Source organism: Eretmochelys imbricata, chromosome 4, assembly GCF_965152235.1.
Source record: "Eretmochelys imbricata isolate rEreImb1 chromosome 4, rEreImb1.hap1, whole genome shotgun sequence".
Lineage (NCBI taxonomy): Eukaryota > Metazoa > Chordata > Testudines > Cheloniidae > Eretmochelys > Eretmochelys imbricata.
Window position 1 is genome coordinate 79,210,872 of NC_135575.1, and position 144,179 is coordinate 79,355,050.

The window sequence follows — 144,179 nt, forward strand, 5'->3', positions numbered from 1 at the left end:
GTGAATGCACAACCTAAAGTATTTAAAGGTGACCTGCAAATGAGACATAGAAAGATGGTCTTGATGTTGTTTTTTTTTATTTTGTTTGGCCTCTTTGCTAAAGAAGGACAGAAGATTTGCTAAAGAAGGACAGACAGATTTATTTTGTCTGGCTATTTTTACCTTAGAAATGTCAGGAATGTAAAATCTGATTTTTTGTTTCTGGTTTCATTGAAGAGCAAGTAGGATATATGAGGGATGTTTGTTGTGAATTCTTAATAGTATCATTGAAGGTCATAGTCATTGAATTTAAGGCAATAAGGGACCACTGAATCTTTAAGTCTGACCTCCTGTATATCACAGGCCACCAACACCAACCAGAAACCAAACACTAAACCCAACAACTGAAATGAGACCAAAGTATTACAACCCTAAGGAAACTAAGCTTAATGTATCACAGGCAGAGAATAGAAGGGACCAAGGTGCACAAGTGCTTTAGGCCCCCCACAATAGCAGGGAAATGATCACATGAGATATACCCGAATACTTCCTGACCCCACGTTTAGTATTCAGGGTGAGGAAGTAGAGCCTTTAACAAAGTCTCCCTTCATCCAAAATTGTAATTAATAATTGAAGTTCAGTAGCTCTGAAAAGCAAAAATCCAAAGTTTTAACCAGTCTGACCAACGACACCCCCCCCAACTTTTCCTTTCTTAAGGGTTCACGTACTATACTCTTGTGATGTCACCAGTTCGCTAGTTCTCCAGCCATCTTAGTCTTTGAGCACACAGATGATGTGAATTTGTGATACAAAAAAACAGTAAAAGGAAAATATATTCAGGGCTTTCTTCAGCATCACAAAAAAGCAACAACAACAAAAAAGGGAACAGTATCAGTTTCTTTTCTTTTGAAGGTTGCCTTTTAGCCTTTATAAATCGGCTAGCCCACTGCCAGTTTTCACTGGTTCACCAAAAGGCAGTTCTATGCCCCATCAAACTTCATTTTTTTTCAACCTCTTCTTCTGAAGCATTTTTTATATGGCAGCAAAACTTCTTATTTGCAAAAACAACAGAGCTGTTGCTGCTCAAAACTGCCTACTAAAATCATTTTTGGACTGAAAAAAATTCCAAATTTTCATTGCAAAGGTAAGAATTTGTCAAAGTTTTAAAATTTCTGACAATTACCATTTTGAGTGAAAATGTTTAGGCAATTTAATATAGGCATTACTACGTGCTTCACGTAACATGCTGCAAAGTATAGGCATGGTTTTGTCCCTGAAGGATACTATGAAAAGCTTCAACTGTGAATTTCTTGGCTTTTGTGAATTTACACTAAGTTCTTAATTCCCATCAATTATTTTTTTCTTTTTTACAATTTCAAAATCTGTGTTGTAATGAAACATACTCCCAAAATAACCTCTTGAATATTAAGCTAATATCATAACAATTGAAATTACTCCAGAAAATTAAGAATTGTGCATTAAAATTACTTTCTAAAGATTATTAAAAAAAATAAAATTTGTCCTATGTGCTGAAATAACAAGGTCTGATTTGGATTAGAAAAAATACAGGTACTATTTAAAAATATTTATAACAATAGGGTTGTAGTGTGGCTTAATTTTTTTTTCTGTTTTGTTTTTTGTTCAGAGAATGAGAGGCCAAGGCCATGTAGTCTCATGGGACATAATTAGCAAATATAAATCAATATCGTCCTGGCATGCACTTTCATAAAGAACTCCATTTAATCACATTTTCTTTTTAAAATTATTAAGTAATATCAAAACCCAGTTGCTTCAATCTCTAAAATCAGTTCAAGAAAACAGTATAATTTTGAAAGAAAGGAGTACCTTCTATGGTGAAATGAATATTAAAAGCAGCATACATTCACCTGATATGAATTCTCTGGGAAAATGTCATACAGTATATTTTCTCTGAGAATGAAGACATTAAAAATTATAATTGGATATCAAAGGAAATTTGAATATATACAGGATTAACAATATTAGTGAACGAGAGATGATGAAAACATCTATCCTGAGCCTGAACATTGATGATTTTTTATTATGAAAGGAGCCTGAGAATTTTTTATGGGCAGATGAAATGTGTCCTCCAGTCCACTCCTTACAAATAGGGCTATTTCTTTCCTCAGCCAGACCCTGTGAATTCATCACCCTTGTTTCTCAGTGATCCACACGTGACAGTGTGATCCACAGACTGCACTACCAGTTTGGTTTTGACACATTTCAAGGTCTTGATATTTTATTCAACAAAGTCCTATATAGTTTGGATCTTGGCAGTGTTAGAGCCCATCCATTAGTTGAGATTAGCTGGGAAATTCTAGCTCATGTTTCTACTTTGGTTCTAGAATTTACATCTCCTATAGGTCTAATGAAACCTGAATTTCTATGCTTATCATTAAATTGAAGTCACTGGGAGACTTAAGCTGGTGTCTACAGTTAAACATATGCTTAAGCACTTTGTTGATTTAGGGTGTAAGTGAATAGTGTGAATGTGGTCAGATTCTTTTGTGAAGAGACCACCTCTATTTTTAGTGGATTTATGTAAGATTTTGCTGTTTTATTATTTTTAATATTAGGAATAAGACCAGAGAATATCAGTGGGCCATGTTTTACAGAGCAATAAGCACTACAAAATTAATGTAATTAATAATACCTCAAATTAAGAGACTTTTTGCCAACCAGCATATATCCAGTCAGAAGATTAATACAGTAAAATCCAGAATGCTTTTTTATTTACTGATCAGTAAAATAACCAAAGAGACATGTTGCACTTTATTGTGTTGTAGAGAACTGACATTTCTAGCTTTTGGCTAGATTGTGCCCTTGGTTTATGCAGCTGCAAAAAGAAAGAAGGGGGAGGAAGGCCCTCCTCTTCATCCCCCCGCTGCACAATTTTTTAGGACCTGGATTTTAGCCTTGGATCAGGTGCAAAACATAACCTGTTTGTTCCATAAATTCCTCCCACAAGTAATCATGTAGGTAGGGGGTTGGAAGTCACAAGAGCCATGGCTTGAACATCCTTCTAATACACCTACTTGCAGAGCTGAACTGGTATATGTGGGAGATGTAAACTGACCCCTTTAAAGCAAAGCAGTAATGTACTTAAGATTGCTTTTAAAAAAAGATAGGTGGTGTGGGTACGGGGGTGGGAGTAGAGGGAGAAAAATCGAAGATCATTAGGCTTGTGTTTCAACTGGAAGAATGTTCATATTCTATCAAAAGGCATAAACTTCAATTGCTCAATAGCATCAATAGTATTGTAATTCCACTGTCATACTGATTTCCATTAAGTGTTAAATACCTTATATTGCGTTCAATTTTAAAAGGATTTTGAATAGCCTCCATACCTTTTTCTTGATTCCTTGAATGATATCCCTGCCATTACTTTCATACATGACTTTCCATTTTGGTTATTTCTATCATGTCTCTAAGTGCTCATATGTTTGCTTCAGATATTCTTTGTTTTAATTGGGAAATGAAGATTGTGTTGATTCTTTACTATGGCATATTCCTGAACATTGTAGATTTGGAATGTTTACGGTTCCTATCTTATGCCTTTTATTATTTTTGGGATCACGCAGTTTGATGAGAGATAATCCAAATGCAAAACAAATCTGGTATACACAAAAACATACAATTGTCAACACAAACACAGAACCTCAAAAGTTTCTAATACTGCTATAAACAGAGCACTATCTATGCAAGAATTGTGACATTCCATTACCATTGCAGTTGAGGCATGTAAGCACTAAGGGGAATGGAGAAAACTGGATACCTTGAGAATGACATGTTAAGAAAACCGAGATTAATAAAATGATATGGAGTATTTTAGAAAAAACTTTTGCAATATGAAAAAATTCTTATATCACTGCTGATCTCAGTACATATTCTGAAAACTGAGAAAAGTTAAAGAACCAAAAACTTTGCTAGCAGTGAATAGATAAGACCTATAAATATCAGTTGTTAGGCTGAAAATACACGATTTTATAGTCCATGGAAATGAATTGCCACTATTTTATACATAGATCAAAAAAGAAATGGTATAAAAGTATAAAACCATATCAATAGAAATGAGACTGTATAAATTCATATAAAATATGTCCTGTAACACAATATAAAGAGGTAAGACTTTTCTGTCAACTGATGTTGCCACATTTTGAAGTCTTCCCAGAGATAACAGAAGGTCTTAGCTGATTCATTTGGATAGAGCTTTCTTGGAATTTTAGAATCAAAAGGAAATGTAGAAAAAAACCTATAGATTCCATCTCAAATGCATTATTTTATTTCTGCAACTGAATACTTTTCAAATATCTCACAAATTAGTAACAGATAAGAATTTGCCCATGTTCAAAGTAAACACAAGTCACACACACACACACACACACACACACACACACACAAGATGTTTAGTCAGTTGTGAAAAATAATTCATTTTTCTACAATGGTGTCAAATCAATTTTTTAGTACCAAGACTCAGGGAGCTGCCAGTTGCCTTGAAGATTAAGAGCTTGAATCAATAGCATTACATGTTTATTTCATTCTAAGGAACAGATTATAGGTCCTGGTCAGAGACTGACATTCATTTTTATATCTGTTTACCATAAAAACCATTTTAAGCAGGTAATAATTATTTTTAACAACTTAGTACAAGTGACTTTGGTTTACATCCATTTTCATTAATCAATGAAAAACTGCAAAATTTGCCATTTCCATCATGATCAACCCATGAAATCTGTCATCCTTCCCCAGGATTTATATGGGAGCCTTCTTATTAATCATTTTTATTCAGTGACAAAAATAATTACATTTATGTTACAAATATTTTTTTCTTATTTTACATCTGTGTCTTAGGTTATCTTTACCTAAAATAGCAGATGTTAACAGTGCTGTAAATTGATGGAAAAAAAAAATACATGAACAGAAGAAAGCAAGGAGAATAATACCCTGAAGGCAGGGTTCTTACATGCCAAGTGCCCTTTCTCAGCTTCATCCATTCATTCTGAAAATGGCCTATCAAAAAGGCTTAGAGGGATCAGTTTAATTACTGTTCCTCTGACAGGTGTAATATATTTTCAGGAGCAGGCCCATACATTTATTTAAGGCCAAATGTTGTACAACAAAACTGTCCTCTGAGGTATTTCATTCTACTATCTATTTTTTCCACCTGGCCTATATGGCCACTTTTTTCAATATCTATGTCATTCTGGAGACATTTTAAGTTAAGCCTTAAATTATATTCTTCTTTGATAGGATATTAGCTACCTGGGGAGGGTGGGGGGAAAAGCAAGAAAAAAAGTAAAAAAAAAAAATTAAAACACAATCTTAAATAAAAGAGCTCCTGTCTTCTAGTTGGTATATATAAATATCAGGGGGAGAATAGAACCTGCATCAGTATTTGTATCCTATGCAACAGCTAATCCTTCTTCTGTTCTAAACTTAATCTGAAGCTAGAGCTGGTTGCTGGAAGATTTGTAGTGAATTAAGGGCACAAGGGCAGTGAATTAAGGGCACAATCTCTGAGGTGCTGAGCACTTTCTGAAAGGTACTGAGTATTCACAGCTCGTGCAGACTTCAATAATAGATCTCTATTACTGCAATTGTTGTACCCCATTGGCAAGAAGATGAATAAATTGCTCTGCATTTTATTCTGACTGCAAAAGATTCCATGTGCTCTTCAGAAAGGAAAAGGAGCATCTGATGTCTTAAACAAAATATGTTGTCCCTTACAATACCAGCTTAAAATGGGGTTGAGAGAGTTCATACAATGAGTCACTGGATGCCAAAAAAAAAAAAAAAATAGATATCTATTTTCTTATCCCATGAACCTAGTAACTAACAAATAATCTTAAATAAAACTAATATATTGCCCCCAGCAGGCATGCTAATACTCCTGTGACCTAGTCCTCACAGCTATTTCTGCAGAATGAATTTTTTATACTAATAGCCTCTTTTATCATATTATATTACAAGCAAATTTGTTTTAGCAGCCTCAGTCTGATGGTGGAATTTATCTCTGAATCTAGAAATTCATCAGTTTGAGTAGCATAGTGCTGTTTCAGTTCTATATGTTAGAGTAATGCATATAAATAGCCTTTTGCCATTTTAACATATGCTGGGGAGCCAGAGAGTGATGCACAAAGTAATTAGAACCCTACTACAGAATTCTTAGGTCTCAATATTGATATACTGTAATTGTTTCTTTTTCATACATTATACAATGTTGCAGCACTAGGCTGTCTTCTTATTTGCTAAAACTAGTGAAACAAATTTTTTATGGTAGAACTTTCATTGAATTCCGTATAGCCACTCTTCTGTAATAAAAATAAACAAACTCTTCTTATGTCCAAACTTAAGACATATGTTATGGTAATACTTTTATATATATATATATATATATATATATATATATATATATATATATATATATATATATATATATAATATTTTGTGATGGGGCAAGGCCAGATGGCTATGGAAAAGTAGTGGGAGACAGATATATTAGCTCCAGGATAAGTGAAATGGCAGCTACTCCAGGGCAATTAAGACACCTGGGGCCAATTAAGAACTTTCCAGAAGACAGGGAGAATGCTAGGTTGATTGGGACACCTGAAGCCAATCAGGGGCTGGCTGAAACTTGTTAAAAGCCTCCCATTTAGTCAGGCAGGTGTGCATGTCAAGAGCTGTGGGAGGAAGTTGTGCTGTTGGAGAGACTGAGTAGTACACATCATATCAGGCACAAGGAAGGAGGCCCTGAGGTAAGGGTGAAGTGGAGCTTGAGGAAATGAGGGCTGCTGTGGGGGAAGTAGCCCAGGGAATTGTACGTGTCATGTTTCTAAAAGGTCAGCTACCATAGCTATTACTATTAGGGTCCCAGGGCTGGAGCCAGGAATAGAGGGTGGGCCCAGGCTCCCCCCCCCGCTTTTGCCCCCTGATTAATCACTGAGACTGGGAGACAACAGAGACTGTGCAAGGAAGGATAACTTCTCCTCACCTCCCTCACTGGCTTAGGATGAAAACGGCTCAGGAGACTGTGACCCTTGTCTCTAGCGAGAGAAGTGTTACGTGGAGGGTCACAGTGAGCCTCTGAGGCTAGCGAAATCCACCAGGAAACGCGGGACCCACGGAGGCAAGGACAGAGCTTTGTCACTATATATAAGAACACAGGGTAGCTGAATGACAGATTTTTAGTACCACACAAAAGAGGGACAGTTAATTTCTATTTCCTCTTTTTCTTCATCCATGGAGAGCATAATATGATTGTCTTTTTCTCTAGACCGTCCAACCCAAGAAGGAAAAACTGTTTTTTTGTGCTTTTCTATTCAGGATGTGTGCGATGATTAATCATTGTATGTGTCTAGACCCCTTGGTAATCTCTGTCCCTGTTTCTGTCTCTACATTCATCTTTGACATCATGTGTTTAGTTTTAATACAGTCCGATTGATTTGTTTGCAGCTACAATTCTGTTCTCATTCTTTTTTTCCCCACTGAAACATCTTTATAGCACAAATACAAACTTGTCCACATTCTCAAGCTGTATCAAATTGATTTGCGAGAACAGATTGCAAAACTTAAGTGTATGGTAATGCAACAGCAGAAACCTGTAAACATCTGTATAAAAAGATGGAGGAGTGAAGTTAAGAAAACTAATATTTATTAAGACTTTCCAAAAACTTGAGGGTCGTATTATTTCACCTTTATTCAGATAGGAACCTAACTCAACAAGAATCAATGGGACCTACGGATACCTAGTACTGCATGATTAAGGATGGTAGATTTGGGTCTGTAAATGTATTTCTTTTTTTTTTTAGAATGTCTGCTGCTCCTATAGGGAGCTAAATGAGCTTAGAAATTCATAGCCTTAATCTCCTATCCCTCACATTAGTGTAAATCATGAGTAACTACACTGAAGTCAAAAGAGTTACTTGATAAAACTGGTGTAAGTGAAAGCAGAATCATGCCCTTAATTCTGCCCAGATTTGTAGTCCCTGATTTCTTAAGTATCAGACACTCGACCATTCCCTTCTGATTTGTCACCCCTGAAAGCAAGAAACCAGCCTGCCAGTTATAAGTTTACTTTACCACCCATACTTCACATAGTTTGCACAACAGAGACCTGCTTGGGGTAAAAACAAACGGAAGGTTTATTTAACAGAAAAAACCCACAGATTCAAAGATGAAATACTAAGGGAAAGCAAACATGTACAAGTTACACAGAAAATACACATACAAGTTACACAAGTAAAGACGAAACCTTAGGCTTAACACTTCTGTATTACATACATTCTCTTTTTCTAATAGAAGTTACTGTTGCCTTTCAACAGTTTCCCAGCATACCTCCTAGCCCTAGGGGGGATTCAGCAGTCACAGACAGCCTCCCACCTTTGAGACTGTCCCTTAAGTCTTGGATGGATTTCACTTCAAACCCCTTACATTGCCAAATCCAAAAGCAAATCCTAGCCCTGAATTGGCCTCAAACTCAAACGTTTGCTTGTAGTGAAAGTGGCTTCAAGATACCACATACAAAATCCATTTCTCTAATAATAACTAGGACTAGATGCAAGCAAGTTTGCTCAGAGTAAGAATGGAAAGCATTTGGGCATTAGGTGTGTTGTAATTAACCTGGGTAACAATCCCATTCTTCCTGCTTCATATTTTCTCATTACATTTAAGACCGCATATCGGTGATACAATTTATTAGAATGCAAATAGTGCATAAAGGAAGCATGGTAAGTGGTTTGGCTGCTGTGCTACAGACATTAGCAATGCCTCATGTAATGAGAGGAAGGGTGCCAGCTTTCCTTAATTATAGTATACAGAGGTCTGCCACCTCAAGAAACTACCTCTTTGCGCAGATAGGCTGTACAATTATCATCTAAGCTTCAACCTGCTTCTTCTGAGCTAGGCTGATGAGTATATTCACCCAGATACCACTCACTGGTTAAGGATGCTAGCACCATGTCTTAAGGGCCCAACTGCCATTGTTTCCTCTTAACTATGCACTTATTTCATTGGCATCAAGGTACTACTCCAGGGTTGAAAGGGTTGGGAATCTGGCCATTGACTTCAGTAGATTTGGATTTCACCCTGTAGAAGAATATGGATAGCCTTAAATCAGTAAGTGCCTATCCTCTGGCAAGTTCCGGGGGGTGGGAAACTTGGGCCATCTGAGGCTACATTTCAACTCTCACAAATTTAAACAAATATTATTAAAACTTTTCCTTCCCAAACAATTTTGTTTATGTTAACTACTATATTTATTTGACTAAATTTATTTAGTTCCTTTCTTTGACCTTTTTATTTGAATTCACTTACCTGTTTAAAGAAAAACATATAGAGGGTTTAGCTAGTATTTTTAATTGTTTTGTTTTTACTTTGATTTACAATTGAAACAGACTTTTTTTGCAGGGAATGGTTGTTTCATAATGAAAATGAATAATTATTGTAAATATAAATCTTGTGTAGTTATCCCATGACTGAAGAGAAGGCTGCAATGGCTATAGTTAAGCTTTGGTTTTGAAGGAGTATCTGATATGTCACTTAGAGAGCAATGTCTGGATTTCAAAGAATTTATAAGGAGAGGAAAGTTTGCAGGTTGAGTTGAAGTTCTGGAAAGCAGCTAATGGACAAGAAATAGTAAATGAATTCTTTCTGAGCTTGAATGAGGCTACTAGTCAGTGTACAAGACTTTGTACTGGAACCCAATATTTTGTTTACTACTTCCTAACAGCTTCTGGATATTTTTCATTGATTACATGGATGATACCTTACTGTGAAGAAGAGCAACTCATGAGGAACAATGAAGTCTGATACAAGATATTTGGTTCCAAATCTGTACTTGTGGGTGATGAATACAAGTCAATGAAGATAAATGTTATATCTTGCCTCGTGGAGGACAAAAATAAAGTAAATACATGCTCAAGTGCAAAGTACTGTAGCAAGAAAGATTTATTTGTTACTGGTGTCAAGTTTCAAAGTCTTCAGAGTTCAAAATCATGTACAGATAGATGCAGAAAGCCAAAGTTCTGGTTCTATTCTATAGAAATATAAGTCAAAGGTGATGGTTTTGTTAGAAAATGGAAGGTCTGGAGGAAGAAGCAGGGAGTTCGGAGTGAGGAAATCCAGATTTTCAATCGAGGCTCATTGCTAATTTGTTATGTGATTTTTGGAGAACCCAGTGTAAATTGTTGTGCCTCATTCATTCCACCATAAAATGGGGATAATAATAATGGCCTTCCTCCTGGGGGAGTTATTAATGTGAGTGTGATTGAATGTCTGCAACTTGCTTTGAAATACTACTACAAATAATACCTAGCTCTGATAGAGCACCTTCATTAGTAAATTTCAAAGCACTTAACATTTTGTGAATGGGGAAACTGAAGAACAGGGTGGTGACATGATTTTCCAAAGTCACCTAGCAGGCCAGGGAATAAAACCCAGCTCCTCCAGCTTTCACTCAAGCACTCTGTCCACTAGGCAACACTCCCTCCTACTGCTAAGTATTATTTTCAGTGCCTAGATATATGTTCATAAATGCCTAAAATACAGAGAGATGGATTTCCTATAAAGGCACAGGAAAGATCTAGTATCTGGTACTGGTTATACTTTCAAAAAGAGGAGTTGTAATTGCTCTTTGGGGTTCAGAAGAGTAGAAGCACTAATCTCAGTGATATAAGTTCTGAGCAAAAGGCTGATGAGGATGAGTTTATTCTCATAAGGAAAATATGATATTTTGCAGTGACCTGACTTTTATAAATTATGAAGATTATTACTAAAACTGATTGATTAAATCTTTTCCAAGGGAAAAGAACACAGAGCAGGAAGTCATAGTCTTCAGTTCAGAAACTGAGGGGAGAAAGGTATGAACTAGTTAAGGCAAACCTTTTTGACCTAGTAGAAATCATAACTACACAACTTCATTTATCAGGCCATTGAAACTTCATGTAGATCAATGCTCATGAGATGAGTTTCTTACTCAGGGACACTCTCTTCTTTATTTCTTAAGCAGGCAAAAACCCCTTTCACTCAGGTCAGAGTTTTGCCTGCATTAGGACTGATGGAGCAGGTCCCAAGAGAAAAAGGATACAGGGAAAGCACGAAATGGAATGAATCACAGCAAAAAGAGGCCAATACAATAGGCTCTCTTACATCATAAATACTTAGTGTATGAAGTTTTAATCAAAAGAGGTTTCGTTGTCATTTGTCATTGTTTCCTTTTGATGATGATGAAGTTGATTACTGACCTACCTCCTGCTATTCACAGAGCTCAAAGTGCTCCACAAACATTATAAACTGATTTATAAACTAGGGACAAGATTGCGCCCATCCTTTCATTGGTGAACAGGAGGAAAAAGAGGCTGCAAGGACTGAGCAAGGCAATTGCTGTCCGATACTACTTTAGCTTCTCCAAAAATAGTGGAGAGGGTCCAGAAGCCCTGTGTTCTTTACTGGCCTGTGGATCCAGCTGGGAGTGGATGAGTCATTACAGAAAGTAAAACTATTTCTGCATGCTTATTTTCCCCCCTACTATTACTCACACCTTCTTGTCAACTGTTGGAAATGGGCCATCCTGATGATCACTACAAAAGGTTTTGTTTTGTTTTGTTTGTTTGTTCTCCTGTTGATAATAGCTCACCTTAACTGATCACTCTCGTTATAGTGGGTATGGCAACACCCATTTTTTCATGTTCTCTGTGTGTGTGTATATATATATATATATATATATATATATGTCTTCATACTGTATTTTCGACTGCATGCATCTGATGAAGTGGGATTTAGCCCACGAAAGCTTATGTCCAAATAAATTTGTTAGTCTCTAAGGTGCCACAAGGACTCCTTGTTCTTTTTGCTGATACAGACTAACACGGCTACCACTCTGAAACCTTCCTAACATTGTTAGCTTTTTTGACTGCCGCTGCACATTGAGTGGATGTTTTCAGAGAACTATCTGCAATGATCCCAAGATCTCTTTCTTGAGTGGTAACCGCTAAGTTTAGTCCCCATTATTTTGCACGTATGGTTGGGATTATGTTTTCTAATGCGTGTTTCTTTGCACTTACCAACATTGAATTTCATCTGCCATTTTGTTACTCAGTCACTCAGTTGTGTAAGAACCCTTTGTCATTGTTCACAGTCGGTTTTGAACTTAATTATCCTGAGTAAATTTGTATCGCCTGCAGACTTAGGCTTATATATAAATGATCTGGAAAAGGGGATAAACAGTGAGATGGCAAAGATTTTGTCATGGATATTTTAGTAAAAGTCATGGACAAGTCACAGGGAATAAAGAAAATTCATGGAAGCCGTGACCTGTCCCTGACTTTTACTAAAATATCTTTGACACAGTGGGGATCTATAGGTCCACACACTGCCTGCAGCAGGGCAGCTGTGCAGTGGCTAGGCGCTCTGGGGGCCCCCACTGTGGGTTGGGTGTTGGAGCTCCAGGGTCCCCCTCCACCCATGGCTGGGAGCTGCAGGGGGCCCCCACCCTGTCTGCAGCTAAGGTCTGTGGGGTACCCCTGCCACCTGCAGCTCAAGGGTCACGTGGTGGCTGGGAGATGTGGGGTGCCCCAACCTCCCATGGTGGCTGGGAGCTGTAGGGTCCCCCCCTCCTGTGGTGACCGGGAACTGCGGGGCTTCTCCGACTGTCCACAACTCCAAAGGTCTCCACCATCCACAGCAGCTGGAAGCTGGGGGTTCTCCTGCTGCCTGCAGCTCTAGGGTCACCCACCACTCACAGAAGCCAGGAGTTGCAGGGGTTCCCCGTCCACCTGCAACTCGGGGGTTCCCCCACTCCTGCAGGAGCTGGGAGCTCGGGGGTTCCCCCACTGCCCATGGCAGCCGGGAGATGAGGGGGGTCTCCCACTGCCCGCAGTTCCAGGGACTCCCACCACCCACCACAGCTAGGAGCTTGGAGTTCCCTTGACACCCACAGCAGCCGGAAGCTGCGGGGGTTCCTCTGACGCCCACAGTGTCTGGAAGCTGCGGGGTTTTCCTCAATGCCTGTGGCAGCCGGAAGCTGCGGGATACCCCCACAGAGACTTGGAGCTGCAGGGGCTGCCAGAGTGGGTGGGCGTACCCCGCAGCTCCCTGACCCACTGGCTGGCAGGGGACCCTGCAGCTCCTGACCACCACAGGCTGCAGTTACGGAGGTAACTGGAGGTCACGGCTTCTGTGACTTCCACGATCTCTGTGACTAAATTGTAGCCTTATTTATTAATATGTTGAACAGCACTGATCCCAGTACAGATCCTTGAGGACCCCATTATCTAAATTTCTACGTTGTGAAAACTGATAGTTGATTCTGACCCTTTGTTTCCTATCTTTTAACCAGCTTTTGATCCATGAGAGAACCTTCCCTCTTACCCCATGACTGTTTAGTTTTCTTAAGAACCATTGGTATGGGAGCTTGTCAAAGTCCAAGTACACTGTATAAAACTGGATCACGCTTTTCCACATGCTGTTGACACGCTTAAAGAATTATAATAGATTGGTGATGCACATTTCCTCTTTGCAAATGCCATGTTGACTCTTGCCCAACATAAAGTGTTCATCTGTTTGTCTGGTAATTTTGTCCTTTACTATAGTTTCAAACAATTTGCCTGGTACTGAAGTTAGGCCGACTGGCCTGTAATTGCCAGGATTGCCTTCAGGGTCTTTAGCCTCCAGTCATCTGGTATAGGGGCTAATGATAGAGATAGGTTACATACAAATTAAGTCTGCAATTTCATAGTTCAGCTCCTTCAGAACTCTCGGATGATCATCATCTGGCGCTGGTGACATTACTGTTTCATTTATCAAATTATTCCAAAACGTCCTCTATTGACACCTCAATCTGCGACTGGTCCTCAGATTAGTTATCTAAAAAGAATGGCTCAAGTGTGGGAATCTCCCTCACATCCTCTGCAGTGAAGACAGATTAAAATAATTAATTTAGCTTCTCTGCTACAACCTTGTCTTCTTTGGGTGCTCTTTTAGAACCCCGATTGTCCCATGGCCCCATTGATTGTTTGGTGGGTTTTCTGCTTGTAATGTACTTTAAAAAATTGCTCTCTTTGTGTCTTTTATTAGTTGCACTTCAAATTCCTTTTTGGCCTGACTAATTTTATATTTATACTTGACTTGCCCGAGTTTATTCTCCTTTCTATTTTCCTAAGTAGAATTTGACTTCCAATTTTTAAAGGATGCCTTTTTGCCTCTAACCACCTCTTTTATTCTGTTTACTGATGGTCGTATTTTTGAGGTCCTCTTAGTGTTTTATTAATTAATTAATTATTATTATTATCAGTAGTAGTAGTAATGTATTTATTTGGGGTAACATTTAGATTGAGCCTCTATTATGGTGCTTTTAGATAATTTCCATGCATCTTGAAGGCATTTCATTCTTGTGACTGTTCCTTTTAATTTCTGTTCAACTAGCTTCCTAATTTTTGTGTAGTTCCTCTTTTAAAAGTTAAATGATACTGTGGGGGTTTCTTTGGTATTTTTCCCCAATACAGACGTTAATTTTAGCTATATACTGGCTGCTAGTTCAGCTATATTAACCTCTTAGACCAGATTCTGTGCTCCACTTAGGACTAAATCAAGAATTGCCTCTCACCTTGTGGATTCCAGGACAAGCTGCTCCAAGAAGCAATCATTAACGGTGTCTAGAAATTTCATCTCTACATCCTGACCTGAGGTGGCACGTACCCAGTCAACATGGGAATAGTTGAAATCTCCCATTATTATTGGGTTTTCTATTTTTGCAGCCTCTCTAATCTCCCTGAACATTTCACAGTCACCATCACCATCCTGGTCAGGTGGACAGTAGTATATTTCTACTGTTTCATTCATTTAAGATTTTTACTATATTCAACTCTATGCTTCTGTCACACATGGTGCCACTTCTCTTCCAGCACAACCTATATATCAACTTTCATTCCTATATATTTTGTACTCTGGTATTACTGTGTCTCATTGATTAGCATTGTTCCACCAAGTTTCTGTGGAACCTATTATATAAATGCCCTCATTTAATATCACACACTCAAGTTCACCATCTTAGAATTTAGAATTCTAGTATTTGAATACAAGCATTTATGAAATTTGTCAATATTTAGTTTCTGTGGGGAAAAAAAGATATTACACTCTTTAACATTGCCTAGCAATCTGAGCATAATTTTTATTCAATAGTGATGTTTCTCGGATCAAATTTTGTCCACTGCCTTGTCTTCATTATATTCTGCCTTTATTGTATTCAGCAGTAATGCAAGGAACCTACAGGCCTGTATCATGTAATACATTAGTTTAAGCAGTTAGCATAAGGTTTGAGGCCTATGAACTTTGGCACAGATAAACAGCCCAATGGTCAAACCTAAGTTTTGGGAAACTGAAAATAGAGTATGAGGGGAAGTTTGTCCATAACGACACCAGCCAACCAGAGAAATATCAGCTAACACCAGCTTTTGGAAAGAACATACAGAGACACCCAATCACGAGAGTGCCAGCGTTGAGATCATTAATATATTAACCTATAGAAGAAGGATACCCCAACATTAGTAGAGTGAGGAAATATAAATAAGAAAGAGGGGAGAAACCCCTACTGAATGTGCAATAGGCATGGTGGCATCAGCATAACATATTATAAAAGCTATATCCCAGCCTGTGTGAGGTAGTAGTGAGAGAGATGTAGTCTTTTGGAAGTGCCAGAATGGTGACCACTGATGATGATAAGGAAGGTGACAGTGATGAAGAAGATAATGGCTAACATTTCAGGTTGTTCTGCAAGGGATGGTGTGAATATGGATGTTCAGATGTACTTTCTGTATTATCTCTAGCTACCTTACTGAGTTAGTGTTTGTGACTTTGCTAAATGTATTAATACAATTATTGTAAATATAGAAGAGTTCCTATCGAGTGGGTGGTGCAGCTGTGCACATCGGGGTTGCCAACTATACAGTAATTTTATTAAAAATGGGCCTGATTTTGGGACAAGAACCTGTCAACTCTCAAAGTGATAAAAGGGGATTCTTAAGTAATCAATATAATTAATAATCCAGAGATCAGGCTACAGAAGGTATATGTATCTATATATCTCTATCTATCTATATATATATAGATAGATAGTTAGATAAATAAAGTATGGGGGATGTGAGTTAAATGTATTTCCTTCCGCAGCAATTCAATTATACACTAGGCTTGCTTGGTCTCTGAGTTTTAGTAGTTAACAAGATTTGTAGTAACATCCTGTTTGGTGAGGAGAGGAAGTATCCCATGAACACTGATTTCTTGAAGCTGCCTTTCTGAAGTAATACAAAAGTAATGATCAATTAACTAATTATGAGGGTTACTCACAGGATAAAGCCAAGCATTGAACAATCACTGATTATTTTTATCCAATCACATCCTTTGCAAACCTTCTATCCTTGTTTATCCACAAGTAGATCTCTTAGGAACAGTAGCTGAAAAGTTTATCAGCAAAATTATTAGAAAGCATCAGACTGGTAAAACCCCTTTTAAGAGAACGAGCTAGGAATAAGAATTCTATAGATAGAATGAGAACAATAGCTTCTGTACACAATTAAAATGGTGTGTATTTGTGACCCAGTTGCTTTCTGTCAATGGATCCTTCTCTGTATAGTTGTTGCCAGCAAAATATTCAGTTTCCAAGCAGTATTTATTTCCCTATAAATAAATTAGTTTGAGTCCTGACTGTACCTCCATATTGTTCAGTGGTGATAACAGTGCTTACCCTCTTTTGTACAGAATTTTGGATTAAAAATATCATCATGTCAGGGTGAGAAATCAATGTTAATCTGTTAATAATTTATATTTGATGCATAGGGGAATCAGGGTTAAGAATGAATAATAATTATATAAGTCGTATATTTTTCAAAGCAGAATGACCTGATTTCAAGTTAGTACTCCTGCCAAGTCCATGAATATACATACACATGGGACCAGAAACTTCTGTAGATGTGAATCACCAGAGCTCCACTGAAATCCATGATGCAATTCTTATTCACAACAGATGAGAATATGGCCCATATTCTTAGGCTAGGAGAATGGGTGTATATATAAAGAGCCCTTAAGAGATTGAGAGGTCTTATTTGGAAATAAGATACTAAGTTAGTCTTTAAAACTCTATTGTATAATATGGCTTCAAAATAACTTTTTTAATTGCTCAGGAAAAACTGGAACCAAGCCATTCGGTCAAAGCAAATAATACAAGCCTGAAGAAGATGCATCATTCAACTGACATTTCAAAATGGATGGTGATAACCTCCTCAGACAGTACAGCTGTATAAATACCTATATGTAGAATTTCTGATGTTAGAATGGACCTTTCAGATCAAAGGGATCGGAGACTATAACTGAGAGAAAACAAGATAGTAAAAGAGGAAGAGACACCTAACCAAGAAATCTCAGATTTTTTTCTCTGACATGCTGCTTCCTGAAAGGATTGAGGAAAATGTATGAGTAATGCAGGGAGATGTTCTAAAATCTTGACGTCAAATTATTTTGGGTATTTGCAGAGTATTTCTAACAAGGGAAATTTACAAGCTAACTGGGATTGTATTTTGTGGGATGCCAATCTTTTCCCTCAGTATAGTAACTCAAAGACCTGGTGTAGGTTCTGATGCTTCAGGATATGGAAATTCACTCGAAGGAACAGCTAGAGAATGTTGGCTGGTTTATTAGATTTCTGGGCCTGGGTAAATGCTATGGTCGAGTAAATTCAAGAACCTCCCCTGAGGAATTTGGGGTGGGGGTCTCTTTTATTTTGATTAGCCCTAGGAGCTATCTAAATTTAAGAAGAAATCTGTCTCTGCTTCACTGCAAGCATTATTCTGTGTTTTCATTGTGTTAATTCACATTGTCACATTAAATAAAGCTGTGGCTTAGGTGCTCTTATCACAGGGTGAGTATCCTTGGCAATATACCACGTGCCACTGAATAACTATCCCTTTGCTTCTTCCTCCAGGTATTCATTGCATTGTCATGTAGATGATTGTTTGGAAAGTTGTAATGCCGATTTCATCTGAGTATGAATGACTGAAATTCACCTCATATGTTACAGCTTCCTATTGCCAGGCTTTAATTAGAGTGACTTGGTAAACCTCTAAGTGAGGCTTTTTTTTTCCCCATGACAAATGTTATGCACTGATAACAAGCCCATTTTATACATGTTTGTGCAACCAAATGAATTTTATTGATTAGTAACATTTAATATCTTTTTCAAGCAGAGGTTCTAGTAGATTGCATCAATTCTCTAATATTAAATGTTTTGTATTGTTTTGTATGTGAAAACTAATAAAGCCTATTAGCAATGCACATTACATCTTGCTGTAGCTTGGTAATACTGAAATACTTTCAAAAAGCACTTTCTTTTGGGACTGACTTTGGTATCACCAGCTCCCAAATTAAATATTCAGTCACAGAAACAAGTGAGTTGTCAAACCTGCAGGGTCTCTGTTGTACTGAACGTTAAATGTGGCTGACAGTATTAAACCTTTGAAATATTGAATACTGTCAAGGAATTCAATTTGAATCTCAGCTAGAACTTCCTCAAGGTACTCCTATAGCTACTGACTACGTCGGCGAGATAATTCCATCAATTGTGCACATGCAACTGACAGTTAATTTCCCTAAAGTTAGTGGGGTTTTATAGTATAAAGTGAGGGTAGAATATGGCCCAAAGTATTTCCCTAGAACCAAAACTGCTTTATCTGTACCCACTAAATCATGATTCCCAGGCTAAACACCCGGGATCTTAGATGGTCATAAAGGGCTATTTGATTAAATGAAGGTAAACGAGAAGAATACGGAACAAAGGAAACAATTTTGACATTGTGAGGTTTTATATAGTAGGATGTTGGAGGTCTCAGGAGACTGCTAATAAGATAGGGATGTTCTCACCATTAGGTCACTAGTTTGAATCTGGTCTAGGTTCCTGACCAAAAGTTATCATCTCTGACACCTTTGTTGGCATGAAATGATGTGTCAGTGCCAAATGTGGTCTCAGTGAAAGGCAAACCAATACAGGTAACTTTAAAGGAATACAAACAGCCCAAAACTTCACCCATCCCTAGAACTGAACCAAAGTAAAACGTAGGTTTAGAGACAGAGGAGTTAAGTAAATATCTGCCCCCTTCCTCTACTCACCCATCTGTTTCTTTCACTATTAGATATGTAGGCTTGGTAGAATTCAATTTTTAAAAATAATTTTAACAGATAATATCAATGTTTATTTTAAGCATTTTTTATTTTTCTTCATTGAAATATTCACAGTTGTGGGAAATTATGGGGAGGCAGACAGGGAGGTGGTCAGACAATAATTTCTCAATGACAGTAGACACTGAGATTCAAAAATTTAAAGCTTTATAACATTTAAAATATGAGCTGTCAACATCATATGTCAACATTTCAGCCTTAAGTCAAACTTCAAGTAAGTTCTCATGCAGCATTCTTCTCACTTTGCCTATCTGTAAATTTTGATTTTTATCAATGAAAATATTTTATCATTGGTTTATGTGTATTCAGTGAATTCAATGTTTAGATTTGTATGGGTAAATGTTGATAATCTTTCCAAGCTTACGCATATGTAAGCCTTAGACCTCAAAAGACTTAGAGTAATGGAACTCTCTTCTCCCTCCACAGGGAAAATACTAGCTTTGCCAAGCCTCATTTACATCCATTATAAAGTTGGTTACTTATAGTTCCAAATATTGTTTTGCTACTCCATTGGAATCTGGCTATGTTCCAATCATTACTGCGACTTTTCTCAGAAACGGGCATAGGAACTGTGCAAGATGTGCCCTGGAGCAAATGGGTCACTTTGACTGTAGAGGGAGGGGATTCTTGTTTGGGGAAAGGATTCAGTTTCAGCAAAAGAGTATAGAGGGCTACGTCATAGAGATCACAAGCTCTATTTCAAGAAACAGGGACTCTCTCCAGTTTTGTTCTGGGTCCCTACTTGAAGATTCTAAACCTTGCGTGCAGTGCTTCTGTGAGACTGGAGTGGTCTAAAGCAAGCTAAACTGGGAGGAGCACTGCAGAACTGTCTTTGAAGTGAGGCCCAGGTGGACCAGTGAAGATGGCATAGAAATGACTTTGCAGCAAGACCCAACCAGACCAGTGGCAGCAGCTCAGAGCTAAGTTCACTTCACCCTGGCAGGTGGTGATAACAGCACATAACTGACTTCACAGCAAGGAGTGAACAGACTAGCTGTGGCAGAGTGATGTCTCAGAACTAGACCAAGCTAGCTGCACATTGGAGCAGCTTTGGACTTCACTAGAAGCCAAAGACAAACAAGCCAAAAATTAATACTGTGCTGTTATCCTGATACACTGATTGGATTTTGCTCATGTGTGTTTGTTTTAGAGCTGAGTGGTAATAGAATTTTCGGTTCCATGAAAAATCACAAGATTTTGATTTTGTAGTAAGGGGTAGGGGGGGAATCTTTTTTTGTGTGCAAAATGTTTGCCTGCCCAATTCCCTGGAGACCCAGTCCGTGGGGAGCCAGCCACCCAGCTTCCCAGAGAAATGGGGGCTTGGGGAGCTGCAGGTCCTGGGGACCTCAAGCTCCATGAAAGCCCACCAGACAAAATTCCTGGAGCCTAGTAGCCCTGGGAGTCCACCAGCCCAGCTGTTGAGGAGCCAGAAGGGCAAATTGGCAGGAAACCAGCAGGTTTTGAAACTTGCCTGGCAAGCAGAGTTCCATTGAGTGTGATGGATTGGCATTTTTTGACAGAAGAACTAATATATTGTTTCTTGATTGGTTTGTTTCTCTTTTCCACAGATAAAGTGCGTGTGTGTGTGCTTCCATATTCCCAAGGACTCCTGAGTGCTTGTGAGTGGGTAAGAACAACTTAGAAAGGTGACCAGTTCTATTTTAATTTTCCAGATTCGGAAACAGCCCTGAGTGTGAGCGTAAGTCATAGTTTTATTTCCTTTAGAAAAGTACCTCTAGATGGATTGAACCCAGCTCTTATTGCTGAGATTGGCAGCTAGCAGAAGTATTGCCCATAAGATATGCAATCACTCCCTGAAGATTTTCCTTAAATCTGTGCATTTTCTTGGCTAATTTCCCCAAACTTCTGTTCCATCCTGCCTGCCTTTTAACATTAGATCACTGCATAATTTTCAAGGGGTGGTAACATATGAAGTCTTGCGCTAAAGTTTTCCTCAAATGGAGCTGAGTTGGATCCTTTGTTTGGAGTAAGGCTGGGGAGTGAGTACCTGTTGGGTCTGGATAAGGAATTGCATTAGCTTTAATTATTGTAGTGTTTACCTTGTAACAAACTGGCAGTACTCAGCACTGATTGTTCAGGATAAATTTCTCAAGTAAAGACATAGTGCATTTACAAGTTGTATGCAGTGGTGTTGTATCCGTGTTGGTCCCAGCATATTAAAATGACAAAGGGGGTGGGGTAATATCTTGTATTGGACCAACTTCTGTAGGTGAGAGAGACAAGCTTTTGGGCTTATGCAGAGTTATTCTTCATGTCCTGGAAATTTACCCAGAGTGTCACAGCTAAATACAAGGTGGAACACTTCCCAAACCCGCAGAAGAGCTCTGTGTAAGCTTGAAAGCTTATCTCCCTCACCAACAGAAGTTGGTATGATAAAATATATTACATCACCCACCTTGTCTGTCTGGAAGTTGTCTCATTTCTGTCATAAGAATTGCCCTTAATAGCCATTTAAAAGTACACTTGGTAAGGCACTCGATAACATACTGCTGGAAAAATTCCTACAGTAGGGAATGGACATGATGGTCATTTCCTTCTTTACTTAATGACTGACTCACATAGAAACAGGCATTAGTTGAGATACAAAAAATGGGAAAACAAAATTATTTTTTTTAAAAAATCACAGCTAAACACTGAGGAATTGAGACAGGAAATTACTACACAATTTTGTTGCTCTCCCTCTCTGTCTTTTTTTTTTTTTTTAATGCAGTCTCCGGAACAATTCTGTGACACTTATAAGATTATTTTTTCACACATAATAATCCCAGTGTCTTAAATAGGACTATTTGTGTTAAGAAGGTTTGTAAGAGAAATATAACTAAAAGCTGGAAAACAATTTATCACCAAATTTATTCAACCAATTTTGCCTCTTCTCAAATTTGTGTTTTATAAATTTAAAATTTCACTTCTGTGAATATTCTATGAAAAGTGCAATGATGGAGAAAACTCTTGCCACTAAACTCATTCACTAGACTATATGCAAACAGCACACCCCAAATGGGTATGAACATAATCTGTACCCAGGGTTTTCAGAACCCAAAGGAGTAGTAACTTAACTGTTTCTCTCCGGGCGGTGTCAGAAAAAATTTAGTGACACAGCTCCTCTGTCTGATAAATGACTGGTACAAACAAAAGTGCTCTTACCTAAAACTACTTTTTTATTTGGTCTCAAGCACATACACACACACATGCTGTCATAAGAGATTCAAAGCATCCCAAACATTTATATGTACCCAAAGTCTGAGATGGTTTTGAGGAATCACCAACCAGCTGTCCAGGGGCCCTCCAGGTGCCAGATCCTTGCCCAAAGAAATGCTTTCTCAGATTGCTCCCAAGCATAATTTCTAACTAAACTCTTTATAAATTTTCTGTGGGTAAAGCACATAATAGCCCCTAATAGGCTAACAATTTCCAATTTCCCTAAAACAGCCAGTAGGAATTAATTATTCTCCTCAGCAACAAAGCAGCTTCAGCAAAAAAAAAAAACCTTACAAACACAACAAAAATCAGTCAGTTTTCCACGTTCCTCCCCCTGCCTTCTCATTAATCTGTCCTTTTACTTTATCTATCCAAGTCAGTAAAACTACAGCTTGCAGCTGTTTTTGTCTGCCTTAGAAAGGCCAGATTTTTCTCCTGGCTCTATGGTGTCCTTGCTTCCAGCTTGTGGGGAGGAAGGTTAAGTGCACAATATAGCTGTGGATTATAACAAATCCAGTTCTCTCACAACAAGCCAAGGTTAATTTGTTTAAAAATTCCGCCTCTCCCTCCCCCCAACCCAAATGCAGAATTCACCCAGCTTAAAAAAACTAAATACGACCAGAAAAAAATTGCATCTCCAGTTGCCTCTTTTTACAAATTTGCTCAATAATTTTAACAAAAGAATAATCATTCTCCAAGCACCATTAGGTTTCACAAAATTGGGTGCCAGGATTATATTTCTTTATATGCTAAGTCACAGGGTTCTTGTATGCAGTGTCATTGTAGCCATGTTGGTCTCAGCATATTAGAGAGACAAGGTAGGTGAGGTAATACCTTTTACAGGACCAACTTCTGTAAGATTTTTCAATAATCCCTTTAATCATATGCCTTCACCTCTGTTCCTGAATGCTGAGGCTATATTTTTTTAATGATAGGCACATGTTAATTAAGGATCTGATCCAAAAACTGTTGAAGTTAATGGAAAGATTCCTGTTCACTACAGAGGCTTTTAGATCGGGACTTAAAGAGGAGAATTATGTACACCACCATAGTCAATATCCATTGTATCTAATTTCACTGTTGCTCACAAAGATAGCCTAGTGAGATCCACTCCTCATTTTTGTGATGGTCCTGAGAAGGAAAAGAGAGAATGCAGTCTTACTGCAAGGTATGTCAGTAAAAAAATAATTATAATGTATGGCACCTAGCCTGAAATAGCTGGCAATATCACTAACTGGTCACATTTTCAGAACATGTCACGTGAAGAGGCTTCTTAAAATAAAGGATTACATTTTTCTTTAAAACAAACAATTAGGATCCCCGCTTCAGATGAGCAGATAGCTTATTACGGCTAGTGGGGGCTGTGTCTCTTAAGTCCTGTCTCTTCTGTATTGTATAATGCCCCACTGCAGTCTAATGTCTGTGTCTTGACTATAGCCTCTGAAGCGGAGTGTAGACAGTTATATTGCCACCATTGGATATTATTAGAATTTGGGTACTCTTTACCATTTCTAGTGGGTTTTCATTTATCTCATCATAATAAATTATTGAAATATCTTCTGTGTCTTCATTAAAATGGTTTCTATTCAAATTGGCCCCCATAGGTTAATAAGGGCTCTAAATATGCTTCAAATGGACCTAGAGTTCATAGGTTGTTGATTTATTATTTTCCCAAGACAGAACATTGCACTAAAAGCTATTTCCCTTCATTTATCTGATGTATTATGTTCACAGTCATTATGCAAAATACAGTAAGATGTACTCCCTGAAATTAGAAATATTTCTTCATTTCCAACTATGCATGAATGCACACATGTACAAAGAACACGATGGGATTCATTATGAAGGTCTTTGAATCCTGATATATAGTGGTGGAACAGGTTGCAGTCCCACTAGATATTATTTCCATTGGATATAATGGCTCATCGGAACAGAATTTACTACAGTAGTGAAATTTAAATTGTGCCACTGTGGCATATGTTGTGCCTAGTTATCTGTGAATCTTTAATACTGTAGAAAAAAGGACTATGCAATGATTAAGTGAGAAGGTAAGAGGAGGCCTGCCATGTGTTAGATATTTCAGATTTCTCTCAGTATGTGTTACTTAATATAGAATTTGTGAATATTATATTCTTGCTGGCCAGTATCTAGATTCTGCTGTTCTGCAAATAAAGCATCATGGGTCAAACTGAAAAATGAGGGCATTTAACTATCTGAGATTGAAGAAAAGCTCTTTTGAAACCTTAAAAAATATGTTGGTTCTCCTAGACACTTATCTCAAACAGTTTTCTAAATAGAAAATTTGTGGCCTATATTTATTTATTTACTTTTTATTTCAGGGTTATTTTTCAACATTTTCCCCTTAGTAGTTTTTCTTTCCTTCACAGTTCTTAAATGGCTTTCTCTTACTCATCTTAAATGTGAAATCATATAGTATAGTATTCTATGTACTCATAGATGTAAATAGTAGTTTCATGTTTGGCACTGTTATAAGCCCCCAAATAATCAGTCATTTGTATCTGTTTCAAGATACTAATTCCAACTCTATTGATACTTTGCAAACAAGTTCTCAATGTGATAAATGGATGTCCTTTTTTTGAAATTTAAAAATCTGGGCCCTGATCCCACAATGTGATCTGCATTCACAGACCACTGCACCTGCATGAAGCTTCACTGATGTCTATGGGGCTGGGGTTAGGGTTCCGTTCATGTGGGGTCACAGTGCAGGATCAGGGCCTTTCCTAGTGAAAATGACACACACAAAAACTTCTAAAATTCCTGTTCTAGAATTAAACTCAAAAAATATTTTCCTTCAATCCCTTTTTGGTGCAGTTAAGATTTACTTATCTGTTCACCTTGTTCCACATACCCGCAAGGCTCTAAATCATAACATTACTGCTTTGACTCAAGGAAGTTATCTCTGGCCATTTTCAGAGTCTCTCAATGCTACTTTTGAACTTGCCAAATTATTACTCCAAAGTACTGCAAAGTATTACTGCAAAGTACATTCCCTTTCCGTACTGACTCTTCAGCACCCTCAATCCCAAGTTCTTTTGGTACAGGAGTGTCAAACTCACAAACTTTCCTCTATTGCTAAGCTGGTGGGACAGCATTGATTTGTTTCTTAAAAGAAAATAGGTCCAGTCATTGTTTCTTAAAGTTTCATCTACTGATCTAAATTCAAACAAGCTTCTGTGTGAATTTTCTCCAAATTTGAAGTCAATTCACACACCATAAAAGAATCTCAATTTCCGGTGAGGGACATAGTCCTCTATATGGTGCCCAGACCCATTTAGAGTAATACCAAAATGTGAGGATCAAGATTTTTAAGTAGTTGGCTATAAGAGGAACATCTGGATTGTCCTGTTTGCTAACAGTTCTCTTTGTCTCCCTGTCCCTGAAAAATTACTGTTATTCAAATTACTCCTACCCACTCCTGATGTGCCAGGCAACCTTCCTCTTCTCATTTTAATAGCTCTTTAAATTGTATTTCTTTCCAGTGGTGATCTCCTCATGCCTCGATGAAGTCTCCCTTGGAGCTATACAAATAACTGGCAGTTCTGAAAAATAATAATAAAAAAAGTCTGTTCTGGTTGAATGAAAAGCTCTGTTAGAAACTAAACAAAACATTTCATTTTGATTTAGGGCCCTTTAACCTGCTCTTTTATTAAAATGAAAGGAAATGTAGAAAGGCCTTTTACAGAGGAATATAAGCACTAGTCCAGTGGTTAGGGCACCCCCCTGGGATGTAGGAGACCCAGGTTTGAAGGACTGGAACCTGTGTTGCCCCCCATCTATCTGCCTTAACTACCAGCCTGTACAGTCATTCTCACAGTCTCATGACCAATAACTATTTGAGTATTTATATAAAGTGGAACAGCTTTGACAGGAGAGATTGAGAGAGCCTTTCCCCCCTCCCTGCAGAATAGCCAAAAGCCTGGTGGTTAAGTCACTCACCTGAGAAGTGCAAGACCTCTGTTCAAACCTGGGTGTCCCGTGTGAATGCCCTAACCACAAAGCTATTGGGTATAAAGGAGGCAACACTATCTCCTGCTGCAGTTCTGTGAATGGCATCTAAGTCCCTCTTGTACCTTGCTTGAACATTTTGTAGGGGCCAAAACTATTTGGTGAATTTGTGCTGAATTAGTGAATAGGTTCACATTGCCCAAAAGTGCATTTTTGGTGACTAAACCATTTGTCTGAAAAATTGTGCCCAGCTCTAGATTCCATACCTCCAATACTTGAATTCATATTCTGGGCATCACATTTGTGGAAGCTACATTGTGAGTTCCTCAGAAGCAGGGCTTTTTCTTTTACATACCTTATTACATATATACTAATGCTCTCTGTAGGTAACAATCTAGAAGAGGAACAAAGGGTGGCAGATGGCAAAAAAATTAACTGGATGAATGAGGTAAAAGACGAATTTGCTTTACATTTTATTATTTATACTTATGTATAATTGTTCACTCCAAATAAGCTAAACTATAAGTAATATACAAAATTCAAAGAGCAAAAGTGTTATTTGTCTCTGACATGAGTCCTCAGTCTGCTGGAATGCTTTGGATCGCCATTCTAGTACTTTTTAAGGAGCTATAATGGTGTTCCAGTACTTCCGGTACTATCACTTACTGGAAGTACCAGAAACGTGTTCCAGGACTTCTGTTTTTTAGGAGTGGGGCACTGATTTGAATATAAGATCCCCACAAAGGAGATAAAAAGGGCATAATATATTTAGTCCCTTTCCAGTTTTGTGTAAAAATTTTCTACAAAAATTGTGTAAAAATGGGTCTACCCCATTGTGATGACATACCATTCTTTAAGTAGTCAATGTTTTCTCTCCTCAGCTAAGCTATACAGAAGATGTCAGGGAACACATCTGTTCAAAGGATACCAGTTACATAATTTTTCTTTACAGAATGGGGTGTGGCAAGTAACAATTCATTTCCTGAAAGAAATTTTTCTTTAAATACTATATAGAACTATACTAGCCAGTAGTCCTGCCCAGCCTATCTATTTCTGTGATTATAAAATTCATCCGTTTGGTGATACAGTAATATCGCAGTTAAATTTCACACAACTTGGAAAGTTCCGACAGTATCAATAATTTCCATTCAGAGCAAGAAGCACAAGATGTTTATGCCAGACTTTCTATTCAACAATGCCTTTCTTTTAACCAAATAGTGAAATAACTTACATATTCTCTATTACAGCCAGTCAGTGTGTGGAGAGGGTTTTTTTTTTTTTAAAAATCAACTGACATTTCCTTGAAGTTTGTTGAAATAAATTGTGAAAGAAATGTATCCATTTCATAATCATAACTTTAAAGGCAGATGATAAAATAAATTATCTAGTCCCCTCTGCCTACATTTCACTGCCATGTTCTTTGTAGACCCAGTGTGGAACTACTGAAATTCTGGTCACATTGTCAGAGAGGTGTATAAAAAGGTAAACGATCTCCTAACAGAAAGCAAAATTAGTACTTCTAAATTCTCCAGATTACAAGTAACAGAAAAGAAATAAAAGCAGAGGTATGTCAAAAAGAATTCAGACATGCACTCTCTAGGTAGATCCACAGCTTGGGCACACTTTCAATGAAGCCCAAAGTTGATGAGACTAGTTTGGCCTACTAAGAGTGCTGGTTCCATTTAAAGCAAGTTTCTCTGTTAACACAAAAATTTATTCTTTGTTTATTTGTTTGGCGTTTTGTTTGCAAAATTCCACTCTTTTTGAAGACAGCTGCAGCCAATATTTATATTGTTGGCTAGCAGAGTCACTATTTGATCTGTAGCCAACAGAGCAAACTAATTTGGATTACGCCCGTGTTTAATACAGTTAATTGCAAGCTGAATTTTGAAGGAAAAATTGTGGCTAGTAAGTCATGCCCAGCATGAAGCTGTCCCAGGAGCCCAGTGAGAAGCCTGCCTGATGTGGAGTGCCAAGTGAGCACATGGGGCAACAATAACTCTGTCATCCTTTATACAGGTGTAGTGTATGCTGTCCTGTGCAGGGATAATGGAGGGTGATTGAGGTCTCCTAGCACTTCTCCCTCACCCTATTCTTGAGCAGCTGCATAATCTACCTCCAAAAGAAACATTAAGGTAGTATTGGTGCTTTAGAGAGATTACATCCCTCCCTCAGTGGGCCAGTTCGCAGGGATTGCACCTTATTTAAAGTTGTAAGTCTTTTCAGATTTCCAGCTAAAGGTGAGTTAAACACCAGTAACTTCCAATCACTCCTATTCAATTTACTCACCATATTGTAACCATTTAAAAACACATCCAAATTTAATTTTATAGATATGTTCCATGGTGTGTTATCAGGAATAAAATGTCCATTCAAAATGTTTTAAAAAATACTCTTGAAAATTAACTGGATTTGTGAAATGTTTCTTTGCCTCTGTGGCAGGGCAGGGGTAAACCCCACTTTAAGGCCCCGCCAAAATGCTGGCTGCAGCCTGCTCTCTGGCCAGGAGGCCGGGTAGAGACACAGGTATTCAGCAGAGAGCCCAGCTGCAAGCCCTAATGAGGGCTGGCTCAGAGGAACATGCTGAGCTAAGTACTGACAGCTGGACTGAGGCAGGAGGAGGCTATAAAAGCCCTGGGCAAACCTCAGTGATGGGGGCTAGCCTGGGAGGAGACAGGAGGGCAGTGTTTTTGTTGCCTTACTAAAGAAGGAAGCCTCAAAAGCCAGGAAACCCTGGGGAGGGTCTGTGGGGCACTAGCTTTTGGGGGATCTGGGAACTGCACAAACACTGTAAATAAAGATACTTGTTGATCCAGCAAAAGAAGGCTTGGAAGATTCTTTTTTATACCAGCCTAAACACAGGGCGCAGGCTCAAGAGGGAGAAAGCTTGCGGAGACCCTGTGACAGCCTCCCTATAACCTAATATGGAAATAACCAAATCCTTCAAAACTAGAAAATAATTTCTGATCCTTAAAACTACAACATCTGCCCCAAGAAAGCAATTATCTTACTTTTAATAAATGCATTTAGATTAGGTTGTTGTGGTATAATTTGTTTCTGACAAATACATGCTGGGTATTCCTTATAATTCTATTATACTGTAGGTGCTTACAAATTGATTGTTTAAAGTTTTATTCCTGTATCCTTCCAGGTAGCAAACTTAGGCTGACTGGTCTATAATTCCCTGGTCCTCTTTATTCCTATTTTTAAAGATAGGTGCTTTGTTTACCCTTCCCAGTCTTCTGGGACCTCACCTGTCCCCCATGAGTTGTCAAAGATTATTGCTAATAAGATTGCTTCAACTAGTTCCTTAAGTACCCTAGTATGAATTTCATCAGGCTCTGAATTTTATCTAAATATTCTTTCACCTGATCTTTTCTATTTTGGCATGCTTTCCTTTCCCCTTGTTCTTAATATGAATTGTGTTAAATGTCCAGTCAATGTGACAAATATAGCAATTTCCTGCAATAGCATTGGAAGACCTTATTATATTAAGTTTATGTATTATTGTGGACTGGGATGGTATGCAACCTCTCAAAGTGGGAAACTTAAGACCTGGGAGTGACAAAGTCTATATTGAAAAGGGGCTAAAGAAGTATGTGTTGTGTTTTGTGGACATAGCACAAATCCCTGATTATAAACACAGGCATATGCCTATTGTTTGAGCCATTATGACTGACTGACTGGCAACCACTATATAACAGCAGATTTAACATAAGCAACTTCTAAAGAAACTATAATTGCAAATTCACATACACAGTTTCAACACTCTGCTCAATACATTCAATATATCACAGTGTGGATCTTCTGGACAATAAGTGTTCAGAAGATATCCTGTGGAATCCCCAGGCAAAGGTTAATGCAAATTCCCCACCTCTGGTTGGTTATGCAAAAATCCAACTTTTTGAAGCTACTCCCTGAAGAGAGGATCATTGTCTGTTGATTACATGTTACAGAAGGCCCGTATCAAAGGCCAAAGCTGCATAAAGAAATGACTAATCTGTCCAGTGTCTGTTCTGGTTCTGAATCTAAAATGGATGAATTTGCAAACCCAAGGAAAACTCAGATGTGGGTTTTGATTGACTAAAATCTACCAGAGACTTAGGTTGGAGTTGGGGGTGACCTCTGGTAAGTGTTTTAGCATGCATGCAGGTTCTGTTAATGTTTTAGTAAGTTTACATGTTTTCTCTGTAATGCTTTTACCTTAAGAACAAATGTGCTTGCTTAAACGGAGCTGTGGAGTAACTTATAAATGCAGGCAGTAGACTGGTCCTAACTGGTACAGAAAACAAAGTTCAGGCACTGGCCTATCTAGATAGTAGTGTTTGTTGGGAATATAACAATGTAAGGTAGGCAGCAATCTAGCCTTAAAATCCCTGGTTGCGGGAAGAGAGATGTGGATCTTCACCCAAGAGAGGTGACGGTTGGGAGCCAGAAGCCGAAAGTTTGTGTCCTTGGTGAATCATGGTGGGGAGTTGGGGGAGAGGAGTTAAACAGATGCAGTTGCCCTGAAACTGTGACAATCACCATTAACCTTTTTAGTGAAGACTGAAGCAAAATAGGTATTAAACACCTGAGCCTTCTTGATGTTCTCAGTTATGAACTCTCCTTCCCTGCTAAATAGAGGACTTGCATTTTTCTTAATCTTTCTCTTGCTTCTAAAATATTTTTTTAAAACCTCTCCTCTTGCCTTTTTTCCCTTGCTAGGTGCAACTCATTTTGTTACTTAGTCTTTTTGATTTTGTCCTTATTTGCTCTTGTTGTTCTTTAGTACTCCTTAGCAATTCATTCATGTTTCCACTTTGTGTAGGATTTGTATTTGATTGTGAGGTCATTAAAAAGCTCCTGATGGAGCCATATTGGCCTCTTATAATTCTTCCTATCTTTCCTTTGCACTGGGATAATTTGCTGTTCTGTCTTTTATATTGTTTCCTTGAGAAACTGTCAGCTCTCTTAAACTCCTTAGATTTTCATCCCATGGAACAGTTTTTGGAGTTTGTTACAGTTTTTTTTTAACCTACTAATGTCCTTAGTCTGCTGCTTTTACTCTTTCCTTTCCTTAGAATTATGAAATCTATCATTTCATAATCATTTTCATTCAAATTGCCAATAACATTCAGATTTGCTACCAATTCTGCCCTGTTGGTCAAAATTAAGTCAAAAATGTCTGTCTGCCTGGTTACTTCCTCCACTTTGTGAAACTAAAAGTTGTCCCCAATACATTCCAAGAACTTATTGTACATTTTGTGCTTTGCCATATTACTTTCCCAACAGATATTTGAGTAGTTAAAGTCCCCATTACTACGAGGTCTTGTGTTTTGGATACAACTGTTATTTGTTTTAGAAATGCCTCATCCCCTTCTTCCTGATTTGATTGTCTAGAATAGATCCCTATCATGATCTATTTTTCACTCATTACCTTTACCTAGAGACATTCAACTGGCCTGCCTCTCACCTTCTTCTGGACTCAGAACAAGTATATATATTCTTGATACATAATGTAACATCACCTCCCCTTTTCCCCTTCCTGTCCTTCCTTTGCAAGCTATACCCCTCTCTACCAATATTCAAGTCATGAAATGTATCCCACCAAGTCTCTGTGCTGCCAAATAATTTATAGTGTAGCTTATGTACTAATTGTTCCAGTTCATCCTGTTTGTTCCCCAAAATCTTTGTATTTGTGTATAAACATCTAAGATGTTGAGGTTCCCCACTGATTTTATACTTGTTGCTCTTATGACTCTATTGTGTATATACTGTTGTTTTTTTGCATTTATGAATATGGACATCACTTTGTCTTCTGTGGAAGACAGTGGAAGGAACTGCCTCCCATCAGAGAGTTCTGCTGCTCAGACCCTGGTACTGATTATATGAACAACTGTTTTTGTTTGTTTTGTTTTTAATGATAATACTCATGAGACCATTTTCAGGCTCATTTGAGTGTGCTGGCTCTGAATGTACACGATGGTCTCTTGCTGCACAGATACAGATCATCCTGTGACTGTTGGCATGTCATACCTAGATCTGATCACATGTTCCACTATCAGGCTTTCTCCACCCCTTCTGGAGAGGTGGGTGCCCTGATACCCTCCTGCTCAAGGAAAAAAAAAACACTCAGACTGGGCTATGAACAAGATTTAGTCCTCCAGATGCCTAGAAGAGACACTGACCAAACAGGACTTAGCAGACTGATTAAGAGGGCCTACCTGCTTCTTCTCAGGGGTTGTGTGGGTGAGAGTGGAACAGAGGAGGTGCACCACAGTTCTAGCCGAGAACAAGAGGGACAGGTCAGGGTCCTCCCTTCAAGTGCTGCAACTCAGAGCTTACCTTTGAAGTTATGTTAGTTTATTTAAAGGGAAGACTGCCAAATTCTGAGTTGTTAATTTAATGGTTCATAGGCTGACACCGAGTTCATGGCACAGACTGCCCTGCTCCAAGAAGGCAACCATGACTCATGGACTAAGCCAGGGAGCACGTGCAGTGCTACGCTTAGCCCTACAGGGAGCTAAAGAGCAGTCCCACTTGTGATAGAACTGCTGGGGTTTGCTATAAGTAAGGCTCTGTGTCTGTCACGGATTCTGTGACTTTTCATGACCTCTATGATTTCTGCAGCAGCCGTTTCCGGGACTGCCAGAGGAGATCAGGCAGCCCATGGGTTGGTCACACCGGCCACTGCTGGGGCAATTTGGATGTGGGAGGGGGCTCGTGGCTGGGGATTGGGGTGTAGAGTGGCACTTACCTCGGGAGGGGGCTCCCGAAAGCGGCCGGCACGTCCCTCTAGCTCCTAGGCAGAGGGGACAGGGTGCTTTGCACGCTGCCCCTGCCTGGAGGCACCCCCCCCCCCCAGCTCCCATTGGCTGTGGTTCCCAGCCAATTGGAGCTGCACAGCCGAAGCTCATGGCAGGCTTTCCCTCCCTCAGGAGCTGTAGGCACATGCGGAGGCAGGTAAGGAGCTTGCCAGCCCCCCCAAACCCTCCCCCACACACCAGCGGGGGGTCCCAGAATGCACCCCCACAGTACCAGCAGGATTCCTGGGCCGCCTCCCCGCCCCCGCACCAGCAGGAGTCCTGATTCATGGGCCGCTGCCTGTCCATCGCAGCACGGGTCCCGAACCCCTTCCCCACACACAGCACCTGCAGTGCCCCCAGACCTTCTGCCCAACCCCGGAGCACCCCTGGCCCAGGTTTTAGTCAGGAGCATAGTACAAGTTATTGATAGGTCATGGGACGTGAATTTTTGTTTACTGCCTGTGACCTGTCCATGACTTTTACTAAAAATACCCTTGACTAAAACATAATCTTAGCTATAAGTAGAGGACACAAAGTAACTGTTGCTCTGGGTGGCCATCCCCTCTGTCTATCCACTCACTGACCTTTTTGTGACTTTTGCAGCCGGTACCCGCTCCAGCTTTGGATTATTCTGGTAGCCCATAAACAAAGTGGCACAGGGTGGCTTTACTCACCTGAATAACTGTTTTGCTCACCAATAGTACCATATATCTTTAACTCCTAATGCACAAACTTTTCCTCTGTATGTACAAGATTAGTCACTAAGATGGTTTCTCTCGAGTAGTGTTAACAGCTCCCTCTGTTCTACAATAGATACCAGCACTGGACAATATAGGATATTCTTCACATCACTCAAACTTAAACTGCCTATCCAAAACTTTTACCCAGCCCTGTCTTTTTCTGGGCAGTTAAAAATTCACCCCATTATTTCTACTTTCAAATCAACATTTTAGTCTCCTGAGAAATAAGGAGGGGGAAAGGGGAAAAGCAAGTTACAGAAAAAATAAATCATGTCATGTCACAGTGTCACTGTCCTATTCCTCAACCATTTTTCACCATCTTTGAGTGTCATTACAACCTTCCACACAAGGTTAAATGTCACAATATGGTTATATCTAGATAGCCATATTTCTCATGTATGGAAACTACAACATAACGAGCAGTTTTACTGGAAAGACACGTCACACAGATATGTTAGCATACTAAAAAGAAATGCTAGACTGGATTGTACATTAGAATTAAGAGGTATCAATCATTTAACACTGAATAAATTTCACCACATTTCTAAATGTTTACCTGAAAAATGACATGATTATTTGTTTCAATATATTGGGGTTCTTCATTTTTCTATGTATTGTTTGTATACAAGGGTTTTGTTGTTTGTTTGTTTGTTTTTAATCAAACTTAGTCATGCAAGCCATAAATTAGAAATTAGGTGATTTCACATGGAATGACCGTAAAGCAATGTATAAACAGACAGCAAAATGAAGTCAGAACTGATTAGTATGGAGAAAAGAGAGATGAGCACCTCTAGGAAATGAGAATTGAAGGAGCAGATCAAATTGTTCAGAACAGCTTACGATATTTATCACCAAGCAAAGTAACATTGATGCTAGAAAGAGCTAGTCCATGTGCCAGACATCAATGAAAGATGCTTGCTATCAGTGTCTAGTAGGGGACATCACATCAGACAGCAAAATTGCTAGTTAACAATAAAATATCCTTTTTAACATAGATACGTTATGGATTCGGGTTCCTATACTCCTCATTACCCCACTGCTCTTCTGGTTTCTGGGCAGCATGACTCCTTTGCCACTGTAGCCATCCTGCTAATTACTTCCTAATCCTCCTAAACACAGTTCAACAGCATGGGGGGCAGTTGTAGAAAATATAATATAGCCTAACAGTGCATTCACTTGTCAGTGGATTCCCCCATTGTTTACCAGAGAAGGGGCCAAGCCCATTTGCCCCCCGACACTTCAACACTCTTACAGAAAAATCCCATAGATTTTAATGGTCTGTCTCTTGTATGTTTTTATTTTACTCGACCATGTTCAATTTAATAGAGAATTATATCCCTGCTGTTGAAATCTGTAGGATGGTTGCAAAAACCTCTGAAACGGAACTCATTCTTTACCAAATTCTGTATGTTTTTAGAAAAAATGCTAGAGGACTGTCATAAAAGCCATTGTACATAGGGGAGGGGAGATCTGTGCACAGAGAATCTTTATTTCTTCACAGATTTTTAGGGCAAAGATCCTTTCAAGGATGCTTCTTGGATCTCCACTGTCCTCTGAATACCAGTGGAATGAATAACGCTGCCTACACTCTTACTCTCTTTATCAGAGACCATTCAATGTTCCTTCTTTCCCTCATCCTTTCTGCTTATTTTTGTTCAGAATTGTGCACTAGATTCTTTGTGTTATGATTTTTGTCCTTCATTTGTATCTCAAGCTTTTGATTTCAGCTAATACTTGCATGGAGCGTTAAACCATTGCTAATGTTTTGTCTAGTCTTGTTTCAAATATCCCAGACAATAGAGCTCCAACCACTTTACTTCAGAGAATTTTCTATAGCCAAATACTAGTAAACAAAACATTTTTGTTATGGGAAAAGTGTGGCTCAGTGGAGTCTACTGAAAACCCAGAAAATGTATTGTTATTTCAACAAAATAATTCTTCTACCAAAAAGCAAACACCTGATTGCCAAGGGAGTATCCTGATATCCAGCTCTCTTCCCCTCCCCTTTTCTTAATTGCATCCTGTTACTTCTGTTGCTACCATTTTGTTCCACACTAAACTCCTTTCCTTCTTTGGTGTTTACAATCTTTAAATAGTCCGTGTCTTCCTTTTGTTGTCACTTAGCCAAGGTATACTGATATTTAGCTCTTTTATTTTCTTCTCATAAATTGCTCTCCCCAGTCTCTTGTTGTTGCTCTGCTATGAAGTGCCCCTGTGTTTCTAATACTTTTCTGGTAAATTGGTTCCCCAAATTGAATGCAGTATTCCAAGCATAGTTGCCCCCGTGTTATATTGAGAGGGACGGTCCGTGATGCCTCTTTGTATGTAGCCCAAAAGCACACTGGCCTCCTTTAATGCCATGTTACATGACAGACTATCTAATTTGCTATCCATTACCATATCTGTGCCTTTTTTAAGCATCCAGGTTTCTGTCCCACTCAATTGCTTGTTTTGGATTATTTTTCCTCAGCTGGTATTAGATTGCCTGGCTCCAAATTGAATCTCATTTTGTTGTTATGCTCGTTTTTAATATCTCTTGGTCCCTTTCTATTATTTTTCTGCCCTCACTGGTGTTTGCAGTACCTCCCAATTTAGTATAATATGTGAATTTCATTAACTTGTTGTTTATTCTCACTTCAAGACCATTAAGATGTCAAATAAATCTGCAACTAACACCAGTCCCTTTGGTACCTGTTAGACACCTCCTCCCAACTAGTTACATTACTGTGTATCATTATCCTTTGTTAATGGCCCTTCAGTCACTTCAATCCACATGACAGTGTTCCTATCCAAACCAGTTTTAATTAATTTTGAGAGAAGGGTTTTGTGACAGCCTTTAGCAAACTAAAACTTTATTGTATTTTATTTTATTTTACGGTGTCTGAAAGGAGAATCATGCAATGGATATTCACCATTATTCCTTCTTCCACTAAATTTATAATTATTTAAAAAGAAAGCAATTGAGATTCTTTTCTGGCAAGAGCCTTCTGTTTATTGATTAGGTTCCCATTATCACCTCAATGTTCAGAGATTATTTTGCTCTTAATAATTGTTTCGTTACTTCATTGGTGATAAAGGTTAGATGAATGGGCTGGTGGATAAAGAATTACTCTTGGTATTACTCTATTCGTTTTTATGGCTAGTTTGCCTGCACCACTCCAGTTCTCTGTGATTCTTGCAAAATAATTATCAGAGTTACCATAAATTTATTAGACAATTCCCTCTATAAGAATGTATGTCAGACAGAATTGATTTTTGTGTTAAACCTTTCCAAGATTTCCCTTACCTTTCTGTTTATCAAGAATTTCATTTACAAGTTTTTTCCCATATTGCTCAAGCTTTTTTGCTTAAAATATTTCAAAAAGCATCTGTCATTTCTCAATCATAAATTTCCTCTGCTCCCTGGTACTCAATGGAGGAGATGATAGGGAGTACCTCCTTTCAATCTCTCCTAATTGCTTCGCCTACAACGGCTGTTATTAAACAGATATTTTAGTACTTAGAATTCCCCAGAAACACAGATTCATACATAACTAAGTATGAGGATAAGTAAGGCTATGAATTTGGCATGGTGGTCATGATGTTCCGGGTTATTGCTCATTTGAATAAAGTCTGTGACCCTAAGCGTATGCCACAGCAGCGCTTTAACATGGCTGTGTCATCATGGCACCAGCACTGGGAGAGAGCTCTCCCAGCTCTGTAAAAAAAACAAAACAAACACCCCCATAAGGGGAGTAGTTACCGGCGCTGGGAGTGTGGCTTCCAGTGCTGGTGCACCGTCTACACTGCCACTTTACAGCGCTGAAACTTGCAGCGCTCAGGGGAGTGTTTATTCACACCTCTGAGCAAGAAAGTTGCAGCGCTGTAAAGTGGCAGTGTAGACAAAGCCTAAGGCATTGCAATCTGGTCCATGCAGTCTCAGAGCCACTCAGCTTTAGTGCATTTACCTCAATGGAGATGGAGTGGCGGAGGGTCAAATTGATTGGTGTTTCAACCCAGCACGTGAGCTCACAACACCATTCAGATTTGGTCTGTCCATCACTCCATCTCCATCTATGGAAGAAGAACCTTCAAACTTCTCAAATACTTACCATGAAAGTAAAATGATATCTAAAGCTTTTAGTCTGTAAATGTGACTATTCTAGTCTTGTTTAGTGTACTCTATTCTGGTTCTTGTACTGTGCTCATCACTGTAGTATCTTCAGCAGGGTTTGAAGGACATAGCCCCCCACCCCCAGTGGAACACATCTGGTGTGACATGCCCAGTCCCCCTCCCTGCGTCCCCACCTTTTCTGACCAGCTTGGTAGCGGCAAGGGTGTATTTGGTTACTAACCAGAGCCCTGAATAGGAACCCCGAACTGTTCTTTAAAAAAATCTTGTCAGTTATAAAATAATTCATAAATAAGAAGATTAGGAAAACACTGGATTTCTGAAATCAATGAAATAAACAGCTTTCTTTTCTCCCCAGCATAGCAATCATGCAGCTTGTTGTATTTTTTGAATCTCAGAGCACATGCTGAGCTATTTCAAATATGTACAACCCCCGCTTCTTTTAAAGTAAGCAATTATCAGCTAATAACTGACAGAGATGGGAGTGCTGATAGATAGGATTAAATTACTGATGCACTGCAAGGTCTTGCATTGGATCCTAAATTATATTTTCACTGGCAATTCAGGCATTGGCTGTGGTGATATGCCATAAAACCAGCACATTATGTCCTGATAACAGCACCATAAAAAAGATTCACTACTACTCTTATCCTCACTATTCACCAGAGTACATTTGTGGCATCCTTCCAACAAGAATGAAAACTTTTCTGCTTCTTTTCTAGTTTATCATGTTCATTTCAGGATTCTTTTACAAGTACATAAAATACGCTAAATATATGATGCATAAAGTTTGATGTTTTCAAGTAGGTGTTTGAAGGGTGTCTGTTTTGCTTCTTCTCTTTTATTTGTTTGGGTAATCTGCCAATTTACATTGACTGACTATGTTTTGGTTTTTTGTTAAAACATTAAAAATCTATGGACATGGACACTTGAAATTAAAATGTATTTTTATTATAATTATTATTATACTGGACTAAATTCTGATGATCTATTCAGATAAGCAAATAATAGCAGATCAACTATATACTGCCATCATTTTACATATAGAACTTATTGTGGTCAATAGGAGTTTGGAATAATGATTGGGGTTGGAGTACAACTTGCTCTGCAGTGGTTCTTTACTGCTGCTTCAGAAAGGAGCAGCTTGAGTATCCCCTGAGCATATGTTTTCAAACCTTTGAGGTAGGATCCAGGGACATCTACATCCCAAAACAGCTGACTGCACTCTTTTTGGTCTCTGAATAGATTAGGGAAACGTCAGTTCTTTCAGTATTTGGTCCTAAATAGCAATATTTAGGTTAATCAAATAAACTAGGAACAAAAGCAATATACACGTTAGAAATACCTAACATGAGTAGAGATCCATCAACATAATAATATAACATATTTACAAAATAAAAGTGAATTTACATATATTCTTAAATGCTTGTCGGTAATCTCAGAGTTGATGTGTCGTAGATTAACTCCGTTAAACCACTTTGACATTGAACATCCAGATTCCTTTGTCCAAAGACATATATGGTACAAGTGTTTCTTAATAATAAAAAATACTGAAACTTAAAAGAGAGAGAAACACCAGCCTAAAAATCTGAGGCTGATCACAATATCTTGAGGTGTGGAGAAGGTAAGTTAATATTAAACCCTGATATCATTTGTCATGCCAAAAGCAATGAGATAAAGCATTTGTTTTCTGGTGAGAGATTCATACTGATGGTAATGCCTGTATATCTTCCCCAGTTTCTGAAAACATGAAATCTAATAATCAAAGAAGTATCCACCTGTCATCATGAAGATTATCTCTTGATGCTTTCCACATGGGATTATAATGCTAAATGTACTAGGGAAAACAATATAGAAGTGCATATAAGTACCAAACAACACACACTTGACATCACGGAAAGTTTTTGTCAGCTCCCTCCTAGAATGTAATGTAATGTAGCTACAGGTCAGAGAATAAATACTGGCGAAGTAAAACCAGTCACCAGAAGAAAACAAATATTTGAACTTAAAATAAAAGAAGCTTTGCATACATGCATAGCAAGAAATCCAATGATTAAAAAAAATTACAACTCCATTCCCCACGATGACTCTGTGTCCTGAACAAACACAGAGTAATCCCCGGTGAGAGGAAAATCTCACAGTACATTATAGTTGGAACAAAAACCAAAATAAATATTGCATTCCTATAAAAGTTTGCTCTGAAGCCCAAACATTCCAAACCCCAGAAACAAAGAGTAAAAAAAAAAAAAAAACAATTCCATACACTACAACAGTTGGACAGGAGGAGGAAAAAGCAAAATAAGATTGAGCAAACATTTTTAAACTAATTCAAGTGAATCTGACCGAGGTACTATAGGTATTAGAATTCACACCAATCTGACTTCAGGCTCATCAAGAATGAGCATCACATGCATCCAAGCATAGAGACAGACAGACACCTTTTTTTAAAAAAGTGTCTACTTGTATGCTTTATTTTTTCAATAGATAAGTATAAACTTTTTGAAACAAAAACATATTAGACCAAATCCTGCTTAACTGACTTGCATGCAATGGGATTGCTCATACAAGTAAAGAGGGTAGGATTGAGACCATGACTCCTTAGACTTCAGGACCACGGTGAAACATCAGAATAATGTTGTTCTCGTAATAATCTTTTGAAAATGTAAATTATTACAAAAGCCATTTTTGAAGTCTAAAGCTCCATTACATTTTTAAATCTCTTTTAATTTGGGGTAGGATATTCCATGGCCAAAGTTTAAAACTTTCTGGTTTTTGAGCGTTTGTTCCATTTATTTCCTTAACATTCTAAATTGAGGCCTTTGAAAAGCCAGCCACTGTTCCCACAGCAGACTTTGCAGTAGACCTTCACTTACATCTTAGGATGCTTAGATACAAAGGTCATAGACATTTTACACATTCTGAGCCTGATTCTCTGTCCCCTGCATGTTGTGTAATCATTTACACCAGTGCAGTATGGGTGGAAAATGCTACCAAATCATATGGTAGAGTTTTACCACCACTTTACACTGAAGTAAATATCTACACAAGTTACAATGTCTAGACATTCTTTTATTTATGGCTCTTATTGGTAAGAGTGCCCTAAAGTGAGCCATCAATTCCAAATCAGAAAACATAAGTGGGAAAGAATGATCATATTAAAAACAAAACAAAACAGAATAACATTTATCCAAATTAAAAGCTGTGCAAAATCCTAGGTTCCCTCCTATTTTGCTAAATAGATGGCAGAGTAGTCACAGTAGGCTTGAGGATCTGGCCTATAGTAACTTCATGGAATTGGATTTAGTCTGGATTTAGATTTGTGTAGCCAAGAGTGGAAAGTAACTCAAAATCTTTGCTGGGCAGTCTTAGCTCAAGGAAAATCTCCAATAAAGAAAAGCTTGTTAAAATTAGCTTTCTTTTATGAAAATGCTTATTAGCTAAAAAGGGTATTACAATGGGAGTAAGCTGGCTTGTTGCCAAGTAGCAATTAAGAAAACACGATATACATTACCAATGTGATTGAATTTAATCAAACTAGTGATAAAATAAATTGGTTAAAATGCTCCAAGTTCAAGAAAGTCATGTATCTGTTTTGAACTACCAAAAAGTAAAAAAAAAAAAAAAAAAAAGTGTGCTTTTTATGTAACACCTTTTGGCAAATGGGACAGATTAAAATAAATACAAGCTGTGCAGTTGGAAAGGTGTAGTAAGAGGTACAAGAAAGAGAGAGATTCTAATCTCAAAGCAAATCCCTTTCCAGAGTAACAAATTCCTTTCCCAGCTTGTGCTACTTAATAATGAAAATGAATAATAAAACAGCGCATGCATGAAGCTAAAATCTTAAGTGGAAACTTTGGGCCAGCTAGTGTAAATGGTTTTAGCTAGATAGACTTTAATGGAACTGTGTCAAATTACACCAGCTGAGGATCTGGCCCTATGTATCCTTTCTTTTCTTTACTTTTTCAAAACTTTAGAATTGTCATATTTCTGGGAGGCTGTAGTTATTATGAAGAGCTATAATACTTGCCACAAGCCTAGTAAAACAGAGGCCGAATGAATTTTACTGACATTCATAAAGGGCTTTTCATGTGATTCCACCCCCCCCCACCCCCGACCTAAAACCTGAAATGTGTTGTTTAAAGGCTTGATTCTGCAACCTTCTCAATATGGGTGGACCCTTGCACCCATGAAAGGCCTTCATTGAGACTCCATAATGGCATAAGTATCCACCTGTGCAGCAGCTCACAGAATCAGAGACTTAATTTGCTCAAGATGAATTGTCTGAAAGCTTTAAATGCATTAATGGACTTTTAAAAGTTGACAAAATGCAAAGGGTGAGATCCTCACTTCTGCTGTTGCCCCTGTAAGTTGGGTAAAAGTCCTGGATCTGGTGGAGGGAGAACTGCCCTGGGGCAAGAACTGAGGAAGTCTACCAAGTCTACTTTACAAGCCTTGACATAGAGGGCATGCCAGAGGCAGGAGATGGGGCTGCAGCACACAGCTCTATGGAGATTTTGGGCAAAGCTGCATCCCATAAGGAGACGATGAGTGGCTGCTGGAACTTAGATGGGCTCCCAGGACTGTCTAAATAATGCCAGAGGCCAGGATCAGGAGGGTGCAAATGTGGTTAAAGCCACCATAGCACCCTGCCCTGGGCTGCACATTCTGTGTTGTGCCTCTTACCCATAATCTCTAAAATGTGCATCTATGATGATTTTATGATCTCTAACTCACTGTTAGACACATAATGGGGTACATTTCTAAAACTGATTCCTGAATTAGGACAATAAGATATACACTGTGCCTGCATGCACACATGAAAACAGATTGTGGTGCATGCAAGGCACAAAATTATGTTCATGAAATGCGTTCCTGCACACCCGTGCACACTACTTGGCATTTTTGGGAGATCACACATTTTCCACACACCAGTGTGTGCTTTTGGGCAATCAGTTATAAGTTTGTATGTGTGCTGTACATATTTCTTGGCTTTAGTTTAGCTACAATTTTAATATATCAGTATCCTATGAAATCTTGACTCCTAGCTTAGTTCTCACCTTCATTTATATTGCACCTGGCTACATCAGCCCCATTTGAAATGTCTGAAATGGAAATGTGCCAAATACAACAACAGATATTTGAAGTATATGTATTGACCTTTGACTAGGATGGGTATTTTAATCCTGCACTTGCAAATTACCCTTCAAAAGACTTGAATTCAAATTGCCAACATGATATGTCGTCTTCTAATGTGATGTGACTGGAATGATAACACTTACTCTGATGTGCAATGTAATCCAGTGTGACTGATCAGATGCAATCTGCCATAACACAGAATAGGGTAATGCAAGACACTTAGAAATTAAAGCCATGTTATTTTCTGGGATCCACTGTAAAATAAACTTGTCTGGCTCTTAGTTGTTATGAGGTCTTTCAGAGTAAAATTCCCCCAGTTGTGATGATGTGTTTTGCAATTATTTGATTATTTTTCTCCATATTTGTGACTTAGATGCAGGAAATAAAGACAATGCTTTTTTCTTTGGCTAATTTTTCTGCCAAAAAAAGGGCCAAACTCTAAAATATCGTAGAACACCTAAAACCCAGGATCCGATATTGACTAAGATGTGCGGCAGGGAAAGAACATAGTTTGCATATCCCAAGCACAGTGTTTCTGTAACGGAATGAAATAGCTGCTGCCATCATCAGTGCAGAAAACACTTCAGCAGTTATTTGAGATACATCCAGTGATGGGAGGTGAATTAGCTTCCCAACAGCAGCAGGGGAAAGCAGGTCCAGCCAAGGCTCACGTCTCTGCTCCGTTTTTCAGACAATAACACTTCATGCATCCAATTCATGGCAGCAGGCCTCCAGTGGTTTCTCTACGACTCCAGGGGACATCATCTGTCTCCCAGGTATGACCTAGAATAGGCCCCACCCCATCCAGAAGAAAGAGAGACTATCATCTGCATAAACCTGGCCACAATTCTACAATACTCTGACAAAATCCAAATAAATCTTAGAAAAATGGTGACGGGGAATCAGAGAGTGATGCAGAGGAGAGGGGAGGAGATGACTGGTGTGAATGATGCAGGAAAAAGCTGAGTCCCTTAGGCTAAGTCTAAGGGTCATTTTACTAAAGGTCAGAGGAGGGAAAAACTCATAGGTCAATAGGGCAGAATTTTTATGGAACAAACATACAACAGAAACAACTTTCATTTAAAGATTATATTTGAAAAGGATGACTGAAAGAAATGTATTTTCAGGAAGAGTCGGTGATGTATAGAGTAGCTGTGATTCAGTTTTCAGTTCACTACATCTTTAAATGTAAGACATTGGACAGCTTGTCTGCTTGATGTGGAGCAGGCCTGTGCAAGTGCAACCCACTGGTGAGTGTATGTTCTAGGTTCCCCTCTGTGCCCAGTCCTCAGCATTTATGAGTACATGCACTCCCTGGGGGGCACACAAGATCTTACAGGGAGTCATACTTGGTTTTCTATCTCTTTTTTTATGGAAATTTTGTAACTGACCTGTTTGGTTTCCTTAACTTTAGGAATGTGGACTGGAAAAAACATACTTTTCCTTTTATCCAAGAAAATATAATAGATCTGACTGAGGAGAGTGTGGGTGAGTTATGAATTTTCCTAGATAAAAATTCCCTGAGATGGTGATCAGCTGCTAGCGTATTGTATTTCTATGGCAGGGTCCCAATTTCAAGATTTTTTATAAATGTTGCTCCCTGACCAGCAGAAGTTTAGAAGAACATGGGAGAAACTTTCTCAGTTCTAAGAGAATGCTTTAGTTTGCTCTACCTGTGGCTGGTTTTGGGGAGTGAAGAATAAATTCTGTGAAGAAAGCAATATTTCTGTTCTGAAGGCAGTGTCTGTGTGTATTAGTGGGGGAGCCATTAGAAATTGTAATCAATCCCATGTAAACTGTACAACAGTTCCCTATGATCCTCAATAAGTGTAAGAGGGACAGAGAAGGAGTTAAAGGAAAAATTAGCTCTCTTATGGTAAAGACCCTGATTCTTTCCAAATATGACTCCAAGATTTGTGGGTGGTTTTCTCCCAGATATGGCTGGCTTGGGGTGAGCCTTTATGGACTAGTAAGTCTGCAGGTGGTTAGGGCTGAGGGGCTTATGATGATATCTTTCCTGCAAATAAAAAATATAGTCTGAATCAACACTTAAGTTCCCTTTACTGTAACCTCTAAAACCTGCTTTTTTTCCCTTTCCAATTTCCAACATGATATGTCATTTTCTAATGGGATGTGACTGGAATGATAACACTCACTCTGATGTGTAATGTAATCCAGTGGGACTGATCAGATGCAACCTGACATAACACAGCATAGGGCAATGCATCACACTTGAAATTTTAAAGCAAGCTATTTTCTGAAAACCACAATGAACGAAACGTATCTATAGCCTATCTTGCTGAGTCAATTAAGGCTTTTAGGACTATATATGCTGCTTTTTTCTCTCAAGTTGCTGTTGGCAAAGCATGATGTGGGATATCCATACAAGTATTCATCTAACCAGATTGGAAGCTAAGTTCCTTTTGACTAACTTGTATTGAACGAATAAATCGTGATGCCCTTCCCCAAAATACCCTCTCCACAAAGTCAGCCTTCCATGTTTATCCCTGCCAGATGACACATAAGCTACCTTCCTACCTTCACTTCATTGTCATTCATCAGTATTCATCATGGCAATGTTGTGTTTGCAATTGCAAGTGCAGTCATAATGTGGTGCTTGTCACTGGATCATTATGTAAATAGACACAGCAACTGAACATATGAATATGGAAGGAGCAGTCTCTCACTTTTATATTGCACCCAGAGTTCTGAACTGACACTTTCTTTGCCTGTGATGCTATTTGTACTAATGAAAAAATGCTAAAACATCAAAACAGTTCCTACAATTATGTATTAGTACACGTTTACCTGGAAATTAGGATTAAGAAGTTTACCCATTTTCTTAATAGGTTTCTGACAACATTTCTTTTTCTATTTGTACAAATCAAGAAAAACTCTTTGAACCTTCTGAAGTTTAAATTGAGATTTTGTTAGTAAACTGTCTCTTAATTCTAGTCAGTTTCTTCCTTCAGGTCCACTAAGAAGGAAGAAAAGCTCACACAATTTTATTTCATATGCAACATAAATATATGTGCCCTTTATAGTTACAATAAGTTAGTTTTGGAAAAATATTGTGTTATGCTCTTCTTAAAAAATCTAAAACCTTTATGCCAAATTTGGACGTCTTTACCCAGACAAAATACATAGTTAAGACCTGGTCCAAAGCCCACTGAAGTAAATGAAAAGTTTCCCATTGACTTTAATGGGCTTTGGATTGGGCCCTTCCTTTAGTCACCACTCTGGCAACATTCTTTAAAGTATTTGACTTGAGCTAAATAATACATTGAAGCAGTGAAGCAGAGTAGAGAAATGACAGAAGCAATTAAAGATGGGAAAACCATTCCAGAAATAAAGATCTATCCCAAGTTTCAACCCAAACTTTGACAAAACTTGAAGAAATTTCAGAGTCAGGGAAATGGAGGGATGGATTTGGAGAACAGAGGAAAAAATAGTTGAAATGTGGGGAACAGAGAGAAAAAGGTTGGATAAGCTTTGAACATTAGGAATCAGAAATATTTGTCCTTGACAACCAAAAATAAATGAAAACGAGGGACATAAAAATAGTTGGTCATCCTTACATGTAATTACACACAGATTTCAGAAGAATCACAGTCTTTTTCTAGTACTTTTGTACGCTGTTATAACTTTTCATTCTGATCCAAGCGTCTCCCCTTTAACAGCAAACCAAATTTTTCAATATTTTCTTTTTATTACAGTGGTACTCCAGTATCTTGCTTATGAAAAAGATAGTGAAAAGACTGGCAAACTCTTTGTTTGTATGTTATGCAGAAGTTGGGTTAACACAATTATATATTATTGCACTGAAGTTAAAAGTGCTTATTTTCTAAAAGGGTCAAAAAGGGCAGGTAGCTTATTAGGCTATATGGCAAGATACTGTTTGTTTGTCTGTTTTGTGCATTATAACCATCTATCACTTTAAAAAAGGTGAGGGATTTTAAATGATCATAAATTCTGAACTAAGCTAACCTAATCACAGTAAAACAGATCCTTATATCTGTATGTATAACTAGAATAGTAAAAGTAATAGTTAATACTTGCATAGGTATCGTGGTGATGAGCATATTATATAAATCTTAATAGAATTGTGATTATCATAATAGTGACCAACAAAGAGGAAAAATGGCTTTTGCTTTTTTTTTCTTTGTGCTCCTCCTCCTTCAAAAATAATGGATCTTTACCATTGAAGTTAAAGGCAAATCTGTATAATTCTGCCCTTCCTATTTGTCCACAAGAAGGACAGTGTTATGAAGTGCAGGGTCTGTGACACAAAATGAAGTAATTTTAATTCAATTCAGTAACGGGTAATGGTACACATACAAAATATTCAGGTATTTACAATACTTCATCTTCAAATGTGAAGACTCCCAATGTTCTTCAGCTACAAAACAAATGAATTTCAGCCACTCCCAGTATAGCAGGGAGAAGGCAGCCAAACAACTGGCCCTCAGCACACTACACAACAGCATAGGGTGGGAGGAGAAAATTTGGCCAAGGATATTGTGACAAACACCTATTTTTTACAAAAAGCGTTTATTTGTTAGAAATATTATAGTTTTAAAATCCCTCATATTTTTAGGATGTTATTTAAAACTCTTACCATATGCTCCTCAGTCGATGAAGACATATGATTCATATAACAATACCATATGTCCGGTAATGTGCTGTATATAACAGCAAAAGCAAACATGCTTAATTTGTAGAGGAACTCAATTTAAATTATGTTTTCTCTTCATTTTTCCTGATTATAAATATTTCTGATGACATTTATGAACAAAACCTATAAATCTTGAAAACAACTTAATACCTCAAACTAAAAGTTTAGGCTGTATGTCACTCTTAAAAAAAACGCAAACATATCGTTGTGAGAGAGAACCGCTATAATTTGATTATCCCGTGCATATCACTTAGAGAACAAAACTTAGAGAAATAGTTATTTTTATAGATCTTAAGAATCATCATTTTATTTATTCAGAGCATAAAGTAGTCAAATTCATTTTTTTTTTATTTGTGGGTGTAATTGAGAACAGAATTTGTCCTTATATCTAATCCAAAACACTTCATGTGTGGTTGTTTTGTGTGAAGAGTATGAGAGTCTTCTCCCTTGAAATACAATTGCCTTAGGGGAGTGCAGGGAGAGCTCCCTTGGTGCATGCCTCTTACTTTTTTTTTATTATTGTATTGTATTTCTGTCGCATCCAGGGCTCCTTTCAGGATCCAAACTCCACAGTGCCAGGCAAAGTACAAAGACATAGCGAGAGAGAATTCCAGTCCCAGATGACAAGCAATGTACTAAGGTTTGGAGGGAAGAGAAACAGTCTGTTTATGAGCTTAGATCATGGCTAGCCTTAACATAGGTACACAGGAGGAGACAAGGATGTGAATCTCCTTTCCCCGGAATGGCCTTTGTAAAAGCCAACTGCAATTGCAAACAGATAGATATGTCTGACATTGTTAGAAGAGCAGAGAAGGCAGTGGAGGTTGGGTGGGGGCATGACATGAGAAGATATATGGGCAAGAAAAGAGGAGTAGAATTGTGGCTGGAGAAGGGTGTTAAAGAATGTAGAAACATGGAAGTTACAATAATTAAGATCAGAACCGATGAAGGCCTCATTGAAAATCTTAGCTGCATGGGCATATATTGGAAATAGTTATTGGGAAAGAAGGAGCAAGCTTTGGACAATACCTGGATGGGTTGGGTAAGAGACAGGAAGAAGTCACAAATACCGTGGTTAAGGACATAGGTGACAGGAAGTGTGCTGGTGGGGTCAACAGTAACAGTGAATTCAGAGAGTGGAAAGCATTTCAGAGGGATGATCAAGAGTTCAGTTTTGGCCAGTTCAAGAAGATATCCAGAAGTATTAGAGACAGACTGACAGTGAGCAGTCACAGAAAAGGAGACGGTTTAGAGCTGCCAAAGCTGTGGAGGCTGGAAAGCCCCATCTCTTATCAGCTAGGAAGACAAGCTGCACCTCCTTATTGCATAGTGAAGCACTGGCACAATCCCTTTGCCTTTCAGGGGCACAATCCCGTCTCATGCACCCCCACTATCATATTGTGGCTCCTCGCTGCCCCCTAGTCAGACCACTCTGTATCAGTGCTTATATAAGGAAAAGAACAGTTATAAGAAGTGAGATCCAGTTTAAAAAAAAAACTCTAACTGGGAGAAACAATCATATTAGAAAAAGGTTAGCCATTTAATTTACATGACCAAATTAAACAAGGAATAGTTAGGTGCACAGTGGCACCAAATGTTGCTCTACATGTCTCTGTTTAACTCCAGTCAAAGTAATTTCTTACCTCAGCATCAAAACAAAAGAGAATTTGAAAGCAGTGAAAAGAAAATTCCCTCTCTACATAACAACTACTGCTAATTCTAGAGTATTTCTTCTTTTAACAGCTTATTATGTGATGATGAAAAAAGCAATGGAAGGCAAAATGGGCCCATGGTAATCAGTTTTTTACCTCAGCTGATAAACAGCATTAATACTGCCCAGTTCAACATCAGGTACTTCACTGGTCGTTGACCATTAGAAACAGTAGCATCACTTCTGATATACAGTTGCTATGATGGATATTTTAAAACATGCAGGGCAACCTCAGTAATTGGAACCTATTGAGCGAGTGCAGATTCCTGGATCTCTCCTTTTTCACTGTTTATAGGTGTATTATCCTGTATTACTAACCAATGCCAAGGAAGCCATGGAGGTAGTATTCAAAATATCTGACACATTTCAATTAAAAAGTTATACTGGCAAGTAATGGCTTTTGGATAACAGGGAAATAAAACATACTGTACTTGCTGACCACTTCCTCTGCACCAAAAATATGGATATTATGTTGCTATACAGCACTGGAATAGTAGGCAGTAGGCACTTTTATATAGTCTAGAGAAATAAAAATGCAGGTGTAAAAGCTCATTTTTCTAATCATCCAATCAAGTCTCTTTAAAAAGACATACAGAGTAATATTATTACTAAGCTTCATATAGTATGATTTGAATATCATCATTTCATATTGAAGTAGCATCCAGAGGCCCAAGTCAAGATCAGAACGTCATTTTGGTAAGCTCTGTGAAACATGTAAGTAAACCTTGTTCCTGCCCCAAATTTCCTACAGTTTAGGGCAATGTGATCTGCTAGGGCAGACCTGCACCCATTCAGAGTCCTTGGATTAGAATGGAAATAGGAGTGGAGCCTAATAAAAGACAAGACACAACACATTGGTGCAACAAACAACAGGAGAGGAATGAGTGAAGGAGATAAGGGTTGCAGAAATCAGCTTTTTAATTAGTTGTTTTAATCCTTTTCTTCTTTATCTACTTCACGGCATGTGCCTGTGAATAAAACAGCTAGGGCAAGAAATAATTCTGTTACAGAAGATTCAAGAAAGATGACTCTGGTGATTTGGACCTGTGTCAAGAATAGACCTGGAAAGAATACCATACATGGCAATACATACCCGAGTGCAAGGAATTAGGCATGGTGTGAAGAATAACACAGAACAGAAAGGTTTAAAATGAATGATGCCATGAAGCTGGTACAAGACAAAGTGGTAAAAAGACTTTCAACCCCCATCGTTGCTGCTGAGCTGATGGGTGAGAATCCTGTATAATTATTTTAACATTTATCTGTACAAAACTATTTAATTTTTAAACCTCGGCCTCTTTTAGAATATCCCCCCCCCCCTTTACATCCTGAGATTGATGTAGTCATGAAAAGAAAATTCTTTGTCCAGAGACAAGACAAGGGTGTATGTGTCACAGGCAATAATCATAGCCAGGAAATAATCTTGCAAACAGCAGCCAAGACAATTAACCAGTTCTCCTTTAATCTAAAAGATTTGCTATATCTGTAGAGAAATTAAAGCATAGTGCACATGTTCACAAAAATACTGTAACAAATGTAGTGCCTCTGAAGCACATAGTTCTTTATGGTGAGGTTGGCAGGGAAAGTTGAGGTCCTCTTCTCTCTCTGGCATCTTCTGTGTCAAGATTTTCCTCCCTTTCCACAAGTTCCTCTTCCTGGGGGAAACATCAAGCTTTCTCCTAACCAAAGATGTATTGCATTCATCACTGTTTCTGGTAGGCTTCACTACTGCTAACTTCAAATTCTCTGCACACTGAAGCAAAGCATAGTGCTTGCAAAATTTGGATTCGGTAATATGTAATCCAGAGGTTTGTGGGGGAACAGGAGGCGCATTCTAATAGCTGGAAGAACATGGGGAAAGTGAAGTAGAAACTCTTCTGAGATACTTCCCGTCTTCCCAGTTCAATTTTCAGGTTTGATTCAAAGTTGGTTGAAGGGATTGCTGAAGATTTGTGCTTAGTTCTTATTTTAACTGAAACAGTTCTCCCATTCCTTTGAGACATATACGAGATTTCTAGAAAGCATTTTCCTGTGTCATTCATATTAAAATATGTTTTACTTTAAATTTATTAGAATAGGCAGGAGAAACTGGAAAGATCTTGACTTTCTGAAACATTTATGGAAGGGCACACAAAAATAACCTGGCTTTAAAAATACATGCACTGTTCTCCTTAAGTATAACAAACACCGAGACATATGATTTTATATCATTTTGACAATTCTTGGCATGTGATTGCTGTGCTTTTTAATGCCAAATAACATGGTGAAATCAGACAATTTACTTTAGAGACAGTCTTCTGGAGCTCAATAGTCATATTCAGGAAAAAAGAATGTACAAAAGAAAAAAAATATTCTTAATTAAGTTTCATGGCTTGTAGAAAAGCTGTTATGATTTCCTTGACCTGGCCATATAAAGTTGTTTTTCTAACCAATTCCATAAAAATGAGTAGTGGCCTGACCCTTCAATCCTTTACTCAGGTAAAACTCTTATTAACTTTTTTTCCTTTTGGTTGAGTAATGAGTGCAGACTAAGGTTCAAAGAGTTCAGATGATGCTATTAAAAGATGGCTTTGCTGTAAAGCGACAGACTACTTAGTCATCCTCTGATTCATTAGCAGCAGTATTTTCATTAGCGTACTGTACTCATATGCAGTAGTAAATCTTGCAAGGTTAACTTTTAAATGCTTTATAATGAACTATATTCAGTTTTCAGTTACAATCTGAACCTCACATGTCAAGCAATGACTTCTTCAATTTTCAATATTCATGATGATGATACACTTGTTTTCAGGCAATTTAAATATTTAGAGGCTAGAAAGACTCAGTTTGACTTTTCTGATCTCCAGTGATACAGACTGCTTGTATTTCTATGCATTCATTGATAACAGTATACCATTACAGGAAATGCTTAATCATTATGTTTCAGGGACTAATGTAGCAACAATAAGTTGAAACCTACTCTAAGGTAAGGTTTCTAGAGTCAAAGAACTGCTGTGAGGCCACGAAAGCTGATGCAAATAGTGCTATGACTGCTGGTCAAGATCCTGTTATGCTAGTTGATCTAAAAGAGCATATTGCTGTCCATGACAGCTCTTTTACTTGAATGGTTACACTTCCTGAATGATCATGTTATTGTGTGGTGAGCCACATGGAAACTTTCTGTCCTTGACCCAAATGTCTATAAGTAATGGGAAAATGTTCCATGCTATTTGAATTACGATTGCTGATCATTTTATACTAGTAATCATTAATAACCAGTTATTGGTCAGATGTTGTTAGTTGTTGCTGCAGCCATAGGAGGGCATTTTCACTTTTAATGTATTATGTTGGGTGCTGATGATAACATAAGAAAATGAAAACCTTCCTAGCTTCGCTATTAGGTGTTTTGGATCATTCACAATTATACCTTTTTGTTGTTTTGGGGTGTTGGTGTTAAGTACTCTATTTTATGTCATTTCTGTTTTGATAGGAATGTTCATTATTGTTCTTATGTTTAGCTATCTGTAAGCACCTTCCACAGTTCTACAGGAGAACCTTTCATTCATATTTGTCCTTTTGTGTATTGTGCAATATTGTAGGGGATCAAGAGGAGGACACCAGAGTCTGACTTTACTACCAGTCACTCTGTTGCTGCCTAAATCACCCTCATAAATTGCTGCTTAAATGACTCCTGCTGTAGACTTTCCCATTTCCTTAATCTTTACAAACCGTAAGGATCAAAATCCACAGAAAAAGAAAGCACACAGATACACTGACCTTCCGATTGGTGCATGTGGGAATACTAACTGCAAAGCTATGCCATACTCATCATGATTTCTGCTGACTACAGTAATACCAGATGGTGTGTTACCATAAAAAAAAAATTCTAAGTTTTCAAATGTCAGTCAAGCAACTAGTAAAGGATGGTCTTGTTTTTAGATGCTTTGAATGGGTAAATGGCAAATGTGACTTTAAGAGAAGTTGTGACTATCAAGTTTTATGGTTTAAACTTATTTATTTTCATGATAATTTTCTTAGAGTTGGGCTAATTGCCTATTTATTAAATTATCTAGCTATCGTTGCTCTATATTATGCAGAGAGCCAAACTGTACCCAGGATCAGGAAGAATGTAGAAAAGGAGCTTAAAACCATCTTTCCCTGTTCCAGTGTACTAAACCCACTAAGTCCATTAACATGATATGAATAATACCATATGTATTCAGCTTCTTTGAATTTATCAAATAATCGTCTTCGCTTATTCCTGTCCTTTCAATGTGTGTTAAGTTACACCTTTCTAACCTTTATTGTGTAACAGAGACATTGACATTCGAAGTGTTTTGGTGAGAACTATTCTCAAGAAGAGAATTTTGCATGATGATGATTTTGTAAGTCGTGTTGATTATGTTGAAATTGATTAGTCTCACCCTCCTGTGAGTGCAAGATTAAGCAATGGAACTCCATAACGTTATATTCAATTACCACTTGTAAATTCACAGTGGTTGAGTTTGGTAGTATAAGCACATTCTTTAGCTTATTATCCTTCCCTTCCCACAATCTACTATTTAAAAAAAACATTTTATTGTAAATTAATGTAGCCACAATATAGGTCATTCACTGAAACTGTACACAGACATTTGATGCTCTCTAATTTTAGATGAATTAGCCAGGTAATTTTACATAAACTAGCATGTCATTATTTTCTCTTTACTCAGAAAGATTTTTTTTTTAAAGTAGAGGGAAGCTTTAAATATACCTGCAAAATCAACAATGAAATTGAAAAACCATCCTTACACTCTAGTGATAAGTCTGTTTGATACACTGCATACTGTACATTTTAGAGGTGGGGTAGTTGTTCCATAGTTAAGATTATAAGAAACTTTCCATTATAAAGACACTTGTGACTCATCCACTCAGTTCCAAAAATAAGTTTCATTTCTGTCTGTAATTTTACATAATTGGTCTCCTATAAGTGAAGAATTATGCAAAATTTCATGTGTCTTAAGCCAGCTGTTTGAGAGATGTGGTTTAAAAAAAATGACTCATTTAACTTTTGAAGAAGTAACATCTTTGTCATTTCATTTCTCCAAAAGAAGGCTTGCTTTTTTTTTCCAAGGCATTGGAAATATAATTCAAAAATAATAATTCAAAAATTATTGCATTCAGTGGACTTCATGGAAGGTTTCCTGTTTACTTCAGTGGCCTTTCGATCAGGTCCTTCACACAGAAGGTTATATTGAACTATGTTGAGAACATAATTGCTATTGGAAAAAAAGGATTTTTCAATGCTCCCACCATTTTCTCAAAAATATAACTGTCATGAGAAGTCCACACAGAGACAAATGGAGAACAGAAGCAAGGACTTCGTGTTCATGAAAGACTTCCATAGAAAGCGTACCAGGCAGAACACACCATCTTGAAAGGCTTTAGTATGATATACTTGCATTGAGCTCACCGAGATACCCAAGAAAACTGTGAATAAAACTGGAAATATAAAACTAACTCAATTTATAACCACAATGATGAGCAGGGAGCAAGGCAATGCTTTAAAAGAAAAACTGAATAAATGTCCACTGAACCATTTTCACACATCATCTACTAGAGACATGTAGTAGAGACATCTATTACAAAGACCACTGTCGAAAGTCAGCTGGGTGAGGGATTTTAACTGAGCTCCAAACTCAATAAAGAAAAGCCTGAAAATAGTACAGCCAACTAATAAATATGCTAGGCCTGGAAGATGCCTAGGGAGACAGCAATGTCAGAACTATGGATTATACCTGCTTTTCTAATGTATACAAAATAGCCCTCTTTCTCATTCCTAGAGCATACTTGCAGTGTCAGAAATTGAAGAATGTAAAATCCTCCCCTCATATCTGTCATATCACTCCCCTGTCCTGCTATCACTGCAAGCGGCCTCTTGACCATACACTAGCTCACGGCAGCTTAGCAACTCTCTTTTACGAGATTCACCTTTCAAACATGTCATAGAGATGGGAATAAAAAGATTTCCTGCAAATTAATAACAATGGAGAGATATCACTGGTAATGCTGTGGGAAACCCTTAAAACAGTCCTCAGGGCAAAATAATTGCCTTCATTTCAGTCAAGAGAAAACAACGGTCAGAAAAAGTTTAAATCCCTCCACACCATACCTGCACACTTAAAAATAAAACACAGGAAGAATCAGCCAGAAGAAGTTGTTAAAATCTCAGCAGTACAAGAAGACAGAATTAACTAACACATTAAATGTAAAATTAAACTAGTGATACAGGCAGAATTAAAGTAAACTATTATGGGGCATGAGTTTAGATTAAATAGACTGCTAGCTTTCCAACTGAGGAAACAGAAATCTGCTAAAGCAACAATACCCCAAATTTCTGAACTAATACAGAATAAAATAATTAACAAACCAGAAAAAATAACTACAGCCCTTGATAATCATTATAGGGATATTTAAAAGAAAGGTGAAAGAATGCCTGAAACCTCACAATCAAATTACAGAATTTTCTAATAAGACCCAAACTAACCTCACTGGAAATTACTTGGCAACTCTCATAGTATCACTGGAAACAAAGGAACTAGATGATGCTATTAAATACCTTACCGGGGTTCTCAGGAGAAAATTTTTGGTGGCCTCAGACTGCAGCCACCAACTCTTGCTGGTGGCCACTCTCACACTTTTTTCTAAAATACTTAATTAGCTTTAGGAAAAACAAATAAATATGCACATATGCATGTCCAAATCATTATAATGTATTTATTGCTAGCTAGTAAGTCTGCTGTGAAAAGTGATATTAACAAACATACAAGTATCACTTTTCAAAGCAGACTTACTCAGCCCTGCCAAGTCTGGGGACAAATTAAGTCCTGGGTGGGGGATTGAGGGAGGCAGCGGGGGGCTGAGACCCGCAACCAGAGCCCAAAGCCCTGCATCTGCGGCCTGCCACTGCGCAGCTGGAGCCCGGGGATAGAGTCTGAAGCCCCTTGGCCTGAGCCTGCCACCCAGGGCTGAAGCCCAAAGCCTGAGCCCCACTGCCCCTGGGAAGGCTGGAATTCACTGGCTACCTGGTCCTCCCACATTGTGCCTCAGGTGTCTCCGGGGGGGGGCATGACCCAACCCTGCTGGAGGCCCCAGTAAACAACACCAAGGCAGTGCATCCAGGAGCAACAGGGAGAGGGGAGGGCTACTACTTTGCCCCCTCCCCTCCCAGTCAAAGCCCAGGAGACTGTGGCCACAAGAAAAGCTCCTGGTGGCCTCATGTGGTCATGGTGGCCGCATTTGAGAAACGCTGCCTTAGAACACACAAAACTCTGGAACCTGATAGGCACGGATACAGTTCTACAAATTCTTCCTGTAGACATACTTAAATATCTGCAGGGGTCACACACACAAATTCTAACTTCAGGACTATGAAGTGAAAGCTGATGATCAACATTCATCTCAGTATTGCCAAAGGAAATTAAGGACATAACCCTGTGTGTCTCATACAGGCCCATCTCTATATAAGATGCAGATTTATTACCTTAGTGTGGGTAAGGGCTATTATATGTAACATTAAGTCAGCTGATCATGGTTAACTATAGGGTGGACTACGAAGAAAAAAGGTGTCTTCTGAGGATTGATTATAATGGACCCTAAGGTTAACCATGATCATGAGGCAATGCTAAACATGACACTTCCTCTGTACACAGTGCACAGCTGTGTTTAACACTGTTAGTTACTGAATGTTCTAACATGATGAAATTTTCTATTGTAGAATAGCCCTGTCAAGGTTCCTTCCCCACTCTGAATTCTAGGGTACAGATGTGGGGACCTGCATGAAAACCTCTTAACCTTACTTTTACCAGCTTAGGTTAAAACTTCCCCAAGGTACAAATTAATTTTACCCTTTGCCCTTGGATTTCCACTGCCACCACCAAACTTTATCTGGGTTTACTGGGAAACGTAGTTTGGACATGTCTTTCCCCCCAAAATCCTCCCAACCCTTGCACCCCACTTCCTGGGGAAGGTTTGGTAAAAATCCTCACCAATTTGCATAGGTGACCACAGACCCAAACCTTTGGATCTTAGAACAATGAAAAGCATTCAGTTTTCTTACAAGAAGACTTTTAATAGAAGTAAAGGAATCACCTCTGTAAAATCAGGATGGTAGATACCTTACAGGGTAATTAGATTCAAAACATAGAGAATCCCTCTAGGCAAAACCTTAAGTTACAAAAAAGACACACAGACAGGAATAGTCATTCTATTCAGCACAGTTCTTTTCTCATCCATTTAAAGAAATCATAATCTAACACATACCCAGCTAGATTACTTACTAAAAGTTCTAAGACTCCATTCCTGTTCTGTCCCCAGCAAAAGCAGCATACAGACAGACATAGGCCCTTTGTTTTTCTCCCTCCTCCCAGCTTTTGAAAGTATCTTGTCTCCTCGTTGGTCATTTTGGTCAGGTGCCAGCGAGGTTACCTTTAGCTTCTTAACCCTTTACAGGTGAGAGGATTTTTCCTCTGTCCAGGAGGGATTTAAAAGGGGTTTACCCTTCCGTTTATATTTATGACAAGCCCAAAGACACTGTTGTATCTTGTCCTGTAGTTAGAAAGCAGTTTGCTTTTCTGACTCTTGGTTTCTCTCCTTCTTGCTTTCAACATCCTGTCTAGCCTGCCCCCACAGGTCTTACTTGGAAAACACCATGGTCCAAGGTTTGGCAGACTTCTCATTACTAAGAAAACATGCATTACTTCAGTGGGGGCTCTAGACATTAATTTTTACTTTGTTTAGCTGCTCTACAACACAAAGGGAAGGTGCGTGGGCGACCGAGACTGACTAGAGCTGCCTCTCACCCTGGCCGAGTTCTCGGAAGCCCTCTGTTGCATGCCCACCAATAAATCTCCGGGCATGGATGGGGTGACCATGGAGTTCGACCGCGCGTTCTGGGATATCCTTGGCCCAGACCTAGCCACTGTCTGGGCTGAGTCTTTGTAGGGCGGGGTCCTCCCTCTTTTGTACAGGCGAGCGGTGCTTGCCTTGTTGCCGAAGAAGGGGGACCTCCGCGATTTACGAAACTGGCGTCCCGTCTCGCTCCTTAGCACGGACTACAAAATCATAGCAAAAGCAATCTCGCTGCGGCTAGGGTCCGTGATGGTGGACGTGATCCACCCAGACCAGACCTATACTGTCCCGGGTCGCAGCATTTTTGACAACCTATTTCTAGTTCGAGATCTTTTGGAACTCAGGCGTAGAGACGGTTTGTCGTTCGCCCTCCTGTCTCTTGATCAGGAGAAGGCTTTCGATAGAGTGGACCATGGGTACCTCCTGGGCACTCTGCAGGCGTTTGGATTCGGACCTCAGTTTGAGTTTTCTCCGGGTGCTGTACGCTTCTGTGGAGTGTCTGGTTAGGCTCAACTGGACCCTGACCAAACTGGTCAGCTTTGGGCGAGGAGTACGGCAGGGGTGCCCCCTCTCGGGCCAGCTGTACGCTCTGGCGATCGAGCCATTCCTCTGTCTCCTCTGCAGGAGGTTGACAGGTTTGGTGCTGCGGGAGCCAGAGCTGCAGCTGGTCCTGTCGGTATACGCCGATGACGTGCTCCTCCTGGTCCAGAACCCAGGGGACTTGGTGCGGGTGGAGGCTTGCCAGGCCATCTATTTGGCAGCCTCCTCCGCCCGAGTCAACTGGGTCAAGAGCTCTGGCTTGGCGGTGGGGGACTGGTGGCAGGTGAGCTCCCTCCCACCCGCGCTTCAGACCATCCAGTGGAGCGCGGGTCCACTGCTCTACCTAGGCGTTTACCCTACTGCCATGCACCCTTCTCCGCCGGAGAACTGGCAAAATTTAGAAGGCGGGGTGATAGAGTGGCTCCGGAAATGGACGAGGCTACTCCGATGTCTCTCCCTCCGAGGGAGAGCACTGGTGCTTAACCAACTAGTCCTGTCTACGCTCTGGTACCGGCTCAACACCCTTGTCCCGGCCCCAGGTTTCCTGACCAACCGCTGGACATCAATTCTCGAGTTCTTATGGTCAGGAATGCACTGGGCCCCTGTTGGAGTTCTTCATCTACCCCTGAAGGAAGGAGGGCAGGGCCTGAAGTGTCTGCACACTCAGGTCCGTGTCTTCCACCTCCAGGCCCTGCAGAGGCTGCTTTATAGTGCAGGTAGTTCGACGCGGAGCATATTGGCGCACGCCTTCCTGCACCGCTCCCAAGGGCTCCGATATGACCGGCAGCTCTTTTATCTCTGTCCGAGAGGTTTTCCGCGAGACCTCTCCGGGCTGCCGGTCTTCTACCAGGACCTCCTCAGGACCTGGAAACTGTTTTCAACGACCAGGTCCGTCGCGGCCACCGTGGGAGCAGATCTCCTCACGGAGCCCCTGCTACACAACCCCCAGCTCTGTGTGCAGGTGGCGGAGTCCCTCTCAGTGCACCAGAGTTTGGTCCTGGCGGAAGTCACGAGAGTCGGAGACGTCATGGACTATGACCGGGGAGACTGGCTGGATCCCCTGACGCTTGCTCGGCGCATGGGGCTCTCCAGACCTCATACCCCCGCAGCGCGTACTTTAGGAGGTGAAGGCCACCTTGACGCCCGCTGCTTGGGCTTAGCTCAACCAAGCCCTGCGCGAGGGCACACCCTGCCCACCCTCTACCCCAGGCCCGCTGGACCTTTCAATTGGGCCCCTACCCCGTAGATCCCAACAAACCCCTCACCCTTTCACTGTGAGCCTGCTGCATGAACTGCAGCTGGTCAGCTTCCATATTGCGCCACGGAAATATCTATACACACTCACGCTTCACACTCTTCACACCCACACCCTGGTGTCCCGCCCCGATACAAAGTGGCAGGACCTCCTGCCACCTTTGGAGGGTGAGCAACCCCGGTGGGCCAGCCTGTATTCCACCTTGATACCGAGGCCCGTCAGGGACATTAGTTGGAGGCTCCTTCACGGAGCTGTGAGCACGGGTGTGTTTTTGACACGGTTCATCCCCATCCCAGATACTTGCCCTTTTTGCAACGTGAGGGAAACCCTGGCGCACGTATATTTTGAGTGTTCCACATTGCAGCCCCTTTTCCGGCTCCTCACGAATATTTTATTACGCTTTTGGCTCCACTTTTCCCCTCACCTTTTTATCTACACACTCCCCATCTGTGGCCCCACAAAATCGCGAGATCTCCTGGTTAACCTCCTCCTAGCCCTAGCTAAAACGGCCATCTATAAAGCCAGAGAGGGGAGGTTGGCTAATGAAGCGTCCCGCGATTTTAGGGCTGTTTTCCGATCCTCAGTACATTCACGTATCTGGGAGGAGTTCCTCTGGGAGGCGTCCACCGACTCCCTTGACGCCTTCGAGGCGCGGTGGGCACTGTCCGAGGTTCTCTGCTCGGTGACCCCATCCGGTTCCCTCCGTCTGAGCCTTTGATTTTGGGGAAGAGCAAGAGGCCCCAGCCGTTGCCGCTGTTGATACCATCATCACTGTCACCTACACGGGGTCCTATCACACGTGGGTGTACGTCCCCTCCCACCCTTAATCCACCACCCCACAGCCATGCCCATCTTGTCGGACACCCTCAGGAGAGGAATGATCGGTGACACTGGGCGTGGCACTAGGTAACTCGAGGGGGTGCAAGACCTTGAGTGTCGAGGAAGCCCCCCCGCTCTAGGCCACCAGGTAACTCAGGAGGGTGGAAGACCACGAGTGTTGAGGAAGCCCCCGCGCTCTGGGCCCAGGCTAGCCTGAACACTTCTCCCTCCTGAAGGCTGCTGTGTTATACCTTGTGTTTGGTTTTGTTTTGTTGCATAGTTTTGCTTTATCCTTTTTGGTGATTCTTTGTAAGTGTTACAGAAATAAAATTCTTTTCTGCTTCAAAAAAAAAAAAACACAAAGGGAAGGTCTCACACAAACTTGACAATAATCAAGCCCCAGTGAAGCCATTTTTCTGGTCAGTCATGATAGTCAGGCCGACCCTGGATATGTGAAGTATTTAACACTATTAGTTAACACAGTGCAATTTTACAGTTCAGATCATCCCTTATATGGGGTTTCTGCAAGGGTAATTGCTTATGTTCAGTTTTGCTGCTTTTTACCCTTGCTGCTGCTGATAAACAGGGCTCATGTACTTATTGTAGTTAGATAAATTACTCTTGGAAGAAATACTCTTCCATCTGGAAATGGACCAAACCTCTAAAATTTACTCCTATTCAGCAAAAAGAATAAAAATATATGCACTTTTCAAATTAGGTTGATTTTTAAGGCTTGATATGATCTATTAACAAGCAAAGTTAGACAAAAATTGACTGAATACTTTTAAAGGTATGAAAATTTAAATTAGCACATTGAAAGAAATTACTAGAGAACCATGCTTAGACTAGCATTGCAACCTGAGGAGTCTGAAGCAGTGAGCAAATTGGGCGATTACCTGTTGGCCATATGAGGGTCAAACCAGCTACCACTATAAGAAGACTCCACTGTATTTCATAGAATCATAGAAGGTTAGGTTTGGAGGAGACCTCAGGAGGTCATCTAGTCCTACCCCCTGCTCAAAGCAGGATCAACACCAACTAAATCATCCCAGCCAAGGCTTAGTCAAGCCAGGCCTTAAAAATCTCTAAGTCGGGCCTTAAAAACCTCTAACCACCTCCCTAGGCAATCCATTCCAGTGCTTCACCACCCTCCTAGTGAAATAGTGTTTCCTAATATCCAACCTAGACCTCCCCCACTGCAACTTGAGACAATTACTCCTTGTTCTGTCATCTGCCACCACTGAGAACAGCCAAGCTCCATCCTCTTTGGAACCCCCTTTTAGGAGTTGAAGGCTGCTATCAAATCCCCCCTCATTCCTGTCTTCTGCAGACTAAATAACCCCAGTTCCTTCAGCCTCTCCTCATAAGTCATGTGCCCCATCCCCCTAATCATTTTTGTTGCCCTCCGCTGGACTCTCTCCAATGTGTCCACATCCCACATTTGTGGGAGTTGTGTCCTGATCTGGAAGCCCACTGTTAGTCTCACTGGGAGAAGTGGCCTGACATTGCCCCATGAAGACCTCAAGAAGTGGCGACTTCAGAGTCCTGAAGATCCCTGATGTTGAATGGTTGGATTGAAGAGCAGTCAGAGATAAGAGTGAAGGAGGTGCTGGGGATGGGGAGGCAGACATATCTTCTTGTCTTCAAAAGATGTTTCTCATTTGGATGATGGGTGAGTTTCAGATAAAAATCTGAACCTCATATTCTAAATTCTGGTGTCTGGATGTGAACATATTCATTTTGGCCTGTCTCTGGTATGCTTAGTCCTTTTTGATGCTTGTGCACTATGTTGGCTCCCTAGCAAAATATTGTGGCAATGAGATGATATTTTTATTTTATATTTAAAAAAAAAATCTCTTCATAAAACCTCAAGGATGTTATCTCTAGCAGGTATAATATAGCAATATCCAGAGAAAGGAGTTCCACAAAAGTTGAAAAAAATCACTGCTTCCTTTACATCAATTTGGTAGCAACATTTTAAAAAGAGGCTCCTGGAAACCTATGCTTGCCTCCCGCCAGCTTTTTCTACCAAACTGAAGTAAAAGTTGTTGCCATTTCTCATCTTTGATGGAATTCATCCTTTCTCTAGATGCTGATATATCATACATGCTAAAGATAATGTCCCTGTGGTTTTCAAAGAGGAATTATTTTGCCTTTGGGGTGAACTTGATTACACCAGTTGTCAGGTCTGTTTAATAAATGTCCTGCGGAAGTATTCCCAGGTCCTTTACATGATCTTCTCATGCAGACCCCATTTCATTAAATTATACAAGTCAAAAATTGTGCAATATTATCACCAGTATACTTATACTCAGGTTTCAGGATTACTGGTTAAACACTTTCATCAGATGCATTACAATATGTTCATTTGCCCAGTGCTGCTTCTTCTCTTGATTATGCTTTTAAGAGTTTGTTTTAAATGAGGAAAAAAAGGATTCCACTATGCCCCACTCTTTCTGTCCCCTTGTATGTGCAGTTTATCACAGATTATGGTAAACATTTTTATGGGCCCCTTTCAAAAAATATCAACAGCACTTTTGTGTGGGGGAGTCAAATTTGGTTGGCTGTGTCCTGAGGCTACCATGATTGTCAGAGCTGTCAGAGGAGTTTTCAGTGGTGCACATGTACATGCGAGTCACAATATAAGCCAAGGTTTGGCAGTTTAAACGGTTTTATTTCTGAGATGAAAGAAACAATATTGAACATTAAGTATTTAAGATTAACTTTGAAAGGTTTGCTAGGAAACAAATCAAGTAATAATGCACTGATTTAATTGGAGTGAAAAAATGGTAATTAAGGTGATTGTGTTGGTATAAATTAATTAATATCAGCAATGTTTAAACATACAGTAGCAGCAGCTACGTGCTGGAATTATTTCCAACTTCTGTGGTATACATATGTTTATATCTGTAGTGAGAACTTGCAGGTATTCATTACTTTGTTAATCTTATTACCAAACTCAGATGGGCCCCATATGTCTTGAATTTTGTTGAGTACTTTTTAATTGACTTTTTAGAAAAATGTAACCATGTCTCAATTTGCCTCTAACAGCTTTGTAAACAATGCAGTGAGAAAAATGAGTTTTACTGTTTTATAGGGGATAAACAGTCAGCTTCAGGAGTAGCAGTAATTAAAAGAAGCAATAGAGGAAGAGAAGAGAACATATAGAGTCTGCCAGGGTAATACAGATAGCAACTTCTCAATAAGCCCCTGGACAAGATAGAGGCAGATAGCAATGAGTGTAAAAGTGAAAACAATCTTGACAAGGCAGATAAAAAAAAGCAAGCTTCTGTTTCAAAAAGAGTCTTCATCAAGAGGATGCCAGCTGCAACAGGATCAGAATTCATCAACTCTAAACATGAAGACTGAGATTGAGAAAGGCATTTTCTGTTTGTTCAATTATACTCACCATTGACCTTGTCCGGGATTTCTGTTGTATTGTTGAAAACATTGAAGAATATATTTACTTTCATAGCATGCTGCTTATTCTAAAAAAATATGCTGTCAAGAGAGCCTGTTGGTCACTTGTTGAGAGGACTAAAAGGTTAGGTGGGACAATATTTCAGCACTCATAAATGGCTTGTAGAAACTAGCATAACAGCCACTATAACAAAAACTGTCTCCATAGAGAAATGAAGTAAATGATTCCAACTACTTTGGGTTCAGAATTAATTTTTATTTTTTAATATTTAGACAGGTGGGACCAAATTCTGAAGTCCTGGCTTCAGACCCCAAGTGTTCACCTTCCAGTCCAGATCCGCATATGGAGAACATGAGTCAGGTGCATCCATAGCACCATCCACCTCCAGACTCCTGGAGATCTCTTTTCATGTCTGAAAATTTGCATTTTGGAGAGGTCACAGTAAACATATGTTCTGTCCCAGAATCATGTAGTGAATCTCCTGAAACTGTAATATTTCCTGAGTCTGTATTTAATTTTTAGTGGAGTCTCCTCTACAGTAATGAGTCTTCATTTAAGAGAAATACCCAGGCACAGTCACCACTTGGGAATCCAGAAAAAGATTAAATATATATGAATAATGAGTACATCCACAAGTCATGAGAAAAATAGAATGGAAGTAAACCTTCATGCTTGAGGGCATAAGCTGAAGCTCGGGGTTAGGAAGAATCTTTGCCAATTGGTTGATTGTTCCATAATTGTTCACTCTAGATTTGTTTGTACTTTCGTCTGAAGTAGCTGGGGCTGGCCACTTTCAGAGATAAGATGCCAAAGTAGATTGTCCACTGGTCTGATCCAGTATGACATTCCTGTGTTCCTGAGCTCTGAAATCATGGCTCCAATGAACCTGCAACACTAGGGAGCTTGGGAAAACAGCCAGGAAGCACTACACCTCACACAAATCTCTCTCTCCCTCCAGGGGATCTTTGTAGATCTATAGGGTTTGTGTCTGGACTCACTATTCCTACACGGGAAACATATTCCTTCTTCTAAAGATGCAATTTAGAAGAAAGTCTTCCAGGGAATTACTGTATAGTTTTCTTCCTACCAGGCCCAGAATTTCCACAGGGAGGGCTAATCAGACCTTTGTTCCTAACTCAGGGAAACTTTAATTGACTTTAATTACAATTTTGTCTCCTTCACAATTAACAATTCTAGGAACTATTCCATGTACTGTACATTCTGTTTTCTCACATCTCCACATGGATATCCACATGACTTTCTATCTGTCAGACAATTAAGCCCACTCTGACATTGCAGAGGATTTTAAGAATTAGCATAAAAAATCAGCATTTCAGGGATTTCTATTTTATATAACTGTACTAGGGGAATATCGTAAGGCTATAAATAGTATAGCCAACCTCAGATGTTTCAAAAACCATGCCTCTTACCTCCAAAACCTCAGGATTTAAAATAATGAAATGAATAAAACCCAACATCATACTGTTTTTTACCTGCTTTTTAATTATTTGCATCCACCCATTTGTATGGGTATGTCACCCACTTGCTATGTTCATAGAATCATAGAATATCAGGGTTGGAAGGGACCTCAGGAGGTCATCTAGTCCAACCCCCTGCTCAAAGCAGGACCAATCCCCAATTAAATCATCCCAGCCAGGACTTTGTCAAGCCTGACCTTAAAAACTTCTAAGGAAGGAGATTCTACCACCTCCCTAGGTAACGGATTCCGGTGTTTCACCACCCTCCTAGCGAAAAAGTTTTTCCTAATATCCAACCTAAACCTCCCCCACTGCAACTTGAGACCATTACTCCTTGTCCTGTCCTCTTCTACCACTGAGAATAGTCTAGAACCATCCAGAATGTTGGGTCATATTAAAGAAGTTCTGTATTAAAATCACAAATGTGTTTGATTCCCCATAGTTTAAATTCCAGGGTATTACTAATTAAGAGGTCTCTTGGTTTTTGGTCTCTTATTTTTACTGTTTCTCTCCCTCTCTGTGTGAAACTTGCAAGCTGCTAATTGTGTTAGTACATCCTAAGACAGAGAGAGACTCAAAGCGATACTTTGTAACAACAGAAACAGCACACAGAGACTTCCCGCCCTTTTGTTGTATTCATCTCGCTTTGTTAACAATTGTGATTAAAATAGAGATAGAGGATGTATGTGGATGGATGCTTGGTGTACATAATAAATGAATGATCAGGGAGGTGCCAGCCTAAGAATCCAGTGTCGATCGGCCGAAGAAGGCATCAAGTGAAAAGAACTAGAGGACCCCCGGAGGGCAGACTGGAATCCACCCAACAGCCTCAAGGATGGGAGAACCAAAGAAGAAGATAACATCTGGCAGCACGGAGCCGTCAGGAATGTGCCATCTGCTGATTGATTCAGCAACAGCATGATGAAGCAATTCCCGTAGACTGGCATAGGAATAAAATTCCTATAAAAACAGAATCTGAGAACTTTGGGGTCTGATTCTGCAAACCAACTTCCAATAGCATCAGATGTGCCTCTGACAAGGCCCTGCTCCCTCCTTGTGTCCAGGTCACCTGGACAGTGTCTTGGCACGAGCAACTCTAAGTCTGGTAACTATGATAACAACCTTGCAGAACCTGTGTGAGTGTGTATGAATGAATGTGTGAATAAATATGAAATTGAATGGAATGTTATAGCTATAACTAAATGCTTACTTGAAAGAAGAAAAGGAGTTCTTGTGGCACCTTAGAGACTAACAAATTTATAACAAAAAATATGTTAGTCTCTAAGGTGCCACAAGTACTCCTTTTCTTTTTGCAGATACAGACTAACATGGCTGCTACTCTGAAACCTGTCATAACTGCTTACTATGATTCTTTCTGTATTCACAATAAATGTGGCATTTTGCCTTATTCCCTTTAATAAGATCCTGCTGGTTTTTATTTTATTGGTACAACACACTCTCAATTTGTGTGATCAGTTTGGGGTCAAATGTCAATGTCTCTCTCATGCACACACACACACACACACACAGAGTCTGTGTTTTTCCCTTTCCCCTTGTTCACTGATCAAAGTGAACTTTATTTGCCCTTTACTATCCAGTAGGTATCTGCTATTCTATCCCTTTGTGTGTTTCTCCTTACTCAGGATAAGCAACTGTCCCGCTCACATCCTCTTTGCATTCTCCTTCATAGTCTCCTATCCCCACCTGCCCACCACATATACTTAGTCCTTATATATTCTTCCCTTCCTCCCACAGGCAGTTATCCATCCAATCCTCTCCTGCTCCTCATAGTCCTCTGACACTTCCTAGTTTTCTGTCTTGTTGTCCCCCCCCGCCCCCACAGTCTTATTCAGGAGACCTCCATGTACCCAACTTTGCTCTCATAAAGTCTCTAGGGTCACCAGCTTCCTTGAGGGTAGACTGGCTTGAGCTGTGGCACATGGTTTAATGAAGTCAGACCACATGTTTGCTCCCACAGTTGGAAAGAGCAGGAGGAATAGAAGAGACAGGAGTGGCTGGTGAGGACAAAAGATGAGGGGGCTGAGTGCAAGCCCTAGGATCCAGTAGCCATCCCCCTGAAAGATCTCTTGCCCCTGACAGCTCCCGCTCCAGTTGGATCCAGGTCATCTTCCAGACAACACCTACCTACCTACCCCAACACTCTCAGACATTCCAGCACATACCCAACACCCCCACTGCAACAGCCTCCTGTTGGGACCAAGCCACTGCAGATATCTTTCATTGCTATCAAGTGAAGCATCACCCACAAATTCACCCTCAGTTTTAGACATCCATTACATCCTTTGTACCAGTACCCCTGGATGCCACCCCGCCCAACCAGCCTTATAGCGTCCATGCTTTTTGCTGCTCCACGTCCTATCCCCATTGTTGCTTGCGGAAGGGTGGTGAGCGTAAGATGAAGTTTTTGGTCATATGCAAATTAACTCATTCAGTAGTTTGCATAAATGCCACACTTGGAACTGTGTAGAACTTGGCAGTGACACTGGAATTCCCTCTGTTCAATGGTGCCTATTCAATTTCAAATCTTGTACACTTTACGTTGTTCAACCAAGGAAGAAGCCACGCTGAATGACCGTTCCAAAATCAGCAGCAATGAGCCCCACACTGCCATCTGCTGCTACTAGACAGAACACCAACAAACATTTCTCTCCAAGATTTCTGCTGATAGGGAGTCGGGTACCTGTCCCCCTCCACAAAGGTATCAATGGAACTGGAAAGGTGAATTACCCCATTGGAAGGCTCCTGCAAGTAGCTGGTGTGAAAAGGTCAGGCCAGACGGCTACAGGAGAGTGCAGGAAGGAAGGTATATTAAACTCAGGATAAGCAGGTCCCTCTTCCCCTGGTAACTGAGCAGGGGTTACTCCAGGTTAAATAGGACACCTGGAGCCAATTAGGAACCTGATGTGGGGACCTGCATGAAAACCTCCTAAGCTTACCTTTACCATCCTAGGTTAAAACTTCCCCAAGGTACAAATTAATTTTACCCTTTGCCCTTGAATTTCCAAACTTTATCTGGGATAAAGTGCAGGACCCTGCCCTTGTCCTTGTTGAACCTATGTCCTATGTCCTTGTTGAACCTATGTTGAACCTATGTCCTACGTCTGCATGGGTTTTAGACAGGTTCGTACTCAGGATTGCTAGCCTGGGCTATGGAGGCTATGCTTCTATTTTTAGCACACTAGCTTGATGAGAGCTAGTGCAAGTATGGCTATGAGAGCTAGGAATCACACACGTAGCTCCAAGTGTAGATGTAGCCTCAGCGTATTGTTGAAGAAATACAAACTTTGTTAAGTATTTTTCATTTTTTATCTAGTAGTTCAGACATAAAGGGCACAGATTATCAACAAGACTCTAGAATATCAATCACTTTGATTTACTACCATGTTCTTTTCAAGATGATCATGATGCTAGTTTATTGATTAAAGTTTTGATGACCTTTTGCTGGCTGTAGTTGCCCAGGCAGCTTTGAGGTTAAAGTAATATTCCCTCTTCATAGCATTTAAGGCAGTTTAAATAGTTTTATCTGTCAACAGTTTGCTTCATGGCCTCAAGTTTCTTTATAGTCAATCATACTAGTGTTTTATTATACCTGTATATGTCATGTAGTGGAATATGTCTGTAAGGGGCTGCAGTTAGGGAAAAGCATATGGAATTTTGAATGCACTGTATGTTTCTGAAAGAATTTGGATGGCCCTAGGTTTTGGTGGTATGGCAAGTGTGCTAAAGAGGCCCTGCCAAGTAAAACTGTGGTCTGATTCATTCTCACTGGCACAGGCAGCTATTACTGCACCCCTGAAAGGATTCACCTCCCAAAGCCTTCCCAAAGGGAAGCCTTTGCTACCCCCTTTAAAGACTTTATTCAGGAAAAGCCTTCAGCTTTAAATTGTAGTCTGCTTCATAGAAGCCCTGCTGTTAGAGGATGCTCACGAGATGACCTGTATCAGAGAATGCCTCTAGCCTGAACTCCTCAGCACCACATACATGGGGCCCCTACTGGAAAAGGGTTGGATTATACCACAGCATTTCCCATATGAGCAGACTTTACACCTCTGGGGAAACAGAAGTCTGTGCAACCCAGGCTAAGCCTTGTGTCGCTTACATGACGTTTTATATGTAACAAGAACCTAATTCATTTTTCACCATTTATCACATTTGTTTACTTCTTGTAATTCATCCATCATGGACAGACAGGCACCCATACACTAGTATATTGCTGCTGTGTTCGTGTCTGCACAGCTATAAACAATACTGAAATAAAATAATAAGAAAATTTCTGTTTGTATCGGGTTTTGTTAAGCTCTTTTCTCCGACATTAAATTTTGTGCCTATCTTCTCTGAATGCCCTTTTAATTTACATTTTGCACTTTGATTGTCAAATATTTGTGTATACTATTAAATCTCATGAATAATGTTCAATAAGGCCCAGCCTTTACTACATTGCTACTAGTTCTGAAGTCAAGCCGCCCCTTCTAAATCCTTAGAAATGCCTAGGATACCTCTTCACAAATCTGACTGCCTGCCCAAACTGTTGGATAAACATTTCATTTTTTTAAAAGTCTAGTTTTATCCACTTCTTTCTGCTGTTTGTTACAGAAATGGCTTTGCTACATTTAGGAATACATTGCTCACAGTTGTGACTCATAGACTTGCTGCAATGCTGATTTTCAAGGATAAACACACATATGGCAGTTTCACAGTGGAAAAAAGTCAGTATGGTGATCAGAAAAAAAGTCAGTATGGTGATCAGATCAGAATGACACTAATCCACCTTGATAATTCAGGTTTTTGTAAAGATAAAAATTGACCTGTTTTTGTAAATTGCCCCACACTACCCTGCTGAGTGACTTGTAACCCTCACTGTCCATATGTTGTATTGCTTTTGCCAGTTTGAATCGGTCACTAGCATGTTGTCTGTGGAAGAACAAATTCAGCATGTTAGTTGTAGGTATAAACTGAAGGAGAGAGAGAGCCTGACAAAAGTAGGGAAGCAGGAAGGACGAACAAAGCAAAAGATAGGAATAAGGGAGAAGAAAGAACCCATTCCCACATAGGAAAACAGTTATAGTGGCTCCTTCGAACATGTTTCCTCCTAACACAGAGCCAAACCTAATGCTTAGCTGCATTTATATGGCTCTCTTGGACTTCAATAGGAACTGCTCTACACATATCTGAATGGACAATCTAGTGCTAAAAGAGTTCCCAGAAGACAATTTTATTTTTTGTGGGGGACCGACAGCTTCCAGAATATGAATGTTCTTCAGTAAGGGGGTGAAGAGCTCATAATGTAGTAATCTTAAACTCTACTGGTGCTCACTTAGACAAAACAGCTTGTAGGGTATGAGCCTGCTGTTCTTAAGGCAAAACTTTCTTAGTGTGCAAGACAGAAGCAACTGATGCATTGAATAGTAATTTGTCTGGAGGGAGATGAATTATACAAGGAAGATGATACACCATGTACAACCTTACAAAGGTATTTTTCTATATGGGTTTTCCTGGATGGTATAGTCGATGATGAATGATTTTATACTGGTCATCCCACTGAATTTCCTGAGTATTAACATTAAAGTTAGGCCTAATCCTTAAAAATAAATGTCTAATTCCTTACTTTCAACTTCCAGTTTTGACTGTATTAGTCTAGAAGTAGCAGTGGGCTCTCACTTAGACTAATTGTAATTTTTGCTTCTGCCTCCTTCCCCTCCCCCACTTTGGTTTACCATTTTGTATCTATGCATAAAAGGTTGGATGACCCACTTTCTCTGAAGGTGATTCTAATTCTTCTCAGTATAGGACATGGAGAAGAAGGTGACCTGAAATGGTGCAAGTCATTGGAAAGATATTCAATTTTAAACTATATTTTCCTTTAAGCATGTTTAATGAGTTACAGTAATATAATGTAAATAACATAGATTTAAGCAAGTTGACCTCATTCATCATCTGTACGTCAGCTGGAGACATTGGAAGCATTCTGAGAACTAGCAAAAGAAACGCTATTTTTCATTAAGTAAACTTCTTAATCTCTTAGGGATCAGCTGTTCAAGCTGCAGAATGGTGCTGAAAGAAGTAGAGAGCCAAAGCAGTAGCTCTCAACACTCAGCATTGCTCAGCACCTGTGCTGAAAGGCTGGAGTAGAGTTTAGAGAAATGTTCACAGTGATCAGCAATATGAGCAAATCTCTACATCTGCTCTGAACTGGTTATTGGTGAGGAGAGGGAAAAGTAGGCATCACAACAGGCAACAGCATCATCTGATTTCAATGGGCTATGGATCAGGCCCATAATGTATAATATGCCAAAGCTGCTAAAGTGTAATGTGGTGAATGCAAAATATTTGAAAAGCAGACATTTTAGATGTTTAATTACTACTCCTACTGACCAGGATTAGTGGCTTATTCAAGTGTGCTAAAGAACACCGCCTAGGCGTAGATAAGTCAGCCACTAACACAGAAATGTGCCTGCAGGTTCCGAGCAAACAGTCTCTCTGCTCAATGCCTCAAAACATATGTTGGGCAGAAGGGCTGAAATCCATCCTTGTGCAGAGGACCAGTTTAAGTTTCTCTCATGTGGGACTTGCATAGACGTTATGTCTTTTCCACACAGTGGTGAAATTCATCCTGCAGCAGCTCACCTCAGCACCATGTTTAGTACCCCAAAAGTGGTTCATGAGTGCTTCCTCACAGCTCTCATCCACACCTCTCTGGCTCTGAATGATAATTGTATTATTTTATTACTTCAAGGGAATCTGTATGAATAACAAGAGAAAAGTTCAAAGGTAGACATTTAATCTTAAATCACAGTAACATCAAGTTATTGTCAAGGAAAAATGGGCCTCAAATCATCTTGGAGATGAACATATAAAACAGGAACATTGAGCTTTTAAAATATTTAAATGTAACTTAAATAGTATTGGCATTAGGTATTGCATTAGAAGATCATCTGACAGCACTGATTCAAAAGGAGACAGTAATGAAACAGACATGTCTATATCAAGTCCACTTATACTCTTTTCAGGAGCAAATTTCTTAGTCTTGGAAAAACAAAAATGATTTACAATCACCCTGGTCACAAAACACAGTTTTCCTGGTCTTTATTCAACTGCAATTTTGTCGGAAAGTGTATAGAAGCAAGAAAGGCTAAGAACAAAATTCAGTATGGAAAAGTAGTAATTCTTTTCTTGAGACATGAGGAGTTTTTAAAACATCTGAAAAGATATAAATCTCATTCTTACTACATACAATAACACTTGATTCATTACCCTTTCCTGATCATGAGATGATGCAAACATTATAATCACAGATTATGCTGATTATTATTATTTATTAATTACCCTATATTACAGTAGCATCCAAGAGCCCCAGTCAAGACTGGAGTCCCATTGTACGAGGTACTTCATCAATGTATAAGACAGACACCCCCTCCTGATAGTTCTAGGAAATATAATATATGGATGTTGGAAGTTTTTCTACATGGTTTTCAAAGATTCCTATTCCTTCATGTAACAGGAAATTATCTTTGGTCAAAGAAGCACCTCTATTACAATTATATTTTATATCACTCTTTTTTTGGTGGGATTTTAACTTGAATTCACTTTATTTGAACTAAGGTTAATGTAAATAATAATCCACTAGCTGTCCATCAAATCAAAACATCTGCAGTAATAAAGGAAGTCTTTTTCTCAAGTACAATGTCTATTTTGACTATACAGGCAGGACTTGAGCATCAGTCTCGATATTTATATTCTTGCGAAGTTCGAGTAGTGTTGTGTTTTTTCCATCCCACAATTACACTAAAAAAACAAGATGTGCTTTAAAAATATGTAATGTAGTGTATGTAATTCTTTACAACTGATTTATTGTCCAAACAATAAAAAAGAACTATTACAGTTAATCCCTTTCTTTTCCATGAATTCAATTTTAAAAACCTCCCTCTGTAATACTCAATTTTTGCCTATTTTACTTATGAACACTTTCACCTATAAAATATTAACTGAATTCTTATTTATATCAGAATGGTTATTCTGCATTTACATCAGTGTAACTGAGTGCAGGGTATCTCAAAATGTTAACAATGTAAAGTATTTCATAAGCATTTCTGGCTAAAATTCAAAAATTTGGAACACTTGTTGCACATACAAAAACCCACAGTTGCACATTTGAATGGGAATTCATATATGTAAATACATGCTTGTTTTGCTGCAGAATTTACTATCATCAGTAGTAGCACTGATTATTTGTATCATGTGAGTGTCTAGAGGCCCAAATCAAGAACAAGGCCACATTGCTGTAGGCATTGTTCAAGTAAATATGAAGACAGTGTCTGCTTGGCAGAGTTGTAAGAGAATCTAATGCCTCATGCCTGCAAAGCCTTATGGGCATAATAAATGTACACATGAGTAGTTCCCAGGGATGGCAAAAGTCACATGTCTCACACGACAGTCACGCATTTGATAGCCCTGTCAAATATTCCTTCATCTCACCTCATGCATCCAGCTGAGAAGAGGGAAGACAGCAGCAATTTTCCTGCAATTTAGACTTTCTGTCACATGAACACTACAGTGTCGGCTGAGCAGGCAATCTAGCAGCCTCTCTGGCTCTTCTGCTGGGGAGGAAGAGATGGAAACCTCAGTGAGAAGAGATCAGTGGCAGTAGCAATAGGGGCCACTTGGCAGGTGGGTACAGAAGGTAAGGAGGCTCCGTACTGGCCCATGAATAACCTGCTTCCCCAGCCATCTGGGCAGATCCCACATACCCTCCCTAGTCTGTGAGAATGCAGACTTCCAAACTCCCCAACACCCAGCAACCTTTTTCACCCAGACACTCTAAGCTTCCCTCCCCACCTTCCAATCTCAGTCTATTTCAGCCAAACCTCAGACATCCTCCAGTACCCACTAACTAGATCCAAGCACCTCTAGATAGACACCCTCCCTCCCACTTACTCCAGTGACCCCAGACCCACCTACCAGCCAGATACCCTAGCACCCAGCAACCTTTGTATCTTTGACACCCTCGCTCCCATAGATACCCTTCAGCATCCACCCACTAACCAACTCAAGCACCATCAAATACCTTTCCCTGTATGACCCTCCCCGCAACGCTAGCTATAGTTGCCATGCTTTGTGCAAGTCTCTTTGTTACCTCCCCACGCACACATCCTCTGTCTTGTAGTATGGTGTGTTGACCATAAACTGAGTTTATATAAAATTTATTTGCAAATATGCAAATTTGCTCATTCAGGTGCATACAATGTCACACATGCACAAAACTTGGCTTCTATGAGTCCCACTGAGTTTAATAGGACTACTTGCATATGCAAAATCAAGCATGCTGAGCAAGTGTTTGCAGAATCAGTGTCCAAAATGACACATACACAAAATATGAGAGGAATGGGAGAGGGTAACATAAAGAAATGGTCACTGCCCCAAAGAATTTGCCATCTAATTTAGACAAGTTAGGTCTGGCCTTTAATTTCTGGTTAGATTTGTCAGTTTATTGAAAGATATTTTTTAAATATTCTGTTTTTTTGTTTCCCTTGTTTCCTTGTAGCTTATATCTGTTTAACTGTGCAAACGATCCTTTTGTCACATTTTTTCATCAATATTTTTCCTCCTGAGGACTTCATAAGTGTGCATATCACAATATGTCCATCCAGCTGCCACAGAGCAGCATAGAATTTCCATTTGTTTCTCCTTTTTTATTGGAGGCACTTTGAAATATGCCCCTTATTTTAAATGGCATACTGTTCCATTGTTGTTGTTTCCATTATTTAAACATAGCTTTTCATTAATATATTCTTCAGGATTAAAATGTGTCATTAACCATGAACCGTAGAAATGAGAATGAAAAGAAAAAAAGCTTGAGGCCTATTCATAAATGTAATACCTACTTGCTTAGGTTTCTATGATCATGGTATTTTTTTAAACATGTACGGCAGAGGAATCTTTGTAGCGGCAATAAAGAAAAACCATAATTTTAACCTGGATATTTATACTGTCCTTTGGACAACTTCATAATGTATTTCCATTTACATGCAACATTAAAGATGCCCAGGGATTTAGTTTTACTTCTTTGGAAGAAATAATACTTCATTGACTCATGGACATTGAAACAGATTGACATCAAATACATTTTGTGCAAGGAATAGCAAAAAGAAACGTTATGTGACAACTAGTGATATGTCAACATATTTGCAAGGAAATAATGTATGTCCAGCATCAAACCTACCCTTGCAGTGCCAACTTCAATGCTCAACCCTAGAGAAATGTCATCCATCTCCTGTGACATCTGAAGTACAATGAGCAAAGTTCAATACACTTCAGATTTGAAAGGGACTATGAAAAAGTGAGGGGACAAATGGAAATAGGATAAATATTGCTGTGTGTCACTGACCCAACCAGCGCATGTCCAACATGAGATTTATTACATCAGGCCTGGAACAAAGAGACTTTGCAGTCCTATCCTGAAATATATCATTCAACAATAAGAGGAGATTAGAAAAATGAGCACCAGTAAATAGAAGTCAGCAGAACCTCAGCTTGTAACCACTGGACATTTTAAATGATAGAATCCCACAGAAGCTAGTGGCAGCAAGGGGTTAATGTCTACAACATCTCCTTATATTACACTAACAAAATCCACTATGTCAAGAACTCACCTGGATCCAGGCATGGTCACCTGACAACCGAATGAGCTTGACTGGACCGAATAAGCTCTCGCTAAGTGACTGTACTCCCAGGTTGGACAAAAGCAGATCATCATTTAAGCCTTGTAGCAACAGTAACAGTGCAATGGGTTGCATGCTCATAACTGTGCCAGACCAGCTGCCTGTACTGGTCCTTGCTCCAACCCACACCTGTTCCCAGTCCAGCCCTGGTCTTGACCTTCCTCTGATCACCCTGGCTCCGACCTCTGGCTTATCTCCTGAGCACGACTCCAATTACGTTTTGATTTCTAGTCCAATTTCACCATCTGGCTCTGCTCTGACCAATAGGCCTGACTCCTGTTTTGATCACTAGGTTGCATCACCTTCGCCCCAGTGTATGACACACTGCAGGAAACCAAAAGAGCAAGAGTTTATTCTGAACATGCCTACCTACAAATACCTCCTCTTACTGATGCTCACTGCCCTCTATTAATGTTTCTCTGAAATTCCCACCTGTAGTCAGCAAGTTATTTAGCCAGTTTAGTATCTGCACGGTTGTACAGTAAGACTCCACATATCCTTATCCCCTTTGGAAAGTAACACATTGTCATCATTTATTTATATTACAGTAGCAGCCAAAGGCCCCAACCAGTACTGGGGGGCCTCCAGTGCTTGGTACTGCATAAACTGATAGACCATGATTCCTTCCCCCAAACAGTTTAAAGTGCCCTGTATAGTCATGTCAAGGCTGATTCCCCACTCTGGCACTTCAAGTGCAGAGGTGGGGGCCCACAAGGATTCTAAAAATTAATACTGGCCACTCCCAGCTTGTATTAAACTCCCAAGGTTACAGCTTCTCTCTGACTTTGGATGGGTAGATGCTGCCACTACCCAAATGCAAAACTCCTTGGAACCCAGGAAGGCGTACTTGGGAATTCCTTCCTGGGGGGTACCCTCAAGCCCTTTCACTCTTCTCTTCCCCCCCTTCCTCTTGGGAAGAGCTGAGAAAGAAAACAAAGGAAATTAGCTGTTGCTGCAGCTAATTAAACAACATATACACAAACCAAAAATCCAATCCTGTTCTTAAAAAAGGTAAAGGTAAAAACAAAAAGAAAGAAAATACATCTGGAACTTAGGCTTTTGCTAGATTTTGAAAAACCCACTTACAAAAATTAAAGATCAAGAATAACCTTCTTGAGGTCCAGCTTAAAGGTTACAAGCAAAACAAAAAAGCATTTGGGGTTAGTGCAGAGCAGTCCACAAGCCAATAAGAAATAAACAGAAATAAACCTAATCACATTTTTCTAAACATTCCTGATCTACATACATATCTGGGTTGTTAAATAAGTAGTTCTAGATATGATCTGATGATATTCATATCTGGCCTTCACCTTCTCACAGCATAACTGCTGCCTTGTTCCCCTCTTCCCGGAGAACAACCACAGACAGAAAGGGGAAGTTTTTTCCCCATTTTAAAAGTTCTAGCCTTCCCATTGGCTCTTTTGGTCAGGTGCCCACTCCCTTTCCTTTACCCAGGGGACTTTTTTAACCCTTTACAGGTAAACCAAGCTGCCACCAAGAGGGACTTTATAGCTAACTTGCCGGCTGGGTGTCCATAAAAAGGAACTATCCCTCCCCCTTCATTTATCACAAGTCATTATGGGTCAGACTGTAAAGTTTGACACAAACTGAAGAGCATTCAAATAATCCTATTGAATTTACTGGGACTCCTCTATCAAGACCTATGTCCTGGCATGCTAGGCAGTGATTGTGTACTATGATCAGCAGAAATCCACCTTTTCCAGGGAAAGTTGTACCATTAATTCAAAGTGTTCCTTTTCTGAAAGGGAGTGCATAATGAATTACATATTGGAGAGGAAAGAGGATGTGTGTGGGGGGGGGAGGGATGCAGCAATGAGAGTGGTAAAAGAAAATGGCCAGGAAAATGTGGAAAGCAGCCATTAGGAGGGCAAGGGGAAAAGATAATAGAAAGAAATATTGAGAGTGATGGAGCAGAAATGACAGAAGAAAAATGGAAAATGTAAACTGAGGATAACAAGATAGGAAGTGATTAGAAAGTGTATAAATGAGAAAAAGGAGAGATAGTAAGCCAGAGGTTGCGGGGAAAGTGGAGGGAATTGGGGGAAAAAAAAACACCAGAGGAACCTGAAGTGCAAGGAAGCAAGAATGAGATAGAAAGGTCAGACGGGCTTACGTTTCATCTCCCCAGTAGCAAAGGAGAGTGTCAGCAGGAAAAAAATACAAAAAGAACATGATTATGCAGCCACTGCATTTGAACAATTGGAATTGATTTAATTGATGTCAATGAGACTTGCTGCTATAGAGGGGCTGCATAACTAGGCACTCAGAATATGCACATAATTTTCCCATAACTGGTCACATGAATGCACAATAACTAGGGTTGCCAACTGCCTAATCACACAAACCCAAACACCCTTGCCCCACCCCACCCTGCCCCTACTCCAAGGCCCCAGCCCCCACTCCAAGGCCCCGGCCTCCACTCACTCCATCCCCCCTTCCTCCATCACTCGCTCTCCCCTAGCCTCACCCACTTTCACCAGGCTGGGGCAGGGTGCTGGGGTGTAGGAGGGGGTGTAGGTTCTGGGCTGGGGGGTGAGGCCGAGAAGTTCACCGTGTGGCAAGGGGCTCCGGGATGAGCTCAGGGCAGGGATTTGGGGTGCAGGAGGGGGTGTGGGGTGCAGGCTCTTGGAAGTAGTATGGGTGCGGGAGGGGGCTCAGAGCTGGGGCAGGGGGTTGGGATGAGGTGAGGGGTGCAGGCTCCAGCTAGGCAGCGCTTACCTCGGGTAGCTCCTGGAAGCGACCGGCATGTCCGGCTCTTAGGCTCAGGGGCGGCCAGGTGGCTCTGCACACTACCCCTGCCTGCAGGCATTGCCTCCGCAGATCCCATTGGCCAGGGTTGCTGGCCAATGGGAGCTGCAGAGTCGGCACACGGGGCTGGACCAGCGTACAGAGACACCCCCATCCCCGGCTATCCCTGTGCCTAGGAGCCAGACAGCTGTGCCAGTCAGTTCCGGGAGCCGTGCAGAGCCAGGGCAGATTGGGAGCCTGCCCTAGCCCCACTGTGCTGCCAACCGAACTTTTAGCAGCATATTAAAATCTCCTGGATTGCTTTCAATAGCCACTGGGAGATCGAGGTTGATTCCAGGAGACTCCCGGCCAATCCAGGAGAGTTGGCAACCCGAACAATACCTGGTTTCACACACACCTTAGATGTTTTACAACTTCAGTAAGTTAGGGATATGCAAATATACACCTGCAAACTGCATATATTTAATGTATTATCTAGGCTATCTGATATACAGCTGTACTATTCTTGGTCCCTGATTATGATTTCTAAGTTCCTCAGCCAGACAGAAAGAGTGAGCTGGAGTAAAAAAGGAAGGAATATTGCACTAATGCCCACCTGTGACAGAGCACCCTCTGCTCCCACCTTCTTTGCTTAATCTAGACAGCTCAGAGACTTTCTCACATGTAGATTCCACAATGCTATTTATCTACAGTGTTTCACTTCACCACCTTCTGCTTTCTAGTGTAGTCACCAGTGAAATGTGCTCAAATTTTACTACCCCTTGCTCCCACAAAACAGATCCATAGATGGTCAGTCAGTCTATTCACCCCCTGCATTTTATTCAGTCTCCTTGTTAATGGGCTAATTAGCTCATTAGCTTCTCTGTCCCAGATTGATCTGGTAATCAGGAATTAGTCTTTTTCATCAGGTCGTCTCATGGGGCCTAATTGGTTACACAGTGACCAAAGTGCTGGTTCAGCTACTGATTCCCAGCACTCTGTCATACCACCAAAACAACACAAGCGTTCCTTAAAACTAGAAATGAAATGCTTTAGATGCTTCTGGATGCACTGGGTAGCTAATATTTGACATATGAGAATCTCCAGCAAAGGGCACTCCAGTACGGAGGTGTTAAACTGCAGAAATTGTGCTTGTGGTGACAGTTTATGGGCCAAATTCAGAGGTAATGTTGGAACTTTGTTAAACTAACTCAGGTTACAAGACCTACATATATTCAGTGATATGTAGGAAAGTCAAGAATTGGTTGGTCTTACATGCTGAGGTACCAGAAGAACTGCAAGAGGAATCTAAAAGTCCCCTACTGTACTTTAGGATTTTAATGGTGATCACTATGGACTCCTGATGGGATTTTCAAAAGCATTCAACATTGGCCTAACTTTGGTCCCATTGAAATCAATGGGATTTTTACACTCCTCTTATAGTTAGCACAGAGTGCTTTTCAAAATGCAATCCTTTAGTTTTTAATACCTTTTTTTCTCCTGAATGTTACCTTTCTGGGGAGGGGTGGGGCCTATCCTTCTTAAAAGATAGGAGATATGTTCCCCTATATAGAGAAATAAAGGGCATTTGTAATTATAGAATTTTAAACAACTCACCAATGATTTAATGTATTCATAAGTAATGTCAATTGTGATTTTTTAAAATTTTGGAAACGTTTCACATTTCTGTGAAGTCAATCTAAGGTTATGAATGGCTCTGCTTGTGAATTTTTATAGGATTGTTACAAATCTTCTTGCAGTATAAATCTATTGTTTGTATAAAGTAAGTTTGCTGCTTTTTAACTTTTGGTATTTTCTTGTGGTTTAAATGTGATTTATATTGTCTGTTTTAAAGCAGTTTAGCTACATTTGGTATTTTTCGCATAAAGTAAATGTTTCATTCTATCTGCCTAACACCAAGTGGCTGCTGTTTAATCCTTGGTGTGTTTTTTTATAGTTTGGTTCTCTTTTATTCTGTTTGCTTAAACTGTAGTTTGCTGCCCTTTTACTGCACCTTAGTTATCTGTAATATTTTACGACAAGAAATCTATTCTCATTTATGAATAATTCAAACTGACACTTAACATTTGTTGACATAAATGCACTGAATGTGCATAATTATATTTTGATATAATGCGAGATATGTATAGTATAAATACTGATTACAAACTCATCATAGGGTGCAAATCAGATTGTCTTATTCATGAATGCTTTAGTTATTTCATTGGGACTGCTCTCATGAGAAAGGAGAACAAGTTTATGGCTTATATAATATTACATCTTGGTGATGGAAATGGTATAGTGTAGAGAATCTTGGGTAGATCCTCAGATGGTGTAAATCAGTGTAGCTCCACAGAAGTCATGAGAGCTATTCTGATTTACATCAGCTGAAGAGCTGGCCTTCTACTTGCATTTGTGAGCTTCTCCATAAGTAGTTTGTCTTTCATTTTTCTCGCAAGCCTATAAATGGCACTCTGAAGATGAAAAGCACCTGCCAAACTCTCCCTGAAGAAATATAAACATTGCAGTCAGAATTTGACTACATAGATTTGTTAAAATCCCTTACCTGGGCTATTAGTAAGCCTGGAGGGATGGAACTAATTTGGCCAGATTTCAAATGCAGGCAAACATCCTGTGAGAAAGGTTAACTCAAGTACAAAAGTTATCAGATTCATGTTCAGCTGAAGAAATTCTGTGAGGAAGGAACAGAGAGGGCAGATGGGAAACCGAATTTAAAAGAAAACAACCAAACAATAAAACTGAAGCAGTAAGAAGGAGATAAGAGAAAAAGTAGTTGTTTCCTCAGTAGAAAAAAATAATTAATTCCCTCAAAATTACATGGGTTCACCTTGTAGCCCATGTTAACACCCCTTTGTGCTGCTCTGGTGTTACAACGAGGATGGGAAGCTCCTCTGAACAGGCAGCCAAGGAATCCACCAGCATAGGTGACCTATTGAAGATATGCTGAATGGGGAAAGGGTATAGGTGGAATTTGTAACTATAAGGCTGAATGGGGGGCCAGAATTGGTAAGGGCATGACAGGGTTGTAAAGACACTGTTGCGCCCTTTTAAGGGCACCTATCACAACTCTGTGGCAGCTGAGGATATAGCACATGGATTGGACAAACTCAAAGTAGTTTTCAAACCCATCTCAAATAGTAAAAGATGTTTGCTGAAGCCTAGAAGATGGATTTGCAAATCCCTATATGGCTGAGATTGTTAAAACTGAAAGACATTTAAAAATTGAATGTACTTTTCACTCTTGATGCTTTTTGCATTTCATTCAGCTTGGGCAGTTGTCCAATTTCACGTTCTGTTTGTACTTAGTTTCATATTATGTTCTCACATGTTAATCCATTGCTGTTGAGCAGAGTTTCTAAAACTGAAGGGGTAAAGGTAATTCCAACCCCACTACAGGGCTTTCAGAACATTTATTTAAAAAAAATAAACATTTATATTCATTAACTTTTACAAGCATCTCCCCTCGTTTATAAAATCAAACATGTTTAAGGTTTAAGCCACTTGATGGCATCCTTTTAACTAACTCATTTAGGTGACCAGATTATAGCTGTCAGCAACACAGCTGAGTTGGGGATTGTTGTAGAATATTTTATAAACGTACCTCAGGAAGCCTGAGATTGATTATTGGGTCTTATTCTATGTGTGATATATTTCTTTCATGTGGCTACCTGTCCTATTGGTTGGTTCTGATTCAGTTCCTTGTCCAACTGATAAGAAATTCATTAATTCATTTTTGTTGTTTAATTAGTCTATCAAGAGAGTGGTTAACTTGTTATTTGACAATTACCAGACAATTCCTAGGTGTTAACTCTTGAGCATTTTCAATCACATTTAGAGGTGCTTATTTAGGCTTTGTGATCTTCAGACTGGATGATTCTTACTCAGATTTATCTCTGATAAATTGTGATATAGGCTCACATTAATCCAAAATGATGCAACAAGACTTTGGTTCAAACAACATATTTTCATTCTGCATATGAAAGTATACCCCATATTCATCATGGGGGTATTATTATGACATAATTATGCAATTTGTATAAGATACGTCATGTAAGGTGTCATTGGGAAAGTTATGATTTGCTGAATATCATCCTATTTGTGTGCATATATCATTTTTGTATCTGAAGTTATGAATATTGACTATGAATCTGTATTTCAAATGTGGTTACTCTGAAAAAATACTGACAGCTAGCCCTTCAGATACAACAGTGAAGAAGTTAGACAGTGCTGATGGCCCATCAGCAAAGACAATGGGCTCTGGAAGAGTTTAGCCTTCCTGTAAACATTTCAGCCAGCCTGTGAGTAATAGCTGCTATGACTCAGCAAGGGCCTGTGACCAGACCATATGATACTGAACTTCATTTTGAGTAACTGTATTTTTTCACAAACTGGGCTGGGAACTGTTTTTTGTAACAAAGGGTTCCTGCCATATGTTAAAGCTATATAAGGTGGGGTATGACATCATCTAGTGGCTTCCCTCCCCACACAAGGACACTCCTGGAAAAACCTGAGGAACAAAGACTGAACTGGGGGAAGTGCTGGTCCCAGGATAAAAGAATGTCTAGCCTGTGTATGGAAACCTGGTAGACTGCTTGTATCATCAGCCAGAGTAAGAAATTGCTAGTTCATATCCAATCTATGTAGTACATTAGGCTTAGTTTGTATTTTGTTTATTTGCTAGGTAATCTGCTTTGATCTCTTTGCTATTGCTTATAATCACTTAAAATCTGTCATTTGTAGTTAATAAACATGTTTTTTGCTTTATCTAAACCAGTGTGCCTCTGAGAGAAGTGTTTGAGAAAAATCTCAGCTTGGTTAACATAGGCTTGTTGCATATCCTTCCCACATCGGGGGGAAGGTGAACTTTATTACTGAGCTTACCTGGTATAGATTCCTATGCAGTGTAAGATGGTATATTTTGGGGGTTATATCCCTGCAGGGGTGCAGGGTGGGGAGAGCTGGGAAGTTGGCTGTATGTCCTTAAGTGACATAGGTAAAGCACTAAGGTAACTCAGTCGGGTGTATGACAGCACCTGCTGTCATGCTGGGTGATAAGACCTGGTAAGGCTGGTTGTCTCCAACCAACCAGTGTAAGAAAAGGGCCAACCCAGCTGCGTGGTTAGAGAGGCATAGCGGTTCCCATGGCTCCCAGACTACACCGCAGAGGTGACAACCTGTCACAGTACATTCCAGTCAATTTTCACAGTGCTCACATTTTCACTGACAGCTGAAATTCAAGTTGATCATAATATTATTTTTTTCCAAGGTGCTGAATAGAAAAAAGTCTTTTTGTACTTTTATGAACTCTGATTGCACTTGTTCCATTGTGACCAGGTGGCTTTGGCTTTTTAACTGTTTCATCCTTTCACTTTAAGTATTTTGGATTAAATGCTGTTATTCTGTTATAAACCTTGACTGGGGAATGCACACTTATCTTAACTAGAACACGGACATAGAGACACAAATACACACGGTTATCTTGTAATTGTGAGTTTTTTTCTCAGAATGTAGTTATGAATGTCCACAGTTTACAGTATTGACCTGCTTATCTCAGAGTTTGCTCTCAGATACCAGAATATGAATCGTGCATCTTCTAGTAATCTTTTGACAAGGAAGTCCCACAGCTTTCCCTCTCATCTGGGATAAATTCTGTGTCATGAGGTATGTGAGTTTGGAGAGAGGAAGAATGAAGGGCTGAGGAATATATCCATTTGTTTTTCCATTTAAAGTAAAGTGCTTTCTTATTATAATCAAGGAAGCAGGCAGCACTATCTGGTAAGAAAACATTTCTATTATGTACCGCATAGACTCATAGACTTCAAGATCAGAAGGGACCACCATGATCGTCTAGTCTGACCTCCTGCACAATGCAGGCCACAGAATCTCACCCACCCACTCCTGTTATAAACCCCTAACCTATGTCTGATCTATTGAAGTCCTCAGATTATGGTTTAAAGACTTCAAGGTGCAGAGAATCCTCCAGCAAGTGGCCAGTGCCCCACGCTGCAGAGGAAGGCAAAAAGACCCAAGGGCCTCTGCCAATCTGCCCTGGAGGAAAATTTCTTCCTGACCCCAAAATATGGTGATCAACTAAACCCTGAGCATGTGGGCAAGCTCACCAGCCAGACACTCAGGAAAGAATTTTCTGTAGTAACTCAGATCCTACCCCATTTAACATCCCATTATAGGCCATTGGGCATATTTACCGCTAATAGTCAAAGATTGCCAGAATTAGGCTATCCCATCATACCACCCCCTCCATAAACTTACCAAGCTTAGTCTTGAAGCCAGATATGTCTTTTGCCCCCACTGGTCCCCTTGGAAGGCTGTTCCAGAACTTCACTCCTCTGATGATTAGAACCCTTCATCTAATTTCAAGTCTAAACTTCCTAATGGCCAGTTTATATCCATTTGTTCTTGGGTCCACATTGGTATTGAGCTTAAATAATTCCTCTCCCTCCCTGGTATATATCCCTCTGATATATTTATAGAGAGCAATCATATCTCCCCTCAGCCTTCTTTTGATTAGGCTAAACAAGCCAAGCTCTTTGAATCTCCTTTCATAAGACAGGTTTTCCGTTCCTCAGATCATCCTAGTAGCCCTTCTCTGTACCTGTTCCAGTTTGAATTCATCCTTCTTAAACATGGGAGACCAGAACTGCACACAGTATTCCAGATGAGGTCTCACCAGTGCCTTGTATAACGGTACTAACACCGCCTTATCTCTATTGGAAATAACTCTCCTGATGCATCCCAAGACCACATTAGCTTTTTTCACGGCCATATCACATTGGCATCTCATAGTCATCCTGTGATCAACCAATACTCTGAGGTCCTTCTCCTCCTCTGTTACTTCCAACTGATGAGATTCTCAAAAATCTTGTTATTAATCCCTAAATGCATGACCTTGCACTTTTCACTATTAATTTTCATCTTATTACTATTACTCCAGTTTATAAGGTCATCTAGATCTTCCTCTACGATATCCCGGTCCTTCTCTCTATTGCCAATACCTCCCAGCTTTGTGTCATCTGTAAACTTTATTAGCACACTCCCACTTTTTGTGAGCTAGTCAAGTGTTTCAGAGTGACCCCATAAGGAAGAGAAGCTAAGAGACCATAGCTTTTTGGGCAGTGGGCTTGAGTGTTTGGCAAGTGTTTGAGATTTCTGCAAAAAGGCTTTGTCTGTATATTCCTTTGTGATGTCTATCACCAAATTCTCATGCAAAAGGAAACAATCCTGTAAGTCCTCAAATTATGGCTTTCTGCTTGATCTAAGGAGCAACAAAACTTTGTTTCTGAAAACTATACTGCAGTCCCAGGCAGTGGTCTGTGGCCCCCGGCATCTGGTGCCACTGGCCCCGGGAGTACCCTCCAGCAGCAGCCCCTGAGTCTCACCCCAGCAGCATCCCCCTGGATGCCCACCACATCAGTGGCCCCCCAAGAGCCCTCCCCAAGATTTAATCACAGCTATTTTTAGTATAAGTCATGGACAAGTCAAAGGCCATAATTTTGTGTTTATTGCCTGTCATCTCTCCATGGCTTTTACTAAAAATACCTGTGACTAAATTGGAGCCTTAGTTATGGGTTATATGGTAAGCAACCTTGAAACTGTGGCACTAATTATGGGTTATATGATAAAGAGCCCTGTAACCCCTGCACTGAAACCACATCCCTGACCAATAGAAAGCCTAATCCTAGCCCCATGTCTCCTCCATAAGAACCCAAACCATATGGCAGGGAAACCTACGCATAGGAACCCTAAACTTAGAGTGGGGAGACCTACCTATAGGAACCCTAACCCTAGGGCAGGGAGACTTACCAATATGAACCAAACCCTAGGGATGGGACCCCTACCCAAAGGAAACCTAAACCTAATTTGGGGACCCCTACCCATAGGAACCTAAACCTAAGCCAGGAACGCCTACCCATGGAAACCCTAACCTAAGGATGTGGATCCGTACCCATAGGAACCACAACCCAAGGGTAGGGAGACCTATCCATAGGAACCCAAATCCTAGAGCGAGGATCCCTACCAAAAGGAAATCTAGCCCTATGGTGGGGAAACCTACCCCAGGAATGCAAACCCTAGGGATGGGACCCAAACTCATAGAACCCTAACTGTAGGTTGGGGACCCCTACCCATAGGAACCCTAACCCTAGGTGAGAGATCCCAATCTGTAGGAATGCTTACCCTAGCCCCAGGTTGCCTGCTCTTAGGAACCTTAACCCTATCCCCAAGTCACCTACATATAGGAATGCTAATGCTAGCCCCAAGTCTGCAACCCATAAGAACCCTAATGCTAGCCCCAAATCTCCTACCCATAGGAATTCTAACATTAGCCACAAGTCCCATACCCATAGGAACCTTACCCAAGCTCCAAGTCCTCTAAAATAGGAAACCTTAGCCTAGCCCCCAATCCTCTACCCATAGTAACCCTAAGTCAGGAAACCATATTCAAAGGAACCCTAAACCTAGGTCGGGGACCTCTACCCATAGGAATACTAATCAAAGGGCAGGGATACCTACCCATAGGAACCCTAATTCTAGGGTGGGGACACCTAACCATAGGAACCCTAACCTTAGGGCGTAGATCCCTATGCAAAGGAACCATAACCCTACAACAGGGAGACCTACCCATAGGAACCCTAAACCTATGGCAGGAACCCCATTTCATAGGAACCCTAACCCTAGGGTGGGGAGACCTACATATAGGAATCCTAAGCCTAGGTTGGACAACCCTAGCCATAGGAATCCTAACCATAGGTCAGAGACCCTACATGTATGAACCCTATCCCTAGGGCAGGGAAAACTACCCATAGGAACCCTAGCCCTAGCCACAAATCCCCTATGCTTAGGAACCCTAGCCACAGTCACAAATCCCCTAGCCATAGGAACCCTAACCCTATGGATCTGAACACAACCCAAAGGAAAACTAAAACTAGATCGGGGACCCATACGCATAGGAACCCTATCCATAGCCCCCAGTCCCCTGCACTTAGGAACTCTAACCCTCACCCCAAGTCCCCTATCCATAGGAATCCTAACTCTAGGGTGGGGAGACCTACCCATAGGAGGCCAAACCTTAGGGCAAGGACCGCTACCCATATGAACCCCTAATCCTAGCCCTCCAAGTCCTCTACCCAAAGGAAACCTAACCATGTGGGGCGGTGGGGGGGGGCTACAAAAAGGAATCCTAACCCTAGGGCAGGGATCCCTACCCATAGGAATCCCAATGCTAGGGTGGGGTGACCTACCCATAGGAACCCTAGCCCTAGGGCAGGGACCGCTAGCCCATAAGAACCCTAACCCTATGGTGGAGACCCTACCCATACTAATGCTGACCTTGGCCCCAAGTCCCCTACGCATAGGAACCCCAAACCTAGCGTTGGTTTATGCAAAACAGAGGTAAAGTTAAAACAATAGTTCTATCCAATATGCTCTCCTTTCCACAGGGTTCCTAATGCTAGGGAGGCGAGACCTATCCATAGGAACCTTAACCCTAGTGGGAAATACCGTTCCCCTGTGTTAAGGTTCAGTAAAAGATGTGGCCTGTTTCTTAATTCCATGCATTTGTCTGAACACACTTGGTATAAGGTCTATAATTGTGTGAGGTTCTGCATATCTCTAGCTCCTACTGCAGGCAGCAGGAGTTGCAGGCTCTGAACACTCTGGCAGGGTCTGGCACTTAATTTATGCACATTTTAGGTGGTGATATTGACATGAACACATCAGTAGAGTGTACAACATAAGCTGTTGAACCGGGATTCTTGATTTTAATGTTGCTTGACTACTCAGAAGTTGTCGTCTCTCTTTGCCAAATGAATTTAATAATGCCTGGAAGCAGGAAGAGGGGTCCTGAATATAGAAACAAAGCAAAAAAAAATCAAGCATCAACAAAGAGAGAAACCATTCAGGCTATCATCCCTCCCTCCAGATCTGCTCTAAGTCTGAGATACTTGTGTTTTTAATTTGTTTGTTCATGCTTCAAGATGTAAATCAATATAGTCAATTTGAAAATAGAGGATCAAAACCAAGATATAAAATGCTCCATCATCAATTTCAAAATCCAGGAACTTCAAAGATATGTAGACTAGTAATCTCTCAGGACAGCCATTTTAGCTATAGCAAAAGAAACATTCTTTGCTAATTGACCATTATTCATAATACAAAGCTGCTTTACTTTACTAAAGTGAGTCGTTGGAGCATGTTGCAACATATCATTACAAGAAACAGAGCACCGCATCAGCAGGGCTGTCAAACTGTGACAAGTGAATGAGGGACATTTTTTTTAAAGAAGCACAAGTGAGATTTTAAGTGTTTCATTGATACACACAATAAAATCCTCTCTCAGAAGAGGAAGCTATTTAGAAGTTGCCTTATATTGCAAAATGAGGGAATAACTATCGAGATTAATGAGACTTGATGAAGATCAAATAGTTCTTAGAGAGGGAGCTTAGGTAAAGTACTGAAAAAGTTTCAGAAAAAGAAAAAAAAACACTATCAAGGTTTTCTGCAGCCATATACTTGTAATGTATTATTTGATTTCCAAGGTTAAGGACAACCTTGTTTTTACAGCTAAAAGATATAGTATGGGTTTTGCAGCAAGCAATTGCCAAGCTGCTTCTATCATTCACTGCCAAATTCTATAGAAATCAAGCACAGACATTCCTTATAAGAGATGAGACTCAAGCTTGAAAGGAAACATCTACAAAACATCTGGAAAAGAAACAGAAGGGAATCCTTTCAGACCTTCTGAGAAATCATCATCATGCCAAATTGATACTGAAACAGGCACAAATCAAGCATTTCCATTTTGCCAGCCAGATGTAATATGCATGCTTAATAATGCAATTATTTACAGAAATTCTTTCCAGAAAACAATATGGTTTTAGGCCAGATTAACCTGTAGGAATGTTGCATACTTCCAATTTTTGAATTTTAGGGACCAAGTATACTGAAAATCTCTGTTCCTTATTTACATACTTCCAAATTGTAATGATCAGATCTAATGATAATTAGTACATTTCCCTACTTACAGAAAACTTGCATATATGCAAAAATAACACAATTCAGAGGACCAAAGGTAGGTTTTCTATAAATAGAAATGTTTAAAACTCGACTGGGCTAACCCTTTTGAGGATTTGCGGTATGAGACCATATTTGAGTAACCTACATAAGGGCCACCCATAATTGCAGTCCCTTTTTGCATTGCTAGGAGTAGTGAGGATGCCCCAGTGTTTAGGGCACTAGTACAGGACTTAGGAGATCTGAGTTCCATTCCCTTGTCCATCATAAATGTCCCGGGTGCTCTTGGGCAAGTCACTTAGCCTCTCTGTGTCTTATATTTTTCATTACTTCTTGGGAATAAATACATTAAAAGATTGTGAAGCACTCAGATATTATGGTAACAGAGGCAGTCAAGGTACCTCAGATATATAGATACATTCAGCTTTGGCCAGCAGAATGGGGCCAGTACGCATGGATAGATTATACTGCACCTTATGAAGAAATGTAGCAGCATGTATATTTCCCAGTAAGCTGAGGAGCTCTAAGAACATTTGTGCCCTTTTCTATGAGGCTGTGTGCAATTTTCACAATCCAACCTTTAGTAATTTATCATTACAGCTGTCTTTGCAAATGAAGTAGCTATATAAAAAAACATTTTATTATTTGAATTCAGGGTTTGTTAAACTTGGGCTGTTTCACTCACAAAGTAATTTGATACTAAAGGGTTTTTTTTTTTTTTACATGCCCTTTTATTATTTGCGTATGGTACTGTGTGTGGTACTGCTGCAAATCCTGCCTCAACGCCTCAACGTGGTGCAGCGGTGACCCGGCTGTTCGACAGCAATGGTAGCAGAGTGTACTCTCCAGCAGGTCTAACCATGCTATCAAGGTGTTGGACTGTCAGCCCAGCGAGGGGGCTGCTTCCTCTGTGAAGGGGCATATAATCCCTCTTTCTGAGGCTGTAAGCTAGCTACGTTGAGGAGGTAAACTTGCCACTGACAGCCCAGCCAGCGGGTGGCTGAAAACAGTGGCTAAAACAACATGGAAAACCAAGTCTCAGTTCTCTGCACGTTCCTCGATCCCCACTCCGGAGGCAGTGAGGCATTTGAACGACGAGAGGCTGCAAAGAATCTCAGGTGCCAGGTCGCCAAAAGGAAACCGGGCAACTCTCTCAGTGTGCACTTATAACTGCAGAACACTGATGAGGGAGGAATCAATAAACCATTTCATGGAGGAAAAGGCAAAAACAGCCTGTGATGTGCTGGGTGTTTGCAAAACACGACAAAAGAAGGAGATGGAGGTCAGCTGGAGGGATGGAAGCATGGTCATTCTAGGAAAAGGAGAAGGCACTAGGACAGTTGGAGGAGTCGGATTTATCATAAACAAGTAATGGTCTTCGAAAATTGTCTCATGCCATTTGAAGTCATTGCGTATCGGGCTGCTTTACCTCTGATTGAACCGAAATAGTACCCTCAAAATCATCCAGATCTATGCTCCCACAACTGCATTTGAAGATGATGATGTGGAAGGATTCTATCAGGAACTGGAGAAAACCCTCGCCCAGAGTTCCACATATACGATTATGTTGGGAGATTTTAATGCCAAGGTTGGAAGAGGGAGAGAGGGCGAAAAGTTCAAAGGAAGGTATGGTATCGGAGAATGAAATGCTTGAGGAGAACGACTAGATATATTGGCAGAGATGAGGAAAATGTTCATTGGTAACACCTGGTTCCAAAAGAAGGCCAAAAGAAGATGGACCTGGATCGCACCAAACGCAAAGACAAAAAATGAAATTGATTACTTTCTGATCAATGGATGACACATCGTGCAGGATATTTCAGTAGTGCCATCATTCAATATTGGTAGCTATCATCGCCTACTGAGAGCCAGACTCACATTCACTGTGAAGGTGGAGAAAAAGGTGCTGTGTATGGCAAACAGAAGGCACTCACCGGTAGCTTTCGATGAGGCAATCCTGAAGGAAAACACTTCTAGGGAAGATTGGAGCCTCCTGGACGACTGCGATGACTATTATGAGAACTTTAGTAAGAGACTGAAATGGTGTGTGAAATCAGCTGAGCGTGAAAGACCAAGAAGAGCTAGTGGAAGAATCTCGAAGAATACAAAGACTTTATTGGAGAAGATGAGGAAAATGAAAAGAAATGGCAGCAACAGGCTTGAGTACTCCCTTCTCTGCAAGGTCATAACAATGAAGTTGAAGGAAGACTTCGAGACATTTTGAACCAAAAAGCTCCTAAAGGCTGCTGAAGATTGTAAAAGTCTCAAAAAATGCAAACAGGGACTGGAGTTGTACAGGTCATCATTATCAGCTTTGAAGAACAGGGATGGAAATTCAGTAACTGATCGATCAGAGATGGAGACAATTTGCAGGGATTTCTAGACCCAGCTGTTTGCATCCTGTATAGACGTCCCAATGCCATCGCTTCAACAAACCGATGAACACATACTCCTGGTTCACATCAGCGAAGTCCATCACGCAGTCCATTGAATGAAAGAAGGGAAGGCTCCAGGCAAGGATGGTCTGACAGCAGAAGTGCTTAAGGCAGGAGGTCAGGAACTTCGGAAAGCTCTCACCCAAAGGTTCAGCCCCTGGAAATCCAGAAAGATACCATCCAGCTGGAAAGAGTCCAATACCATCTTGCTGCATAAGAAAGGCGATCGATTAAAATCTAAAGAACTATCGCCTGATTTGCCTGCTTTTGCATATCTATAAGTTCACTAAAATAATAACAAATTGATTGTCAGAAAACCTGGATGAACAGCAACCTAGAGAGCAGGCCGGCTTTCGAAGGATTACAGCACGATAGATCACATCTTCACTCTAAACCAAATACTAGAACATTCAAGGGAATACAAGTTCCCTTTGTGTATTGCCTATGTGGAGTATGAGAAGGTGTTTGACAACACAGAGACTAACGCCGGTCTTGAAGCTCTTTCAGAACAGGGAATCAGCATGAAATATATCACATTACTAAAGGAAGCGAACTCTGGCTGCAGCACGGACATGTCGCTGTTCAATACTCCCCTCTGAATCCCCATTGAGAAAGGTGTGAAACAAGGAGATACAGTTTCACCAAAACTATTCACAGCCTGTCTTGAATTGGTTTTTCTATGAGCAGACTTGAAAGGCAGGATTAATATCAACGGCGAGCAGCTAAACCATCTCAGGTTCGCAGATGATATAGTGCTGATAGCCAAAAATACAGCCCAACTTGAGAGAATGCTTAAAGAACTGAACGCAAAAAGGAGTCACATCTGATTAAAAATGAACTGGGTCAAAAACGAAATACATGAGATCAGATATTCTGCCAAGAACCCAAATAACTCTTGGAGGAGAGCAGATCCAAGAGGTTGATAAATATGTTTATTTGGGCCAGGAAGTCAACATGCGCCACGATCAGAAACGCAAACTGTCGCGCAGAAAAAAAAGGTGGATGGTACGCATTCAATGACATCAAGGACATCCTCCAAGGAAAGATCAGCAAAGCAACTTGTGCGAATCTTTTTAACTCAACCGTGCTTCCAGCGATGTTATAGGGCAGTGAAACATGGTCACTGACAAAGATTGAAGAACATCAACTGTCTGTCACACAGAGGGCGATGGAACAAACATTTTTGGACATTTTGCTCCTCAATCACATCCTCAATGAAATAATTAGGGAGCTGTCTGGAGTGAGAGACGTTGTTGTTGAAAGCAGGCTCAGCAAAATGTGGTGGGTGGGAGATGTGGCCCATCTCAGCGACAACAGATGGACCACAGCTATATCGGAGTGGTATCCGAGAGAACAGAAATAGCCATGCGGTCAGCCTCCAAAGAGGTGGGATGATTTCCTAACAAGGAGATATGGACAAGCATGGCGAAGGATGGCCAGAGCGAGAGAAGATTGGAAGACGTGTTGTGATCGGCTCAGTCTCAACTGATGAAGGACCGACAATCTACACAGTCTACTTTGTTTAGAATGAGCCAACATGAAACATATTTTTGCCTACTGTCTTTTTCTTGTCATACCAAAGCTGATTTTAAAGTTCACTTCATTGAGTTTCATAATTGTGAAGACACCTAGATCCACCAGTTGATAACATGGATATATATTTTTATGCTTACAGGGAAAATGGGAATATGACTCAGTTATCATCACTGAATTGATAAAAAAGACTACCTTGCATTATTTTTCTGGAAAAAGTGGGGTCTTCAGTCACTTTAATAATATGATCCAACATAAAATTTGTTCTTTTTAGTTTTCTAGCAACAGAAGAACCTTAATTTCTACTCTCACCATGGTAAATCTGGGAGTCTGAACAGCTGAGGTATTCAGTTAACTGAGGCTTTAGGTGCCAGTTTCAGATTGAGAAAAATAGCATTCACTCAAAAACCATTATTTTTTCTTGTAGTTGTTGGAAGGAAATCTAGAGAACCACTAACATTTGCAAGAAAACCAGAATAAATACAAATATGCCATTTATATTAATTCTTATTATCAAGGAAAATCTGGGAAACTGTCATTTATGATTTCTTTCTTTCCCTTATACTCTTTCTGGACTTTTTTTTCTCTGACCCACTAATGCTAGAGACGTGTTTGTAAAAGTACCAGAAAAACCTGTTACCGTGTTCCATATTATCCCTTTTAACTTAATTATTTATTACCCTAGTTCTATGTCCATATCGCAAATGAATATTCTTTTCACTGAAGATACTTAGTACCTGATCCAGCTCCCATTCGAGTCAATGAAACTAGTCTTGCTGTACGGACCTGATTCAATTTTTATTAACGTTAGCATGACTGATATGAAGATCACTCATCCTTAAAAAGTCACTAGCTTCATGCTATTTATTCTAAATCCCAAGTTTAACTCTTAAGCCCAAATCCAAGGTGTTTATTTTAAAATACTGAATCCAATCAGTCTTATTTATTACAATCTTTTTCCCACTTCAGTGGTCTCCATGTAGACTAAGGGTCCACCCAAGGGAAGCCATTTGCAGAATCTCATCTAAGATAAAACATCTAAAGACTGAAAGGAGAGGGATACAATCAAATATATACATTTCACACAAACACAAACACACATATATATATATATATATATATATATATAGTGACAAAGTTCCTCCTCTGCCTTGGTGGGTCCTGCGCTTTTTGGCAGATTTGCTCGCCTCAGAGGTTCACAGCAGCCCTCAATTTGGCTGCTTCTGCTAGAGGCTCAAACCTGCCATTCACTTAGCTAACCTCATCACTGGCCAGCATGGGGGAAATGGAGAACAATCCCCGCAGTCTCTGTGTCCCACCTAGTGGGTCGGGGACAGGCCAGATCCCTTTCCAAATTAAATCTTCCCTTCTGGTGTTCCTCACAGACCAGATCAACTCCTGTGTCCGATCAGGAGTTGGGAGGGATGGGGGGAACCTGAGCCCACTCTCTACACTGGGTTCCAGCCCAGGATAGCAGCTGTCTACACTGTCCTCTGTATCAGCTGTGTGACAGCTACAACTCCCTAGGCTACTTCCCCATGGCCTTCCCCAGGCACCGTTTTTATCCTCACTCCAGGATCTTCCTCCTGAAGCCTGATCACGCTTGTATTCCTCAGTCCTCCAGCAGCAGGCATTCTCACTTCCTGCTCATTGCACGCCCACCCACTAACTGATGGGAGGTCCTTTTTAAACCAGGTGTCCTGATTAGCCTGCCTGCCATAATTTATTCTAGTAAGTTCTTAATTGTCTCCAGGTGTCTTAATTAGCTTGCCTGTCTTAATTGGTTGTATCAGGTTCCTGATTGCTGTAGGGTAGCCCTGCTCTGGTCACTCAGGGAACAGAAAACTATTCATCCAGTGGCCAGTATATTTGCCTTCTACCAGACTCCTGTACCCCACTGGTCTGGGTCTGTCACAATATATATATATATATTTTGACAAAGTTCCGAGCCTGAAATTGTGGGTCCCGCGCTTCCTGGTGGATCCAGGGACCTCAGAAACTCACTAAAGTCCCAATGTGACCTTCCTTTCACAGTGTAGTGGCCAGAGTCACAGCCTATTGAGTTACATTCGTCACAGGCAAGTATGGGAGATGGAAAGGGGAAATACCCCACAGTCTTTGTTGCTCCGTAGAACTCAGTAGGCACAGTTCACCCTCCTGAATGGACCAAGACTTGCTTCCCCTCTCAAGGGGATCTCTGTAGAGTATGGGTGGGGGGGAACCCGGGCCCGCCCTCTATTCCAGGTTCCAGCTCAGAGACCCTAATAGTAGAAGCTGTTGGGGGCTTTCCCTCCACCGCTAAAGGCTGTTTTGATTCCCTGGGCCACTTCCCCAGTGGTCCCCTCTTCCTAGCTTCCCCTTTAAATCAGGATACAGCAATGCTTCCTCCTCCAGCTCCTTTCACCTGGGCTCTCTCTAGGGGTCTGGAAAGGAGTGCTTTTAAGCAGTCTGAGTGAGACCTTGATTGGTTCCACCTGTCTCCATTAGCCTAATGACCTTAATTGGTTAATTGGCATCAAGTGTCTTGATTAGCCTGGAGTAGCCTTTGTTTAGCTATCCAGGGAACAGGGACCTGCTCATCCTGAGGCTGATATACCTGCCTTCCACCACTCTCTTATATCCTTCTGGTCTGAGTCCATCACAACACACACACAGAGCTATATATACACCTTCTACATGAAGAAAATCTTATAAATCAAGTTTCACTATGACCTTGAACTAGTTATCATTATTTGGTTGATTTCTTACAGCTGGCTGAGGAAGGATTTGAGGGGTGTGCCAAAAACCTTGCCCAGGAAAGTGAGTGGCATGATGGGCAAAAAAGATAATCATTAGTAGGTGTATTTTGCATGGATTGAAGTATGAAGATGTAGATATCAGGAAGGCATGAAAGGAAGAAGATTTACTAGCCAAGACAGAAGATGATGAGGGCCTCAGTGGGTGATTTGTCTGTCTTGTTATAAAGAAAATGATGAACTATAAAAATATTAAGGTGGAAGAAATGACAAAAATTATTTGTGTCTGTTTCTCTTTAAGTATAAGTTTTTCTCTGTCTTTCCTGAAAGAAAAAATACTTATACAACTGTATGGTAGATAAAAAAGTCATGCAAGGTACAACCTTACTGCAAGCACCTACAAAAACTAAGATAAGTGCAAAAAATGTGCCCAGCAAGCGAAACAAGTAAAATTAATGTGCTTATGTGTATCAGATTTGCAAGAATGCAAATAGTGCAGCTTTTGGTCAGCATGGTTTAGAGATTAATTTCAAACAAGTTTTTTCCCTTAAAGAAATGGACTAATAATAGACTAATCATATGTATCCAAGAAGGGCTGACTGTGCCATAAAGGCAGAATAGATTGTCATCTAGAGAAGTAAAATATTGGGGAAAGTAAAATTAATAATGATTCTTTATGGGGGGGGGGTGTGTGTGTAGATACTGGGGAGCAGACAGTTTCCAGTTTACCTTGAGCATCAAAACTCTTAATACTGGTGCTGTATGGAAATGAGTGGGTTGCCCAATAGACCCAATTGGCTATGTTACTCTGAATTAAAAGGCATCTTTTAAAATACCTATTCTAGTGTCTCGGGTAAATAATCTCAATTTTATAAAATTATGGACAGCATCTTTTTGTTTAAAATATATAAGTATCTAACAAATCGGAAAGGTTTTTTCCAACCTTCCTAATCTTTTGACTGAAAGTGAGAATGTTAATTTCAAGGATTTTTTCTTCTTCAAAATAAGTTGGTTTTTTTTAATGAAAATTTTCAAAATGATTTTGGTGTCTCAATTTTTGGATACTCTACTTGAGATACTGGACAGGAGCCTGACTGTCATAAATATAAAGGGAAGGTTAACCACCTTTCTGTATACAGTGCTATAAAATCCCTCCTGGCCAGAGGCAAAATCCTTTTGCCTGTAAAGGGTTAAGAAGCTAAGGTAACCTCGCTGGCACCTGACCCAAAATGACCAATGAGGGGACAAGCTACTTGCAAATCTGGAGGGGGCGGGGAAGGCTTTTAGTCTGCCTGTCTGTGTGATACCTTTGCCAGGAACAGATCAAGGATGCAAGCCTTCCAACTCCTGTAAAGTTAGTAAGTAATCTAGCTAGAAAATGCATTAGGTTTTCTTTATTTTGGCTTGTAAATTCGCTGTGCTGGAGGAAATGTGTATTCCTGTTTTTGTGTCTTTTTGTTACTTAAGGTTTTTCCTAGAGGGATTCTCTATGTTTTGAATCTGATTGCCTGTAAGATTATCTTCCATTCTGATCTTACAGAGTTGTTCTCTTATCTTTTTTGTTGTTGTTGTTGTTGTTCTTCTAATAAAGTTCTGATTTTTAATAATCTGATTGGGTTTTTAGGGTCCTAAGAAACACAAGATGGTTTGTGCTCATCTTGTTTATTCTCAAGCCTCCCCAGGAAAGGGCTGTAAGGGTTTGGGGGGATATTTTGGGGGAAGACATCTCCAAGTGGTCTTTTCCCGGGATTCTTTATTAAATCGCTTGGTGGTGGCAGCATACCAGGTTTTTAACGTAAGCTGGTTTCCAAGGCAAGAAAGAAATGTGCCTTAGGGAAGTTTTAACATAAGCTGGTAAGAATAAGCTTAGGGAGTCTTTCATGCGGGTCCACACATCTGTACCCTAGAGTTCAGAGTGGGGAAGGACTCTTGACACTGACTAACAGAGTGCTTAGCTTTTTTTTAAAAATCAGGCCTCTTTAAGGTGTCTTAAGTAGTGTAGCAAACTCTAAGTCAACCAAAACCACTAGTTACATTTGATAATTTAGAGCTATAATTGTAGAGCTAATAACAGACCTGGAGAAAAAAGTCCACTGTTTGGGTCAGTTACCACAATGGTCACTTCCCCAGACTGTCCTCATCCATGTGCTTCACACATAACTTTGTGGGAGGGATCTTCTCCAGAATTATATTTAATTTTCTATGCCCATTCAGTCACTCCATTGAAAAGGCTGCATGTGGTCCACTTATGGTGATAGTTTTTGTTATGCTGACATCTGTTTGTTGGCTAGGGCTGAGAAAATGGCTTTCAACTTCTTCCAGGCCCTTCCACACTCAACTTAGACAGACACATGCATGAGCATGTGGGTGTGAGTCTGAATATTGTATGCCCCAGACCTTTACACAGCACTTTTGAATTTGAACCACTGACTCTGAGTGTAATGGAGTGCAGGACAATCTAAGATGGTGTAACACATGTGGTCAAATATCTTAAGAGAAGATTGTAGAAAGTAAAGCAAAGCAGAAATGTATAACAGGAGGTAAGGTAACATAGCCCTTTAATTTTACTGTACACCATCCTACTCTTTTTTTAGTTTGACACTAAGACTTCCTTTCCACTCAGTTCCATTTTGATGGGAGAGCATCTAATTAAGAGACGCTGTGAGTATAAGGATGTAGGAATCTAAGTTACATGTCTGAATTTGACCTTTAAAGTGGATTTCAAACAGCTTAATGTTTACCTATTGCATCCTGAAACTGAGACTGTAAATTCTCAGAGCTAGGGACTGTCTTTTTTATTGGTCTGTACAGTTCCTGGTGCAATGGGACCATGGTGCTTGCTTGGGATTCCTGGGCTTTACTGTAATGAAAATAAATAATACTAAATTAATAGAGCTAAATAATACATGCATCAGCATTAATAATTTTCTGAACCATTCACCTCACCTTATAAAACCCTACAGTATAATATTTATCTCAATTTTAGAGATGGGAAAACTGAGACACAGAGTTTAAGTGATATGCTTGTGACAGTGCCCCCCATAAGGCTTTATGGAAATATGCTTATGAATATATGACATTACTGGAATATGTTCTAAGCTACATATGCCATGTAACATATCTATGTAAAGGTTATGATCTATTGAATATATTAATCCTATTTGTATGCATGTATCATTTTTGTGATTGAAGTTATGAATATTGGCCATGTACTGGCTTGATTTCTAAATAACCTTAGTAGAGCATTGGTCAGTTCAAGAGAAAGGAATTTGCAAAGTTAAGTGCCCAATAAAGAAGCACTTAAGGAACAAAGCATCTTGGAATGCTCCAATCCACATAAGAAGTCTTCCTGGAGACATTCAAGATACCATGTGGGCAATGGCTTCTGCCTGTAAAAACTGTGAGTCATACATGGACATGTGACTTGCCCAGGTGACTCCAGAACTCTGTCTTGTAGCTGGACTTTGCATAGGAGAGAGGAGGGATTCTTCACCCACAAGAGAAAGTCTATTTAAACCCCTGGGAGACCCCTCCATTTTGTCTTCAGCTGGCTAAAGAGAAAGCCTCTCCACCCCCAAGAAAGAAACTGGAACAAAGGGCAGTAACTACAGGGGGTGTGAGTGATTGCTGGACCCCGACTAGAAGGAGATCAGTCTGTAAAAGGAAAAGGAGTACTTGTGGCACCTTAGAGACTAACCAATTTATTTGAGCATAAGCTTTCGTGAGCTACAGCTCACTTCATCGGATGCATACTGTGGAAAGTGTAGAAGATCTTTTTATACACACAAAGCATGAAAAAATACCTCCCCCCACTCCACTCTCCTGCTGGTAATAGCTTATCTAAAGTGATCACTCTCCTTACAATGTGTATGATAATCAAGGTGGGCCATTTCCAGCACAGTCTGTAAAAGGAAGCTTACTGGAACAGGTGAGGTTTTGTCTGTATTCAGTTTTATTACACATAGACTTGCATGTTTTATTTTATTTTGCTTGGTAATTCACTTTGTTCTGTCTGTTACTACTTGGAACCACTTAAATCCTACTTTCCGTATTTAATAAAACAACGTTTTACGTATTAATTAACCCAGAGTATGTATTAATACTCGGGGGAGGGGGGGCAAACAGCTGTGCATATCTCTCTACCAGTGTTATAGAGGGCGAACAATGTATGAGTTTACCCTGTATAAGCTTCATACAGGGTAAAAGGGATTTATTTAGGGTTTGGACCCCATTGGGAATTGGGCATCTAAGTGTTAAAGACAGGCACACTTCTGTAAGCTGCTTTCAGTTAAGCCTACAGCTGTTAGGGGACGTGGTTCAGACCTGGGTCTGGGTTTGCAGCAGACTAGCAGGTCTGGCTCATGCCAGGCAGGGTACTGAAGTCTTAAGCTGACTGGGCAAGGAAGCAGGAGCAGAAGTAGTCTTGGCACATCAGGTGGCAGCTCCCAGGGGGTTTCTGTGATCCAACCCGGTCACAATGCTAATATCACATGGGAAGTCTAACTGACAGAACCGGGAATGGATTCCAGGTCTCAGTCCTGTTCCTTAACCACAAAATCATCCTTCTTTCCTTATCATCACAGTATTTCATTTTTCTTCAGTGGTGCAAGTTGAGGAGAGAGTCTCTCCTCAATGTTAAGTCTGAATTTCCAGGCTTTTTTGTTTATCCTTGTTTGCCTAATATTCACATTTTGTATTTTCTGTTTGTGTTATGGAAATATATTCTTTCTATTTGACTGCTAGGGTGCCTCTTCTCACTGCTGTTGGTGCAGAATGCCAGAATCCCATTTGAACTAGGTCCAGCTGCATTGTTACTTTAAAGAAAGCTTTGTACAGTTTCAAATAAATGAATTGAACTTTGAAATCGAAAACAAGCATATTATCATATTCAGTATTAAAACTATAAGTTCAGTACCAATTCACACCACTAGTTTTTTTTTTTTTTTCTATTTCCTATATTCTCTGACTGCCAGTAAAGGCAAGGACTTATATTTTTTTTAATTGTGCAAACAGCACTGATTCAAGCAGGACTCACTGTCCGCTGAAAAATATACACTTCAGAACTAGCTGTGGCTCTGGGAAGATGAATGATATTACTGATAGCCTACCTTATTTTCACAGGCAAAAATTTTACTTCCTAATCTGAACAGCTATCAAATGCTTGACCATAATTCCTCATGCTACTTTGACTGATACAGACTAGCTTTATTGTTGCATGTTGTCTCAGTTAATACCATTAATTCAAGTATGAATTCTTAACAAGAACTTGAAGAAATTAGTAAATAGTATGTCTAGCTTGTGCGTGACCATTGAATAAATATGATTTGGCTCACCTACAAAACCACCTATAATCATCCAACTGATCACCAGAACAAAATTGATCTTCTTCATTTTTTTGTTACTTGCATTTTGTAATTCTGTACTAATGTGATGTGAAATTTAATTCTAGGATTTTACCTCCTAAAGAAAATATCTCTAGCAGGCCTGCAAAACCTAGGTGATTTGTAATGGGTCTTTTGAGTTCTTAATGGAAAGATGTTCAAATCACAAAACCTACCAGTTCAGTTTTTGCTCATTTACATTCTTCTTGGCAGAAATAACCAGGAATGAGAATGGAGAATAAACAAATCTTTCCATCTTATATGAGATATTTCCAGCTCAAGGTTCAGGCACATCACTGAGTTGATTCAAGGAGACCTGTACTGCAGCCACCTTTTTAATATCTGTTATATGGATAAATAAAGATCTTCAGGTCTTAGTGCTATTGATCTGTTATCTTTCACAAGCTCTGAATTAAGTTTTTAACATTTTAAATATGGCTATGTATATCTCAACCTGAAGATATCAAAATAAAAATAGATGGTATTAAACTTCCACCATTCTAACATGCCTGTTATTCAAACCAACTCTAAGGCCTGGTCTATACTTGGGGGGAGGGATCGATCTAAGTTACACAACTTCAGCTACGTGAATAACGTAGCCATACCCTTAGTTCATGACTTTAGAGTTTACTCACAACATGGAATATACTGAAATGTTTCATGTTCTAAGAATCCATCTCCTGTGACATTTCAGCAGCAGTACTTCAAATTGCCTTGCTTAAAATGCACACCGGCAGTACTGAAAGTACTGTCATTGCAATGACATGCTGATGGCTTCAGTTTCAGACCTGTTATGGGTAAGCTGTGGTACAGGATGAACCAGTATGAAATGTGGTGGTTGAAAGAGTATAGCTGTGGCTGGTAACAATGACAGGGAGTGACATCAGGTACTGAAAATTGAAAAGGCTTACAGGAGAAAGAAAGAAAGAAAGAAAGAAAGGCATGGGACAAAGAATAGGGTGTGATAAATGTCCCCTTTTATGGTCACCCAGCCAGCCTTGTAGCTATAAAATCCCACTTAGTAGCTGTTCTCTAAGTGCTCTACCTGTAAAGGGTTAAAAAGTCTCACTGCTATGCATAGGTAAAAGGAACTGAGTGGGCACCTGGCCAAAAGAGCCAATGGGAAGGCTAGAACTTTTTAAACTTGAACAAAGGCTCTCCTTTTGTATGTCTGTTGTTGTTATCCCAGGGAGAGGAAGACAGGGCAACAGCTATGCCATAAGAGATTGGGCCAGGTATGAAAAATCCTCGGTATCATACGGTAAAGTACTCATTTGAAACCCCAGATATGTAAGTAGACCAGGAAATGTCTATGAAGACGTGATTAGGTTTATCTCTTTTTTATTTCTTTATGGCTTGTGGACTCCTCTGTGCTAACCCCAGGTGCTTTTGTTTTGCTTGTAACCTTTAAGCTGGACCTCAAGCAAGCTAGTCTTGGTGCTTAATCCTCATAGTTGCTCTTTTTAAAATCTAGCAATAGCCTGAGTTTCCAGATGTATGTTCTTTATTTTTTTTTTAAATAAAATTTACCTTTTTTAAGAACAGGATTGGATTTCTGTGTCTTAAGAGGTTTGTGCACATGTTGTTTCATTATCTGGTGTCAACAGCTGATTTCCTTTGTTTTTCTTTCTCAGCTCTTCCCCAGAGCAGAGGGGAAAGGGCCTGAGGGTACCCCACAAGAAGGAATTCCCAAGTGCACCTTTCTGAGCTCTCAAATGGGCTCTGCACTTCGATGTGGCAGCATCTACCAATCCAAGGTCAGAGAAAAGCTGTAACCTTGGGAGTTTAATACAAGCCCGGAGTGGCCAGTATTAACTTTTAGAATCCTTGCTGGCCCCCACCTTCTGCACTCTAAGTGCCAGAGTGGAGAATTAGCCTTGATATAGGGTCTGGGGTAAGAAAGAGTTCCTCAGAACCTGTCAAGCAGAAAGAGTGAGCAATATTCAGGAAGGAGAAAGGGCCTGTAGTATCATATCTCTAAAATTACGGTGTTTCCCAGTATAACAGTTAGGTTTGAGTTGTTTGAACAATTATTATTTTGGTAGATTGTCACTGTTACTTTCTTTGGGTTAAGGTTTAGCAGAGATGCTTTGCAGAGGTTTTAAGGGACTATGTTTATCAAAGGGACTTTAGCAACACATCAGAGAGCTGCTGTGCAAGATGAGCTGTAAAGACCTGTTTTGTCTATTAGTTGTCTCTTGGGATTGTTGTAATGTGTAGGACACTGAGATTAGGTAGATTTGTCACCATAAAGAATTGGTATTTCAGAAGTGATAAGATGATAATCTTTGATCAACCAATAATGTTGAGAAACTTTATGATGACTGAAATGATCATCCTGTCACCTGGACCTGAGGTAACAACATTGCCAGGCTGCAGATCTATATCTATAGTTTATCTAATCACTCTCACCTAATTCAAACTGTTTGATATTAAAAAAAAGGGCTATTGTTTTAAATAGGAGGCCCAAGAGCCACCAATAATGTTGCGCAAGACATTCTGTTCCTGACTTTCCACATCCAACCACTAAGCAAGCAAAGAGCTAATTAGTCATTCACAATAACATAGGCATCTTAATATCCATTTGTATATGCATTCATCTTAAATACTCCAACATAGGTGCCCACTGTGCATGCATTTTTGCCTGCTGGCCTCTCTTGCAAAATTTAAGAGTGATTTATTAGGAAACTTTGATTTTATCCTTGAATTTGATCCCTTGTGGCAGAGTCCTCTTTGGTTTTTTATGTCTGTCAAGTGCCATGCACATATGTGGAGTAATGAAACTAGTACATAATAATTTGAATAACTCTATTTAATGATTTACCCATATGCAATACCTGAAAATTGCTAGTGTTGTTTGGGGACCAAATTCACATTCTTCTTGTTACTTCTGTGTGATGTTTGTAAATCAGGGAAAGCACTGATCTCAATAACATGGTATCTAGCAATAGGTGAGTGGACAATCCAATTCAGATAAAATCAGAATTAAATGGGGGAGGGAAGATCCCCTAACTTTTTCTTCTGTTATTTGTGATATTCATATAATCCTGCCTTTTACTTGATTCCATCCAGAGCAGGAAGCAGGATTGTCAAAATACAGTTAGAAAATCTGTTCTCAAAGTGTTTGTGGTCCAACTGTTAACAGAGTGTGTTCCTAATCTCACAAGAAAGCCATTCTCATGAGATATCAAGCCACTTTTGTAGGTTCAAGATAGTTCAGGTACCCTTAGGATAAACATCAATGCAAAGTGAATTTTCAAGCCTTTCAGGACTTATTACTAATAACATGACTATAAAATTGTCTATGTGAAGATGGACAGTTGTGGGGGTGATACGTGTATGTTTCATTTAGCACATTTTATTGCTGACACTGTGTAGTATGCAGGATGTGTTAGCCTAACCAAACCCCGGTGAGGATCTTGCTAAGATGTGGGCCCTTGTGCAAGTCGCTGTACCTGTGTGTTTTTCAGTTTCTCCATCTGTAAAATGGGGACAATTATAACCATATTTGTAGAGCATTTTGAGATTCTCCAATTAAAGCCTCTATACGGTATAAATGCTTAGTGATACAATCCAGGTTGTGTCCAACAGGATGGTCTTTGTGTCTGTTTCATACCAGATTATAAATCAATGGCAGGAGAAGTCTTCAAATGCGTCAGGAGAGGGAGTAGATAAAAAGCTGCTAACAATTTGGATTGTAGATAATTGTTTCTTGAAAATCTTACTCCACACAGTACTGTTTCTTTTGTACTTAGGCCTAAAATTTTAGATTCTTCTGCTTTGCTTCTCTACTTCTTTTTGGTTAATTATGTTAACGATAGTTTTCCAAAAGTGAAACTTCCAAACTTTGCCCCTTGCAAACAACAATGCACCAATGTATGGCGGAATATTGCCATTATATTTCTCCTTTTAGTTCTGAGTGAAAAATAGCAGTTGGAACTAGTTGAAAATGAATGCCATGCTTACAAATCCAAGTTGTCCCCCCTCTGATTTACCCATCTCTAGAAATTATGGTGTCCCCTTGGAAAGACCTGATACTTTTTCAAAGCTTTTTTTTAAACCTGCTTGCAGTGGAAAAAGTGATGACGTCATGAAAAAGTTCCACACCAGAAAGCACTGGTACTGCTTCTACTCTTGTCATGCCATGATGAATCCATTTCAAGAAACAGCTGTTATCTGTCTTTTTGTCCACACACAAAAATGCATTATTTTTAAGGAACTTTTTCTATTGATTTTTACCTAACTTTTGCCTTATTTTATTCACTCACAATGGATTGTCTTCGGAAATATTGGATTAGAAAGTGTGGTATGATGATTCTGACATTGTATTGAAATAAACATGATGGATTTTACTACAACTGGAAGTTCTCAGATAATCAAATGCAGAGTTGCTGTCAGGTGAAATGAGTGCTCTGCTGAGTAAATGACATCACTTAGTGCTGAATTCATCTTATCACAGCTCCCTCCTTGAGTTTTTCTCTTCCTCAATGCACATAAATAAATAAATACCAAAAAGAAAAAAGAGGCATAACAGGCAGATTTTCTCTGGTCCATGCGCAGCATGTAAGGAAGCATGCAATCAGCCTTTTGTCTCCTTCTTTATTTCACACAACCACAGTCTGTGCATTCCTCAACCGCAGGGACTCTTCCTTCATGCAACCAGGTGGTGAAAATCATGGCAAAGGAAGTGGGGAATTAGGACCATGACCCTATTTCCTTCTGCCCCAGCCCACAGGCTTGGCCAGATGCACTCAGAGGAGGCAACCTGCTCCAATTAAAAAGATTGTGCAGCTTACAAACCCCTTCTTATGCTCCTTAGAGTCCAGGGAGAAATTGAGCCTCATCCTGCCTCTCTGCTCCTACCTTGTGTAATTGGTTCAGTCTGCCCTGTGTCATTAAGGGGAAAATCCAGCCTCATCCTCTGCGCTACAGAGGAATTGGTTCTAACAAAGATTCCTGTGGACACCTCTTCCCATCACTTGCCATGTTGTCATTTTTCATTATTTTCTGTACAATCCTTCAGTCAGCTGTTTGTTTGTGTCATGGTGTTCACAGCCAATTTGACTGAATTTTAGAGTGAGGTGTTTTGTTTTTTTTGTTAACAGATATGAAATGATTTATTACAACCCACAGAGATTACAGGTGAGATGATGATCTCAGTGACAATGGTGCAGATCCAAATAAACAGATTATGACCCGGTTCTTCAATACTTCTGACCTATGCTTGGACACAGCAGACAGTGGTAACTACAGGGAACCAGCTGTGACTGCTGGTTTAAGCTCTGTAATAGCATATTGGAGATCAGTTGCATTAAACCCTCCAGCCCACACCAGGATTGGCCCCTCCTGCTTATTCTGGGAACCTAGTAGAATGGAGAATGTAGCCCTAGGTGTTTTTCTCATTCAGGAGCCCAAGTATAGGTTAACTTGGGATACGTGTACACAGCCAATTACAATGCTTGTTTTGTGGAAAGTTGGAAGGAAAATGATTAAAATGTTCCAGAATTCCTCAGGCCTGTTTATCTCCTGCTCATTCTCATGTGGTAAGGTGTTCCTCCCCACCTTATTCCTAAGATAATCAAAGCTAATATATGGTGTTTAGGCACTGTTCCCATTTATATAGGGTAGGTCATCCAGTCAGAGAGCAGAAATAATGCTATATGACTTAGGTGACTTATCCTGTATCTTCAATGGAAAATTTCAAAGATCAAATACTCAACACAACGCTAGCAGTAAATAGACTAAAATTGGTCTGAAGCATCTGTTAAATACTTTTGAATAATGTACAAATATTCCAAAAACAACAACAACATGGCTTTCTCCCATAAAGGCCCTGATTCAGCAAAGTACTTCAGCTGAAATGTAAGTTTTAGCATGGGAAAAGTTCCATTATCTTTATCAAGACTACTTGTGCTTTATGATACACATGATCTTAAGTTCCTTGCTAAAATGGGTCCTGAGAGAGAAAAATTACATTAATGAATAATTAATAATAATTAATAATTAATGAATTAATGTCACTCGTCACAAAAATGCAGCTACCACAGTGGAGGAGCATTGCAGCATGTCACAAAGTGTGCAACAAAATTACAAAACATTGCTAGTGAGAAGTGAAACTACCAAAATATCCAAACATCAAAAATATCCAAAAGGAAGGGAAGAACAGGAGTGAGAATCAATATATAAAAACATTCCTTCCAGAATATAACATAAATTCAAACAGTCATGACTGATATCATCTGAGAGTAAACTGAATCAGAAATATTCTAGTCTTCCTGCCTAGAGAGGATAGCTTTTTCACATTGAAAAGCCAGGCTAAATCAATCATGCAAGCTGTATTAGTTTGATGGTATTGTTTTTGGGAAATGCTTGGTGGCTAGGCACTTATGCAGAACACTTCTGTAGTTCCAAGAAGTATATTTAACAAATACAGTGTCTGTGCAGAATAATACTTACAGCAATTGTGAGCTATTATCAGATGAAAAGTGAAAACCTGTGAAACATTTTTCTACAATGCAGTGTATCATGGGATGTAAAAAGTACATGAAAAGGGATACATTTTCCACAAAAACCTGTTGTTACTATGACAGTTCCTTCATTTTGTTTCCATGTTCCTTATTTTTTTGTCATAATCAGATCTCTACTAGTGGAATGCAATCAGATATTATTATTATTATTTAAATATAGGATACATTTCAATAATAGACTTTTATATCCTTTATCACCATCATTTCTTAATAGCTACATATATATTTATTGTTCAATAAAAGGTTGGTTTATGAACAGGAAATTTTCATGATAAAAATTGGTAAAGATGACCCTGAATTGACTGCCTATATGCTTTGAAAGGGGCTGTGCTGCTGAAAATATAAAAGGTTATGAACAGTTTATGTAAAGAATAGCAGCTACATTGGTAATACTTTCTTTCTAATAATTTCTTAGCTACATACAGTATCATACATTAAAAAAAAATCTGTATGGACAAGAGACAACACTGTGTTTCCTTGTTATTTGAATTGCATCTAGAAAGGATTTTCTCCTGATAATTTCCAAAACCTGAATAGATATTAGCTTGGTGGCATTATTTTGATTTGTTTGTTTGTTTTTCTCCCTCTGGGATTATATGTTATGAGAGGTATATGCAGTAACTAGAAAGTTTTATAGCAATTTCCATGGTCAGATTTCACATAGTATCCAATGTGTGTAGATGTTCAAATTTGGGAAAAATACAGTTACTGTTATGTAAGAGATTTGACTTCTCTTTTGTTAAGAGTGTACTTGGACAAATACGTCTGCAGTTCTTGGCACTCAGATTTTTAGTCATTTTAATGTTTATATGTGGTGGATGCAAAAATCTGTGGGGTCTTCAGTATGACCATTGATTTCAGCTGTCACAGGCCTATTAAAGTTGAAGACATTATGGAGTTCCTCTGGCTTTCATCCAGCCCTTCCAATTACATAGGGTAACACAAATCCATCAGTGGGGAAGATACTCTTGGGAATTGTTATGGAGAAAGTCACACTTCTGCTTCTTCCGCAGAGGAATGACAATTCAAATTGTTTTTAAAAGAAGGGGAAGGAAGAAATTGATGAAAGGCACATATGCATACCAGATCGGGTTTCCACCATTTCCCTGCTGTTTGTTAGCCTGTCCTGTCATGATCCTGTTCATGAAGTTGTGGTAGCTCCCATGAACCCAAATCATATTGATGTCTTTTGCTTTGCCTTATCTGTCTCTTTATGCATCTGTAAGTCCCCAGTGACTCTGACATCAATTGTTAAAAGTGCAGGTATTCTTGTTTTCAATTTCCTGTTGAACAAAAATGTCAGCAGGTGGCAACCCATGCTTCATTGGTGGCATTCTGTAATTTAACAGTGCTAAATACAGATCAGAGTCTGACTCTGCAGTCTTTTTAAGTAGGCTTTTAATATGCTGACATTGTTTTCCACCCACCCATTAGACTGGGAATAATGGGGATTAGTTGTGACCTGTCTAAATGCATACATCACCACAAACTGGTTCAATTCAGGTCAACTAAACTGTGGCCTATTATCAGACATCTTTATGTCCTGTATACCATGCCTAGCAAAAGTAGATTTGATATGTACAGTCAACTGCTTAGCTGCAGCATGGTCTAGAAAGGCTCTCTCAGGCATATGAGACTGATAGCCTAAGATAAGTGCATAGCTTTTTCCAGCCTGTGTTGGCAAATCAATGACTATTTTGATCCAAGAGGCTAATTTTTCATGGGCCACCAACATGGGCTGTTTAGCTTGACTTAACCAGTATTTCTGGTATATGCAGCAAGTCTTAACAGCTTCCTCAATGTCACTGTTAATCCAAGGTATAAAACATATTTGGCCCTTGGCTTAGATTGTTCAGTGTCCAAATGACCTTCATGTATTGTTTTTCATAAAAATACTTGTAACATTTTAGGATTCACCATCCTAGTATCTTTAAACAAAATCCCATGTAGTACTGAGAGCCTCCTCTTAAATTGATAACGGGACTGAGAACATGTTGTCCCAGCTAATAGCCTTAATTACTTTCTATGGGGTCTCAAAATGAGCAGTAGCTCTGGCAATCACAATCCACATTTTACTCGAGACCAGACATATTATATTTTATCAGTTTGACACGTCCACAGCACTTTTGTCAAATCATCTAAAGGGAGTGTCTGCAGCCACCAGATCTCTCCTAGGTTTATGTTCAATTTTCAAAACGTACAATTGTATCTTAAAAAAAAAACAAAAAACCTCTGTATTTTTGAGGTTGTGCTTGCCAGGCCCCCTTTGGTAATGAGTGGTTGTTTGTCAATTTCAGCAAACACAGGCCACCCTCAAATAAAGACATTGAACTTTTTACACCAATGGACTAAAGGCAAAGCATCCACTTCTATTTAAAAATATTGACATTTATTTTTGTTAGTGCCTGTGACGTATAAGCCACTGGTCTCCAGTCTTGATGTTACTGCTGCAAGAGAACTGCATCACCACCCTGTTTAGAGGCATTTACAGACAATTTAGTTTTTCACTGACTGTCATAGTACCCCAGGACATTTTCTCTAATTTTTTATTAAGATTTGCATCACATACCTTTGCACATCTTTGCAAAGTAGCACTCTCAGGGCCCTGGTTCGGGCAGCTAGATTACACACAAATTTACCTACATAGTAATCCATTCAAAGGAATCATTGTATCCCTCCCTTATCTGTTGGGGCAGGCATCAACCTTACTTTGATCTACATGTGCACCTTGCTGTGTGACTCTCTCCCAGGTATGTTATTTCCATTACACAGAAGGTACATTTTTGTTTGCTTAGCTTTAGCCTAGAAGCTCTGGGTCTTTCCAGATCTGCTAAGAGGCTCTGGGTATGCTCTACTTCTGTTAAAAATGACATCTATATAAACATTTTACCATCAAAAAAATGTTGTACTGTATTTTTCTTGTGGACCATCTTGGGTGCTGAACACCATGCCAACAGCTGTCTATAAAAACAGTATCTCCCAAAGGGGTATTCAGTAGACAAAAACAAGCACTGTTTTTTCTAAGAATATCTGCCAGAAGTTTGCTGATACATCAAGTGTGGAAAAATATTTGGTATCAGCTGAAGGCCTTGCTGGAGCCCTAAGAGTGTGAACCAGAATAAGCCTTGCAGTTTTCAGAGTAGCAGCCATGTTAGTCTGTATCCACAAAAAGAAAAGGAGTACTTGTGGCACCTTAGAGACTAACAAATTTATGTGACCATAAGCTTTCGTGAGCTACAGCTCACTTCATTGGATGCATTCAGTGGAAAATACAGCGGGGAGATTTATATACATAGAGAACATGAAACAATGGGTGTTACCATATACACTGTAAGGAGAGTGATCAGGTAAGGTGAGCTATTACCAGCAGGAGAGCGGGGGGCGGGGGGAGAAACCCTTTTGTAGTGGTGATCAAGGTGGGCCATTTCCAGCAGTTGACAAGAACGTCTGAGGAACAGCGGGGGAGGGGGAGGGGGGGGAATAAACATGAGGAAATAGTTTTACTTTGTGTAATGATCCATCCACTCCCAGTCTTTATTCAAGCCTAAGTTAATGGTATCCAGTTTGCAAATTAATTCCAATTCAGCAGTCTCTCATTGGACTCTGTGTCTGAAGTTTTTTTGTTGAAGAATTGCCACTTTTAGGTCTGTAATCGAGTGACCAAAGAAACTGAAGTGTTCTCTGACTGGTTTTTGAATGTTATAAATCTTGACATCTGATTTGTGTCCATTTATTCTTTTATGTATAGACTGTCCAGTTTGACCAATGTACATGGCAGAGGGGCATTGCTGGCACATGATGACAAATATCACATTGGTAGATGTGCAGGTGAACGAGCCTCTGATAGTGTGGCTGATGTGATTAGGCCCGATGATGGTGTCACCTGAATAGATATGTGGACACAGTTGGCAACGGGCTTTGTTGCAAGGATAGGTTCCTGGGTTAGTGGTTCTGTTGTGTGGTGTGTGCTTGCTGGTGAATATTTGCTTCAGGTTGGGGGGCTGTCTGTAAGCAAAGACTGGCCTGTCTCCCAAGATCTGTGAGAGTGATAGGTCGTCCTTCAGGATAGGTTGTAGATCCTTGATGATGCGTTGGAGAGCTTTTAGTTGGGGGCTGAATGTGATGGCTAGTGGCGTTCTGTTATTTTCTTTGTTGGGCCTCTCCTGTAGTAGGTAACTTCTGGGTACTCTTCTGGCTCTGTCAAAATGTTTCTTCACTTCAGCAGGTGGGTACTGTAGTTGTAAGAACGCTTGATAGAGATCTTGTAGGCGTTTGTCTCTGTCTGAGGGGTTGGAGCAAATGTGGTTGTATCGTAGAGCTTGGCTGTAGACAATGGATTGTGTGGTGTGGTCTGGATGAAAGCTGGAGGCATGTAGGTAGGCATAGCTGTCAGTAGGTTTCCGGTATAGAATGGTGTTTGTGTGACATCGCTTATTAGCACCGCAGTGTCCAGGAAGTGGATCTCTTGTGTGGACTGGTCCAGGCTGAGGTTGATGGTGGGATGGAAATTGTTGAAATCATGGTGGAATTCCTCAAGGGCTTCTTTTCTATGGGTTCAGGTGATGAAGATGTCATCATGTAGTGTAAGTAGAGTAGGGGCATTAGGGGACAAGAGCTAAGGAAAAGTTATTCTAAGTCAGCCATAAAAATATTGGCATACTGTGGGGCCATGCGGGTACCCATAGCAGTGCCGCTGATTTGACTTTGTCCCCAAATGTGAAATAGTTATGGGTGAGGACAAAGTCACAAAATTCAGCCACCAGGTTTGCCGTGACATTATCTGGGATACTGTTCCTGACGGCTTGTAGTCCATGTTTGTGTGGAATGTTGGTGTACAGGGCTTCTGCATCCATAGTGGCTAGGATGGTGTTTTCAGGAAGATCACCAATGGATTGTAGTTTCCTCAGGAAGTCAGGGGTGTCTCGAAGATAGCTGGGAGTGCTGGTAGTGTAGGGCCTGAGGAGGGAGTCTACATAGCCATACATCCTGCTATCAGGGTGCCAATGCCTGAGATGATGGGGTGTCCAGGATTTCCAGGTTTATGGATCTTGGGTAGCAGATAGAATACCCCTGGTCGGAGTTCCAGAGGTGTGTCTCTGCGGATTTGCTCTTGTGGTTTTTCAGGGAGTTTCTTGAGCAAATGGTATAGTTTCTTTTTGGTAACCCTCAGTGGGATCAGAGGGTAATGGCTTGTAGAAAGTGGTGTTGGAGAGCTGCCTAGCAGCCTCTTGTTCATATTCCAACCTATTCATGATGGCAACAGCACCTCCTTTGTCAGCCTTTTTGATTATGATGTCAGAGTTGTTTCTGAGGCTGTGGATGGCATTGTGTTCTGCACGGCTGAGGTTATAGGGCAAGTGATGCTGCTTTTCCACAATTTCAGCCCTTGCACGTCGGCAGAAGCACTCTATGTAGAAGTCCAGTCTGTTGTTTCGACCTCCAGGGGGAGTCCACCCAGAATCCTTCTTTTTGTAGTCTTGGTAGGAAAGTCTCTGTGGGTTAGTATGTTGTCCAGAGGTGTGTTGGAAATATTCCTGGAGTCGGAGACGTCGAAAATAGGATTCTAGGTCACCACAGAACTGTATCATGTTCGTGGGGGTGGAGGGGCAGAAGGAGAGGCCCCGAGATAGGACAGATTCTTCTGCTGGTAGTAGTATAGATGTGGTAGTTTAGATAGTTTAGTGTCCTTTTTCTTTTGTAGAGAAGCAAAGTGTGTGTTGTAAATGGCTTGTCTAGTTTTTGTAAAGTCCAGCCATGAGGAAGTTTGTGTGGAAGGTTGTTTTTTTTATGAGAGTATCCAGTTTTGAGAGCTCACTCTTAATCTTTCCCTGTTTGCTGTAGAGGATGTTGATCGGTGGTTCCGCAGTTTCTTTGAGAGTGTGTGGCACAAACTGTCAGCATAGTCTGTGTGGTATGTAGATTGTAATGGATTTTTTACCTTCAGTCCTTTTGGTAGCACACTAGATATTGGCTAACCAAGTAAGCACATTCTTGACAAGAGAGGAAGGTACAAGAACACCCAGAGTTCTCAAGTAACTACATAAACAAATTCCCAAGAGATTATATAGGAACACACTGACTCCTCATCAGATAAGGATGGGATGACAGGATAATGGATGAGTATTTTTGTTTCAAGTAGCAGTTACAAGATATGTAAGGCTGGTAACTAACAAGATGTAAGCAGGGTCTAAAAGTTCTCTCCTGACAGCTAGCTGGAAGGGGGCAACAATTCAGGAGCGAACTGTATTTACATGAACACACCTGCTCTGCATAGGTATCCAGCAGACAGAAGGTGTGTTGCTCAAAAGTGATAATTTTTGGCTAGTGTTGGGTTACAAAACACTGTAGGACTGAATGCAGGGGTAGTGAAATCTTGTTATCCATGTGATTATCTTTATTTTATGAGTAAAGGTGGAGCAGAACTGTGCTGAGCCTGTCTTGATTGAGGGGTCACCCTCAGTTGAAAGGAACTCCTTAAGGCAGGGACTCGAAAGCCAGACCACTGTGAAAGTAAGAGGGGGTGGGGATAGGTGTCCCAGCCACGAGGTATGGACTCTCCCTAAGGGTCCCCAGTCTTGTTCAACATGTTCCTCTGCACTGTTCACAGATCTAGCTAAATAGGCTCCATTAGGAGCCTTTTGTTATTTTAAGTGCTCCATAAGAGCTGAAACCACTTGTGGTAGGACAGCATTTCAGCCCAGCCTACTAGGAGCTGAAAATCACTAAGAGCTGACAATCACTGAGAATCAGGTGGAACCTCAAGAGACTGACCTGCAGAGGTCACAGCAGAGAAGCAGTTGGCAGTAGAAGGTGACCAACGTGTGGCTGGTGGGAGTGGTGAGCAGTCGGTTGGTTGGAATGGAGTGGAACATGTGGCTGGTGAGGTGCCCGGGGTGATGTGTACTTTTCCCAAGGTTACCAGGTGGAGGCTCAAGCCATTTCTGTGTTGTATTGTTGTAAAGGAACCCCTAGATATTGAACTCGGCCCTGGTTGCTGCCGGCTCCACCTGGCAAAAAGGTTACAAACATCTGGAGTGAAATATGTGTAACTTGCTTGTATCAATATATAAAAGGAGAAGTCACAGGAGGGGCATTTTTGTGTCAGCCGAAGGGACAGAATCCTGTAATGTTGACTGAGCCTTTACCTTGTCGCGGGCATACGTGTGTTAGTGTCCCTGTGACTCATTGGACAGGGCACTAGTATCATGCTTTGCTGACAATAAACCTGGCTTAGTGCTTTGGCCACTGAACTGAGCCTGTGGTCTTTCTTTATGAATAACATCAGAGTCTGCTGAATCAACATGCTGCATTCTCTGCTAGTGCAGCTAACACCCGAGCTCTAAGAATAGGAGACTAGTAGTAGCATTAACAACTCTACAGCAGTTGGCAGCATGAACAACATCAGCCATCCCGAACATTTATCTCATTAAGAAAAGGAGTATTTGTGGCACCTTAGAGACTAACCAATTTATTTCAGCATAAGCTTTCGTGAGCTACAGCTCACTTAATCGGATGCAACTGTAGCTCACGAAAGCTTATGCTCAAATAAATTGGTTAATCTCTAAGGTGTCACAAGTACTCCTTTTCTTTTTGCGAATACAGACTAACATGGCTGCTACTCTGAAATTTATCTCATTGTAGGTAGTGGAAAATGATCTATTTTTACATATTTGTTTAATTATTTTGGGTATATACATAAATGAGGGGTTCTGTTTTTGTTTTGTTTTTTTCAGTGACCAACAGGTGTACCAACTCTGGTTCATCTACTTGGTCTATGAATCCCAGAGTAATAAGTCTATCCAGCTCTTCTTTTAGTGTCTGCCTTAGGGGAGGGGAACTTTCCTAGGGGCATATATTGTGTGCCAGTTTGCTCTTTAAGCTCTATTTTATACTCTATTGAGAGCTTCCCAATCTAGGGAAGACATCCTCTATCTCTTCCCCAATATTTTGGTCCCTTGATCTTCCAAAGAGTACACTCTCTTGAATACAATGGGTTAAAATGGGTGCTCTTTTCCCTGTTACTATTACACATTTTAGCTTTTCCAATATATTGTTTTTCCATACATTTAGTTCATATGCACCTTGAATGGGAATAAGCTCATCACTGAAAGCCCTGAGTTTCATCCATTTACCTTCCTCTACCACTGGTTTTTCTTTTAGTGCTAATAACTGTTTCTAGAAACACATTGGCTTGTGTCTAATTTAAGACTAATAAATGTCCCATTTGCTTTCAGGTAAATAGGCCAATCATCTTCTTCTGCAAAGTTGTCCATTGCTGCTATGAAGAATTCATCTGAGCTAGTGGTCCTGGCATAGTCCTCTTTGTCCACACTACTAGTACTTGCAAACTCTTGCAAAATGCTATAAATCACTGTGTTTCTTTCACCTTTTTTCCATATACTAAGCACTGTCTTGGCTTGTGTTGATTGGCACAATGTTTGCAGCTCCAGGTGTTGTTTTTGCTTGACTTTCATTAGGGCAATACGTGCCTTTCTCTCTCAGTTCTCTTTTCTTTGTAGTATATTGGATTCTCTATCTTGTTTATATCTGTCCACCCTCCATAAACTTTATTCTAGACTAAGGGACTTCTTTTGCATGACAAATTCTAATTTCTTTGTCATTGTCATAAATATAAAGGGAAGGGTAAACCCCTTTGAAATCCCTCCTGGCCAGGGGAAAGCCCCTCTCACCTGTAAAGGGTTAAGAAGCTAAAGGTAACCTCGCTGGCACCTGACCAAAATGACCAATGAGGAGACGAGATACTTTCAAAAGCTGGGAGGAGGGAGAGAAACAAAGGGTCTGTGTCTGTCTATATGCTGGTCTTTGCCAGGGATAGACCAGGAATGGAGTCTTAGAACTTTTAGTAAGTAATCTAGCTAGGTATGTGTTAGATTATGATTTCTTTAAATGGCTGAGAAAAGAATTGTGCTGAATAGAATAACTATTTCTGTCTGTGTATCTTTTTTGTAACTTAAGGTTTTGCCTAGAGGGGTTCTCTATGTTTTTGAATCTAATTACCCTGTAAGATATCTACCATCCTGATTTTACAGGGGGGATTTCTTCATTTCTATTTACTTCTATTTTTATTAAAAGTCTTCTTGTAAGAAACTGAATGCTTTTTCATTGTTCTCAGATCCAAGGGTTTGGGTCTGTGGTCACCTATGCAAATTGGTGAGGCTTTTTATCCAACATTTCCCAGGAAAGGGGGGGTGCAAGTGTTGGGAGGATTGTTCATTGTTCTTAAGATCCAAGGGTCTGGGTCTGTAGTCACCTAGGCAAATTGGTGAGGCTTTTTACCAAACCTTGTCCAGGAAGTAAGGTGGAAGGTTTTGGGAAGTATTTTGGGGGGAAGGACGCATCCAAACAGCTCTTCCCCAGTAACCAGTATTAGTTTGGTGGTGGTAGCGGCCAGTCCAAGGACAACGGGTGGAATATTTTGTACCTTGGGGGAAGTTTTGACCTAAGCTGGTAAAGATAAGCTTAGGAGGTTTTTCATGCAGGTCCCCACATCTGTACCCTAGAGTTCAGAGTGGGGGAGGAACCTTGACAGTCATGGATTAATACTGGATCTTCTAGTAGTTTCTTTGAATATTTCTGTTCCACATCCCCATCATGATCTAGACTCTTATCACAAACTCAATTCCCCATAAATTTTAAGATTGGCTTTTCTACCTTAGATCAGCCATATGTTTGTCTATGGTTTCATGTTCTTTTTGTACTCTCTCTTTAAACTCATTATTTCTTACATTTCATTTTCACACAGAGTGCAGTACTTCTCAAATTCTGTTATACAGTTTCATAGTTACCTTGATGCTTAGGCCAGTTTCTCAGCCCTCGGTCTACGCTTGCCCTGTCCCCCTTTATTCCCTTAGTGTCCCACATTATGCACAGAAATAATTGTTTCTTAACATTTATTTTTATTAATTATTTTAAAATTTTAAAATTAATCCCAGGTAGAATGGCATATTGAAGGGGATCTCAGGAGAAGTCTAAACTGTCCACTGTGTATATTATACCTACTCTAGTACACTTGAATAATGAATTTTAGCTGTCAGTTTTGTGCCTACTGAATAAAATGGACTATCAGGAGCTCTCCTTTCACAGTATAGTGTTCTGATAAGCTCTGAAGACTTGTATCTTTCTGCAGTTTCCTCCATTTCTTTTCTGATTTCCAGAATGCCTATTTTAATTATTTTAATGTTTACTCCTTCTATCTCAGCCTGAGACACCCATAAGAATCTGCTTGATGAAACTATCCGAAAGAACATTCCTGCCTCCACACTGAGTTCCCCCAAACCCCACACTACTGAAACAATAGATTTTAAAGTTCTAAGTATTGCTTGCTTGCTTTTGCCAGTTTCTAATTGTTTTTCCTCCCAACAACTCTGTCACAGTGCCTGACTCATACAGAGAGGAACTAAAATATTAACAGTGGGGTAGCACATATGTCAAGTAATAGAGATAGGGGCTTCAGAAACAAGGGGACACAAGTTGTCACTTTATACAAGCACTTCTCTACTGCCTGAAAAGCAGTTGGAGTTAGTTTGGAGTAAATTATTCACTTTACCCACAGGCATCCAAACATTCTGATATATGCACAAGGCAATGAATACTTCACCCATGATTCATATTCTTCAGCTCTATTTAGAATGTGTTCTGTCACTCTCTCATAAGAACAAGATTGATATTAACAAATGCTCAGAGATTTTTTTTTTTTTTTAGTAATGGCTAGACAGGCACACTTTTATTTTTTCCTGCTTCAGTTGATATTAGGGCGAACAAACTTGTTTTGCATAATCTCAAAATGATTTGAATATCAGAGATTCAAAAATCTGGCTATAATATCATGTTCACCTTTCATTTAGGAGAGACTGTTAAAAGGAGCTGAGAGAGTCAAAAAAAATCAGTAAAAAATGGAGACAACAGGGGCAGAAAGAAAAACAAATACAGACACTGGTAAAAAAAGAAGCAGAGAAAGGGAAAATCTTAGATATGGCATGTATAGCATCCTTTGTAAATTGCTTAGATATCTATTTGAGGAACCAGAGAAAGTTATCTTCAAACAGAAACATTTAACAACAAATTTAACAAGTGAAAAAAACCTGACAAAATAATATTTATCTACACACACACACACACAGAGTTCCAGGTTTAAATGACTACATATGGAGCAATACAATGGAGAATCAAGTACAATGACATTTCTCTCTGCAGGATGAATACAGTTTCATTTATTTATAAAGAACCTTCACCCTTTGACAGTATTTGACACATTAGATACAAACACAGATTGTACCAGAAATCTATAATATTAATGTACATCAGCTGTTTGCAGTGATATTGCATAGGTACATGACATACATCAGTAGTACCTGTATAAAAAATCTGAATACTGTTTTCGTTTTTATAAACCTAGCCATTTCAAGGAGATGACAGGGAAGCTATACGGTTAAATAATGAGATTCAGGATATTTCTTCTTAAAAACAAGCAGTATCTTGACTAAAACAGGAAACAATCTGATACTGTATGCTTAGTATGCCAGTGTTTATCTATTTAAATGCAGTTGAAAGAATATATGTATCTTTCAGTTTAAAATAATTTGACCAAAATGCTACCTTCATGTACACTGGTGTAAATCTGGAGAAACTCAAATGATTTCAGAGCAGTTACGCTACGCTTACCTTAGTGTAAGTGAGAGCAGCATTCTAACCTTAGCATCATAACAAAAATAATTTTCTTGTGGCTTTTTAAGCAGTTTTGAACATCTTCACTTATCATCCCTTGCCACACTGTCACATACTAATTCTTTGGTGGACATACAAGTTGCACCTCTGTGTCCCAGCTTTGACCGTAGTACTTCTTTTTGTTTGCCAAGCACAGGTCTGAGTTCACATACAACCTAGTGTGGTCAGGACATTCACGTATGTTGTTGTTTCCATTTCAAAACACCTTCAGTAAAGTAACAGCGACAGCAATTCACCTTTTCACAGGATGCTATCTCTTTCTGTGATAACCGTTTCATTAGTGTCCAGGACAGAACATCTCTATCACCCCACCAACGTTTTTAGTTTTCTACTTCCTCCGGTTCCTCCTCATCTTCAGGTTTTTTTCCTTCTCTTTTCAAATCATATTAAAAACCTGTTTTCATTCTAAATATTTTTGGAGAGCTGCAAAAATGGTTACTTTGAACTTAAGTTTCAGTCAGACAAATATATTACATATTACAATGGCTGTGGTTAAAATCATAAATTAGCAAGATTTATTTTACCTTTTCAATGGTATGTAAAATAGTATTGCTTTCAGCAGGTATTTTCTCCTATTATAGCTATAAGGAATACCTGTTCAAATAACTAATAGCAGTAAAAAGGTTTTATAATTTTTTCAACCTCGCTAATTAGTATATACTAATTTGTTATTTTTAGTAGCATGAGAAATATAAGATTCCTTCACTTGTAATGTAGCAAAGCATTGTTACCACAGTAAATTAACGTTAATCCATCTGAGGGTTGGTTGGTTGGTTGTTTTGTTGTTGTGGCTGTTTCCTGGCATAACTTTTTTTTATCCAGTTTCATCAATGGAATTTTTACATCTGGTCTTGAAAATATTATTTTCAGAGTTGTCATCCCAGTTGAATTAATGCATTCCCATTTGGCGACAAGGAGATATTCCATTCAATCACAATGCATTCTATGAAATAACTGTTGTTCCAACAGTTACAAATATTGTGACTTTGTTGTCTAAAATTATCTTTGGTTCAATTTATTATGAATATCCTGAAGGGAAGAGTGATTTAGAAAGTGTTTTTGGCTTTTTTCATGGAATCCTTTGATGTCAGCAGGAGTAGTGAGGACTAGGTCTAGTAGTGAGGACTAGGACACAAAATTTCAATTTAGTTTAAAGTTTTCAATTTATTTCACTAATTCAGCAAAGCGCTTAAGCATATGCTAAACTTTAAACCCCTAAATCACCGGAAGGTAACATACATCCTGGAATATTCAAGGTGCTAACTGAGGAGATATCTGAGCCATTATTGATTATCTTTGAAAAGTCATGATAGGTGGGAGAGATTCTAGAAGACTGGAAAAGGGCACATATTGTGCCAATCTATAAAAAGGGAAATAAGGACAACCTGGGGAATTACAGACCAGTTAGCTTAATTTCTGTACCCGGAAAGATAATAGAGCAAATAACTAAGCAATCAGTTTGCAAACATCATGGATTTGTCAAGAACAAATCATGTCAAGCCAACCTGATAGCTTTCTTTGACAGGATAACAAGCCTTGTGGATAGGACAGAAGTAGTAGAGGTGGTATATCTTGACTTTAGTAAAGCTCTTGATACTGTCTCACATGACCTTCTCATAAACAAACTAGGGAAATACAACCTAGATGTAGCTACTATAAATTGGGTGCAAAACTGGTTGGAAAACAGTTCTTAGAAAGTTTTATCAGTGCTTCACAGTCATGCTGGCAGGCCATGAGTGGGGTCCCACAGGTATCAGTTCAGGGTCCCATTCTGCTCAATCTCTTCATCAGTTATTTAGATAACGATATAGAGAGTACACTTATAAAGTTTGCAGATGATACCAAGCTGGGAGGTGTTGCAAGTGCTTCGGAGGATAGGAGAATATTATGGATATTAGGAAAAACTTTTTCACTAGGAGGGTGGTGAAACACTGGAATACGTTACCTAGGGAGGTGGTGGAATCCCGTTCCTTAGAAGTTTTTAAGGTTTTTAAGGTCAGGCTTGACAAAGCCCTGCCTGGGATGATTTAGTTGGGGATTGGTCCTGCTCTGGGCAGGGGGTTGGACTAGATGACCTCCAGAGGTCCCTTCCAATGATTAAAATTCAAAATGATCTGAATAAACTGGAGAAATGGTCTGAAATAAATAGGATGAAATTCAATATTTAAGAAGGAACAATCAGTTGCACACATACAAAATGGGAAATGACTGCCTAGGAAGGAGTACTGTGGAAAAGGATCTGGGGGTCATAATGGAAAACAAGTTAAATATGAGTCAACGGTGTAACACTGTTGCAAAAAAAAGCAAACATCGTTCAGGGATGTATTAGCAGGAATATTGTAAGCAAGACCCAAGAAGTAATTCTTCCACTCTATTTGGCGCTGATTAGGCCTCAACTGTGTCCAGTTCTGGATGCCACATTTCAGGAAGGATGTGGACAAACCAGAGAAGGTCCAGAGAAGAGCAACACAAATGATTAAAGGTCTAGAAAACATGATCTATGAGGGAAGATTGAAAAAAATGGGTTTGTTTAATCTGGAAAAGAGAAGAATGAGAGGGGACATGATAACAGTTTTCAAGTACATAAAAGGTGGTTACCAGGAGGAAGGAGAAGAATAGTTCTTCTTAACCTCTGAGGATAGGACAAGAAGCAATGGGCTTAAATTGCAGCAAGGGAACTTTAGGTTGGACATTCGGAAAAAATTCCTAACTGTTCAGGTAGATTCATAGATATTTAGGTCAGAAGGGACCATTATGATCATCTAGTCTGACCTCCTGCACAACGCAGGCCACAGAATTTCACCCACCACTCCTACAAAAAAACCCCTCACACCTATATCTGTGCTATTGAAGTCCTCAAATCGTAGTTTAAAGACTTCAAGGAGCAGAGAATCCTCCAGCAAGTGACCCGTGCCCCATGCTACAGAGGAAGGCGAAAAACCTCCAGGGCTTCTTCCAATCTGCCCTAGAGGAAAATTCCTTTCCGACCCCAAATATGGCGATCAGCTAAACCCTAAGCATATGGGCAAGATTCATCAGCCAGATACTACAGAAAATTCTTTCCTGGGTAACTCGGATCTCACCCCATCTAATATCCCATCACAGGCCATTGGGCCTATTTACCATGAATATTTAATTACCAAAACCATGTTATCCCATCATACCATCTCCTCCATAATCGTATCGAGTTTAATCTTAAAGCCAGATAGATCTTTTGCCCCCACTGCTTCCCTTAGAAGGCTATTCCAAAACTTCACTCCTCTGATGGTTAAAAACCTTCATCTAATTTCTAGTCTAAATTTCCTAGTGGCCAGTTTATATCCATTTGTTCTTGTGTCCACATTGGTACTGAGATTAAATAATTCCTCTCCCTCTCCGGTATTTATCCCTCTGATATATTTATAGGGAGCAATCATATCTCCCCTCAACCTTCTTTTAGTTAGGCTAAACAAGCCAAGCTCCCTGAGTCTCCTTTCATAAGACAAGTTTTCCATTCCTCGGATCATCCTAGTTGCCCTTCTCTGTATCTGTTCCAGTTTGAATTTGAATTCATCCTTCTTAAACATGGGAGACCAGAACTGCACACAGTACTCCAGGTGAGGTCTCACCAGTGCCTTGTATAACGGTACTAAAACCTCCTTATCCCTACTGGAAATACCTCTCCTGATGCATCCCAAGACCGCATTAGCTTTTTTCACAGCCATATCACATTGGCAGCTCATAGTCATCCTATGATCAACCAATACATCCTTTTCCTCCTCCGTTACTTCTAATTGATGCGTCCCCAGCTTATAACTAAAATTCTTGTTATTAATCCCTAAATGCATAGCCTTACACTTCTCACTATTAAATTTCATCCTATTACTATTACTCCAGTTTACAAGGTCATCCAGATCCTCCTGTAGGGTATCCCTGTCCTTCTCTAAATTGGCAATACCTCCCAGTTTTGTATCATCCGCAAACTTTATTAGCACACTCCCACTTTTTGTGCCAAGGTCAGTAATAAAAAGATTAAATAAGATTGGTCCCAAAACCGATCCTTGAGGAACTCCACTGGTAACCTCCCTCCAGCCTGACAGTTCACCTTTCAGTAGTACCCGTTGTAGTCTCCCCTTTAACCAATTCCTTATCCACCTTTCAATTTTCCTATTGATCCCCATCTTATCCAATTTAATTAATAATTCCCCATGTGGCATGGTATCAAATAGCTTACTAAAATCTAGGTAAATTAGATCCACTGCGTTTCCTTTGTCTAAAAAATCTGTTACTTTCTCAAAGAAGGAGATCAGGTTGGTTTGGCACGATTTACCTTTTTTAAAACCATGTTGTATTTTGTCCCATTTACCATTGACTTCAATGTCCTTAACTACCTTCTCCTTCAAAATTTTTTCCAAGACCTTGCATACTACAGATGTCAAACTAACAGGCCTATAATTACCCGGGTCACTTTTTTTCCCTTTCTTAAAAATAGGAACTATGTTAGCAATTCTCCAATCATACGGTACAACCCCTGAGTTTACAGACTCATTAAAAAATCTTAGTTAAATACTGGAATAAATTGCCTAGGGATGTTGTGAAATCTCCATCCCCGGAGATTTTTAAGAGCAGGTTGCACAAACACCTGTCAGGAATGGTCTAGATAATACTTAGTGCTGTCATGAGTGCAGGCGACTGGACTAGATGACCTCTTGTGGTCCCTTCCAGTCCTCTGATTCTATGTGCTGAAAGTTAAGCACATGCTTAAGGGCTTTCCTGAAACAGGCCCAGATAAGCACATTCTGCATAACACTGACGTTGACTGGAGTTGCACAGGTGGATCTGGGTAGGTATGGCGCTAAGGATTTACAAATTGTTCCTCTGGGAGAATATGAAAGAGAGCAGTTTTAGTTGACACGTTGGATGCATTTGGGTTCTGAGAAGATTCAGGTAACTCAGGACATATGTTGCTCGTAGACATAGCTTGTATTTTGTTTCCTATTTCACTCTTTAAAGCCATTTCCCTCAGCCCACTGTAATTTCTGCATTTCCAGATGTCACCTTCTGAGAATATCACAATACAGCAAGCTTGCAGGATAACTAATCAACTATTTTCTGTGTAATTAGCCACTGCAATGTGACATAATGTACATTTATAACTGAAGTACCATTTTTCACACCAGTCACGAGTTACAGAAATGACCCAGAAAGATTTATATTGAACTGCAGATAATTGTAGTAAGCAAGCAAAATTTTGTAAAGATCTGAAACCTGCTTAAAGCATGGCTTCAAACTGATTAACATATTACAGGTCAAATTCAGCCTAACTGATTTCATTCCAGTTGCATAGAAGTAACACAGGCAGAAATTTGGCCTTTTAATTGTTGATATAACTATCTAGAAGAATAAATCCATTTTGAATAGTACTGTAACAAGACTGATATAGTGGTCATTTTGTAAATGTCAGCATTTGAAAGCAAATATCTCTATTACCTGAAATACTGCAGTAATTTCTTATGCTGAGTACAGGAACATATTAAGATGTTTGATTATTGATGGTAAATGTCTACATCCTAGTGGAAAATGCTATGGGTGAAATTTTGGCCCCATTGAAGTCAATGGAAGTTTTGCCATTGACTTCAGTAGGGCCAGAATTTCTTCCCATGTATGATTTGTTTTTAAGGTTTCACAAATAAAATGAAAAATAATTCCTTACATTTCTTCAAATTGAAAACTAAGATGTGATCAGCAGGTCTTTCACTGATTATGGTTTACCATACATAATATTATCTGTATAAAATAAAAAGATATGCACCTGTCAGTCAGAAAAAGCTTTTCTTCCTGTACTACATTCAGAAAATGTCTGTCTTTCTTATTTCAGAGTAGCAGCCGTGTTAGTCTGTATTCGCAAAAAGAAAAGGAGTATTTGTGTCACCTTAGAGACTAAGCAATTTATTTGAGCATAAGCTTTCGTGAGCTACAGCTCACTTCATCGGATGCATTCAGTGGAAAATACAGTGGGGAGATTTATATACATAGAGAACATGAAAAAATGGGTGTTATCATACACACTGTAACAAGAGTGATCAGGTAAGGTGAGCTATTACCAGCAGGAGAGCAGGGGGGTAAAAAACTTTTGTAGTGGAGATCAAGGTGGGCCATTTCCAGCAGTTGACAAAAACGTCTGAGGAACAGTGAGGGGTGCGGGAAGAATACACATGGGGAAATAGTTTTACTTTGTGTTATGACACATCCACTCCCAGTCTCTATTCAAGCCTAAATTAATTGTATCCAGTTTGCAAATTAATTCCAATTCAGCAGTCTCTTGTTGGAGTCTGTTTTTTAAGTTTTTTTGTTGAAGAATTGCAACTTTTAGGTCTGTAATCAAGTGACCAGAGAGATTGAAGTGTTCTCCAATTGGTTTTTGAATGTTATAATTCTTGACGCCTGATTTGTGTCCATTTATTCTTTTACGTAGAGACTGTCTAGTTTGACCAATGTACATGGCAGAGGGGCATTGCTGGCACATGATGGCATATATCACATTGATGGATGTACAGGTGAACGAGCCTCTGATAGTGTGGCTGATGTGATCAGGCCCTATGATGGTGTCCCCTGAATAGATATGTAGACACAGTTGGCAATGGGCTTTGTTGCAAGGATAGGTTCCTGGGTTAGTGGTTCTGTTGTGTGATGTGTGTTTGCTGGATGTTCTTGTGAACTGCTGGAAATGGCCCACCTTTATTATCACTACAAAAGGTTCCCCCCCACCCACCGCTCTCCTGCTGGTAATAGCTCACCTTACCTGATCACTCTCCTTACAGTATGTATGGTAACACCCATTGTTTCATGTTCTCTATGTATATAAATCTCCCCACTGTATTTTCCTCTGACTACATCTAATGAAGTGAGCTGTAGCTCACGAAAGCTTATGCTCAAATAAATTTGTTAGTCTCTAAGGTGCCACAAGTACTCCTTTTCTTTTTGTCTTTCTTATAATATTTTGTTTTTCTTTCCCTGATCTTTTCCTTTTATTTAGGACTGTGTTCATTGGCACATACTTTATTTCCGATTTAATGAAAAGAAATATTGCTACAGTACTCTGCCCCTCAGAAGGAAGCATTTCTACACTATTTGTATACAACTCTCACTTGAACTGAGGAACTTGTAATAAGCATTTGGCAGAAGAGGTATAACAGATGCCATCTGCAAGGTCTTGAATCTCAAATTCTGGAATTTATGCTTTTCTGAAACAGTAAACTGTTCTGTTTGTCACTAGAGTTTCATACAGTGACAGGGAGTTTTTATTAGCCAACCTTTCAAGCAATAACTGGAATATTCTTTTTTTTTAATTTGGGTTTCTATGGTCTTCATGTGAATCTTTTGCAGAAAATCCTTAAAAAGTCTGTGCCATAAATTTACTAGAATCAACTTGAAGCTCATATATATTCTCTTTATGCTTATTAAACAAGGATATTACTGAAGCTCTTACTGACATTGTTTTTTACAGCACCTGCAAATAGTGCAATAGGTCAGCTCCTTTCTTTGCTCTTCACTGTTTTAGCAAATGTCTCACTACAGTGATTTTTGGTGTCTTTTGGTAAATGAAAATTTACAAACTTGTTATTGCTTTGCTTATGAAAGCATTCTTCCAGTTCTCTAAGTCTCTATTCAGTTGAAATATGGGTTCATTTTGCTCCTTGAATTTGGACCAAGCTAGCATCTTCTTTTCTAACAAGTATCACTCACTATATGGCAGTTCTGCAGACAGCCAAAATGATGTGTGTTCTGTCATGGTTCCTGTAGCTACAGTTTCTGCATGTCTCCTTTAGTTTCACATGTCATTTTAATTGCTCCAAGCATAAGGTACATATTCTGTACCTGATATCTGACAAGAAAGGCTTAGCTTTAGTGTTCATTTCTCAATAGCTCTACCCAGAATACAGGAGATGGTAACTCTATAAGGAGTCCAGTTGATGGAGAAAGATAAAGGCAACCTCTAACTTTCATACTTTATTCAATCCTGGCCCATTATTTATCAGCAGTTTCTTGTTGTTAGAGTCTAGTCACAAGTATATTGTAAGCACAGTTTCAATTATTTGGAACTGTCTGCTTGAGGTGACATTTTGCCAGGTTGTTATCATAGTGTAGCGGCGTATGTTTTGGCTTTTGAATAAGGGCCAAAGTGTCCACAGATTTTTGGAGCCACTTCCAACAGACAATAACTGATGCTAAATTTACCTTCAATACCACAGACCAAGCGGCAGTTAAACCACAAAATTCCAGATATTCAGTTGGAAAGTCAACATGCCATGATTAGAGTGGTTTTAGAGGAAAAAAGGAATCATACCAAAAGACGAAATGGCAAACTTCAGCATGTGTGTTTATAAGGGAAACAAAATACAAAAGACCTCACCTTTCACCAAAGGCACTGTTACAAATAGGTATGTGTTTGTGTGAAACACCACTTATTCTCTCTCTGTCTCTCTCTCACTAACACCCCTTTTAGTCACATTAACCTCCTTACTGCACTCAGTGGTCACAATTTTTAAAAGAACTCAGCAGCCACAACACTGGCTAGATTTTGCCATAAAGCTCAGGTCTCATTGTGGCATCAAAATAAGTGTCCAGGTTTTCAGAGGAGTGCAGCACATTGGACTATGAGCAGTTCTGAAAATCTGGCTATAAGTGTCACAATAGTAACTGCTGGGTTCTGAGCACTGTGAAATTCTAGCCTACATAGCAGCTCAACTTTTGAAAATCTGGCCACAATAGAGGGAGCTGGACACTTGAAAACTTAGCCCTATGCTTTTTAAAAGATTTTGCCCAATATGAATCTCTGTCATTGAATTCTAGTTTTTCATGTTCATATGAAGTCTATGTAATCAAATCACAGTATATATTGACAACCACTCTCTATATCTTTTCAGGATTACTCTAATGGTCAGACAGAGAAGAAGAAGACTAGAAGTCAAGACCCTCTAGGTTCTATCCCCATCTCTGCTACTTACTCACTGTATGCCTATGGGCAAATAACTTAATTTGTCTATGCTTCAATTTCCCAACTGTTTGCAAGGTTGTTGTGGAGTTTAATGAATTAATGTTTGTAAAGTAACCTGGGAGCCTTTCATCTAAATTGTTAATTAAGTGTTCAGTAGTAGTAGTATTAAATTTGCATCAGTGTAATGTACTGTACTGCACATTTCATGATGATGAATAGGTTGAAGTTGCCCAGGACAGAGTTATTAAATTGGAGATTCTTTAATATGCTATTATGGACAGAGATAGAAGGATAATATAACACTTGCTACCATCTTACAACTGTGATTGTCATTTATGGGGTTACATACTGTAACAAAACTACACCCATTAAGTACTAATGTTTTTCCCCTATTCCGGTGTTTTCTAGGAACTAGTCACATGTACACATTGATGGAGAAGAAGGATGCTGTATTTATAGCAAAGTTTCCACATTTGGCAAAACTCTGGATTTTACTGTGAAAGCTACTTTCACAGTCAGTATTCAAGGAAGATAATAATGGAGACTAAAATGAGTTATTGTAAAAACATTTTCCATTGGTAAATATAGACCAGTGATAAAAAGTGAAATATTCTGTAACTGTAGCTGTATATTCAATTTCTGCGTCTGAGTGCTTACTTGTAACTCTCTTTCATACTTATCTTTGCTATTCCTTAAGACCCATTGTACTTTGAAAATATTTTTTCTTCAACTGCATTCTTATAATGAAAACATTATGAGATTAAATGAGAGAGGGTGAGAGGAGTGGGAATAGAAAGAAATATGAGACAGATTCATAAAAGACAATTGCAATACAATCCTTAACAAGACACCTTTTATATATATGTACATCAGTTTCTTACAATGCAAACCCTTTTAAGTAAAGGAGAATTCCTGCCAGAGGAAGAGGTGCTGTATAATACAACCTTTACCTTCACTTGCCATGGTCAGTTGAAACTAAAAATTGCAAAACGATAAAGTGCTCCATTAAATCTCTGTTTTATTGTATAAGTGCCCTTATGAAACTGTATGACTGTACAATAGCCTTATATCAGGCTAAAATTAAGGCTTACAACAGTTAAACCACAGCATTACAGTGACCAGATGTAAGGCTTATTTAACCTGGGAGTTTAAAGTGAAATATTTATGGACTGATTTAAATGCTAATGAATAAGTACTCCTACAGTAGTCACAGCAGCAGAATAATAACAGTACTGCATAGGAGCATCTTAGTCATATGGTGGGCTTTCTCATAACAGCTATAGAAGTAGGTTTCTCACTCCTATGGCCAGAGGAGTGGGACAGAGGGTGGGGGAAGTGGTAAGGGGAAGGAAGGTTACTACTGGAGGCATTTCTTTTCCTGTTTCCCTCTTTCTCATACACACTGACTCTATAACTCAGCTCCCTCTTATTCCCTGATTTCCTTTACTCTGATTCCTGCTCCATTTCCCATCTTGGACTCTTTTTGAACTTTGTGAAGTTCACAGGCTTGGTGTTGAGGTGCTAGCTGGAACTATGGGACTAATATGGACTCTACAGCAACTTGTCTTGCAACTATATCTCTGTAATAAGTCAGAACTCTGGTGTATAGTCATTATATAGAGGTTATATTAAGAAGAACCTTCACATCTTCATGCACATATTTAAAAAAAAAGAAAACCAATCCGAAAAATGTTAGTTTGCTTTAACTAAGTAGCAATTTTGTACATAGATGTAAACATATTTTGTGATTTTTGATGTCGCTTGCTTATTTATGTTGAGTGTGCAAGTATACAAGTCAGAACCAATTGGCCAGATCTGATTTATTTAATTGTACTTGAGAGCAGAATCTGGCACTGACAACTTAAAATATTGTAAGTGTTCCAGGAAAATGTGGGACTTTCTAAATATGGGGACATTTGATCAATCATTGGAAGGACAAATGTTTTGCTACCCACATTACTGCTTTCTTAAGGATGTGATGCCATCTCCCTTGTCTTTTGATGTCTTGGAAAGGTGTCGGGAAAGTGCATCGGTTTACGTTAATATGCTAGAGGTAGTTATTTTACCATGTTTCAATGTCCAGACTGAACAATGTTTGAGTGTGTTTTGGTATCTTTCCATTTTAACTATGAGCATCTTGGTTTGGACTAATTCTGAAAATCAAGTTCCTTCTGTATATTTCAAAACAAAGAGATGGAATTAAGGAATCAACAGAAAATTACAGTTGCTAAAAACCACTTTCACCGCACGTATACTATAGTGAATATGTGTGTCATAAATAGAAAGGGAAGGGTAAACCCCTTTAAAATCCCTCCTGGCCAGAGGAAAAATCCTCTCACCTGTAAAGGGTTAAGAAGCTAAAGGTAACCTCGCTAGCACTTGACCAAAATGACCAATGAGGAGACAAGATACTTTCAAAAGCTGGGAGGAGTGAGAAAAACAAAGGGTCTGTGTCTGTCTGTATGCTGCTTTTGCCGGGGACAGAACAGGAATGGAGTCTTAGAACTTTTAGTAAGTAATCTAGCTAGATATGTGTTAGATTATGATTTCTTTAAATGGCTGAGAAAAGAGCTGTGCTGAATAGAATGACTATCCCTGTCTGTGTGTCTTTTTTGTAACTTAAGGTTTTGCCTAGAGGGATTCTCTATGTTTTGAATCTAATTACCCTGTAAGGTATCTACCATCCTGATTTTACAGAGGTGATTTCTTTACTTCTATTAAAAGTCTTCTTGTAAGAAAACTGAATGCTTTTTCATTGTTCTAAGATCCAAGGGTTTAGGTCTGTGGTCACCCATGCAAATTGGTGAGGATTTTTACCAAACCTTCCTCAGGAAGTGGGGTGCAAGGTTTGGGAGGATTTTGGGGGGAAAGACATGTCCAAACTACGTTTCCCAGTAAACCCAGTTAAAGTTTGGTGGTGGCAGTGGAAATCCAAGGGCAAAGGGTAAAATTAATTTGTACCTTGGGAAGTTTTAACCTAAGCTGGTAAAAGTAAGCTTAGGAGGTTTTCATGCAGGTCCCCACATCTGTACCCTAGAGTTCAGAGTGGGGAAGGAACCTTGACAATGTGTTATGGAAATTGATGCTCAGGCAAAGTACGAACGCTTTCTGATAAGAAATCCGCATGACCCAGTTGTCTTGTGGCTAATTTGAATTTTTTAAATCACTTCTGGCATCTTCAGATTATGTACTTTTGTATGATTTATGTTCATCATTACTATAGCTATTCCGTAGTTAAAATAGCTAACTTACTAAATAATAATAATAATTATATATATATATATATATATATATATATATATATGTAGTTAAAATATTATCATGAGGATAATTTTTAATGAAATATAATACAAAGATGTTAATGGGTTAATGTGTGTGCCTAAAATGAAGGCATTTAAGATAAGGGTACACACATTTTAATTAATGTTAGAAATGTTGAACAGAATATTTTTATATTGATTATATTAAATGTTTCTAATGGATTTCCACAATGTAAACCAATGCAAAATGCAGTGTATGCAAGTTAAGAGCAGTAACCCTTTGGGCAGGTGTGGCTACCAGTGTCAGTGCTTGCAATGCATTTGTTTGTCCTCAGTGAGCTCTGACTTGTTAATGTTGTGATATTAATTAGTTTTATTGTTTTAATAGAAGAGAGTGGGCTCTGGTCAATAAAATTATGCTTTTATCTCAATTAAGACCCTTTATTTATAAATATGAAGCATTCCGGTCTCCCATTCGGACTCCTTACAATTTTTCAGTGATTTTTTTACTCTCCCTAAAACCCTGTTAAACTGATAGACAGATTATATTAATGTTCAAAGAATATATTACTGCTTATACCTGTTTAAAAGATATGGAAATATCACTTTCTATAGGCAATAGGGTGAGAGCACTTACCTTATACCAATATTTCACCTTTAATAATCTCTTACCAGCTGGTAATCAAGATGTAAATGCCCATGAGAAAATACCTAATTCTCCATCAAGTAGCTATGTAGTATTCTACATTGCACATTAGTTATGGCAGTGTGCAGAGTACTTATGCTGCATGTTCCCCTAGCGTGGGTATAAATAGCAGCATAGACAGTAAGGCACTGCTTAGGAAAGTAAAGACATATTTGAACCTTTAGGTAGATACTTTACATGGCACTATGTGTGCCCAAGCAGTGCCACCCCTGTCTAAAATGCTATTTTAATAGCATTATGTCCTGGATTCATAGACAGATGTTTAGGTCAGAAGGTTTCAGAGTAACAGCCATGTTAGTCTGTATTCGCAAAAAGAAAAGGAGTACTTGTGGCACCTTAGAGACTAACCAATTTATTTGAGCATAAGCTTTCGTGAGCTACAGCTCACTTCATCGGATGCATACTGTGGAAAGTGTAGATCTTTTTATATAAACACAAAGCATGAAAAAAGACCTCCTCCCACCCCACTCTCTTGCTAGTAATAGCTTATTTAATGTGATCACTCTCCTTACAATGTGTATGATAATCAAGTTAGGCCATTTCCAGCACAAATCCAGGGATTAACAAGAACGTCTCGGGGGGGAGGTAGGAAAAAACAAGGGGAAATAGGTTACCTTGCATAATGACTTAGCCACTCCCAGTCTCTATTCAAGCCTAAGTTAATTATATCCAATTTGCAAATGAATTCCAATTCAACAGTTTCTCGCTGGAGTCTGGATTGGAAGGTTTTTTTGTTGTAATATAGCAACTTTCATGTCTGTAATTGCGTGACCAGAGAGATTGAAGTGTTCTCTGACTGGTTTATGAATGTTATAATTCTGGGACCATTATGATCATCTAGTCTGACCTCCTGCACAACGCAGGCCACAGAATTTCACCCACCACTCCTGCAAAAAAACCCTCTCACCTATGTCTGTACTATTGATGTCCTCACATCGTGGTTTAAAGACTTCAAGGAGCAAGTGAGCCGTGCCCCATGCTACAGAGGAAGGCGAAAAACCTCCAGGGCCTCTTCCAATCTGCCCTAAAGGAAAATTCCTTCCTGACCCCAAATATGGCGATCAGCTAAACTCTGAGCATATGGGCAAGATTCATCAGCCAGATACTACAGAAAATTCTTTTCTGGGTAACTCAGATCCCACCCCATCTAATATCCCATCACAGGCCATTGGGCCTATTTACCATGAATATTTAATTACCAAAACCATGTTATCCCATCATACCATCTCCTCCATAAACGTATCGAGTTTAATCTTAAAGCCAGATAGAGCTTTTGCCCCCACTGCTTCCCTTGGAAGGCTATTCCAAAACTTCACTCCTCTGATGGTTAGAAACCTTCATCTAATTTCTAGTCTAAATTTCCTGCTTTCTTCCTGCTACCAGAACCTTTCACTGTTGTATGTAGCAGCACTTTACAGTGTGGGACACAGCCTGCTTTTCACTGCAGTATATAGCTGTGCATGCCCTAAATGATAGTGTTTGTGCTGTGCAGTGTAGATGTGTGCAACGTGTGTATAAAATCCTACCATTTTGATCAGATAGCATTTTGCCTTCTCTTTGCACAGGTGTGCATGGCAGCAAAGAATTAGATTCAGACTCTCATAGAAATTGAAATTCATATTTTTTGAATCATCTATTGATTAATGCAGTATTGCAACCTCAACTTTATTAAAGTCTCACAATATCTTTAAGGGTTCTCATGAACTTCAGATTTCTCTCTTCAGATTTCTGTCTTCACTCACAAAGTTTTGCCCTAACCCCAAAAGGCTTCCATTTTCCATTACTGTCAATGAGACTGAAGCCACATGTTGCCTTCAGCAAGTTGGCCACCATTTCTCTTTATTTTTTTGAAGGTAGAGGTGAGGATGTTCCCAAAAAATAAGGCTGCCAGTTCCAATTATTTCCCATGAGACTGAACGCATAGTACTTTTAGGTACTTCAGGCAAAAGGCAGGAGAATGTGAAGGTGCTGGAAATGGTGCAGAGTGGACAGCAGGGAGGAGGAAATATGCTTGGAAGGAAAGTAGCCAAGTCAATGTGGGAAGCAAGAGGCAGACTGAGTCGCGGGAAAGATATGTGGTATGGTGGAGAGTGAAAAAGTGGTGGGTAGGAGACAGGATGGGTAGGAGAGTGAAAAAGTAATGAGTATCCTATTCAATTAGTGGGGTGGGATAGAGAGGGATAGAATGGCAGCTCCCCACATCCTAGAGGATAAGAAAGGGTAAGCAGAATTCCCCTCCAAGTAGTAAACAGGAAAGTATGGATAGCTGAGTGCATAGTTAGGGGGTAAATTTGGGATGATCTCACACAGATTAGCTTTATCACATGGCTTCCCCGTAAAGGTGAAAAGAGCAGAAGGCAAGAGAAAAACAATGTGATTTAATATTTTTATTAAAGGCATCTTATGCTGGGGGCTCTGACTCATACTTTTTAAACATTCGGATTTGGGAATACTATATATTTATGGCCATTTTCTTGATTAAAATCTGACTCATAGAATCGGTTTCCTTAGATTACCTTTATTGTTCTAGGTTGGAGAACTCATCCACATGACGAAGGATCTAACTTTTGCAAATGTATAGCTCTTGGGCTAGGTCTTGGACCACACTTTGCCACAAAGGGGACAGAAAAATGTACCTTACTGTAATGTCAACTGGTGTCCAAACCAAGTTGTGCACTTGTAGCTGCCAATTAGATACCCATCTTTGTCCCCTCCCCCCACTGCCATACATTTCCTAGAATCTTTTCTGACCTGCAAATTAAAATGAATTAACCAAATAAATCATTTGGGACTCTTTCCCCTTCCCCAATATATGCCTTCTAATAGAACCTCACCTTATAGCTCATTGACTCTCATCATTGCTTCCCTACTACTCCTGAAAATTAGCAGGAAGACCTCCCTACCTGCCCATTATTTTCCCTACTTTACCCTTTCATCACTTCTAAAGGTAGGCCATGGATCCCCATTTACAGATCCCTATCTTGTGCTTCTTTGAAATCACAGGCTGGCAGCTCCTTACTCCCTATGCCTATGCTCTCTCATGCTGCTGTTGTGGAACTCTGCACAAAGGCTGTCTAGGATCCATGATTCTTCCCCAAACACAACTGAAAAGGCAGCCAGTAAACATATTTTTCAATGGAAGGAAGAGCTCACTTTGTGCTAGATCCTTAGTAATCTATATCATCATATTCCAGGATTATCACTCTCTGTGTCACTATGAGGCCTACTGTGTCTGCTGAGTCGGTGAGAAGTGATGGAAACAGCCACAAGCATGGTTGAGGACGTTTTTGTTCAGAATATCACCAGTGATATAGATTACTTAACAATTCCCATTTATCACTTTAAGGGTTGACAGGTTCTTGACCCAAGATCAGGCTCAGTATTATTAAAATTATTATATAGTTGGGAATCCCGATGTGTACAGCTGCAACACTCACACTATAGGAACTCTTCTACATGTCCAAATAGTGTATTAATACATTTAGCAAAGTCACAAACACCCTAACTCATGAAGGTAAATAGAGAGACTACACAATGTACATCTTCACATCCATATACTCACACTATCCTTTGCAGGATGACCTGAACTGTTAGCCATTATCTTCCTCATCGCCATCACCATCACCAGTGACCATCATTCTGGCCCCTGCCACGGGCTACATCTCTCACACTCTATGCCTCCCAACAGGCTGGGATACAACTTTTATAATATATTACACTGACACCAGTATGCCTAATACATATTCAGTAGGGGTTTCCCCCTTTTCCTTATTTGTATTTCCTTGTTCTACTAATGTCAAGGTGTTCTTCTTCTATAGGTTAGTATACTGACACGTGTAACTACCATTTTAGCTCATGAGCATACCTGTCACCCTTTGCTTAAGCGGACTTGCGGTTATTACTTCCATGTTCTTTGTGATAGCACTTACTGGAACATTGTACCTCCTACCATTGAGCAAGCTCTCCTTAGTTCCTAAAATCTAAAGGCAACCACTGATCTAAGCCTACTTAACCACACTTATGCTATCTTATGCTTCAGCTAATGTCTTACAAGATGCAGGATACTGTAGGTTTCTTACGATACAGCTGAATATAATAAAAGCAACTAAATATAATGAAGGCAAGACAGTAAGTATAGTAAAGGCAAGCTTATGGGTTACACTAGGTTGAATTATTACTAAGTTTTATGGTCTGTTATGTCCAAGTTTTATTTTGTCAGCCATTTTGACTTTATAAAGACTCCTGTGTGGCGTAAGCCACACTAAGGCATGTATCTATATCATGCCAATAGCCCATCGTAAATTCAGAGGTATCTCACCCAATCTGCTCCTTTACTCTACTCTACATCTAATTTGCATGCAACAATTTCATAGGGTGTATGCAGGATTACTTGGCCCCACTGCCACATCTCTCTGCCCACCTGCCATCTGTACAAATAAACACAAATCTCTGAACACAACACCCCCAGACACAAATCAACACAACATAACCAACATGTACAATAATCCCAAACACACATAGCCCCTGACTGCAGCACACCTCTCTTATTCACTACCCACACAATTCTCCCAGCACAACACAACTATCCACATGCAAAATCAACACAACCAAGACACACAATAATCTTAGCCATCACCCTGAAGCCTAAAATACCTGGTGAGTCAGTGTGAAGCAATGGAAACAGCTACGAGCCTTGTTGAGAGGGTTTTTTTGTTTAGAGTATCACCAGGCTCAATCATAACTGGGATTCATAAACAGCTATCATCCAGTTTTTAAGTTCTCAGCCATTAGCAGGTTTTTTATACATGACTTTATTATTTATACCTGAATAACAACAGCATTTTTATCTATTAGTTAATGTAAAGAGCTTCACAAAATGCACAAAACAACAAGTTTTATTCATCCTGCAAAGCCCAATAACTCTGCTACAAAATTTTAAGCATTATCAACTGGCATCTTTTCTATGATTTAACTAATTGAGAAAAAGACCTTTTGTAACAACCTTGTCTGCTCCCTCCCTCTCCTGATTTCACTCTATGGTGCGTCTCTCTAGAAGGTGCTAGAATCTGCTAGCCCCTCTTTCTACCCACATTCTGCTGCTCTCTCCATTGTACTGCTAGAAAGAAGGGGGGGGGGGAAACATGTACGACAAAGTATTTTTGTATATTTAACAATGCACGGAGGGTGGTTTAATTAATGAAGTGTATCCCCATTAGTCCGTCATTACCAGTAGCCATGACCAAAAAGTGCAATGGGCGAAAAATTCTTCCCTATCATAGATGCGGAAAAACTGGCTGTATACCACATTTTCTGCCAGAATTATGTTGGGGTCGGGAGTAGATGTGGCCAGAGATTGCTGCCCCCTTGTGATCCCGTGCTGTGGAGCAGCCTGTTGTGGATCATCACAGCCTGGCATAATTCAGGGACGACTTTGCTCTTGTGCAGTTGTACATTTATTAATACATCCAGTAAATACTGGCATCTAGTTTGGTTTATGATCTTTTGTGGACCTGATGTGTTGCTTGTGTAACTCTGCTTTCTTTAATACATTGCTCTTTGTTACATTCAAGTAGTAACTAACACTGGCATATTGAAATTAAAAAAAAAAAGGGTGTCTGTATATACAATACATTTAGAATGTTAGCTAATATGTATATGTTTGGGGTAGTGTATTCCACATTACTATTGTATTGTACCCAACATGCAGTTATGTTAACCAAATTATATTAGGTCTTTCCCACAATGCTATTCATTTTTGTTCATTCATGTCAAGATGTATTTCCCACAATGCATTGCAACTCTGACATCAGCTTTGGCATTAGAAACTAGTATGCCTGTCAAGAAAAAGATATGAGTGGTGTGTCTTTGCACATGTTGGGATGTGCCTTTCACACCTGACTGTTTTGGAATGTAGTGTCCAAAACAGAAATAAGGAACAGTACATAACAATCAGTGAAGGAACTTGGATTGGATCTTAGGTGATACATACAGTGCTTTACAACTTGTAAACAGCCATGATATAATTATAGGTAGTTTTGTGAGTATATCTTTAAAGAACCCTTTCTATATAAGGTAAACCATGTGCTTCGAGAAACAGGCTTCCCAGAAGGTAGGTTATTGTATTAATTCTTTTCTTAATTCTTGCTATTGCTTTGTTTTTAGTTAATAAACTTGGCTAAACTAGGTCATTTGGTCTCTTAAACATTTTTCATATTGAACCACAGTATTAGTTAAGTAATTGGCTACACATTTTAATCAATAAGAGCTTTCACCAGTTTGAAAAGGACATACCCTGATGGCCTTGGGTAGCCTTCCTTTACAATTCAGATTAGAGATTACACCTCTATTTTATAGTCATTGTCACAGTATTTTCTTGCCAAATGACCTTCAATATTTTTGAAAACCTGCTTTGAAAACAAATGGAATTATTTTTACTTTTACATGTCAATAGAATCTGTCAGACTCCTCTTCATTTGTAAACTTTACTTCTTGAAATATACTACTTCACTTGCCACCCTTTTTCTTTATTTTCAGCATGCCAGTGTTAGTTAACAACTTGAATTCTTCATCTACTCACATGATTAGCTCATTTAGCACCTGCTCCTGTTCCATCTGAAGTCAGACTCTTGGCGTTGATTTCAGTGGAGCAGATGGGTCTACAGTGACTTCCTTAGAACCTCTGAAGATGGTATGAGTATAACCCTGACTGCAGCTTCTGCTATTGTTATATTAATCGAATAATTCAGCATTTCCTAAACTACGGGGTGTGCCTCCCTAGAGGGCATACAGGACTACTCAGGAGGTCAGATCTGAGAGCAGAAGATGATGCATTTTGATGCATAGACTTTTAAAAACAAATGGCAAGGTTGAAAGGGTATGTGACTGGTTTCATTTTTTCAGAGTTGGTGGGATGAGGCATGGGAGGAGGGTTCAGCTTTCAAAGTTTTGGGAAACTGTAGAATAATGTATTCAATTGATGACTCTGTTTGTTTTAAAATAAATTCTTTGATTTTTTAATCATTTGTCCTGCTCATAAGGTTGGCTGAATATTTCACAAATATTCATAAATATAGACACATTTTGCCATTTTTCCAAATAAACAATATTTACCATAATTTGTTGCCCTTATTTTCTCCATACTAACTTCCACCAATGTGAATTTAAAAATATCATATTCATCTGGAGTAATGGACCTCAATCCTGGAGTCTGGCTGAGCTGAAGTGAGCAAGTGGCTAGGGGGCTACAGGAGGCAAAGATGACTGTGTACACCATCTTGTCATTTCCCTGATTGCCAGGTTTGCCAGGGGACGCCTCAGCCCCCAGCAAAAATTAGAAAAGCCTCCAGGCTGCTCTAATTTGGGGGCGGTAATAGCTCTTTAGGGGCCATAAAAGTAACTGAGGATCACTCCAGCACAGTTTTTGGGGGGCAAATGCCCCTCGGCCTGAGGGAACAGGGGGCATAACATAAACCTGACTATCCCAACTTTATGCCAGCCAGACATTCTGTCATGCCAGAAGACCTGTACCTGCCCCATTACAGTAGGGATTTGAATCCTGTGCATCAGTGCACAGGAATCATTGTGGGACTAAAGGATCTGGACCATTTAATGTAGTATGTCTGCATCAAGAAGGAAGGAAAGAAAGCAATGTTGTCAGTCCAATCTGTTGTGCTGTTTATGTCACTGGCTGACAATTTATTTTCAGGTTCACAGATTCAGTTAGTTGAGCAAAGATTGTGAAGATCTGTATTTCTCATTGGCAGATCTTTACATGATATACAGCAGAGAATGAGAAGTTATTATATCCAAGTAATCCCAATGAAATTTTGAGTTCCTCCCTTCTTGAAATATGCTATGGAGTCAAATTATACTGGTTCATAAAGAAGCGTACTGAAATACACATGAGCCTGAAATCTAGATGACCATGAATTAAATTCATGGTTATCCTTTTCCAAAGTGGAATCTCTGAATTTCTCCTTCCTAGAGGTTGGAGACTTCCACAGATTGTGTTCTGTATGTTACTTGGTAATGGTAGACTTGGAAATATACGTTTTTAAGATGAAAGTAAAATACTGAAAATCAAAGGCAATGACTGCTGGAAAAAAATTAAAAAGGGCTATAATTTAAAATACAGCTCACAACTCTCGATATACAAAAACTGAAATTACTGGTTTCTAACACTTCTGTATTATGTTAACTTCACAAAATCAATTCAAATAAAAGATATTTCAGTCTAAGTCATGTGAAAAGGATTTGGCTGAATATATAATTGTCCCCAAGGAATAACTTTATAGTTGTAAAATAATGTTTAGAACATAATGCTGTTTAATAAAAATTTGTAACTAAGAAGGAACTTTGTTGTTTCTCTTGCCTTTCTTATTGATTTTATAAGGAACTGAGGAATCTAAGTGTTACAAGGTAAAACTATAATCTATTCATAAAATAAAATTGTATTTTAAAAGCTAATAACAAAAGCAGATTGAATTATTGATTGCAAACAATTTATGCCTTGAATCTGACCTCTTAGCCTGTTCACAAATTGCCAGTTGGCAGGTCATGATTTTTACTAATGTATTTCATTATTCAACATTGTTTGATAGATTCTTTATGTGAACATATTTATATCTATAGATTGTTCATGAACTCTTTTCTGAGCTCATTTATCCAAGTATTTAATATGCTGAATTTGCTTTTCAAACTGTGTGATCGGTCACCTAAGTTACCTGTTATTGTTTTACTCTGGTTGGATGGTCCAATAGTTAGGGCACTAGTTTAGGATTTGGCCAAAGTTTCAAATCCCTCCTCCTCAGAAACTGCCTGTGTGAACTAAGGCAAGTCACTTACCTCTCTGCAGATATAATGTGTAAAACTGGGATGATTCTACCTCACCAGGATATTGTGAGGATAAATACTTTAAAGACTGTGAATTACTGGGTTATGGCAGTGATGGAGGACATATAAATATCTATGATAGCTAGTATGGCGGAGGAATGCCTGAACAGCTCCCTGGAATCTTGTTTTGTTCAGGAAAAAAATATAGGAAGTACTGTAAGGATATAAAGCTAGCAGAAACAAAACAGGTCTAGGGGATTTCATGTCTTCCTTTGCATGAGGAAGCACATTGTTTATGACTGTTCATGTGGACTCCTAGACTGAGGGAGATATAAATAAATATGTAGATAAACCATATTTACTGGCTCTTTAGGAGACTTTACAACTCTTGTCAGATTCACATATGTTAATTGAATCTGTGCTATTTGTACAGGATTCAGTTACCTACTATTGTCTCTCATCTTATTCACTGTCTGAATGATAGGGGTCTGGTCAAAGTGGTTAAGGAGCTGTTGTGTATTCCCCTATCCTATGTACATTGTTTGTCTGTCAACAGCAAATTCACTGGACTCCATGTTTTTCCTTGCTATAAGTAATCATTCACTGCAGTTAGTGATCACATATATGTATACAGTACCTGTTAGTAAATGGAATGGTCTTCTATCCTTGCCCGTTTGGTTAATTGTCCCATTGCCAGGAACCTGAGGGTTGGGGCACAGCTGTGTTAATTCATGACAAAACAATAGTATTTTACATATCTGCCATGTATTGCATTTACTTTCTGTCACTATTCACCCCAGCTGGTGCCAGTCACAAACAACTGAGTAGTCACAGGTGCACTATGGGGCCGAACTGAGAAGAGTGCAGTCACATCAGAACTGTCATCTATTAGGTATTTACATAAATATTGACATAAAATGCGCATGCAATGATATCTGTCTCATTAAGTGCCTCAACGCAACAGCTGTTAAGAAACTGCTGTTAACTATCTCATATGATACTATTTCACATATCTACAAAGTGCATTTTTGTCTTCCATTTTTTGTCATCCCATTAACATTGCCCATATTCATTGATGTAGTCATTCTGTCTATTTGCTCTGTTCTAGCTGGGACTGTTAAAAGTCATATCTTGGGAATAGTCCCTGCGCTGGGCATATGTCCCATAATTTGGGCATCATTCACAAACAAATCTGTTTAGAATTTAAGCAGTGTCTCACTCCTATTTATAATTTTAATGACTGGTTATCAGAAAGGGATTAAGATGTATTCTAAAATATACATTTAGATCCTGGACAGAATGCATAGGAGAATCTTAACATGGGCATTGCCAATACTGCACATGCTTACTCTTGATTAGTAAATCTTGCTGCATCCATCTACATAATATTTAAAAAGACTCTGCTTTATTGTCTGTCCAGACTACTAAGGATGTTGGTCAGTCCTAACCTGTAATCTCCTTCCCTCTCACCTTGACACCAGCCAAATTGCACCCATCATTCTAAATGATGCTACTAGGACTAGGTGAGGTTACCTAAGGGGACTGGCTCACAGCATATGGTCATGACAGCTGTGTT